Below are 144,179 nucleotides of genomic sequence, written 5' to 3' on the forward strand. Positions count from 1 at the left end.
GGATTCTCATTTGTTTATAACAATGGCCTCCCCATATCCATACCACCAATTTATCTGGTGTTCAATTGAAGGCCATTTAACAAAGCAAATCAAGTGAGTTGATATCATCATCTATTTAATAGAAGAATAATCCATGTAATTAGGTGTCAAGACTAAAATTGCTTTTACTTGTTAAATGATAAATGTGGGTCTCGTATGGAGAAAAACTTAGGAAACTGTAGTCATTTCCGTTTCAACAGCCGTAATTGTCCAATCATGTACACAGGAACTTCCTGTTTTAAATGTTTCATATTCAACTCACATGATTTTGAGTATTTCACCAATATTAAATAGTAAGAATTATCACAAACACAACACTAATCTAATCTAAGAGTAGTATTTTTCAGAAATTTGCTACTACCACCATTTTTTAACATAATTCCTATGTTACCTCAGGCCTGTACTGCAGTAACATCTTCAGAATGTGTTTAGATAGTTTATACACTATCAACTAAGATCCAAACCAGGGGAGATGAACTTAATTTTGACACCTAAATATTTTCAATTTGTCCTATTTAACATTCAACCCAGAAATACTTGATTAATATTGTAATCTGCGATTAAGAACTTTTTTCGCTTAGCCCTTATCATACTTTTCCAAGTTCTATTTATCAGTGATCTGCTTCCCCAATTTCAATCTATTTGACTATTTGACAATTTGACTATTATCTGCTTTCCATGAGAAAATGACAATTATCCATAGTTGTACTGTTATTTGATGTCTATTTGAGAAAGGTATTATTCATAATATATAGAGTATATCTCATGACAATACTTATTGAACAATGTACCATTTCTAACCTAATAGGTCAAATTTTGGCAAGACTAGGTCAACAAACACCACACAATTTTCTTACATCTAGCTGTAGAGAAAAATCATTCTCTTATTGACAGACAGTGCCATTAAAATTTTCATCTTAAAGGATTCACTTTGTAAAACTTAAGACTTTAGTAAAAAGCTGTCAATGCTAATTGAAGTTTGGCTGTTCAATGTTTTAAAATCCAGTCTGCAGACATACATTTGTAGGGATACATTGTTATTCCTTGGCATAATCTGCGTGTTGCTTATATTCTAGAGGGCCCAATGTTGTACTACTCTTATGTTATGGACTCTATATTCTTACGTGTGTTTCGGTTTAATGGATATATGTTGGTTTTCTCCTTTGACTTCAAGACGGGTTACCTATTTGAAAGTATTTAACCTTATTCCAAAATAGCCAGTGTTGAAAAATATAAGACAAATATCAAATTTTACCAATAAATTTTTCGCCTCACATTAAACTTTGACTTTGTAAGAAATAATCAAAGATTAGACTTAATAAGTGAATCATTCTTGCTGGCAGAAAAATACCTCTAGATGCTGGTCAGCTGTAAATTTTAAGTATAAAGAAGTGCATAATGAGAATAAAGAAATATACCCATCACAAATTCTAAGCTGAATTCTCAAGGTTAAAAACATTGCATAAAATGTTCTCTACTTAGGCCAATTTCTATATCATTATTGACTTGTAATAATATAAATGAGGTTAAAAGAGAAGAAAACAACAATATAAATACATTAAATAGTTGCTGGAACTGTTGTATTCTGAATAGATAAGAAACCATATTGATACAGAACGGAATATAATTCTCTCAGACTTTCTATTATTCCTGGTATTATAAAGCAGACATTGACGGTCATCATGTCCAATGTCTCCTAGAATTAAGCCAGTAAAGACTTGTGATTATGATGCCAATATTGATAAAATTCAAGTCTGCTGCATCCTTGATTCGTAGTTAACTGGTATGTCAATATCAACACAGCCTGTATTCCACTGACTTGGAATTGATTTCCTGAAAACTGATCAAATTACCAATATTCCAGAGCATCCTGCAATCTTTCACTAGTCAGCCTAATCACAGAAAAAATATGTTAAGAATGTGTTGTGTATAAGAATGATTAATCCATATGACACCCTATATATAAGAGGCCAACAAATAACCATGCATGGCTGCTTAAACATGATTTCTTAACTATTTGTTGTCTACCAAGAAGATGTTGAAGCCATCTTAATATTTTCAGACACGTTTAAATGCATTTATCACACGACAGTTTGAAACTATTCACACACTTCAATTTCTCAATGAACATCTCCACCATTTTCTGATCAATGAATCAAAATTGTCTAGCTAAACGTTAGGTATTTATTTACAGCAGTAATTTTTCTAACCAGACCATGAATCCTGAAATTATCTCACAAGACTTGGAGCTTGTATACAGAATTTGTGGTAGGTGTGAAATGAGGCAGGCGACAAAAGACCACACAATATTCTGTTGATTACAATGAATATTCAAAATACCTTTCAGATCTGTATGTAGGTTTGATGAATATATTTGATAATAAGACTGGCTTGGTATTGAGTGAATAAAGGGTTCTGTTCTTCGTCCAGATCAGGCCCTATTTACATTAACACATAAAAGGAATTTCAGAGCTTTGAAAACTGTTTTTGAATTCTTGTGTGCTGGCATGCACAGTAAACCAATCTGAGAATGATTACACTTACCATTCCATCAATTTATCTAAACAGTTCTGAGAATTGCTTTGAGACTGTCTCTTCAAAGTAGACCTGAATTAAACATTTGACTGTTTACACAAAAGTCATCCTTTTCAGTCTGAGATCGTTCTGAGAAAAAATTATTTTTGTATTGTAAAAGGGGTTAATAAGATAAGATATAAGATTGGTATAAAAATAAATATAAACCTACCAAAATAAATATTAATACATGAAATATCCACTGAAATATTGATCACTTCCTATATAATAATACAAATTGAAATAGTTCCAAATACATTACAGACACAATAAATAACACACTAGTTATTAGTAATCCACTGGGGTTTGTCTTTTGATCAAAATATTTCTTAAAATGCAGTTAGACCATTATGATATGTTGATGGGTTATATCCTATACTCAATTAATCAATGATTGTTTTTGTTTTTAATACTTATATATATATATACATACATACACTCCTTGCCTGATTCATCACAGTTATCAACTAATAAACATCTATATATTAGACTAGTAGAGAAAAAATAGCTCTTGTTGGCATCAAAACCATTTCTAATTATAAGTTATTCCGTGTTCTAAGTCTCAGATGATGTCAGACATGTTCTGTTCTAGGTCTATGATATTCTATGATGGTACTAATATCATACTTGACTAATCCCAGGTAATAAGTACAGTATCGTAGAAATCATCAAATTACTCTGATACGAATTCCACTGTTTTTAATGGGGACAGAGTTACTATGGTATTATAATATTTTAATTGTGACAAGTGATCTCAATATAAGTCTATGTTCTTAAAATTTTTATGTCCTTGGCAAACTTTAAAGGGATTGTTAAGAGGTTTTCTATTCTTTGTAGAGTACACATCCAGTTGCACCATTCTGATATATATTTCATGACTGTGGGTATTTCATGAAAAACTTGACCACACATGATGTCACTATTTGAAAGACCCCATTTGGCAATGTAATAATAATTTTTTTTTTTTACTTGCTTAAACTACAGAAGACAGAGAAATCGGACGTGTTTGATGTGATATAGAGCAGAAGATCGGTTAAGAATTTCTAAATTGGCTAAGAATCTTTTAAATCAGTTAGAATTTTGATTTCCTTAAAATTTCTTGAGTTGTTATTATTTTCATTGGAACTTATTTATTTTTATCTTAAGGCATCTATCAATACAAATGAGTTGAATAACAGTGAACAGAAATGTTGTTAAATCTTTTTGTAAATATTAGTTTTAACAAACAAAATCTTTCTGTTTTCCCATGGCATCAACTATCAAGTTAAATAACAACAATTCATCAAGTTTTCATTTTAACATCATTCAGAAAGTCTATAACAGAACATTATACCTTTATACTAGTAATATATTCTAAGAGAAATAAGTAATTATAAGAAGCTGTGTAAGTAATATTTTCAATGAAGAGAAGATGAGTTAAGAGAATTAGTATATAGTATATATCAACATTTCAAGATACCTATGAGTACCTATTTTAGGTACAAATACTTGTCAACACTGACCGACAAAACTTTGAAATTGTGTCAACAAAGTTCAGTTTCTAAATGTTTTATTTGTAAAGATGTAGTAACATAAATCCTAGGTACTTCATACTTGTCATGCTGGGTTATGGCTACATACTTCAAAGATCGGGTTACATCTTGTGGCCAAATTTAGCTGGTGAAATACATTTAACTCTTGATGAGTGGGCTTTTTTCCTCTTATTGCAAATTTGCCTTCATAATTCAAACTAGGACGCCTTTCTTTTCACTTTATATATTTATTTATTTATTCTGCCAGTTTGTTTAAAATAAACCATAGCTGTGAATAAAGGAAGTGAGAATGCTGAAAATTCATTATATGCCAATATTCTGGTTATATCACAGACAACCTTTCACCCCTATATCTTTAAATAGATTCAACCCACCACATGTGTATTACTACTGTGAAGCTGATACCATTCATTGACTGTAGTTGATACAGGTAGAAGATCTGCCTGCTTTGAACCAAATAAAAATGTATTTGATGATAGTCTGCTATTTTCAATAATCATTTAAAGGGATATGTAGTAGTTTAAATATTTACATTACCAGCTGGTAGAATTCAAATTCAGCCATCTGAATCAATATTCAGAATTAAAATTAGTGTTAAATATGTTATCAATCATTTTTTCAATTTACTATGTTCCTCTATGAACTTTTAGTTTTCGAAAATCAGCAGGTTTTCAAATCAACCTGACCACTATGTCTATATCAGAAATCAAAAGGAATAGCTTCTTCTAATAAAATTAGTACACTCATTGCAACTATCAATCAATTCCATACTGTACCAAAAGAAAAATCATAACGATCAATAAAAAAATGGCCCTAACTTATAGCAGCATATTTGTTTAAACGGCAGCAAAGTCATTTGGAAGGATGGAATCTTTTCATGACGTCATTACGTCCAAGAAATGATGATCATGGGGTTCTAATCATATTTAACAGGGTCCTTTTGAATACGAAGTGTTATCCTTCAAAAAACGTTTTTTCTTTCTTTTTCTGAACGGAAATATAACTTATCTAAAAGTCAGCAAAAATTACTAAATGACTTTAATAATGTCAGAGAAAAATTGGATAATGGGCCAGTTGACCTTCTAAAATAAATTGGTGAATTATGGGGGTAAAATGTTAAATAAATGATAGTTATTAGAAAATAGTCAATTATCTAATTAAAGATAATTTGGGTAATAATTTAACCAGCCATTATCGGTATGGGTACAAATTATTTTTCTGACTGGATGCCTCCAGTTGAGAGCTGACATTTCTAGACTTGCATAAATTCATCTGTTTGAATGTCAAATTGTGGTACATCAAGTCAGAACATTTGTAGAGCTGTCTAAAATTACATCAGTGTGATCTACGACAATATTCTTTTCAAACTAAACAATTATGGGAAAACCATTTCAATCGCTTTCACATTCAGCTGCAACCCAATCATAGAATTCGTTTGAATTCTATCAAAACAACGCTTTTGTAAGTTTGTACACTTGTGTCATTTTGGCATCATCCATGAAATATTGCAAATGAAATGCTTATTCCTTATTTACAACCTTTTGCTATTTGCTTCCCAATCAGTGCAATGTAATCTTTTTAGGCAAAAATTGATAAGTCAATCTAAATTTTAAGTCAAATACTGGTACTACAATTTGATGCATTTCTAATTAATGCCTGAATGATTGCGTGACCTCTGAATCATGTTCCATAGGTCAGTTAAGGGTTTCGTGAATGCCTTACGGGTATCAAAGGTTAAATATCTATCCAACAGCTGTCATGGGCCTCACAGGAAGTTATTCTGAATCAACTAATTCATGACACTTTGATTAAAATAAAATAGGATTTTTTTAAATCATCTAGCAAAACAATTATTGTTATTTCAAACCATTTAAAATACGAATTGTGAGTGATGAAAAAATCACTAGTCATATACAAACAATATTTGATGCTATGAATGAAACAAGTTAGTAATATAATTAAAACCAGTCCTAGATATTTACTGACAGGACAGGAGGTAAAGGTTAAACTTGTCATCCACAAACTGGTGGTACAGTTATATTGTCACAACCTTTAAACAACATTGGTATTATGTGGGGGTAGGAAGGGGGAATAAACTGTTTCCTCACTCAATGATTGACTATCACTTTTTGGAAATAAAATTTGATGCCCAAGTAGAGCATGTTGTTGCAACTTTAATAGATTCAGCTCTATTACCTCATAAGGAAACTATAATTATGACCATATACCCTTAAAATTTCTTGCAGAATATCAGAATTAAAGTTATCAATAATCTCAATAATAATGTCTGTTACAGACACCCTCATCATGGTAGAACATTACAAAACATTTGCACCCTTCGTTTCATTTTTAGAAACTGCATTTGATAAGGTTATAATTTGCAAATAAAATGAGATAAAAATAACAATTTCTATATATTTCTCTTTTACATTCATGAAAGTTTTTAATGACACCACATCAAATCATATAATTCAACAATTAGCAAGATTTGTTTCAAGATCTATCTTGGACAACTATTGTAACAAAGGTGGAAAGGTTACAAACCGGTCATTTATTATCACACTGATCAAATTACTTCCTTTATATACAGATAAATCTTATAATTAACACTATAGTCCAACTTAGATTCAAATCCTAATTAAATCAACACAAGATATACAGACAGTGGCCATAACCTACTTATTATCTTAATACCCCATCATTTTATTAACTAGGCACACTTCTCAGATTATAGTCTAATTAGATGCTCTATTAGCCACTGGAGTTTACTGATGCATGACTATTATTATCTTCAGTTAAGATCTATCCACTTTCCTTGACATAATCTAAAGTTACAAGTCTCATGCATCATTTAAGTTAATGTTTCAAATGATACATACTTGAAATTTTATGGGTGTGGGTGTAAACCACACTAAACTATTTCAGCTAGATTCAGGAAATTCCTTTTATCAATTGGACAATTTATATTGAAAGCTTTTAATCATAAGTTAGAACACTAAATAGTCCAAGACACTTAGAAATTACTTAATGTGTCATACCAACAAAAAGAACAATACTAATGTTCTCTGCCTCTGGTTGAATGTAGGATTAATCATTAATACAAAATTCATATTATATATCATATTAATAGTCATAAAATTATTGATATTCTGAGATAAGGGAGGTTTGTTCTAGATGTATTATGAAATGTGTAACTTATGAGTCAAACAAGTTCAATGAGAAAACTTCCGTTCTATGATAGCATTACCACCAATGAGCAACAAGCCTCACTGACACAATTCCTGGAGATCAATGCCAGGCAAACAATGCAGCCAACACACCTTCACTTTAGCTTCATTATCAATGGCAGATTAAGATCAGAAATATAACGTATTCATGCAAGAGGTCATTGCTTCCTAACAGAGTCTTTTTTTACTGTGCTAATTAAATATACATGATGTATGTAATATGTTGACCATATCAGGAGATAGGCGAATCCATTGACTTGATGCTGACTGAGTGATACTTGGGATGTTTGGGAACTCCACCTGTCATTTAATATTGGTCTTGATTCGATTCACATGTCATTTGCAGTCTACATTTTCCACGGTCAGTCGGCCAAAAGCATGACTGAATAGCTGTCATAATGCACAATGAAATGTGTGATAAATAAATGGGTCACTTACCAGTTTATTTTCTGTTTTCGCGATGTTCGGCACACCCTCGTTCTGGCTAAAAATGGCTGTCCATGACGTCATTAGAAAACCCTTTCATTTACTTCGGATTAGTTGACGGGCTACAGAGAGACACTAGAGTTATTCAAATATTTTTGCCATTCTGTTAACATGATTCCAAAGACTTTTAGATTAAAAGCCTACTAGTCAAGTATTCAAAAAAAAATACATTATGGAAATAAATTGTGGAAGAAAATATGTAAGTGTCCCAGACACACATACATGAGACTATAAAATTATATTTGAATTTATCTGGGAGACTATATTAAGATGCCTGAAGAAAAAGAGACATAGACAGGGTCTTGTTTTTTTTCTAAAATACATATTTGACAACAAGTTTAGGGCCGACTGTTTTGTACAATTATAGTCATAGGCGTAATAAAGTTAACTAGCATCGGTGTTGGTTGTCACGAGCAGGAAACGAGACCCCGTATGCAATATTAAGCACGGTCCATTAACAGTTGGAATCGAAAAAGAGAAGATTGTCCTGGAAAGAAATTCCCTCATTGCACTAACATGGCCTCGCCAGCCCATATAACTCCAATGGGGTGCAAGAAAATACCTGGATAAAAAAAATCCATTTCATATTTGAAATTCAGTCTGGATGATTATATAGACTTGACTAATTAGAACCCAAGATCTACCCTTATTGCGCAATTAAATCGTGACTTGGAGGGGAAATATTGCAGATTTCATCTCACGCACAGCAGGGCAAACGGACAGAACATTTTGTCAAATATTTCACAAACTATAAATCTGTAAGAATCAATCTTTGGAGAAGCTGGAAACGATTACCATGGAAATAGTTCATAAAAATTTAGAGTTCAAAATCAACCAAATTTTCTTTAAAATTGTTGATTTTTGACCTAGTAGATACGAGTAATTCCGAAAAAACCTCGACTCGGAGGTGATTACACCAATTATTACCAATCAGTGTCAATCATTCTGAATTTTCACTCAGTTGCTGAAAACTAAACGTGGATTGGTTTATGAAATTTTCATCCAATAGAATATAATATCAAATATTCCAGAATCAGTTTACTGGATTAATAAGCAGACACCTATGATTCGGGTTATGTTAATCCAGTCTTCGGCCTGCGATATATCTAACTTTTATTATCTAGTTTGGCAGCGGCCGAAAAATTCGTGGGAAAATTTCGGACAAACCAGCCTGCCCCACCCCTGCCTCAACTTTCGTCTCTTCGAGTTTGAACATTAAAAGTTTCCGTATTCCAATGCCAATCCGTAATATATAGGATCTAGTGAATAGAAATCAGCCAATCAAATAACGGGCACTTGCTTGGCAACTCGATGCTTTACAAATGGCCGACTTTTTATGGGAAATGCAAGAATAATTCGTAAAACTGAGCACAATTGTACAATCTTATTATATGTGATTAAATGATTTAGGGAAAATATGCCTTATGATGTATAAAGGCTCGTATGATATAAATCATTATTTGAAGGCCTAGTTTATTGTGCTGAATTTGAGTTATGCTGACCTGAATTGGTTTGTTTACATTTTTGTGCTTCTGCTACAACATTGCAGTTTGTCACTTTCATTTGAAATTAGCTTTTACATTCACAAGGATTTACAACAATGACATCAATTTCTACTGCAACTAGTCCAACTAGATCTTACAAAGATGTGGAATCTGTCAGCAAAAGTCCAGAACGAAATGATAGGTTAGTATTATCCTTACTTTTTATCCATAGGCCTTCTGTACTCAACATAGATCTGCAGCATGCAGTATTTTTCTTTCATAAATTGATGTAGATTGAACTTCAATCCTATTAAAATAGCCCAAATGGCACCAAAAGATTTTCAATTTTCTTCAATATGTCATCAGCATCTAACAAATCTTAGACTAGGCCAGTGCTTCTATAAGAGAGTTTGTCTTAAATAAGATGCTTTTTGTTGAATTTTTCGAGTGAATATTTTATCTTTAATATTGTGATATATTTACATTATCTTTTATTAGGAAGTTGAACCCAATTGATTCAAAACTTGAAAATAGGTTGAACATTAAGGACTTGGAGAGACTTCAAGATGCCTTTATGGTAAGAAATTTATATTCGAAGGCATTCAAGTCATTACAATGTCTATATAATAAAGAACATAAACAAATTTATATGTGCAGATACTTAGGATGTTCTGATCAAAGAAAACTGCCATAGTGCCAAGGACAGTTCTAGCTAGTTTGTAACAATAATTTGTATGCTATGATCAATGAGATCTGAAGCATTGTTGGTTTTCTATGAATGCTCAAGGATTATTTAGAATATATGATTAGAAGTGTATTTTTGTCTCTAATGCACAGACATTTTCAAATATATAAAACTCTTTTTGATTTTACCCTAACAGACAGAAGGTGATGGATATGATAATAAACTAAGTTTAACCAAAGATCAATTTTGTGAAGCCTTATCACTCATATTGAAGAAGGGAACCAAAGAAGAAGTAAGTAAGAAATGCAAAGGAAAGAGCCGAGCAAGCCAACTCTCTAAGAACATCCTGACTTCAGGTTCTTCCTACTGATTTTTTGTACTTTGAAGGGTCTAAATGCATGATAAGAGGTTTATTTGCTATCCATCTATTTGTAGCGTAATAAAAGGACAAAGTAGTTATTATCACTCATGTAAACACTCAGAAAAGCTGAGTTGACAATTTTAGTCTAGTCTAGATTGGCATAATGTTTTTCTTGGTTATGTAATTTGTTACAGTAAGTTGCATCGATTTTTTTTGCTCTTTTACTTATGTAAAGATATAATAATATACTTCTATATATTTCAGTATGGAGAATTATATGACAATATTGATGTCACAAGAGAAGGTAGTGTGGACTGGGATAAATTTGCCTCTCATATGTTACTTGAATTTTATGAAAAAGATGACAGAGTCAAATCAACACAAGTTCCACAGTGGAAAGATCTTAAAAATTTACTCAGGTAAAAATAAATTACTCATAGTTTCATACATTGTTGAAATTCTGCTAGTTTAGTAATTGTTACTTAGCCTTTGATGTATTGAACACATTGATTTGGAAGTTTTGATTGGATTATTTGCAAGTTGCTGGTGCCTGGTCAATTCAAATCATATATACACTTAAAACAAAGTAACATTTTAATCATCTGTGTCCAAATGGCAAGGGACCTAACTCTAATTATGTATGATATACCAAGTTTCAACAAACCAGAAAACAGGGCTCTTATATGACATGTTTATTGATAAAGGCCTAATTGTACTTCTGTTATATATGGTTATTATTTCATTTTGTTATTTTCAGTCCACATAAAGATATTGTACAGCGTGTATCATATTTAAAAAATACTAATAGATATGTTGGTATTAGTAAGGTAAGATTGTAGCACTGATTAGTTCATTTTCTTGGATTTCGCAAAAGTTTTTTGCCTTTATGTACGTACCAGGAACAATTAAAGCTTCTGTCAAATAGAGTCAAAGTTATATGAAATTGTGTCTGAAATACTTTTTTCAGGAAGGATGTGTTTCTATGTGGAATCAAGATTTAAAACTACAGAAATCATTAAAGATATCTACTGGTGCTTATAGAGCTAGAGATTTATGGGTTATGGATTTTGTTTTATTACAAAATGTAAACAAGATAGCCTTAGCATTTACCTCCAAAGAAATAGGTAAGAAAACTGATTGCTTATATTACAAGATATGATAATGGTATAGTTGTGACCATATTACCATATTATGCTTGTAAAGGGGCTGACATAGAAAAAGTGTTTAGTTGTTGGGGCATTGTGTGCCACAGGCTGAGAATTTTGAAAATCCCTCAACAGATTGAAATTGAAAAAGTATAGGCAAATGCCACTGTCCTGGCCAAATTTCCTTTATTGCACACTTCATGGAGTTGCCTGTCTTCATTAGCTCAGAATGTTCAGAAAAGTAAAAAGTAAAACTCCAATTACTTTTTTTTTCTGCAGTTTGACATTTAATTGAGGGATGAACATGTTCCAGAAATAGAATACTAAAATATGAAAACATGTCTACATCATACATATCATTTGTATATTTCAGCAATATATGATTTAAGTAGTAAACTAGAGTTTTTATGTCAGTATACAGTACAAGATCTACCATTTACACCTTTATCATTAGATTACTGGTAATTTAGAACTTTTTAACTAAATTTTAAACTTGCTACTCAAGGAAGCTTTAATTGGGCTTTAATGTAAGTGCCAATATGAAGAAAATCTACAGCATCATGTTTTAAGGAATATAGAATTTAAAGATCTCTCAACAAGCTGTAAATGAAAAGAACTGACAAATTATTCCTCTTTTCTGGTCATAGGGGTTGAAAGTCCACATCAGCCTGACTTGTGGAAGCATTGGCTATGGCTTCAGAATATTTCAAACCCAAAAGATCTAATTGCCTAGCAGACACATTCTAACTAGTGACAAACTTAGCTATTCCACTGTCCTAAAATAACATTGTTCCATCTGAAAATTACCTTGTTGAACATTGCTTCATTATCTCAAAAAGCAGTTCAGTGGATGAACATTGCTTGCATTGACCATGGTAATGTTAGATGAAGATTTATTTCATTATTGTATTTATCTTGTATTTAGGTATAATCCAGATAATCCTAATGAAGCTAATTTAGTTTGGGGTGATGTTGGTGGTGTAGTTAATATATTATTTTTTAATTCTGCTAATATTGCCTTATTTGAACGTCCTACAGCGCCTGCAGGAGATAAACAAGGTAGACCTTTTATCTCATTTTACACTTTGGTTTTCATAATGCACAAATAAGATAAGAACACTGCTTACACAGCACAGCTAGCTGCCAAGTTTATTATTGACAATTTGGATCTATACTGAAATCTTTGAAGTGAACAAAGTTTCGTCTTCTGAAGAATGTTGCTTTATTTTGTTCGTAAGAATCAGCTTTGTCATGGTAAACTAATATAAAATGCATGCATGGCTTGAGTAAGAAAAATTGTAGGACAAACCACTCTAACAACAGTAATTGTTTGTACATTATTTGATATGCATACCACTATCATTGCTGATCTCCGGTATAGATGTTCCTTGAAGATTTTCAAATTCAGAAAGATAAATTTGATTTTTTCATTAATATAGCTTATGGTAAGAAATTTATATTCAAATATGTAGTAAAAAGTTTAGATGTTCACTAGGAATGTCATAGACATTTTAGATTTTATTGTAGAAGTATTAGATTCATGATTAAGAACATATCGATTAGTAGATTAGTTTTCTGCTTTAAGATTGTTGTACAACTGTTGTATTACTGGAATTTCAATCATGTATACATACATTGTTAAAGGTGCCTGCACACGAATAATGAAAGTGGTCATGAGCTCTCAAAGCAACTCACAACTTAGCTGCATCGCAGTTGCATTCGAAACTTATAACTGCTTTTCTTATTGGCTATGGTGTGAGGGCCTCTTTAATATTAGTTAAGTAGACGTGTATAGTATTTATTTGTTATATTTTTGTGTGGATGGGGTAGACAGTCAAAAGGCTGTAAATTTGATATTTTTTGATTTTCTATACAAAACTTCATTCTTTTATATGCCTTTGTAAATATTTTGATTATATAGTACCAGCAAAGAACAAAAATGACTTGTCAAATTTGATATGGTGTAAAAACAGAAATTTCAATATATTTTAGCTTTTTGTAGTTAATTTGGAAATAAATATTTATTTTGCCTTCATAATCATATGTATTGTTTCATTCTTTCCACAGATCCGTGTTTAAAAGTGACATTATCCAATGTAGCAGACGGGCAGTTTAAAAATGCATCCTACACATCGTATTTAGCACATAAAGATATTAAAGATAAAGTAGAATGGGTCAGACAAGGTAAGGCCTAGATACTTACTTTCACTTTCTATTTAAATTTACCTTAGTTTTTTTATAAATTGAATAATCAATCCATGTTACCAAGGTCAGGAATGGTCTGCAATTTGAGGAATCATGATGTAATTTGTAATTCTGAAAGAAAAAACAAGGGATTCATTTCCAAAATTTGTAGAACCATGACAGCAAGAAAATTTCAAAATGTAAATTGGAAACCAGATCAATCAGATCTAACAGACCACTGCCATTTGAAGACTACACAATTTTTCAAAATACTTGTTTCTTTTTTTTACATGTACTTTCAATTTCTGTTGCCTATTTGAGTAAATATGAAAATGCATGGTCCTTGTCATACAAGTATGTATGACACATATATTTATACATGTATTTTCTTTCTTTCAGTGATGTTTTCACATTATTTAGAATGTTTTATAAGTTGTGCTACTATGTCTAATAATGCTGTAGTAATAGGCTGGATGGAAAAACACAGTGCCGTTAATGAAAATATCAAATTATCACAGTAAGTTTCTCATACTACTTGCATATTGTGAATAAATTTAGAAAGGAGTTGTCCAATATCACCAACTTCCATTTAATTATTGAGTCAATGAAACCTTATATGATTATTAATCAGGTGTCTGAATCGCAGTATTTTTGCTTAAAGTGTAATTCACAGACATCTAGATATATGACAATAACAAATTTCAAAATTATAATTATCTATATGTATTTTGTAGTGGAGCCAAGCCACCGAAGAAACATATACAAAGAACGTAAGTATTATCAATGTGTTTAACATCTCCATGATAGTTTTTGCTTGTGGTGCACTAAGTGCCATTCTGCTTCGGGTTGGATGAATAAATTGAGTTTGAATAACACATTTCCTCATGGAAGCAATAACTTGATCCACTTGTTTAATCACTTACCATATACCATAGAAATATAAGCTCCATAATATTTAAACACTTTCTAATTATGTTTTGTCAGATGTGAATTCAACATATCACAAGGTGTAAATGCTTTTGATTATAATGAACAACTGAATCTAATTGGTAAGTACATCTTTAACATTTGTAGGAAGAAACTTATCGATTCAGATAAACTACATAAAATAACTGTTTCTAATTTTATGTTTTATTCGGTGATGAGTTTTGATTAATGCTGTTTCAATACAAGTCAGACATGAAAGTCGGTGACTTGAATAAGTCATCTTTCCTCATTATTCTAGTCAAACCAGCTGTAAATGATTAAGGATTATCCTGTGCCAAGAGATAAGGCCAGTGATCAGCAGGTACAAATGATTTTGGGAAACTAAGTTATCATCCTCGAAAAAAATTCTTTCTTTCTTTCCTTGATGGTCTATTTTTCTTTCTTTAAGTTTTTTCTTTTTTCATTCTAGCCACTGCAGGGGTAAATAATCATGTCTGTTTATGGAATCCTTATGTAGTTTCTAAACCAAATGGGGTAAGAATTGCTTCATTTTTTTAAAATACATGCACAGATTGATATACACATTTTATCTAACCATAGCTTCTCTTTGGTTACAATATCAAATGAGTTCAAATATGTTGTTAACTGAGCCTTTTGAATGAGTCTCATGACATTGAACATACTAGAATTGGTTGTACAGTGTTATGAACTATCTTATATTGTAATGTATGTAATGTATTTGTTTCTACATAGGTATTAAGAGGACATATGGCTGGGGTAGTTAAAGTACAATTTATTAAAAACAGAGGTCAACTTATTAGTTTTTCTAAAGATAAAGTTTTACGTATTTGGGATGTACAACTACAAGTGTGTATACAGAGATTAGCTGGCATGTTTCCTAAAGGTCCAGAAGGTAATTTGATATTTTATGTATGCTAATGCTAATGATTTGAAAATGGTTGTTGAATGTCAGTGTCCATAAAACATCTTGTCTCAAAAATAATTCAGAAAAGTAGGACGTAAAACTCCATTCATTTCATTTTTTTTTAAAAATAATTCTTGTAGGTTCTTTCAATAAGCAGGAATTGAAAGTCGTACAGATCCTTGATGAGAAAATGGCAGACCAGCTTGCCTCAGTTGAGTTGACATTTCAGAGTCAAAGTGGAATTTTTGAACTTGCAGCTGCATATAATTGGAATTCAGACAAATAAATGAACACCTCTGTGCATACGCACATGAGATATTTTTGCTCTCTTATTTTCTTTGTGTTTTTTTAGTCTGTGTTTTGTTTAATTATTTATTGTGGTTGTTTTATGTTATATGAATAATTTATATTTTTGTTCTCATTGCCATAAAAGTTATATCTATGCTACCTCAACATTGCCATTGCCATTTATAACCATGCCAATTTGGCAATATACTGTAATATTAAGATTGTTTATACAGATTATGTTAATAATAAATCAGGTAAAGAACCTGGTAAATGTAAACTCTGTCAGCAAGTTATAAAAGGTAACTTGAACACTAGGTTCCACTAAGAGTTTTGCTTATGTAGAGGATATCCAAGAATCAGCTTGGATTAGAAGTCAAAAATTTTAACTTAATTTAGATCTTGTGTCATTCAAAAATATTTGGATGTTTAACCCATCATCAGCTTGTAACAACACTACAAAATGTTCTTTGACATAGGCTTTTAGAAAATCAATATTTTTTTGTTAACGTTTGCAGTAGATGATCTTCATTCATGTTAGACGTAATAAGCTTTTGTGTCCAAATCAAAAACTTACTGACCATGAGCTCCACTATCTTGAGCATGCCAATTCTTCCCAACTCACCTTCCACTTTGGTCAATAAAACATTCTTCAAGAAGAGTCTATTATTTTTTTTTGTCTATGCACAAATTTTCTTTTTAGATGTCTGCTATGCACATTTTACTTATAAAAGAATAATTTAGACTTTGGTAGCAGTGTGTTTTTTTATAATTTTTTATTCAATTATTTTCTTATGTACATAATGCAGAAGCTGTGTTGGCTGTTTTTGTATAGTGAGTAAGGTAATTGCTGAAGGACATACAAGTATAAAACAATTCTGATGAAATTGTTGAATTTCATATAGAGCCATTTTGTTAGAAATACTGACATGGAAAACCTTTATTTGTTCACATTGGACAATGAATATTCAGTAGAACTGAACACCATTTAAAAATCTGTTTTCCTAACTCATATTGGTGGGGCTTGATTAATAGGTTCTAAATATTGAATGGTACTAAAGCGGATATATGTCAAAATTTTGCTTCTATTTCTTTCTCCGCCATTTTGAATTCTATCTACTCCTACTATTTTTCTGAACACATTCTGAAGTCTGTTCTAATGTTTTATTGAAAGTCGGGTTGATTCAATGAATACCAAACTTGCGGAACTCACCAATCGAGGGTAGGGATCCATAAATGTAATTCACCTATAATTTGCTTTGACCACAAATTTACAAAATTTGGTGTCCATGAAAATTAATGATTTTCCAGTGTGATATTTCCATATTTTCAGTGAATACAACATTATATTTCGATGATAGTAGAGATCGGCATGGTTTAGAAAGAAATAGGTTATTTATAACTTTTAATTATCAAATAACCATGATGGAGATGAAGGTTGAGATAAAGAATAGAGTAATTAGTCATGATAAACCAGTTATATCAGCTTTATATAATACAGTCTTTAATCAGGTCAGTATTAATTGCATTACATAAGGATTTCCTAGTTATCTTAACTGAGGATTGTGAAAAAAGAAATATCTAAAAGAAAATACCCAATATGAAATATTAAAAAAACAAGAAAAAATCATTTTTTAGCCAGACTTAACAGCAAGTCTGTAAATGATATTATGGCTTAGTGTTTACAGACTTTTTTGTCAAGGCCCAATTATTATTATTATTACCAGGTTGTAAGTCTGTGTCAAGGTGGTACATTAATAATGTGGATGATAGATACTGGTCAGAAAGTTAAACAATTTAATAAAGTACATGGTAATTCTGAAGTAACATGTTTAGCACAAGATCCCTCTGAAACGCGTATTTATACTGGTAGTACTGATGGCAGTGTAAAGGTTAGTCTTTTGTTTCTGACTTTTTTGGATGAAAAACTATTAGCTCTACAAACCTAATTATTGAGAGCTATTTATAAGCTCTACCAACCTATTTATCGAGAGCTAATTATAAGCTCTACCAACTTAAATATTAGCTCTACCAACCTGATTATTGAGAGCTAATTATAAGCTCTACCAACCTAATTATCGAGAGCTAATTATAAGCTCTATCAATTTAAATATTAGCTCTATCAACCTGATTATTGAGAGCTAATTATAAACTCTACCAACCTAATTATCGAGAGCTAATTATAAGCTCTATCAACCTAATTATCGAGAGCTAATTATAAGCTCTATCAATTTAAATATTAGCTCTATCAACCTGATTATTGAGAGCTAATTATAAACTCTACCAACCTAATTATCGGGAGCTAATTATAAGCTCTATCAACTTAAATATTAGCTCTATCAACCTGATTATTGAGAGCTAATTATAAACTCTACCAACCTAATTATCGAGAGCTAAGTTAGTTTTAAAAATATGCTGTGGACACCTGGAAATAAAAAAAAATACTATAGACACCTGATGGAATTAAGCTTATAAATACATGACTACAAGACCTTTAAGATAGAATGCTGGTAACAAGTTTTCTATTTGAAATATGATTTAGGTGTGGGATTTTAATGGACACTGTTATCATGTATTAGAATGTGCTGGAGGACAACCTGCTGATTTAGGTCAGATATTGATATTAAAAAGAAGTGTTATAGTTTTAGGTTGGACCAGGTAAGATTTTTAAGTGTTCTATTTTGATATTTGTATTTTATTAAATTTCTTCTGTATACTGATGTAAATACTCAGATTGTCATATTCTTACCTTGAGGCAGATTTGAACATCATTGCTTGATAAAGACGAAAGAATCATCGTTGAAACGTTTCAAGTTATTTATTAAAGTAATTGTTATCCATATAATTGTGTTCGTGTTAAGATTTGAACTAACAGCAGACGACAATCTGAATTGCTGTAATTGAGTTATTCTATTGCCACCTGGTTTAGTCAAACACAATAATACCTGAAGGTTACTCATTTGATCAATTGAAGGTGTTTGGAAATTTATTGTCTTGAAGTCTTAGTTTTAAAATGAAATGCTAATAAACAAAGATTATGTTTGTTACAATTTTCTTCATCTTAAGGTATTTCTGATTTTAGATATTTAACAGTGTTTCGTAATACCAGTTTTAAAGATTATCATGTACAGCCTGCTGATTGGAAAGGTGGACAGGTAGAGTTCATTACTCTTATTATTGTCATATTCAGAAATATGCTAGCATTTTGCTAACTTTATGTGGATTGTGATTATCACAGTATTTTAGGCCTTATTATCTGTTAAACTATAAAAATGTTCATTTTGATATATGCTTGTGATCTTGTGACTTGAAATAACATGCTGTTGGTATGAGTTTTTGAATTTTTAATTGATTGGAATTATCCCATTTGTTAAGACATCCTTTTTTTTCTAGGCACATACTGAAGATGTGTTGAATGCAGCATTTGTTGGTCCCCATACTCTAGCTAGTGGATCATATGATGGTGATATAGTTATATGGAATACTAATTCAGAACAAGCCACCAGACATTTAAGTCAGAGATCAAAAAGAGAAGTTATCAAATCAAGAAGTAAACCACTGCTTGGTAATCAAGAGGTATGATTATAGACACAGTTAGGGTAATACGGCTGACATGGATCAAAGCTTATAGTGGTTCTGATGATAAAATAAACAGAGGTCCATTGTACTATATGCATATGACTAATGTGCTGGTATTAGCAGAATATTCAAAAATGAGAATTTTCTTCCATCCCATAGATGTTTCTTTTTTGTCCGGCAGTTTGTCTCAATCATATGGGTTTCAAGTGCATTAAAAATAAACTTCTACACATAACACACACACTTACAACATCTCATGGGTGAGCTCGTTCATAATTTTGTTTTTGTCAGGTTTCAGTAGAAGAAAATATAGAGGAGAACAATGAGCAAAGAGCGACAACGGGTCCCTGTAAATCAAGAGGTTTATCTAGAGTTAGTGAAAGTAGTACTGATGAACAGGTACTTAGAATTTTACCTTTGATTGTGTATGGTAGGAACTTTGGTCTGATGTATACATTTGAAGCTGTTCTGTAATTTTTACTTTTATTGGCCATCTCCCAAATTCACCACTGAACCAGTGTGCTACAGACACAGACAGACACCTTGATATTTGCAAATTGAAAAAGTGTAGTACTGCACTTCTGACATAATTTCCCTCATTGCATAATTCATGGTCTTGCCCGTCTTCATCAGCCTAGTCAGGTTCACTTCGTTTGATAGATGTTGTATTATTGCTTACTTATTTGTTTCTTTCAGAATGAATTTGGTTGGGCAGTTTGTAAACTGCTATTTTTAGAATCAAGAAAAAGTAACTCTGCCAGTCGTGGTGCTAATTTAGTATCATGTGGTGGTAATGGATGGGTGAGATTTTGGAATGCCAACCATGGAACTTTAATTGCAGAATTTGTGGCTCATGAACATGGTATGTCTTGTCCGTTTTGCTTTTAAAAATGCTAGAAAATTTGCTGTGAAAAACATGCATTCGTTGAACACCTGCAGTTGTAAAGTTTGACTTGTTAAATCTGTGGCTCCTGATCTTTTAACGCAGTTTTCACCAAAAAGTTGTAGTTCAGGATTTGATTGTGTATGCTTAGTTTATTTGTCCATGTTTCCACATGAAACTAAGAAGCTTTGCCAAGTCAGATGACTACATGGTTTAGTTTCTCAAATAATCTTATGATCAAATTGTATCGTAAGTGTGGTTCTTCTCAATATTACTCTACACAATTATGACTAAGTTCTATCATAAAATTTTTTGAAAAAAGAAGGGTTTGAACAAGAAATACAAGAAAATAATTTGATTGATTTTTTCTATTGACTAATTCAGCTGGGAGTATCAAGATGGCTACTGATAAATATAACCAGTATCTAGCTACAGGAGATGTTGATGGCAATATTAAAGTATGGGATATATTAGAATATTGTATCCATGAATCAGAGCAAATAGTAAAAACATGTCCTCGTAAGTTATTTTGCTGCATTTTTCAAAATGGATGGCTGTCACATAAAATGTCCTTTAAGTGGCTTGTGGTTATGTTTATAACATAAAAATGATTTCCTTAGAAATATGCAATAAATGCAAAATGTCTAGCTTGGAGTCTAGTTTAGCTATTTAACATACAAACCTCTTCATAATCACCTGACCAAAACATCATGAACTCTCTCCATTAGACCAAAAATATGACAATAAAGATTGTTCATCTAATCCCTATCCGATTCATATAGGAAATTCCCAAAATGCCAGCTTCCTCAAGATAAGAAACAACGCCAGTGTTCTTGAAAGTTTGTCTGGTGTCTACTTTCAACCCCTATCACCAAGAAGTGATTCAGAAAATTCCTGATATTTATTTTCAGCTTTGATATCTCAGTTCCAACCTCATATAGATATGATAAATACAATAGAAATTTGTGAGAGAAATGAGCGAGTATTAATCATCTCAGCATCTTGTGATTCCAGTGTGGCTGTCTGGGATGTTTTTGGTAATAAAATAGGAATATTTGGTCAGGTAGGGCAAGATTAGATTCATATTTTACTAACAGTATCTGCTTTTCATTTATTTACTGCATTTAATCTTAATTTCTAATACAACAGGATCCCTCAAAGATTGAGGATTTAAAAAAGAGGAGCTATACTGCGCAAATTTCAGTGCATACTGCATGGCAATGCCCCTTTTCAAAGCAATTAAAGGAGTTAACTGAAAAGACTATAAAAACTAGGTATAATTTTAGGAAGATCATTGGAAGATAGAGCCCTATGTACCAGAAGATAATGTTGAAGTTGAAGAAGATGAGGTATATATATTTTTACAATTATGGTAAAACTTGTCACATGAGAAGTATACATACAAATCTGTATTCAAACTTTTTAAAGTTTTTATGTGTATCAGGCTCACTGATAGCATCTATTTGCAGCATTCCAATTTTCAGTCAGACGTCTGTGGTTCCACCAATGAATGATGAATCAATAATCAAATCTATCAGTGTCCCCGATAAACATAAAAAATTTAGAAAACCTCTTTACAGTCCCTTTAATGATTAACTCTTTCATTGCCAATGGCCAGTATACTTATTCACACTCTCAAATTGATATATATTCTCATTGATAATTTACTATTGTATCTATATGCAGGAAGGAAGTGAGATTAAGAGAGAGAAATCATTGGATGTCGAAAGATATAGTAATTGGTCACCTGATCAAAATGCTATTGACAATCCTCAAGAATACAGAGTCAATTCTTGGAGTAAAACAGTATTAGGTTAGTAATGTTTAAGTTGTTTATTTTAACTTTTGAAGGTTTCAGTAATGTTCCATTTAATTTCCAAACTTGCCTTTCATCTGGCAGGAAACTACATGTCTTTGAAAATTATGATATCTTCCTTTCAGTTTGTTGTTATATGATATATGTTGCAGCTTGAGATTTGATCTCTGTTTTAAGTCTTTTGTGTACAACCTTCTATTTGTATGTTGAAAGGGGTTATCTTCATGTCTATGAGTGCCATTTTTGGGAGTCAATCATACCTTGGTTCAGAACCAGGAATTGTTCAGCTAAGCTAATCAGTAATAGTTTTTGATTTCAACAGCATTGTAATTTAATGTTGGGAAAGTCATTACTCCAAATTTTGTTTTTAGTCTTTGTTATTGATAAGATTATGTTTTAGTTAAGAATGACAGAAATAGCAAATCTGAAGACTAAAGGGGAATAACTCTTCAATTGTTTGAGATATTGTTTATTTAGGTAAAGATTACCAGGAATTGAGAGTATGTAAACGTGAGCGACGCCAGCCCAGTACCATTCCTAATTTACCATATTTACATTGGGAGAAAACAGGTCAGCCTCCTGCAGGACCATATTCAGTAAGTTCTTTATTAGTTTTTATTATCACAAAGGCCATTCTAAGGTCATATTTGGGGATAGGACCAATCTATTTTATATTTGATTACAATATTGATTAGTTTTTTTCTGATAATTTCATCTCCATTGTAATCTAACCAATTTCTACTGCAGGCTATTTCTAATCGTGTCATGTAAAACCTTTTTCTTGATATATAGAATGAATTGTGCAGGCTTTCATTTTGCAATACTTTGCTATATCGGGATAAATTTTAACACTTTATATAAAGTTTCAATATTTATTAATATAACTTTATAACTGTTATATGTGGTAATGTAGTTGATAAGATTGGTTAATATCTTATAAATAGTATTAACAAGTCATGTCTGTGAAAAAATTTAGTGCATTCAATGACTTGTATAAAAAAAATCTCCCATTTTTTTTTAAGAATGAGAGGTATCATAAAGGATCTATACACGACTCTGCAATACAATACGTAAAACGTGACATATCATATCATGATATATCGATTCACCAATACATGTATATTAATCTCAGCTAATTGATATTTATATTATTTATCTATAATATGCTATATAGTAATCATTTGATATGGCTAATATCCTCATGTCTATTGGTTTAAGATAATTTGATCAAATATTGCACATACTATAAACTAATGAGAATATTTTTTGTTTAAAGTGAAACTACATGATATATATGATAAAGGTCAATTTTGTCATTTTGGTGCAACAATGGATATGTAATTTTCCATCACTCATGGTTCTGTAATGATATTCATTGAACTTACTAGTTACATAGACTCATATTTGAAACTATTAAATATTTTCTTTAAATGCAAAGTAAATAATACTTAATCTGGGTTTTTTTTTTCTGTAAGTATGCGTCATTAGCATATTTAGGGTGCGGACCACTTCTAAGTGTCATTATTTATTATTTATTTATTGATAGCTATATAACTGACATATTGGGTTATGTAGCTGATAAGAGTGGTTGATATCCATTTACTAAAAAAAAATTGATTTAATTTACTGACTTGAATGAGATGAGTATTGTGACACGACCTTGGTATACGATACGATATGATACGATTCATCACAAAAGGTGACAGCACAAGTGTTATCATTTGAAGATGGGCAATTTTGTCCTGATGAAAATTAACCTTCATTGCACACAGCATGGCAGATGTTTTTTTCATTATTTCAATATATTTCAGAAAAGTTCTCTTTTATTCAATCATGATTCAGCCTGTTTTTTTTTTTTTTTATGTGGATTGATAGAATACGGTTACATAAGTATTTTAAATCTCGCGGCCTCTAATTTTACTGTTCTGGAAAGTAGCGAATATGAGAACTCAATTTTGATTGGACCAATTGAACCAGCCAGTGTTAACTACACATATTTCCGACCGGAAGACATGATAGAAAATAAAAGTAGCGATCAACTTCATTATTTTCATTTCTCATTTTTGTGATTTTGTGAATTTTGATATAATGATAATAATCCATAATTTACATGTAACAACTGGAGAAGTACACAAACATCGTTCATTTGTAAACATAACCTTCTGTGCATGTCCCTATTCTCGGAATTCCTTTCCCAGTCACTAAAAAACAATTCACAAGAAAACACTGGCCTTGTATCAATAATTATAATAGGAAACTTCAAATTTTAAACGATTTCTCAAGTACTATATAAAGGGTTTGGATATGGCTTCATACATAATTAGTGTAATTCTTCACGTTGGTCTATCCCTTTAAACACATGAACATAATGTAGGAAATAAAATACAGTTCAGACGTGACATGTCAAACTTATCGTTTTAAAAATAGTTATAGTGAATACTTCTTTTTTCCTATTGAATAGCTTTCTGCTGTATGTTATTTTTTTTCTAAAGTTTGAATAGCCAATACAATAATACTGAGAAACCTGGTGGCTCCTGCAGGTTTCTGTATGTTATTTTTATTCTAAAGTTTGAATAGCCAATACAATAATACTGAGAACCCTGGTGGCTCCTGCAGGTTTCTGTGTGTTTCTGTATGTTATTGTTATTCTAAAGTTTGAATAGCCAATACAATAATACTGAGAACCCTGGTGGCTCCTGCAGGTTTCTGTATGTTATTTTTATTCTAAAGTTTGAATGGCCAATACAATAATACTGAGAAACCTGTTGGCTCCTGCAGGTTTCTGTATGTTACTGTATGTTATTGTTATTCTAAAGTTTGAATAGCCAATACAATAATACTGATAACTCTGGTGGCTCCTGCAGGTTTCTGTATATTATTGTTATTCTAAAGTTTGAATAGCCAATACAATAATACTGAGAACCCTGGTGGCTCCTGCAGGTTTCTGTATGTTTCCGTATGTTATTTTTATTCTAAAGTTTGAATAGCCAATACAATAATACTGAGAAACTTGGTGGCTCCTGCAGGTTTCTGTGTGTTTCTGTATGTTATTGTTATTCTAAAGTTTGAATAGCCAATACAATAATACTGAGAAACCTGGTGGCTCCTGCAGGTTTCTGTATGTTATTTTTATTCTAAAGTTTGAATGGCCAATACAATAATACTGAGAAACCTGGTGGCTCCTGCAGGTTTCTGTATGTTTCCGTATGTTATTTTTATTCTAAAGTTTGAATAGCCAATACAATAATACTGAGAAACCTGGTGGCTCCTGCAGGTTTCTGTATGTTTCTGTATGTTATTGTTATTCTAAAGCTTAAATAGCCAATACAAAAGTACTAAGAGCCATGGAGGCTCAGTGAGTTAAATGCTTGCTTGCTTACCTAAGAGATATTTCAACCTGGTTTATAATTGTCAGTAAAGCAGGTCACATGGACTGACATAGCTAAAGCGTCTAATCATGGAATGGGACAATAAACTGAGGCACTGTGTGGGACTTGACAGTTAGAAATGGAGTAGACTAAAGATGCCGTCCTGGCTCAAATTTCCCTCATTGCACACTTCATGGTATTGCCCATCTTCATTAGACCATTCTGGTGCAGAAAAGTAAACAACAAAAATACTGAATTACCCTTTTAAGATTGATTTCTACAAAATTACATTTTTTCAAGGCCTTACAGTTACAATACTGATTTATGTGCAGATATTTTGCATGATTTTCTTCAGATATAATTAAAGGTTATCTTATTGACAAACCTAAATAAAATAAGAGGGTTGTTTATAGAACTATGTTTGCACAAGATGGTAACGTTTACTTTTAGCCGTTTATTCTACTTTACATTATTTTCTTTTACACAATTATAAACTGTCTTTCAAATATCATGTTTGAAACAGTTCAGTTTTCTATTCATACATTTCAAATTCAAGGAAAATCTCAAATCTGTTTTGGAGAAACATATGAAAATGCCATGCAGTGTGCAATGAGAGAAATATAAATACAGATCAGCAGTACCATCTATCTAAACAAAGCCGTGATCATTTTTTGTTCAGTTTTAAGAAGGAAGAAACTTGTATAAAGAAATAAATTAACAACTTTTTATTTTACATGTTAATATTTATATTATATATACAATTCACTGCAGACTTAAAAAATTAATAACCATTAAAGTATATACAGTCCCATATCTATACTCATAAGTCTATAGAATGTGATGTGAAAGAAAAACCATTGAGATTGTCTAATGTTCCATCAGGATATTGTCTAATGTTCCATCAGGACAATGAAAACCGGAATAGGAATTTATTTTGATATTACCTTGATCAATACATAAAATCAATAATCCCCTTTAAAGGGGTATTAAAATTAACGGCTGGATTTTTTTACTACAGTTTAAACTTTATGATACATTAAAGGACACATGACTCTAGATTTTGGTGTATAGTTTTCACATATTGTGAGTAAAAAAAAAATTTCTACCTACAAAAAAAGCGTAATGTCCCTTTAATTTTTTTATAACCTCTATCCTTATAGTTTTTAAGTAACATGATATACTGGTATACCATATACATATAAACTTTGAATCAATATAACCAAACTGCAACTAAACATGCAAAAATAAAAAAAATAATAAGAAATCTAATATATATCATAGAGCTTCTTTTATAACAAAAAAATGTTTTGGCATATCATTTCTTCTCAGCTGTGACGCATTCCCATTTAAAACTTATTTCATTGTCAATTTTGAACTAGAAGCTGTGATCATTTAATATTCACAATTAGTTTTCTGTAATAATCATACTTTAGTCTCAGAAACAGGAATTTTTAGCTAAGACAATCAGTTATAGTGTTCAAAGCTCACCGTCGAAATTTGAGCCTTCAAATCCATGTGTGTCCAGAATTATCTGCGATTGAATGTTAAAATGATGACTCGTCAATTCAAGATTAAAATCATCCCCCCAAAATGGCGTACCTGTCTGCGTACCATACTATAACTGATCTTCCATTTTAAATATTAAATATAACATATATACAAAACTAAGAATTAAATTTCATCTCTTTTCACTCTATTTTATTTAAACAAGACTATTCAAACAATCTATGAAATGGTTTAGGCTTTATATCAACAATATGGTAGCTACCGAAATGAATAAAGTATATTTTGCTTGCCCACAAATAACCTTGACTGCACAATATATAATAAAATATACATGTAATATATTCCCTTTTAAAAAAATACTGGAACACTTATGATAAGGAACCATAAACATTCGGCCCACTTTGCTCTGCCATCTGTAAAAGAAATTTTAGGCACATGAGCAAACTCAAGTCCTTCAAAACTGAATTGTAAAATGAATCACAATTTGTAGTGGATAATTTATGTGTACTTGTTCCCTATTATAGAACTCATTTATCACTCATTAACTGGGTAAGGTAACACAATATACAAATCTCTTGGAGCCACATGTTTAGGTGGACAGTCTTGTATCACAGGCCAAAAATCTTCTAACATTTGAGAAGGAACTCGATGAGAAGTCATAACTGAATTTTTATATGAACAGGCATCAAACTCAGTGTACATATTGCTAAATCCAACAAGATTATTAGGCATTATTCCAAACTTTTGTAAACACAATGACACATATACATCTTCTAGATGAAAGAAAGGAACATTATGGGACACCATTAATATTCTACGTACCACATCCATACTTAAAATATACCCCGTACCCGAACACATGGGCGGAAAACGAGGTTTCTGAAACATCCTATAAGACACAAACCACTTGGAAGTTAAGTCACGATTTGGTTTACTTGTACCCCAGCAGAAACCTCCTACAAATTTCCCTCTTGGAGCAGCTTGTAACATTTGAGTTATAAGTTCAGTATTTACATACATATCATCATCTGTTTTCATCACATAACGTGCATTAGAACAATATTTGGCTGCCCATTTAAAACTGGACATAGTTTTATAAGTTAAATTACTATAGGAATCCATGAAATCAATTTGTAATATATCACCATACGTTTTATTTTCAGTTATTAGATTCATATTCACTGAACTATTTTTAGAACGACCTAAGACAAACACACACTTTAACTCTGAATTAGGTTCCCGACATTTAGCTGCCCATGTTTTCCGAATCACAACCCTAGATTCTCTATTATTTGGTGCAGAGATAATAAACATTAGTAGTCTGATTCTGTCATTAGATTTGCATAGTTGAGATTGTTGAATAATTGGCTGAAAGTCATAACTGAAACATCCTTTACAATATTCTGGTCTGTTTGTAGTTTCTAATTCTTCAGTATCATCATCATATGCTTGATTCATGTTGGACACAGATTGTGGTAAAATCATCCGACTTTTCAGAGTTTCATATTTTGTAGTTTGTTTCTTTATTTTATTCCAGGTGTTTTGTAGATCAATCATACTAATGTCTGTTAATTTTCGTACACCCTGATCATTTGACTTGTTGCTGCTGATGAGGATCTGATGATCAGTGTTAGTTGCATGATTACCATCAGCACCATTGTTTTTGAGCTGTCCATCATGAATTGGCATTGGATTTTGTACAACATGGTTGAATAAATCTGTATCTTGTTCTTGTGCAGGATTTCTGTCATTAATATCAGGATTTACTGGAGCATGATTGATATTATCATGATTGTTACTTCCCTCATGATATGCTGGGTTATTATTTTCAAGTTTGTTATTAAAATTGTTTGGTGATGGAGAATCATTGCTGCCTTTCTGTGTTATAGAATTGTCAAAACTATTGTTAAGATTTTTATGATTTTCGATTGAGGAATGATCCATTATTATATTTTCTGATAAAGATTTGATATGTGGAGATTTATCAATTGCTGAATTTTGAAATTTTATTCGTGACACTGAAGAGCTTAGATTGTGTAATATTTTTTGAGGAATATCTAATGAGAAATTTAATTTCTTTTTCACTTCATCAAGATTCCCCTCCATGTTAGTTTTATCAGTCATTTTATAATCATTTGGTAATTTATTCAATTGGTTTTTAAGAATATCAAGATATTTTCCTTCTTCTTTGCTGATTTCATGATTTGAATTTTCCAACATATTGGTCATTTTCATCAAAATATTTTTAAAATCATTTGGAATGATGGTACTTTGTATTCCATATTGTGAAGTGAAAGAGATATCACTTCTATTCATCTGAATTTGTGATATGATTAATCCAGGTTTTTCTATCACTGTTTTAAGTTGAGATGTTTTTATTATTGCTGTTTCATAGGATTGCCACAATAGATGCCAAGAAACTGTCATCAAAATCACAACAGTCACCAAACATACAAATAAAAATCTTCTTTTGGCTACGTGTAATATTGACATTTTGGATGTCTGCTGCTAAGCCTCCTACCTTGTATTTTAAGATCAATTCCCACTGTCACGTTACTATCACATGATATGGTTGTCTATATCAATATTCAACACCTTGTGGCATCAATGAAATTCCATTTTCTACAAGCATCTAATGTCAACCTGAAAGTAAATGACAACTTTTCTTAATAATGGATTCAAGACATAAGATAACCAACACATATGTTTGGGTAGCTTATATAAATATATAAACATAAATCACAGTCAAACAAACCTTATAAGGAAATATTTCATTCAATAGTGTAGTAAAACTGTATGTGAATAAAATTGAATTTGAAGTGAACTTAGACCAACATTAATTTTTTTCTAAAGTGTTTATATATTCAAAGCATGGAAATAAAATTATGATCACATGATCTTAAAGGGATACGACCTCTTTGAATGGAGATGAACTAAATAATTATTGAAACACGCTTCTTTGCATATTAAGTTACTTAATTACTTAGTTTAATGGATTAATACTTAATTTTATTGATTTATTGGATTATAGAAGGTTTGTTTTATATAGTTATGACACCAGGTAAGTCCACTGATGAACAAAGACTCATTTTAACCAAGTTTAAAAATTTCAATTTCTTTACCATCCTAAGAGGTAGAATACCTTTAAAGAGATAAGAGCACATGAATTCGCTACTCAAATTGAAATCAACTGCATTATTTATCATAAATTATATCAATCATTTTTATATGGACCATTGCTTGGTAAAATAGATATAATCAAATAATCAACTGTTGATAAAACATAATTTGAGCTAACCTTCGCACTTTTAATAATGGAAATTCAACTATTGAAAAGTAATCCCAGCTGGCTCTTGGCACTGTTCAGAATCACAATGAAGAAATGTGTCATACACTTGGTTTGTTTTTATTGAATAGTTGAACCACGTATTCATTGCATTGATCCAGGAATTGAGATCATTCATTTATGTGTGATCGATCTAAAAATACAATGATTTTAATCCTAACAGTGAATATGTTGCATTACACATTAAGATAAAAAATACTCCAAAGATAAATTTATATTCTAGTCAAATAATGTATTGACCTAATGATAAGATATCTATTTATCACATAAACTAGTCTGACCTTTGATATTCTTATAGTTATAACACTAGTCGATTATAGACTCATTATCAACTTTACATCCTGATAACTGTCAGACAGTTTGTTCTAACAAGTTGATAATCCCAACATTAAAGACTAAAAAGTAAGAAAGACTGGCATAGAAAAGAAACCTATTGTCTTCATTTGTTAGAATTTTACCAATTATTTTCATAATAAAATTTTCTTGGGGACATTTTCATTGGTGATTTTTGAGAAAGAAATGCATCTGTCATGTTAACTTGAATTATATATTTACAAGACAAAGTGCATCTACTGATACTGTTACTCAAATTCATTTTAATGAAATGGACAAAATTCAATACACCAATGAACTTGTTAAGACTTCAGGCAAGACAATAAACCATATGTCACAGTTGGGAATAAAAAAAACTTAGGCAGAAATGTAATTGCTCACTCCCCCCGCCCTTAAAAAATGTAGGACATATAATTTCAGTTTTCATTTCCATAATATGATGATGAATATTTCATCATGGCAATGGTTTGCTTCAAGGTTTCTGATCATTATGATGTAAATGACACCATGGTTACGTTATTTTCTATATTGTCGGTATTGATCATGAATACCAATATCTGTTAAATGTTTAAAATTCCTACCATAAACTTTCTCTGCTATCTCAATCTTTCTTAGCTGTCTGTCTCGATAACCAGGCATGAGTTCAAAACTCATTCCACTATATGAAAACCCTCTTAATTGTCCGTCTTGTTAATCAGATTTGCTTGCAAAACCTTTTCTACTTTATGAAATCCTTCTTAGCTGTCTGTCTTGATATGAGTGCCCTATTATTTGACATGATTGATCCAGTATGATGATAATATTAGATTTCCAGACAGAGTTCACCTTTTACCCTCTTGTACACAAATCAATACAATATTTTGTTCCTCTCTCGCACTATCTCTCTATTTTATAAAACCTCCAATTATCCATCTTCAAAATGTCAAGGTATTACCAAGATTGTCTTATACCTTGACACAATTACGTACTTTTTTTATATGTCCACATGGAAATGTGGATATATGTTGCTGTCAACCCCCGACCGTCAGTCAGTCTGTCCATCCGTTCACATTTTCCATCTGTTCACATTTCTTGTAGGCAAAATAGAGGCTGCAGTTTTTATCCTTTCTGAATGCAACTTGGTATGTAAGTATATATTGATTGATCGGTCAAATTCAAACTCCGGTAAACAGTTTCGGAGTTATTGCCCTTGACTTTGTAACAACGTGTCTGGTTTAGCTTGTAGGCAGGATAGAGACTGCAGTATGCATGTATATATTGATGTGATCAGGGTCAAATTCGCAATTGGTAACATTTGGAGTTATTGCCCTTGTGTGTACGTTGATGAGACATTGTTCATGTTTGAATATGATGATAATTTGATGAACTGTTTTTAACGTTTTTGTCTTGACTTATACATATTTTGAAGATTATTATGTTATTAGATTCAGTATGAAGACAATAAAGACTTTATCATTTCTGACAGCTGGAAGTGGGTCAATGTTAACTTGCATGGCAAGCTATCTTCTTGGATCAAGGTGTTTTTTTAATGTAAGCATTCGATTAGATTACTTGCTATCAAATACAGCCTAGAATAATATACAGTCCAATCAGCTACATTGACAAACTTCTTTCATATAAGAAAAAATGCCATATGATTTAAATATATAAGACATAGTTTGTAATACCTTGACATTTTGAAGATGCCAATTACCAAGAAAGTGCCAGATCCGATAATAAAAAGTGGATGGTACTATTTCATTTTATAATTCATTAATAGAACGGAAAATTTCTTCTTCCCATAAAATTCCCTCTACTCTATTGTCAATATCAGACTAATTCTCTTGTACACGTCAATTTATCATTATAGACTATTATTTCTGTGCTAGCTGAAGAGTTTATTGACTTTTTTGGGGGAAAATGTTGGTATGAAATCCTTTTTATTAGTCTGAAAATAATTAGATATATCAACTGATGCTTAATGGATTGTGAAGATTGATATCTTATAAAAGATTTCATTTGTTTTATTATTTACTGTATCAGCTGATAACTATATATTTGTTTTTATAAACTGATAGAACTAAATATCAGCTATATGTTTCACTAGTTGGGATTTGCTCCCCTGAACTTGTTTGGCCACGGGCCTGATGACAACCTTATTACTGGATTGTAGGAGAACCAGATGTCTGATTTTAATTCTCAAAGTGTTATAAAGAGCTGAAATTGAGCTATTATAACTGGTAAAGCACATATTAAGAAGACTATCTCTCTGGAAATGAGTCAAACTTTCAAAATGAATAATTTTGTCAGACACAAAAATTTAGTTACCGGTAACTCAAAAATAGAACGGAAAATTCAAAAATTCATTGTTGTCTAATTCTCATGTTTACTTTGTCAGAAACTTTCAACATTATTTCTTTTGATGATGATGTTGTTAGCCAAGAAGATTACTTGGTAATAAAAGAACACTAGTTTGTCTGATATTGCCAGCTGGAGGGACAGCTAAAAATAAACAACTCAAGTTGACCAAACTGTGAAAATAAACATCATTGTATGTTTACTAACTTTGTCACATCCTGTTTACTACATCCCTAGTTCTTCCTCAAAAAATCATTGAGGTGAAAATTGAAAATAGACACATTACACAACTTTGAAACTTATTCATAGCCTAATCCTTTGTTTTATCTTTTGGAACCTATCCGCCATTTTTTATCTGTTGTCACCTCTCCAAAATAAACTCAATGCAACTATTGTTCTCAACAAAATTACATGACCCTTGATACTCAGTTATACTTACAAGACAAGTGGAATCCTTTAATCAGTTTAGTGTGTCTTGCTTAAACTTTAACACAAAGCTACCTAAAATCACCAACAAAATTGAAGGCCTTTTGTGAGAGGAAAGTAAAATGTAATAAAAATATTATGAGGTATCAAATAAGGAAAAATTAAGACTCAAATTACTTGAAACATTTGTTGACAACATATTTGTATAACCAGCTGATAGAGCTCAATTCCAACTTTTCAGTGTTGAATTTTGATGTCCAAATCCAATACAATCAAACAAACTATGCCTGTTATTGCCTCATTTGAATTTATTCCCTATAAACAAAATATGATTTGCTTAAGTGAGCGAATCAGCTGACCTCAAGTATATCTACCCCTAAATGTCGCTAAAGGATTAAGTATATTTTCATATAGTTCAAATTGCCTTTCTTCCATAGGCCTAGGTTTTTTATATTGCAAAGTGTACATCATGCATCAATACAAAGTAGAACACTGACCCTTTAAAACAGATAACGGTAATCAAACACAGTAAAATTGATATATTACATGGGATATCAAATAACTGGCTTTATCAATTGTACGATAATAAAATATAACTTACCACTTCAATACACCCACACTCTCTTACTAAGACATGATATATTCCAATTTGGTGCCATGCTGACATTATTTCTGGTCTAAAAACATTCTGTAGACTGAACTAGTGGTCTTTCTCACTTACATCGTTATCTCTAAAGTTAACCACTGCAACATTATATTGATTGAAAACATTTTATGCACGGCTAGCGCTCAATTATAATCTGAAAATAACGGAATCATTTGCAGGAATTCCAGACTCCATTGTTATTTCGTAGAGTATTTTCGGTTCCGACTTCAAAGGTTATGCCAGTCTTATGAGAAGTTTGGACGAGCTCATTGTAAAGCGAAGGGGTAATTACACATTAGAGGAAACGCCGTTAAATTATCTTTGTTACATTGATATTTAGCGACTTGTCACAGTTCAATTAGCCTTTTATATAATCTAGTATAAATTTGATAATTTAATGTAGAATTCTACAATTCACATAATAGCGCCGATTACTTTTAATTACATTTCTACAGTAATTCTATATGCAACTTCTGTTCAGAATGCACCAAATAAATTATATTATTCAAAAATTTAATTGGAGAGAACCCCCTCCAATACCTCGTGAGAGGTTTGCGCCCGTATTTGGAATCTCATCCCGACATTTATTCCCGTATAAATTACTGAGTCCATCTGTCCCTATCTGTATACAGTTGCAAAGGGTCGGCGCCGCGATCTGTTGCCAGAATCGTAACATATTTGTCTTTACATATTTTCCAGGCATTAAAGACGTCGGATCTTACAAATGTTGAAACATTGGTCAAACCAGACGCCGAAAAATATTTTGTTGAACGATCCGAAAGTACTGAAAATCTTCCACGATTGCCAGCATTATCGGAATGTAAGTATATACGTATATCCGACATTGGCGCATTTTGACAATTTCTCATAGGGAATGTCCAAGAATAGTTCGTTATATGGCATGTCATGCATTTTTGGATTTCAGAACATCAGAAGATGTCTTAAAATATTAGGCTTGAAATGCGTCAAAATGTATCTATTTATTTCAGCTCTGAATACAGCTTTTGATGAAAAGTCATTATTCCCAAAATATATGTTAGATTTTGAAATGAAAATGAAGAATCACCACAATACTGTAATGAACCAGTTTTTACACGTAAGTAAAAAGGGGGATCTAAAAGGTCCAAAACTTTTTTTGACAAACCATCAGCACAGAATCATCCAATAAGAACTACTATCTATACATATAAGTTGCGATATCAGCATCGGCTGGAAGCGAACGTTAACTTGTCATCTACCAACCGACCTTAAATAAATTTTAAAAACTCATTCAAACGATCTATAAAAAGGCATTGTAGTGTATCTGAAGACAGTATCGATATTTTTTGCGGGGGCGCTTCACAAATTATCCTGATAGGAACGGGAACTGGGCCGTCTTTGGAGCTTTGGTCATACCACAATAAAATGGGTTTTATGTATAGGATAAGCTATTTGGATCGTTTTGTTTTATCTGTGACCTATACCGAACGATTTGATAATGCGAAAGTGAAAAAAGTTTTTCAAATGAGTCCTTGTAACACCATGCGACGAGCAAAGAGGAACGGATCAGCAGCATTAGTTAACCTATATACTCTCTTTTCTATTCCCAACAGGAGTATCTTCGAGGAGCACTGGGTGTATCAAACGGTACACAGTTTCTTGTCTCATTTGAACGACAAAATTTAAGCCCTTGAGATTAAAGCACGTATATACGTTTTGTCGTTGACGAGAAATCGTATCCTATTGGCAAGATGGTTAATTTAGCAGTAACCAGGTGTAATGTCTTGTAATGTAATGACTTTGAGACAAACTCGTAGGACAATAATTTTTCAAATAATTTTTCTTTCTTTTTTTTTACAGAAGAGTAAGAGTTTTAAAACAAATTTCTCGAATGTGATGCAGCTTTCACAAGGTTCTACAGTATCCCCGAGAAGAAAATTTATACAGAAACTAAAACCCTTACCAACAAAATGATGTCTCGAAATCAATTGCATTGATCGTATGTTATGGCATTTCGAGATTCCATAAACAAAATTGTTGTTTTTGTTTGAAGTGATTTCTTAGCAAATATTCAGAATTTATTTTAAAAGATTATATTGTGATGTCGACACTGGTGGAGTCTGCAAAAAACTACAAAATAGTTCTGTACAGTTTTATAGTCATGTATAGTTGTGTAGGCCTATATGGAATCGATTTGACAAACGGTTGCTGTGATGTGACTCTGAAAACATATCTAGCTAGATAATTGTTCGTCCAGAAGTGCTTGGTCGGGCAGATAGTTACGTCCAAAAAAATGCTTGTTCATACACCACAGAAAAACGATCTCACCCTTCAGCAGAATGCATTCTGATTGTCGTGGTAAATTGTAATCTTCGTCTGCATATTAATTAGAATTCCGAGTAACTTGCTGGAATTAGTCATTGTACATCTGTATTCCAGTCCATCCAACTGTAGGCTACAAGACCACCCGGAACACGCGATCTCCTTGATGTGGCTCAAAATTTGTTGAAATATATTTGATGAAACTGTGATATTTTATACTTGTATCTGTTATTGTTATAAACCAAATTATTTAGAGTGAACAAAATTGAACTAATTTATTAAATTGATATACATGTGTATTTCTTTAATTTTGGCTAATCGATTGATATTATTCAGTTTATACAGGCCTATTATTACCGTCCCGTAACTCTTTCTGGAATGAAATTAGACTTCTAGTTCGCCTTCAACGAATAAAATTGTTCATAATAAGATGGTTAAGTCTGTTTAATACAATTACATGTGTAATTATATCCAACAACAAGACTTGATTTGATAGGGACTGAATGGCAACAAATATCTACAAGTATCTGGTATGCTACCTATCCTGGAGAAGGGTAGGCCTACCTGAGAGGAAATGAAAGTTTTTATTGCTGAGTTGATATCTAAAAAAAATACTTAGCATTTTAGATTACGTTGCTAGGGTTTGAAGATTCCGAATGGTTGGCATCCAGAATCTGGAAAATTAGTCCATAAACAATCTTTAGATGGCCTACCGGTCCTATTCAATAAGTTGTTGATAAACCGGACGCCGTTACATATTTCTCTCTGGCCGACATACGAGGTCGTCAGGTTGACTGCTGACAACTAGGCCAATATTCGGTCTATAAGATTCTGACCGTTCATATCTGATAGTTGACCACAGCAAAAAAAAGGTGTAACTGCAATAAATTCGTCACCTTGACGTCTTCAAAGCCTCTTCCAATCCCATTAACTCAAAACTAGCCGTATAATATTTGACATTAAATTTGGAATTGGTTAAGCTACTTCGTGATACTTTCAGATGAATTTTACCATCACACATTTCTGAGAAAGGGCAGGTTGAAGCCTCTTTTCTCGCTGTTGATCAGCTGGTTTCCAGTGACGTCATATAGGATATTCATTCATATGACATCACCATCGTATCAATGGATGGCGTAGGCTAATATGCGTTATGAACCTCACTTTCAGTGTCTCAATAACGAGGCGTGAATAAGGTCTAAAGGATTGATTAAATTCAACAAATTGATTTAATTCTCTCAAATGTTGCTTGTTGTATGACTAACTTTGATCATGAGTCAATAATCAACGACAAACCGGGGACGAAATCTCAAGAGATTAGCCTAATGTGGTCAAGGGGAGATAATTAAGACAACAACTACTTCTTTTCTGATGGTTTGTCAAATATCTAAGCACTTCATATCTGTTAAAACAAAGAAAGATTTCACATATTTTGTATTAACCTATAGAGTAAAATTAAAATCTATAACTCTATGAATCAACCTCTTTATAATTCTATTTAAACAATTTCTTCGGAGTTCCCAAGCATTGTGGCCATGAAATAAAATGGTGTTATCTCCCTTGAATCAAAACGAAGCTCATGTTTCGTGGCTTGACGATCAAGGCAACATGTAAACAAACTAGGAGTTATTTCCCTTCAACTGTCAAGTTTTCATTTCTAAACTTGTCTGTTTGTAAAAAGGAAAGTCGTGTCGACATATTATCTGTAATCACAATGCATTTAACTCATAGATAAAACCAAAAGTAATTTATATTGAAGTAAATTGTGCATTTAACAAGTTTAATGTATATTTCAGTGTCAGTGGGCTACATTAAAGGTCAAGGTCGGATGTCATAGGTCATTGGCTAAATTTCTGAAGACGATGACAGCAAAAGAAAGAAAAAGATGAATTATGAAAAATTCTTTTCGGTTTCTCTCATTAAATCTATATAAGATGAAAATTGAATCACCCTACCATGATATTATCAAACTGTTTAATGTTTTTATTTCCCACGTGACCTACTAGGGAACAACATTATTCATAAACATTTGGGTCGGGCAGTTTGCAAGTTGTCATTGGTTTGGAAGGTTGGACGATGTCTGCTTACTTAAAATCCGAGATTTTACGTTCTCAAGTGACAAGTTTACTTGGAAAATGACCAGTGGTTATCTTTTGTTACAAAGGAAGGTTGAGATAGAGGCGACAATATAATAATAAGAGTATGAAACCCGAAAGAGGTAAGTGCCCATCATTCAATCACTCGTGAGAATGCAACGTCAAGATTAGATTGCCTTTCGTGGCTGTATCGAACGCCTTGCTCTATTACAGACCCATCTGGCATAAGAAAAACGCATAGAAAAGATTTTGCCAAGACCACTACAGCACTCCCTGACAATTATTTCTGATCAGATATGCAAAATGAGGTACAAACACAACATATCTCTCTTATAAAATTATTTGACAGATATCAGCTGATGGTATTATCCTCATGCAGTATACTTGAGGCTGGCAACTATATTTAGAACAGACCTATATTTATTCAACTTATGGAGAAAAAACCTGAATATATAAACACTTGTTTTATAATAAATATTCAGATGTAAGACAAAAAAGCTATATCTTAATTTGAAATGACTATGTTTTTCAAGAACTTAAATGACTTTTATGACTCATGATGTAATCACTGAAGGTTCTTTGTTGTCTATTTTGATCAATGACATAAATAGATTTTTAAATGGTTAAATGGTGTGAGGCAGCTACAATAATTTAAATAATTTTTCAATATGAAAAAGGATATGAGAGCTGTTTGAAGGGTGGTATTTTTTATGCTTAGATATATATATCGAAATGAATATAGGAGCACTTATGTCTGGACATGTTTCCCAGAATTTCTATCATGTACTTCAAGATGAAAATATTTGATATTGAGCTTGATATTGAGTTTAATCTTCTAATATGGCAAACATTCAATGTGGTTGAAACAATATATCTTTATTCCTGAAAAGCTGACGTTACACAAATTACCAGAGAGAAATATTTTTTTTACAAGTTTGATGATATGAGTTTTAAAACTTACATCAGACTGTCTTGCCTCCCAAAAGGAAAGACTGACTTTTCTTCGTCTTCATAAACATTTCATTGTTAACAGCTTATTATTCAACTTACTCTTACTGAGCTGATGGCTGGTTCTAGAAAGGGTAAGCTTATATTATAAGGAAGTCATGAAAGATGAAATAAGATGTCTGTGTAATTGGATTCGTTATATTGATGATGGATCTGAAATTTATATTATTTATTTAAATGTACTGGTATTACATAATATGACCATCTACATTATATTGATTTTTCTGTCTAGTGTACATTTGACTTGCTAGTCTAGCATCAGTTGAATAGAATTGATATGTCAACAAACTTTTCCTTATTTAACAGTGAAAGAAAAATATTTGTTTAGCCAATATCCTTCTCACCCTTTTCCACTACTGGTAGACCTATATGATTTGATTTTACCCACAATGTAGCAATTTCTCCAGATAATTTGGTTTGGAGTTGCACTTTTCGAGTGATTTTTCACAAATTCTATGTGATAAGTTCAATTATTTGAGGAGAAATCTGTCAGAGGCTGAACTGAACAAATTATATCTCTGTGCTATTTTCAAGTTTCATTGCTATATAGTTTTGTATTTTTTTTTAAATATCTCTGCTAGTTACACTAAAAATGAAAAGTTTATTTGTCTAAAAAGGGGCAGACATATTTTTAAAGTAAGTTGGGAAAGCGAGGTGTAACAAATGATATTAAGCTGTTATAATGCCCAACACCAAACCAATTATCTCCAATTATGATTAAAATCAACTTGATCAAGTAGATTATATATAGATGTAATAAGCATATTTTAGAAATATTTTCAAGTATAATTCACAATAATTGTAATAATGATACTGCCCCTTTAATAGCTATACTTAGCCCTTATTTTAATCTTCTCCAATATCCTCCCATTTCTTACTTTATTAGATTATAATTTATTATGTTACGATTCAGTGGACATGTCCGATTTGAAATTCATGTTTTTTATGAAGTTAAATGACACTAGAGGGCATATTGGCCCTTTCTTTTATTGTCATATTGATCAAACTTTAGGGGTAATTTGATGAGATATCTTGAAAAGGTGAAAAGTTCATGAATATATTGCAAAAAAAAATATCTACTTTGTAAGATGACATATTATATTTGTTACATATAGTATGATTAAAAAGAATTGGAAAATATTTTAAAAGATGTTATAATCTGGTCAAGTTCTTCTGAAATTACAGGAACTGCAGACATAGTATTGGTGATAAGGACTTCATCATTCGGTCAAGTTCTTCTGGAATTTCTCAAAACCATCTACAGTGTTAGAAGTGAAATATGAATGTAATTAATTTCTGGAATTGAATATTTTTTATGTTTGCTTCTGTCATGAAAAGTAGGACGTAAAACTCCATTCATTTCATTTCATTTGCTTCTGTCATGTATTGAGAACGCCCCAGCTTTGTTCAATTTCTTGAGTTAACCAATTGAAATAGAAATACTTAAAAACTGCCAATCGATCATTCTTAAATGTGGCTCTCTTAAAGATAAAGAGATGTTTAGTTGAAAAATCTAGTGTCAAATTTAAGTGTTCTGAAAGAGTGAAAAGTCCTGCCATCTTTTTTGGTATTGATTACCAAATTGGGATGGATTATCGATGACAGACTACCGATCAATAATCGATTAATAATTGAAATTATTCATTTAAAAAATACTACAAATTCTAAATATAAAACATGCCAAATTCTTAATTTCATGGGTTATTTTTGCTTCAATATAAGTATATTATTGCTTTGATGGGTTATTATATCTTATTGTGGGTATGTTATGTGCTGAAGGGAACCTCTGTGGAAGAGATTACTACTTGTTAATGGGTACAGTGGAGAAAATGTAACTTTGACTTATAATATTATGAAATATTAATCAATAATCATAATTATAAATTCATAGTGATGATTATCGATTATTTTGATCAGTTTACCCGGCCCTACCACCCTTGTAATGTTTAATTTCATGTTTTTAGAGATGAGTATATAGCTAAAAAGTTGAGATGTTGATTACTGATTGGGAAAATATGAACGAAACCTTTGTTTACTTGATCTTATTACAAGAATTTGAGTACTTTTTCTAGCTGAGTTTCATTCTGCACTAACTTGTTAATGTGAGTTGTTAATATAACAAGTAGTTTTGTTGGCACCACTTTCTATTTTTATATATATATATATACATGTATAGCAGAATCACAGTTAGCTAAAAACTCAAATATACTAAATAAATGATAGTTGTTACCAGTAGTGGGGTAAAAACTTGACTGTTTTTCTTCTCAATCTAGTTCAATGAGAGAAACAGTATATTTCATTTAACCTTGCTTTGATCTTCTGATGATGTAAAACTGTGCTTTATACCAGGTTTGTTTTTGTTTATTAAAAGTGACAGTTGGGTCATTCTTTACAGGTTTTTAAAAATCCCTCAACAGCATATAAGCTTACATTAAAATGGATTCAACAAAGATTTTCTAGCTTTCTTGTGTAGGGAACACAAACAACATACATTTGCACTTTTCTTATTTCCCTTCCAACAGCTCTATGGTTCAAGTTATTACATAAAACTTGACAACATTATGACATTAATATTCAAATACCAATTTACTTGAATGATGTGCGATAATGATGCATAAATATCTTATTTTGTGATACACCCTAATAGTTTATGACACTCTTTTCACTATTTTTGAGACTGCACAAAACTCCTTTGCGTTTAACTTTCAAACTTTTCTTGAATTTAAAAAATAAATCACAGTGTGTTACATATTGTTGATTGTTACAGTAACAAAACTTGTGTATAATAATGGCTTATTCTGGCAGGTGATACAGATTTATTCTGAATTTTACACTGTTAAATTTATCACCTGTCACTTAACAAAAGTCACAAAAGATGACTTAAAAGCACTTTACTACATACATTTTCCATCCTAGATTAGTCCCACTTGAAATAGGTTAGTTTATTTACATAACCAATTTGAAAATTTGTGGTAAAAAATGTCAAGGTCTAAATGATGATTTTAGTTGCTAAGTGTCATGGTTGCCATGAGGGTACCATTTGACAGCATCTCTTAGATTTATTTCATTGTAAACTGCTTGGTGTTGATATCTTTAATGACATGTTCCTGTGAGGATCTGGAGTTCAAGGTGGAAATAATCTTTTTTATACGCCCACATCTCTCTATGTGGACGTATATTGTCGGCACCCCTGTCGGTCCGTCCGTCCGTCAGACTTAGAAGCAGAGTTATTGCCCTTGCCCCAAAATCTTGATTATGCTGTTACTCTCTTAGTTTTCAACAGATTTTGATGAAACTTAAAATGGATGTTATTGGACCTAAATCGAAAGGTTTGTGAAAGTTAAGTTTACCTCTGATTAAATTCAAGTCTTTTTCAAGATTTAGGCCTCTTACGTCAGTTTTGAGGAGTTACCGCCCTTTAACCTCTATACAGTAAGTGCTTCTATCAACATCAATTGCTCGTAAACGCTCTAGATTTTTTGATGGAATCAAATGAAATTCGGTATGTGTATACATTCTCTTAAAATGAAGATCAAGTTCGAATTTGAGCTATTTTCGACCGTTAGAAGCAGAGTTATTGCCCTTGCCCCAAAATCTTGAATATGCTATTTGTAGTTTTCAACTGATTTTGATGAAACTTAAAATGGATGTTTTGTTTTTACCATCGGCATGCAGTGAAGGGCATATATGGCTGTGGTCCACTATCTGTATTATGTGCAGGCTGTACATGTTAAAGATAGTTGGAAATTGAAAAAAGAGTAGACCAATGTCACTGTCTTGCCAGTCTTTATTAGCCCAAACAATCTAGACTAAGTATGTACAAATCTGTTAAAATAAGATTATTGGAAAAAATTTATTGGTGTACCATTTAGATAAGTAAATAATTCATTTATTATTACCTCATTGAGAGATATAACAATATTTGCCTTTTATTTAAAAGGAAATTTGTCATAAAGGATGCCTTAAAAAATTATATACATCATAATTGATCTAAAAGTCGAAACCTCTTTGTTTCAATGTGTATCTACTTCTTTTTTCGTTTGGTTGTCAACAAACACATAAAAGGATGTTTTCCAATATATGTGATAGTTCATGAAGTACACTAACAGTAATTTGTTACCTATATATTGTCATGTAGTAAGTTTATGACCTATTTCCTTATGATTCACCCATATTTATGATATTTTATGTGAATTTATACACATAATCACATTAATGACAAAATGGTGTGAATCAATTATTTTCCCCTTTTTTCAAGAGAAAATACTAGTTTTTAGACATATCTACATGATATGTCATCTGTTATAACTGTCAAATTTTAAGATCATATGTAGGAAATTTAGCCATTTTATAAAAAATTGAAAATCCAGTCTACCAGAGTTAATCTTTGGTCAAACTTCTTAAAATTGACCTTTCAGGCATTATCTGTACTATATCTATTACAACTAACTGAATGGATTGAAATAATGATGAAATATGATTTGTTAAAGGCACAAGATCTTTTATTGAAGTAAGCATGTTAAAGATGTCGAAGATTCCAAAGCTCTTAACATTCGAGCTACAGCCTGCCTTCTGATGCACATCCTTGAAAAATTTCAAAGGATTTATTTACTATATATGAAGCATATATGGTTAACCAATTTAATTTAAATGATAAATCAAAATAAAATTATTTTTAATTTGAAAAAAAGAAGTTGATCTGTTAATGGAGTGCTTTTTAAGATTTAAACACACAAAGCTAAGTTAAATAAATGAAGTTTAATTAGGGATATTCTATATTTAACATATGTAGGCTCTATATTTAGATTTGAAATCTTCTGTTTGAAATGTAGGTGTGGTATTAAAAAAGTAATTGGTATGAAATAAGTCATCCTGTCTTTGTTCTCAAGATATCAGATTTATATATAGAAACTTGGCTTTAAGCAAAATACTCCTTCTTGTTTCTTTAATGACTTTAGAAATATATTTTTTGTTAAAAATTGTGTAAGATTAAATAAGCAACCTGATAAGATTTAAATCAAATTTGATTGAAACCAAGTCTGGTAAACAGACAATTTGATTGGTTGAATCATATATGACCTATAACATGAGATACATATACCTTAACATAGTTGGAAGATCATTGTTTGCATGAGAAGTCAACTGCAGTAAAACATACTGAAACATCCAGTCTCTATTCAAGCTAACTTAAGAAAATGAAATTTGTAAGAATCCATACGACTTGTCTTTATCCTTTATTATTAGTGAACATTGTCATTATTTTAGTTATTGTCACTGACTTGACCAAATTGGATTAGGAACAAGATAGAAGCCGAGATTTTAAATCAGTTCTTGATCAAATTTGACATGCTTCATGTTTATTGATTTTGATGTGGATGTGTTTTTTTAGACATTGCCGTTTACTTTGATTTGCTTATGCATATTGGTAGAACAAGAGAATCTGCCTTCAAATTGTTAAGACTGAAATATGCTGCAATGGACAAAAACAAATATCTTTTGACTAAACACTGGTTGTTGGGTTTATTTCTCTGAATGATTGTTACCAGTTCAAATCACTGGCGGTGCATTATGTTATAGTTTAAATTTAAAGAACTTGATATAGACTTGGCAAAATTTCATTTTTAGAATGGTACATATGTGCAGGAAAGTTAGAAGTAGAATCTTATATGAAAATCATGTGTTAACTCTTAAAACAAGATCTGAGGGTTAAATTTGTGCCGATAGACATTTTTTGTTGATGATCACTGTTTGTGCATTCAAGTCCAATATAAAGTAATTTGGACAAATCTGATGAAAATACTGATCTTGATTTCATTTCTACTCTTTGCTGCAGGTAACTCCACTTATCATCCATGATCTGACATTGTTGTTATGCATCTCTTGTTCTAGATTATGAAATATTCAACCATTGGTTTATTGTCTAATCAATTTATTATTTTGGTTATTTCTAACATACACTACAGTACACAAATATTGTTCTAATATCAATAAATACTGCCAACAGCTGGAACTCAACTCACTAATTTAATTATACTTTTTCCCCTAGTCTCTATTATCTCTTTTCATGCAGGTACATTTCATGTGAAGTAGAGGTCAGTACTATATATAGCTGGCCAGCCCTAGTAACTAGCTAATGGTCATTTACATAGTGTATCTATTTACTAGTTGATGACAGGCCAACTATAGTTTATTACATATGGTATGTTATTATGCATTTGATGAGCGAACAGTGAACACCATATGCTTTAAGCTTAGTAAGTTTTACTTGGTCATTATAGGCTATAGTTATGCAGAAATGTTGCAGCTCCATTTAGAATATTGTTTGATGCAAAACCATGAGTATGTCAACAACATATGTTGCTTTCTTTTTGCATAAGTACATTAATAAGTAGAATATTAACCTCCAGTCACCTGTATATAGCAGGATTAGTGTTTGACCAATGTTGGACAATGTCCAGTATTAAAGTGTATTATGTAATGTTATTTGTGTATAGTTATGAAGTGGTCAGCTGTATTATAAGATAAACTGATCAGGAACTGGGCAGGAGGTAAAGAAATTCTTATATTCATTTAGCAGGAATACAAAATCATATATAACACTCTGAACATGATGCTGAGGCACTTTGTTAATTGTACAGTCTTGAGTTAGTGCTTAAAGTATTTGTTTATCATTGTGCAGGATAATTTGCCTTATATCATTGCATGACCTTAAGTTAGTTTTATTCAATGATTCAGGTATTATGAGTGCATGGAAGTTGGATGCATTTTGTAGTGCTCACTAAGATTGTGTGAGGGAATTCACATTTATATACAATTCTGTTTTTAGTGTTCATGTAACTTTTTGCAATATAAGTAACATTTTTCATTGTCATTTCTACAATAAGAAAAAAGAGGATTGAGCGATTCAAATGTTAAGATTTATGGAATTCTTATGAATTGTCTGTTTTCACTAAATTCAGATCTTTGACACGAATTTGCTGGAAATGCAAACATGGAAAAACTTTTATAGTTAATGCATCAATGATCAAACGTGACTTTAATTTACATATTGGTGAATTACCGTTAAAATATCAGTGACAGATTGAATAAAACTGTCCAACAGTTGACAACAGCTTGTTGGTTATTAATGAATGAATATAACTGAAAATTGTCTCCAAGGTCAAAACAACTGGCATATAGAATATTGATGTTGGTCAAGTCACCTTTATCCAAATAGATTTATATTTCTTATTTATTGGAGACATGAAACCTTATACATACCCACCTTATACATGTGTCTTATTGTGGCTTGGCTTGGCTTGAAGATGGCAGTGTTATAATTTTAAAATATATGAAGTTTAAGATTTTGGGGCATTTGCATAATTGGATATTTAAAAAAAAGGGAGCGAATATCGTTAAAATATTTAAAACTGTATCTGCATGTCATTGCATTGTTTTTATTAGCCCATTCTCCAGCAGAAACATATGACATTAAAGGCTAGGTAGGCTTTTTTCTTGACCAATCATACTTTATTCTCAGAAACTGGAATTTTCTTAGCTGAGACAATCAGTAATAGTGTTCACAGCTCACCTTCGAAATTTGAGCCTTCAAATCCATATGTGAGTCTAGAATTATCTGCGTTTGAATGTTATAATGAAGACTCGTGATTTAAAGAAAAGATTGAGATTCCTAGTTTGAAGTATTTGAAAGGCTTTTCGTACATTTCTAGTACTTTTGAAGACTATTTACATATATTCAAGACTAAAATCAACCCCTAAAATGGCACATCTGTCCCTTTAAAGTCAACTTCTGTCAATAAACTTTTTTCCTTGTGTAATTTGATCGCAGAATGCTTTAGCTAACTATGCATGTTGCTTAGCACTTTGACATATTGTGCAAAATTCCAACATTGGAACATTCTCATTGTATGACATGGTGTATTTCTGTTAAATAATGAATGCCTTCATTCGACAAATACTTACAATACAATTATTGTTCTGTCTAATTAATAATTAATGTCAGCAATTAGTGCTTTGCTACTGTCAATCTTTTATAGTATGCCATATATACCACTTTCTTGAAAGATTTTCGGGTCTATTCATGCATGTATATGGTATGTATTATTGCAGACTGTTAGATGATGTCATGGATAAATGTCATTAAAATTCATGATAATTGTTCTGTATATATATGATATATGATCCCAATCTCAACAACTATAATTGCTTGCCATTGCTTCTGTTACCAACATCATCATTACATGACATAACTTCATATGCTTGGTTGAAGCAAATGGCACTGTGGGTTCCAATCTGATTGCAAGTCTAATGACCTTGAATAAGTCATCTTCATTCATAATTCTAGTCGACCCAGCTGTACAGATAATCTGGGAAATATCAGCCTCAGAAACAGGAATTTTTTAGCTAAGCCAATCAGTAATATTTTTCACAGCTCAGTTGAAATTTGAGCATTCAAATCCATGTGTGGCCAGAATTATCATTTTTTAAAAGTTAAAAAGACAAGACATCTTGTTTTGAGACACTGCCATATATAGAAAAGATATCTATGGAAATAGCAAAGAAATTCCTAGTTTGAGATATTTTTGTAGGAATTAAGCGATTTTCGTATATTTTTAGTAATGCTGAAGACTATTTATATATATTCAATACTAAAATCCCCCCCTCCCCCCCAAAAAAAAAAACAGCGTATGTCTCTTTACACAAGTTCTGAATTCAGCAAGTGAAATATTAGATAGGAATGTTGTATAGGATGTTGGGACTGAGTCGACTGAAATATTACAACCTACTGTGATAGAATAAATATATAACAATCTATTGAGGGTGTTATAATATAATCTATTCTATATACCCACTTGAATCAATACACGCGATAATAGGTAATGCTTAATCTCACATTGGTAATAGTTTCAATATAGTTCAACCACACTCAAATACAGATTACTTATCTGTCACTTATCATTATTAGTAAGTGCAGGACAACCATCACATACTATTTCAACACCCATAAATATACTAAACTAACAATCACCATTTATTAAAACAAAGCGATTTATCAAAACAAAGCATTAAAGTGATTGTAAAGAGGTTTTTAAAGGTTTATGTATGTATTGATGGGGATAACATCCATTTGTACCATTCCAATTTTCAGTGTTTTTCAACTTAGTTCTCCCTGTCAATGATGCAGGTCGAAGGGACTGACATAGAAAAGTGTCCATTCAATAAATGGGACAAGAAACAGGGCCTGTGTGCTACAGACTGCATGTTACAGATTGCTCGACACTTGGAAATCGAAAAAGTTCTTGCATTTCCGTTGAAACTAAGCGTTTTATGCTGTCTGACTGATTGGAATTGCACGATTTGATGCTTTCAGTTTGTCCAAACCCAGAAAAATGGCACAATGTGCTGATCACTAAGAACAAAAGTTCAAATCAATCTTAGAATTGTTATTTATGGAATTATCATCTGTTGTGGCTTTCTGAATTCAGATTTTGATTGCAAAAACAGTTTTATTTATAGTATAGAGGAATAATATATCAAAAACACTATGTTACCGGTAGTAATGACAAAACCTAATTAGTCATTACCGTATTTAGAAATTCTTTCAGCACGTTATTCACTTTTAATAAGAGTTGGTCAAAGGAGAAGATTAATTATAAAGACATTGCCCTAAGATATTGATTGTTAAAGAAAGTAAGCGTGTAGATGTTATTATCCTCTCATAATGGAGGTATTATTATTTTATACCATAGCCTACTACTCTCTGCCCTGACTATATGTTATTATTCTGTAGGTATAGAAATTAATGACCCCATAGACCAACTGTGGTGATATGGTAGTTGAACTTGTATTAAACTGAAACATTTATAACTCAACAATTTAATAACCTTTGTGGTCTTATAATTATTTATGTGATTTTCTTGCCAACTGTAAACAATAAAAGATTTATCTGCATGATTTTGTTAATGATTTCTGTTAAGCGGAATCTTGTTCAATGACGTCACCTTTGTTGATACTTTTCATGCAAAAATGGAAATCAGTGAATGTAAAAAGCAGATAGAATTGTTTGCTATAAACAAGGCTAGAAAACCACCTGTAAATACCTTTAAACTGATTAAGATTGTTATTTATTAGGCCTGTGCTTATAAGGTAACAGGGTTTGTTGAACTGTAAGTATTATGTGTTTCTTCTAATAGATTTTAATTGCTGATTACTGAATCGGTACAGCTTTAATTAATATGGTTAAATGATCATTAAGATAAGCTTAACTGACTTTTACAATCCACACCCTCCAGTCTTCTGCTTGGATAATGTTATATAGGTCATGCTACTAAATATAGAATATAGGACAAGATTGACAACTAGGTCATACTTCATCAAGCTATTACCTTGCTGGAAAAATAAACATTAACATCAGAGTGAAATCAATCTGCTGGATAAAATAATCAGAATCATAGAGAGCAGAGCATTGGAAATATCAGTAGATGTAAAGTACGGATTGAATTCTACTTAGAGGTTTGCCATTTTCTCCTAGACCTTATTGACTTTACATCATTGGATTACTGCCATTACTGCGAATGTATGTGGTTGTCTGCTATTACTGGGATGTATTATCATGGCCAACATATTTCTAGGTCAAGATTACATGTAATAATTACATCAGGACTATATAGTACCAGTACAAGACTTGTGGAGAAATTTATGGCATTTTTGTCATCACCTGTTCATACTCAAGCTATATTATCATCAGTGGTTTCTATCAAATACAAAATACATAGAACTTGTAGCAACTAGCTAGCCAGTTTGACTTTAGTATTGATCATTTTCTAGATCTATCCTTTGGATAATAAGGTATCCTCATTTATTTTCCTATTTATGTTAGCTTTTTCTCATCTGGCTCTTTGTGTTGAATTTGAAATGACTCATCTAAGTAATTAATTTGTGATAATGTTAAGCCAGTGAGTTGTGATGTGTTAACAAGGGTTTGTTTATCATGAGTGTAAGGTATGGATATATTATGTCATGCCTGTGTACGATTAAATTTTCTTGGGGTCGTTCTTTGACCTTTAAAGGGATTGTAAATAAGCATTTGAATCCAAGCTCAAAAACTTACTCAATTTTGAACTGTACTGTAATTAGTGGAGGATAGAGGGTGTCCATTGCATGCAAAGTCATGCTCATTCTTCTGGAACACCTGATGTATGCAGAGTATGAAAATCACACAATTTTTTCAAAAATATCTCAAGCGTTTCATATTTCTTTCCTATGTCTTTTCTATATATGGCAGTGTCTTAAGAAAAGATGACTTGTCTTTTTAACTGTCCAATACGGATAATTCTGCACACTTGGATTTGAAGGCTCAAAACACTATTGGCTAAGCTTAAAGATTCCCATTTCTGAGACTTAAGTCGATATGATTGACCAAAAAAATGGCTTACCTGTCCCATTTATATTTTGGACAAAAAATTTTCAAATTGGATAAGCTTAATTATGTAAACTAACCTATTTCATATGAAAACCTAGACTAAAGAAAAAATATAGATCAGAATAATTTGAGTTTATTACAGACAAACTTGATGTCAAATTATCATTCTGATAAGATATAAAGGTAGTTTGAGCTGATTAAGAAAGTACATCACTTTAAAACTATGGGTTCTAGATATGACCTTTCAGAAGATTGATATTGTATAGGTTGTCCTGACACAACATATTACTTCAATAATATATTATTAGTTAAATCTAGATAAATACACTATTTTTAGGCTCATTCGAAATTTGCAGTAGTAGCAATAATCAAGAATGGAAGGGGGGGGGGGGGGAGGGAACATTCTCTTGATAAATCGTGTTATAAGACTATGTTTAAAGGTACTATCCCAAATACTTTTGGTGTCAGTAATATTTATTTACTAAACTACAATACAGAAACAACCTTAACAAGTTTCCTCAAAGTGCAGACAAAATTGACTGCTTGAGAATTAGCAAATTGTGTATGTTTGATTTCAACTTTTTTGGACTCTAATATAACTTTTTGGGGACTATCTTTGAGAGAGATTTTCTGTTACGTTACCTTTAAAGTTGTGACCATGTTTATTAACTTGCTAGTTGAGTTCTAGTTGAAAGTCATACAACAAGTTTTCTGTATCTAATAGGTTAACTTTAAGGGAATATTTATGACTGTAATACTTTATTTGCTAATCATATCAAAATAATTACATGCCTGCAAGGGAGTGTAAACTTATTTTAACTGTTAATTTTTCCCTTGTTTGTTGAAGATGAGTTGTTAAACAGATTTTAAAGAGGTTTATTTATATCAAAGCCATTTATGACTTCATTCCAATTTTCCCTCAGACATCTCTGTAATTCCTGTAATTATAGAAAAGCTCAAATGTATATGATATAAATACCTTTTAAACTGTTAATAAATCATTAGCAGCTTTTGCGATAGTGACGTTATAAATTGCTTAGTTTCAATAGAATTGACCCATAGACATCTGTCTGAAAATTGAATTGTGCAAATCAATGCTATCAGTTTCTCTGGCAGTTTAAACTTTTTAGTTATAAGTTATAAACTTGATCTTAGCGATTCAAACTCATACTTTTCATCTCTCAGTCTTTTATATATTTCTGCTCTACTGAACTGGCTAGAAATGATTCAAAAAATGGATATATGTGCATGACTAGATGTTAAGGCCTAGTAGTGTAATCCAAATTAAAAGGGATCTGGTTTGTCTAGATATACATAATTGAATAAAGAGACTCCTTAATTTGCTTTACATTTACTGATCATTTACACAATTTAAACAATACACAATGGCTTTGGATGTCAATTTCATTTCATTTTCTCAATTCTGGTGTTTATGAAAAAGATTTACTGGCTGGAACAAGGTTTTTCAAATATGACACTAAATTTGCTGTATTCATTGACTGTCAGACAACTGTGAGATTGACAAGTGGTTCTAGCTTTGACTCAAGTAGTTTAAATTACCAATGTTTTAAAATTGTCTTGTAGATGATGAGTTTTGTGATATGGATGTTATTGTACGTGAACCAAGAGAGGTGTTGGAAGAGATTGGTTTATTGATCGTAGAAGCCAGGACACCTGATCCCTCTGTTAAAGGTCGTAGAGAAGGTTCGCATTGTACTTCCTTACATGGTAGTACAAGTCATTTATGTCAACGTGGAATAAAAGAGGTGAGATACCAGAGAGGCCATTAATTAACTTACATACTTTTTATTACTGTATAATTAAGAATATAATGTGAACCTTTGTACTCCTACACAGTCTTAATACAAGATCTTATTCTTCCCTTTGGCAATGGAGTTTTATGTCCTGCAATGTCTTCTCCTGTTTGGGCTTATGAAAAAATATATAACCATGCAGTTTTCAATGAGGGAAACAGTGGTATCAGTCCACCTTTATTAAGTTTTCAACTATGGTTTATGGAGGGATCTTCATGTTCACAGCCTGTGGGAGTGCGGGTCTAAGTATGTTTTCTTTTTTACAGACAAATACTGTCAAAGAGAAAACACTTTCAAAATCTGATTTTAGTTCATTGACTATTAGGTGACCATTGGTACATGCCTTTTGTTTTAGGAATTTTTATTCCCTTTCACATTACTTGGTTTGGCTTTTCAGTGTTCTATAGCAGGAAGGGTAAAGAATCATATGTATTGTTCCTGGCAGAATTTAGTACCAACATATATAGATGTATTGTTGTTACCAAACTGTAAACATGGACAACAAGCTACTACTTATGTTGAAGGATCAGCTGAAAGTACAAAAGAAGAATATATCTTATTAGAAAGATGGTACATTGGATTCAACAAGAAAAGGTAATTTATGCTATGAAGTTTAGTTTGAAGGTTCAAGTAGAAATATCCAGCCCCCAATAGGACTCACCATCAAAACTATTTTAAGCTGCTTACTTAACAATCAATACACTTTTTTCCCCATTCAAAACAAATAAAGTTAAAATAGAGTTTAGTAATATTTATGTATGATTTTCATTGTTTTTAATAATGAAATTTTGCATACTGTCCATTTTGTGCCATGAATACCTACATTTGAAAGGAAAGCAAAATTGCCAGTTTATAAAAAAAAGAAGATAAGAGTTTCTCATTAAGATGATAAAAGATTTTTCATTAGGATAATAAAAGATTTCTCATAGGGATAATAAAAGGCTTTCCAACTTTCAGACAATTGTAATCTTCTGTTGATTAAATGTCAACATCACAATAAATTTATCGTGAATTTGATTGCATGTTGTAGTAGAAATATTTTTATTTTAGACATGACAGAAATGAAGGCAGTGTATCTAACAGTTTCTTGATACAAGCTTTAAGATCATACCTACATTTCTCTCAACTGAGTTCCTGGTTATTATCATCATCTGGTTCCTTAAAACTTAGTGTTGTATATAGGTAACATATCTTTATGTAGATTTGAATAACGGTAATTTCAAAATCAAATTTTGTGTCTGCCTAAATTAAAATGGTGCAACAGAAGCCAAACTTTTCCTCCCTTGTTAAAAGCCTCTGATGAGGATTTATATCTGACACATTGCTTGGCAGCATAAGGTGAATTGTTATCAATTATGATTCTTCGAAATCAAATTTATCATACGTAATCGTGCCAGAGGGTTCCACCCTTGCCTCACACCTCAAAACACACGTTTTTACTGATAGAGAATGTTTAGAAATTACCACTTCTTGTGTCTTGGATCATCATGCATCATCAACTTTGCATCAGACTTGTCTGCTGCTCTCATAGGGTTCAATGTGGGAATAATTCCATCTTAATTAAATTTCAGGTTCTCAGCACCAGGTGAAGGAATACTTCATCAATTTGATAAAAATCCTGATGTGCATAATTTTCCAAAAGCAGAATTCACAGATATTGTGTTATGTATTTCTGTTGAATCGCTACCAAGACGCAATGACATACCAACACTCTTCTGTCAGCAGACAGTCCAGGATGATCTACCAGAAACATGTCCATTGGGCAAGAAGGGCAGAAGTAGTCCAAAATATTTATCTGATGCAAAGAATAAAGATGCAATCATCAACAAGGAGAGTCCTCCAAAGAAAAATTATTTAGATAAAGTTTACAACCAATATGAACCTTCCATTAAGCCAAAAAGACATTCCAAACTTGAACAGAGAAAAGATTCCAAGAATACTGAACTGGGATGTGGATGTGTCACCACTAAACCAGAGAGTCAGAGAAGATCACCATCGAGTTCCCCACCAGGAGCCAAATCAGTTTCAACACCTAGAGGTTTAGATGTGGCTTCAACATCTCGACTGAATAGTCCAGACTGTGATAGAAATAGACATAAATCTCCATCGAGACAAATATTTAAAGACAATCTGCTACCATTACAATCAGAATATAATGAGCATAATTTACAAGTTACTGATTCAACCTCAAAGCGTTTACATAGTCCAAAAATTCTGTTGGCACCAGCTAGCAATAATACTAAAGTGGAATACAAGAAGAAGAAACATCTAAATTTAGATTGTGATGATGACTGTTTAAATTGGGAGAAGGACTACCTCTCTGCTAAGATCAATCCTGTGGATATTAACGAATATTTGACCAACCTTCAGAACTACTCTTTCTCCTCTCAATCTGATAATTCCAGTGACGACAACACGCCGCGATGTAAATTCTATATCGGAGAATACTGTGATCATAAACCTTGCAATCATAATCCAGACGACCTTGAAACACCGCTAAAACGACAACGTGAGAGAAATTACTCATTTGAGGAAGTTCCTCGTAAGTTATTTGCACCAAGTCTTTCAGACAGTAGTGAAATACAACCAGCCGTAAGAACTGACCAATCAGAAACATTGTTACAGAAAAAGGAGGACAAACAATGTAAAAATGGCTTCCATGATTCAGTAATTTCGGAAAGTTCCGAAAATGGTCATCAAAATGGAAGAGAAGCATCAAACGGATTCTCAAACGAGGTTGAGAATGGTATTAAAAATGTGACTGATATGTTCGATAAGTTTTCTGTTGATGATACTAAGGATGTGGATGTTTTGAAGGATTCTGGACTCCATTTTGATGAAGAACCTTGTGATAAAGATTTGTGTAATACTAGTCATATAGATTTACATGATTCGTGTCTAGATAAATCTCAATCATTAAATGAAACTGAGTTATCATCACATAAATATGATAGCAATATTGTGTGTCATAATTCCCCTAAAAGGGCATTCTCTGTTCCTGATTATTCCTCTGATAATGAAGTTGCTGTAACCAATGGTTTCTCACTATGCAATACAGTTGATACCAAGGTTTGTATTGTTAATTTAACTTAAAGGGATTGTAAAGAGGTATTTTTGAGTGTGTACACGGTTTTCAGACACATCATTCCAATTTACTGATAGGGTAGTTAATGTCTTTCAAAAATTACATGATCAAATTAGGATTCCATGTCTCAAAAATGGCAGTTCCTGATAAACATGTGTTAGCTTTAAAAGACCTTTGTCCTATTTTTTGTTTCAGTATTGACAAATGGTCATGGATCCAGTTATTTTTTTTTCATTCCAAATATTGCCACTGGATCTGGCTTGTAATTTCATACAAATATAAATATCTCACTTAATATCTTTTTCATTAAAAACACATTTCAGCCATTTTCAAATGTGCAGTCTTAAATCAAAATTGTTTAGAAATTTTGACATATGTTTTGAGTTTTGAAACAATGATATGATAATCAGTAGATTAATTAATAAAACAATATATAGATTAGATATTGTTAATCTGTATTCATATGTTAATCTTTTAATCTATAATCAAACTGTACCCTCACTCTAAAATTCATTTAGACTTCTGCAGATGTCCTGTGTTGTCCAAACTTCTAGGATAGCATTTTAGTCATTTTGATCTTGAATCTTAACCATGTGTGAATGGTGTTTCTGTAAAACAAAATGAATATTTTCCAGAGCCCACTAAGTAAAGTATTGAACTCTCCTACCATGGAGGACATCATGAGCTTCCGACGTCACCTGACCAAAAGTGCCTCAATGATGTTTAATCAAAGAACTGGTCTACCTTCACAATCTAGTCCTGTAAGTTAAAAAAATTTTCATTTTAATTATGCATGCAATCATAGTTTGTCTCAGCAGCCGAAAGGACCCAGAACTAGCTATATGTATCCATTTTCATAATGAAATAACAACACCTGGTTCTTCTACTATTAAATGAAAATCATTGATATTATTAAGAGCTCATCTCATGACTTGCTGCCAACATGTTGCAGAAATGAAATCTTCATCTGAACAGCTGGTGTTGATATTGTGGAAACTTTTCTATATTTAGACACAAGGTATATGAGATAATCTCGCACAGAATCCATGTTAATATTGTTATTTTTTAGGCCCCAACAAAGCGAAAGTCAGGAAGATTTGATTATGATAGTACATTATCTAATACTAAAGCAATCAAATAGTAAGTACAGATTGTTTATTTTTCTAATAACAAACTTTTGGAGAAAAAATGGAGGATTGCTGATAAAAGTAAAGAAAGAACCTAGCTTTTCAGTTTCCATGTGCAATATCATATCCCAAATTAGAACTTCAAAAGCGTCTGTCATCATTTCTTGTAGACAGAAACAACAATATATTTGAATAGTGTGTCATTGTTTCGTCAAAACGTATTGAATTGTCCAAAATATGGAGTAGAATTTGTTGATTATCTAAATTGGATGAATGGAAATGCTGAAAAAAGACCCTCAAACAAGTTGACCAATATACTTAATACCAATATTGTTTCTTGCAGTGCTCTATCATGTTCTAAACTAGCCCTAGCATCAGAAGGTGAAGGGGAACAGATATTAGAGGAAAGTGGACGAATATTGAGCACAAGTGCACCAGCTTCTACCAATTGTCTTTTGGGAAATTTTGAGGTGAGGAACTTTTTCTTTTAACTTTATAAATTGGTCTTTATCAATGTCTATGTAATATTGGCCCTCTCTGATCCAGAATCAGGTCAATTAGAGTTATTGCCCTTTGTTGACAGGTATTAAAATTACATGATTTTATTTCGCTGAAAACCCATCAAAACTGAAGCAGACATTAAAGGGTGTAAAACTCCTCATTAACTGCAAAATGTTAACTTCGTCATTTCACAACCTTCAATCTTGTATATATATTTGTAGGAGTCTATATTGAATGGTAGAATAGAACCATGTGGAGCTGTTGATGGTTTTACAGCAGCAATTGGAGCTAGTGGTTCTTTTTGTCCTAAACATATATCTCTACCAGTATCAGCTTACTTCTTTAAACTATCAGATGATAATGCCCCTTCACCATATCTTGTATGTATACTTATCAAATCCATTACTGATCTGTAGACTCTACTTGTTTACATTAGATGTTAACTCCTTACAGCAGAATTAAACTTGTTTCTGTGTTGTCCATTTAAATGTGAATTCCTTAAAAGAATCAATATATACTGTAAGCTTCTACATTAAAAACATCATCTTTAGACAATATTATTTGTAGGCTCATTAAGCAGTCACAGAAGTCTGGTTTGCAATATATAAAGCTGCGATTGAATAAAACCAATTGGCTTGAAATCAGTATGTTTATTGATTATTATTTTTACAGGGCCACATTAATTTAGACACTCTTGGTAAAAGAGGATATCACATTCCAAAGAAAGGTACAGTTCAAGTGGTAAGTAAATGACCATTTATATTTAACAAGTAGTAATATGTAAGCTATGATTTAACTTAATATTACTTAAATTTGAAAGAATGGTATAGAAAAATATAACAAATAAAACATCTCGATTGGTTGTGGACTCTCTGAATAGGTTGAGTTCATAAACATAGCCATAAAGTGGCATCAAGTGTTACAATTATGATGAACATAATATTTCTCTATTTTAGACGTTGTTTAATCCCAATAAAACAGTAGTTAAGATGTTTGTAGTGATGTATGATATGACTGATATGCCACCTAGATGTCAAACATTTATACGACAGAGAACATTATATATGCCAGTGGATAGTGATAGTGATCAACCATCTTATCTCAGATATCTTATACATTTACGGTATGTTATATTATTATATTAACCAGACTTAGTGGCCCCCTATTGTAAGTAAGACATAGTTATTTTTAATAACAAAGAGTTATGCAACAATTTCTTTTGCTAATTTAAACCTATTACATTGAAAATGATAATTTTGAGGAAAGAGGCAAAGTTCGGGAAAGAACAAAAATAGAACTTGATCAATATTTTTTACACTTTCTTCAATGTTATGAATTTCTTTTTTTTTCAATTTCAGATTTGCTAGTACTAAATCCAGTAAGGTTTACCTACATACAGATCTACGACTGATATTTGCTCGAGATAAATTTGAATTTGATAATAAAGTAGCTCAGTATGAACTTCGTTCCTTTACAGAAGGTCCAACTAAACCAAAATATTCGCCTAAAAGGTGACCCACATTGTCATTAGGTTTATTCTAGTTGTTAATTTATAGATATCAATTTCATTTAGTTATAAGATCAGTTTTTGTTACTGTGGCACTGATCTTGATATGAATAAAATAGATAAAATTTAATGCCTACAGATAAGTTTCTAATCAGCTTGCTGCAAAAAAACATCCCAACTGAAAAATTTTGTGAATTGTATTTTAAGAATTGAGTTGTCATTGTTTCTGTCATCAAAACTAATCAAATGTCTTAAAATCATCTAGGTTAGAGAATCTTCATCTCCAAGCTATAATAAATTTCATCTTATACCTTGACTGCAATAGCCAACTTTCTTTTATTTGTAAAACGATGATTTCATTGGTTATTATGCTAGCCAATAAAGTCAATCAGGGCTTTCGACAAGAAGTCTGTAATCAATAATGTCTTTTGAGTTCCAATTGGCTGTATTCGCAGGCTTACAATCCAATCAAATAGCCATTGCATGATACAAGAAAGAGGGCTATTGTAGTCAAGGTATAAGACAAAGTGTGTAACAGCTTGACATTGTGAAGATGCAGAATCTTATGTTAGGATGTTTCTGACAACCAGTCTTAAGAATATCACATGTCATAGCTGACTTTAAATGTAATATCTTAGTTTGAATTAATAGACAGTAGAATATATTGTTAGTCGTAAGATAAAGTGGTGATTGGAATTTGTTACTTCAGTTTTAAACCTGTATACTTATAATCCCTCCTTTCCATTAATTGCATCTTAGCACAATAGTGCCAGAATTCCCAGAATATTATTTTAAAATGTGTTCTTTGAAATTCATGAGGACATCGTATCAATGATATAATTATGTGTGAAAAATGTCCCATTGGTCATAATTTGTGTCACATATTTTGAAATTCTAGTTGAACATGATTTGTAAATCAGATGAATCCATATCAAAGTCCCTGAATTAGTAGGGATTGTAGAATTACAAATGACAGTGACAATTTGAATGTTTATGACTTTGAGTTGTTGAAATTGCTTGAAATTATTTGTGGTGCGGATCCAAAAGTGAAGATTAGTTGTTATAAGTTGATATTATTATGTTTGGATTCTGTGAAATTATTATAATGAGATAAAACTGTGATTCAGTCTAGTAACCATTCAAATACTAAATAGCTTCATATACTATCTCACCATTGTAACATAATGTCGTCTGCTTGGACAGTTTTAGGTCTGAAATCAGAGATGCTATCTTGGAAGAAGGTAGATATCCTTCACGCTTTCCATTGACACCTGACTTTGTCATTCGTTTTCATGTTGAATGATCCAAAAAGGATGCCAAGCTTTTCCCAACTCGGATTTGTCATTGCCATCTTGAATGATCCAATATGGATGCCAAGCTACTTATAAAACCTATCTGTTAGTAATATTTGCTCAATCTAGAAGTTAACTATGAAGGCTTGAAGGTATAAGTATATGAAACTATTAGTATGTGAATGTATGTATATTAGATTGATGATTTGTGATATATTTTAGCAGTTATTTTTACTATATTTATGCCTTAAAGCATTGTTCTATGTTTCTTGTTATTTCTTAATACCTTGTTTATGGCTGTCTTTCTCTGAATATTTGCTATAAGAGCATCATTTAAGCAACTGTATCACTAATACAATAAGACCTCCAGTTCTGAAACATTTAAATAAAATAGATGATGGATGCTACTGATACTATCTGCATAATGATAGCTTCAGATTTGAATTCAGTCACCATTAAACAAGATAAAAGGTTAAAAACATGTTTTCTTTTCTTGTGACTTAAGCATGTGCTTCTACAGGAGAGTAACTTCTATAACACACAATATAAAACAAAATGTTTAATTTGTATAACTAGGGTTCCACTTGTTTGGCTATCTTAATATATTCCACCTGAAGCATTTGCCTAAGCTAGTAAAACCATTAGCAGTCTTTGATAGAATCTATCATTACTGCAATTGATAAGAAAAGCTATGTATTATTGTCTGATCCAACTCCACCTATTTATTTATTAAAGACATTAATTAACTGTGTATATACAAGATAATAGGGTTGTAATTTATTATCTTAAATATTTATTTCAATCTCTCCAATAAATATTATTCAGTTTCTAGTTGTTTTTTTGCTTTCTTATTGTTTGTGTCATAGAGTATGTCAGCAAATATGAAGCTTGCTTGCAACCCTAGCAACATCTTCGTGAAATTTATTACAAACTTATGTCTAATACCTTGATTTCATTTGGCTCTTTTCTTTTATTTTCACAAAGAATGCAGCAGCCAATCTGCTTAGACTGGAGACATTAAGGCTTTCTGTAAAGATTTCTGATTGGCTGTATTAGCTAGCAATCAAATCGCTGGTGATACAAGACCAATGAAGTCAAGGTATAAGACACAGTTCAAAACAACCAGACATTGTGATGATATCCTAACAATAGGGGTTTGGGTTTGATACCAGGATAAGTAGTTTTTAAACCGGCTCCCCCCTGTCAGTGATGTGGGATGAAGCGACTGATATTGACTATGTGTCTGGATGTCTGGATACAGTAAACCAATTCCCTTCAAGCCTCATTCCATGCGCATTATTATCAACAGTTGGAAATCGATAAATTTCCTGTGAAATTTTCTCATATTGCATTCAACATGTTATTCGTTTTCTTAATCTGAACTAGAAAAGTAGGATAGAAATCACTATCCAGTCTTTAATCCTGTTAGCCTTAAATGAAATCAATGACTTGTGTACCTGTGCTCTAACCAGGTTTGGTGTCTAGTTAATGAAGATGTGAGACAATAAGGACCTGGAATAGAAATGGAAAAGGTTTGTACATAGTACTCTTGTAAAAATGTATCTTTTTGAACACAGTTTGAATGGCACTTGAAATTTGAAAGCCAGAAACCTATAAATTGTTGAGAATCCTCTTAAAGCCTAGTATCACTCCATAAGCATGTAGGCCTATTGTTAATTAAAAAGAAAAATTCTTCTTAAATGCTAAACAAGAGCCTTTACATGTCCAATAGTCTTATACGTAGGTTATAAAACAGACAGCCGTCCATGGTGGGACTACATGTTCAATATCCAATTTATATTCACCCTATGTAGAAATTTAATAAAGTTGAAAAAATTTCGTTTTTTGCTATCAAAATTTTGCGAAAGTTCATGGTTTTTGATAGTCAATCCTTCAAACGTCTAAAAGGTTTTTCAACTTCAAAAGAATGATATCTTTAAGTACCCAATGGGAGATTTACATGTCATTTATCTATTTGACCCAAAAAATTGTTCGAGCAATGTTATTTTTTTAATGGTAACTTTTATATTAAGTCCAAAAAGTTCAATAAGCGCAATCTCTTTTGTGACTAAATGAACAAGATTTAGAACTCCCACGCAAATAGTCTTTTTCATCCAGACTGAAATTCATTTTAGCGTCCGTTGACTGGCAACAAGATCACGTGACAGCAGGTGCTCGTCAAGATGGCGGCCAAGATAACTTATAAACAACTGTTTGATAAATAATTGATAGGTAATTATTGGGTATTTGAAAGATTTACCGCTAGTTTGAAATAATACAATTGATCTTTACCCATTGAGGTTCGAATTCAATGATCAAGCATTACACAGAGATATTGGATGAAGAATAAATTCATTTCAATTCATTGTCATAATCAAAATACCATATATAAATATTCAACTTTTTAACTTTCATAGTTTTGCATCTAACAAATATTTTTTTTCTGAATTGGTATTCTAAGATATTCTGAATCAAATTTGGGGTGATTTTTAAAAGTTTTTAACCGTACTTGTCAAATAATAAATCTTGAATGAAAATCTCCTGTGCAAAATCAACTTTCAAGATGCTACTTTATACTATGTTCATGTTTTCATTGTTATCTATTTATCTTTGCAAAGATCTCCATCATTACCAATTTCAAGCTGATAATCACACATTGATAGCTCTGATAAAATTCTTTTAAATGACAAAAGTAAGACAACAATCAAGGAATATCAATTTCTCACTCTGTCTGATTCGAATCAGTCAGTCATTTGTAATCAAATGTTTTCACTTCCCTTGTTTGATTCTGTTTAAAATCTCTTACCTCTCCTTTATAATCAGTTACACATCTTTTAATACTCGTAAGGGTATTTTGACTACAATAAAATACAACTAAATGCCCAATTTTCTATGGTTGTTCATTTTTTATTTATCTTATTTAATATTTAACGAGTCCAAAATATGGTTTAAGTTACAAAAATAGAAAAGTAACAACACTATTGGTTATATATATATTTAATATTATTTCAATTAATATAATATCAGTTATTTGGCAAGGAATCCAACCTAATCCTTAATCCATAATCATTGATCTGGATTAGTATTCTTGGTTTAATCCACATGAAAATTGTTTGTTACAATGTTACTGTAGGATAGGTTTAGATAGGTCTTATATTCAGGAGAGATATATTGGGATATAAAAAATTGTGCCTTATTTCAGTGTCTAGTGTACTGAAATGTTAATTTCTCAGGGAATGAAACGCTTTTATATTCTGATATGATATTATTATGTAGACCACAAGTCAAAGGTATGTTTTGGTAAAAGCATAATTTCTAGTCATTTCCAATGATTTCAGTTTCAATAAAATTCAAGAAGAACTTTGGATATATTTGATGAGTTTCTATACTCAATGAAAAATCTAGTATCAACATTTAACAGAGCCCATGGACAATTATCACAAAAAAGACCTATATTCAGATTTTAAATTCATTCAAAATCAGTTGCATGTTTTTCCCTTTTTTAAGATATTCCAAATTCTCTACACTTTCCACAAACACCAGGCAATTTCATCCAGAATGACTTTTGGTCAATTTAATAGCTAGGTTAGCTTGTGTACTTTGACTTGTGGATTGTGGCCCTATACCTAGGTAACATCAGTTCCTCCTTATTAACTGAAATATTTATATTGATTTATTTTTTTCAGAATTTAGATTTTGATATTAAATTAAGATGTTATATTGTTAAGAATAAGTACTGGTATTTTTGAATAAAGAGTTGGATATACATACATCAAGATGAATTATTTAGGAACAATGTCGATACTAGACAGAGGGGATGCCCCTGCCCAGGCTGTAATAGATAGAAACTCCAGGGCACTAGCCCAGAGAGTTGCTAATGAAACCAAGGAAGAATTGGAGAAAGTGATGCATAGAGTTGAAAATGTAAGTTGAACCTGAAAATATTTGGGTGAAAATCAGGGATATATCTTTTATGATATATTAACATTCCCACAGACAGTTATAAACAATCCTCTAGAACTGTGCTTGGTTTACCTGATACACCTTGTGGAATTATTTTTTTTGTATAGTTTTATTATATCTTTTCTATTATAGATATGTGAGAATTTTGAAATGACCAATGAATATTATGCAGATTTCGGATCCAATATGGAATTTGTCAGTGACATTGTAAGTAGAATACAGATACTAGATTTGTTGTTTGCAAGAATTATTTAGCTAATAACATTTTCAAATAAATAAAGGTATTTTTCTGTACTTTAGGCTGAACTGGCAGAACTACTCCAAGATCAAGTAAAGAAGAAAAAGGTGGGTAAAAAAATTTTATGCTACTATTATCAAGTTATAGAAATCTTGCTTGTTATTTTGCATAAGTTAAATTTATGTATTTTTTCATTTTTTTTCTTCTTATATAATGGAAGAAACTTATGAATTGCAATAATACCTAAAAATCTAAATTTAGAAAAATAATCCTGCAAGATAAAGCATTGTTACCATCTACAATCTGGCAGCAAAATACATGTAGCAGTTTTTTTTAGTAAACAATAATAAAATATAAGGTTGACATTCATGTTTGATATAAATAAGTATGGTTATATCTGCCATGTTGGATCTCAAAATTGAACCATCTGATTCTATTTCAGTATCAAGCTCAAGTGACAGTATTTATTGTTGGTTTCCAAGAAGTTTCTACACAAAAACTCAAACTGTTACAGCAGGTCAATGAGGTAAGTTAGTTTTAAGATATAATATACACAACCTGGTATATGGATACATAGAGATTGTTTTGTACTTGTCATCATAGGACCACAAACTTTATGCAAAATTTAAAGAATAAACACATTTTCTGACTTTACTAAGGGTTCATGTACTAGTTATGTTAACTTTATTACAGTTTTTCTTGGATAGTATAAGAAATTTTGAAGATGATGTACCCAATACACCAGACGTAGACTTAGAAGATGTTACCCACAAAATAGATGAATCCTTAGATGTAGCTCGTGGACTAGCTACTCGTCTTGGTGATATTAATCAAGATATTATAGAGTATCTTCTTAATTATGCTGAAAATAAGGCTAAAAATAAGTAAGTTTAGACTTTCCTTTGAGTTTATATTGAATAATTTCTTCAAGGCTAAAATATTTATATTCTTGAAATAGCATTATTAGGTAGAATTGACATTTAACAATGGAACACGATTTTGTATACTCTTCTGGGTTTTAAATAATGGAACACAACTTTTTCTGGGGAATAGTGTAGCATAAAGTTGTGTTCTAGACTATTTTTTTAAGATTTCTCATAAAATTTTCTAAACAAATGGGATCAAACTTAGAGATTTTATGTTCTTTTTTGGATGTGAACCAAGATCCTATGTAAAGTCTTGAAATGATGTTGTTGCACATCATTTATCTTAGCTATTAAATGCTCTGTTTCATACCATATTCCCCCAGCAGACGACAATCCAACTTGGTAATGACTATTGCCTTATTTTATCAGTGTGATAATTTTGAAAAACCTTTCATTTTAATTTCTATAAAAGATCTGCACAAGGAGAAGGCAAGTAAGTCATGTGTATGTAGTGTGAAATTTTACTGTTTGAATTGATATAATTCTTTCTGTTGTTTGAATTGTTTTGTGTTTGCGATTTTTTTTTTTTTTTGCACAGCAAATTTTTACCACTTGGCACTTCTGCACTTAATATTTCTTTCTACAGATTTGTTTGTGCTAATACCAATGGCTTAATTTACAAAAATTTGATTAAGATAAAATCCAAGGCCAAGTTTCTAAAATATTCTAACATTGAAAGTTTTGTCGTATGAGTTGAATTACACACTGAGAAATAAACACTTGCGACCCAACTTGATCATAAGACTGGGTCCAAATGTAGAAAAAATGCACTTAAACTGACTTAAATACAAAAACTGTTAAAAAACAGACCGAATGATGTTTTAATTTTAAATGAAAAGTGATCATGTGGGCTGGGCTATGTTAAAATTTTCTTAGAGGAAGAATAGAATTTATAAGATGAGATAATATGAAGTAATATTTACAAATTAATTCTAGGGGAAGAAAGAAGCTTGAGAAGGCATTACAAGCTGCTAAAGATGATCTTAGTAGTCTGAGTGAAAAGTTATTAGGTGTACAATCAGGTAAATCTATCATGTCTAAAATATATCATGATTGTTGAAATTGCAAGCAGAATAATCATCGATACACTAAAGATTCTTTATATCCCAATCAGGTAGAGATTGAAATCTTGGTGATCAGATGTCAATTGATAATATGTTATATACAGTGAATTGCTCATCCTTTTTTTCTGTCCATAATTCAAGGAAAAAAGCTGTCACCAAAGATAAAATGCACCCAGTATTCTACAAAACTGTGAATTTTTTTCTTTTTTAAATACATTTTTATCACTCGTATATGTAGGTTTATTTTTTCCTGTTCTTTCTCCACAATTTTTAATGTTTTATGTTCAGATCTAGAAGAAAAAGATGAGAAAATGCAACAACTTTATAAACAATTAGAAATTAAAACACTAGAGAATCAAAAATACAGATCTGCTGCAGAAGTAGCTAAGGTATGACTTAAGTCTTTCATTTTCGAAATGACCACTATAGCAGACAGTTACAGGGTTGGAATGATGTCTTTTGCTTGGTAACGTCTAACAAATGGTGATCATGAGTTCTAATCTCTTGTCATCATCTGAAAGTCTAGTGACCTAAAATAAGTCATCTTTCCTCATTATTCCTGTTAACCCAGTTGTAAGTTGAACTTGATAAGCCAGGGAAAAACAATGCCTTGATAAAGTTTTAATCTTAATATAGCCCAGTTTTTTGGGGATTTTAATCCAACTGCATTAAATAATACATTTGATATGATTTCAGAAAAATCTGCTAGATGCTGAGAAATTAAAAGATGATATTGTAATGAGAGATGAGAAGTTAAGAGATATGAGACAAGTTATTAGTAGACTGGAGATTGATTTAACTCAAGCTAGACATAGTCATGAACAATCTCAAAACAGGTTGGATAATGCTAGTCTGGAAAGTCAAGTGAGCATCTAGCTAATTTTCTTGTGATTGTGACCACTATAAACTGCTATTGTGTCAAGCACAGCTCTCTGTAGCCATGAAAACCCATGTTTGATTTTTGGGAACTGTCAAGAGATCATAGCCTGTAGCACACAGGGCTTCGATTTATTGTCTCATCCAAACGACTCGAAGTTTTTTCCATGTCGTTTCCTTTGACCTGTATCATTGGCAGGGAGAAACCTCCAAAGAAGCTTGTTAACTTACTTTGCCACTGAGGCTCCCCCTCCTACACTTAAAGATCATTCTCAAATCTATTATTGAATTGTTTTATTTTAGCAAAAGTTGATGGAACTGCAGAAGGGTGTGGATGGAAGTAAAATGCAATCTAATGAGGCTAAAAGAGGTACTGTATTGTTATAAACATCAGCTAAAAAATAACAAGAAATTTATAACTAAAAAAACTTAAAAATAGACTGATATTTTCACTACTTCATTAGTAATTGGGGACCACCAATATCAACTGGGGAACCACTGCTGAAAAATTCAAAAATACCAAAGTGTGGAAAGCCCTTTTTAGAGTAAAAAAAATTTGCACTATACACAAATATACAGTAACTCTTGTTTTTAAAGATTATGTAAATATTTTAAAATATAACTTGAAGATTGACATATATTCTCACTTTCAGCGGGTTGAAACTGTGACATATTGTATTTGTATAATCTATATTAATTGACTCAATTTTTTAATCCTAGAAATGGAGAAGATTCATGAATCTCAAATTAAAAAAATGTTAAAAAGTCACAGTCAAGAGATTGAGGATTTAAAAAATCAACATGATGAAGAAATTGAAAAGTTAATGGTAAGTTTTATTATTTTTTATAGTTTCTAAAACAAACATTTTGGTTTCAATAGAAATTTTGTTATAAACAAAAAGTTATGAATTATGATTGAGATTGTGTAACTGAAATATGATTGAGATTGTGTAACTGAATTATGATTGAGATTTTTTATTATGATTGAGATTTTGTAACTGAAATATGATTGAGATTTTTTATTATGATTGAGATTTTGTAACTGAAATATGATTGAGATTGTGTAACTGAATTATGATTGAGATTTTTTATTATGATTGAGATTTTGTAACTGAAATATGATTGAGATTTTTTATTATGATTGAGATTTTGTAACTGAAATATGATTGAGATTGTGTAACTGAATTATGGATGAGATTTTTTATTATGATTGAGATTTTGTAACTGAAATATGATTGAGATTGTGTAACTGAATTATAGATGAGATTTTTTATTATGATTGAGATTTTGTAACTGAAATATGATTGAGATTTTTTATTATGATTGAGATTTTGTAACTGAAATATGATTGAGATTGTGTAACTGAATTATGATTGAGATTTTTTATTATGATTGAGATTTTGTAACTGAAATATGATTGAGATTTTTTATTATGATTGAGATTTTGTAACTGAAATATGATTGAGATTGTGTAACTGAATTATGGATGAGATTTTTTATTATGATTGAGATTTTGTAACTGAAATATGATTGAGATTGTGTAACTGAATTATGATTGAGATTGTGTAACTGAATTATGGATGAGATTTTTTATTATGATTGAGATTTTGTAACTGAAATATGATTGAGATTGTGTAACTGAATTATGATTGAGATTATGTAACTGAATTATGATTGAGATTGTGTAACTGAATTATGGATGAGATTGTGTAACTGAATTATGATTGAGATTGTGTAACTGAATTATGATTGAGATTGTGTAACTGAAATATGAGATTTTGTACATTTTAAGATTGACATTATGTACATGTAATTACTGAATAGTAATTATTGAAATTGTATTCTAACTCATAATCTTTTAATCCATCGACAGAAGACATTTATGAGTTAAAATACAAAAAAAAAACACACAATTATTACATAGTTGTTTAGTTTTATAAGGGACTTAAATGTATTGAAACTATGGTAAATCATGCAGACAACAATCATCCACTTGACCTGTTGTACTTACCTGTTGCCACTTTCTCATCAAAGACAATTATATCCTGGCAGCTTTCCATGCCAAATTTAAAAGCCCTTATTATAAGAGACCCACTGCTGTAACAGTGCAATTTTGTTTATCTTAAGATCAAATCAAAATTGTCCAGAATTGCCTGTGTGCCAGTTGCTTAACTCTATGTAGCTCTATTCTTAGTTGTTCTACCTTCAGTTGCTCTACCCTCAGTTACTTTACTCTACATAGCTTTACTCTGAGAAGCTCTACTCTCAGCAGCTTTTATCTCAGCAGTTCTATTCTCAACTGCTCTCTTCTCAGATGCTCTACTCTCAGCAGATCTGTTCTAAGTACTTCTTCTCAGTTGCTTTATCCTCAACTGCTCTTCTCAGCAGCTCTATGTTCAATAGCTGTACTCTCAGCAGGTCTGGTCTGGGTAGCTCTATTCACAGTGCTCTACTCATTGTAGCTGTACTCCAAGCAGTTCTATTCTCAGTTACTCTACCCTCAGTAGCTCCATTGCCAGTTGCTCTACAATTATATTAGTGGCTTTAGATTAGATAATACTGCTGTAACATGTGTATTGATGCTGATTTTTTTCTGGGAAGATCAAGGTAGTTCTATTCTTAGTAAATGTACTTGTAGAAACTTTTAACTCAGTTGTTCTACTCTCACAAGCTCAATTCTCAATTGCTCTATTTACAGATGCTCCATTTTTTATTAGCACTATTCTCAGTTGCTCTATTCTCACTAACTCTATTCTCAGTTGCTCTATTCTCACTAACTCTATTCTCATTGGCTCTATTCTCACCAGCTCTATTCTCAATTGCTCTACTCCCAGCAGCTAATCTCGGCGTTGCTCTAATCTGCCTAGCTCTAAACTAAGTTTTTCCACTCTCACTGTTCTACTCAGTTGCCGTACTCTCAGTCAAAGAATTCTGATTTTCATACTCTTATTGCCCCACTACTCTTCGTGTGGTTACATTATAATCTTTGCCCTTTAATTTCACAAGGTTTCATAATAGCGAACTCTATCAGTATAAAATGTATCACAAAAATAGTTACTGATTACTGAAATATTCTTGAATTCCATTATTGAGTCAATGCCATAAAGTGGACTTGTTTTTTAAGAAGAATCCAACAGTAAATATAAGTTACAAAATGTAGCCTAATGCAAATAACCACAATCTATAGGCTACATTTGTGTAATCAGGCTTTATGCTATATTCAATCTATATATAGAAACTGGCTTACTGTAGAGTAAAGAAAGATGTATTGCCATAGTTACTAGGCCTTTAGTCAATACAGCTCTCATATCTTGATTAAATCCACATTGACCTAGAAACTAGTAAACTGGCCTAGCTCTTCTATAGTGTAGTGTAATGTTACAGTGAAACAGGCTTTGTTAGTCAAGTCACATGTGATTCATATTAGACTAGTGTGTAAAGCAGCCATATTGAATTCACATTGTAAGCTGATTAAACTTAAGGATTAAATGTAAATGAGGCCTGTCTATTGGATCTCTCATCTCAGTTCACTTTGATGCCAGTGTCTTGTGTTTTTGGACATGATTTTGATTTGGAAATTAACTTTAAAACGGAATTGATTGAGAAATGAATATTCAGAAGGATACTGTATATGATGCTAAGGCAGCAAATTGGACTAATGCTGAAGTTGAAAAGCTGGTTGAAATATGGGCAGAACCACAGATGCAATTGGAAATAGATTCGACATACAGAAACTTTTTTGTGTTTGAGAAAATTTCAAACAGATTAGCTGAATTGGGAATGATAAGACCAGCAGCTCAATGTCGGGTGAAAATTAAGAATTTGAAATCAAGTTATACCAAATTAAGAGATACAGCACCAAATGAGTTGGAAAAATTGAAAATTCGAAGTCCAGCATTTATTATTGTAGAAGATGTGTTGACTAATAAAGTTTTAGATGTTCCTGGTGTTGACAACCAAGCAGACGACAGTTTTGATCAAAGTAATTTGATAAAAATTGAATCTCATCACAACCACCAACATGATGACGATGAAGATGACTATGAGACAGAAGTAAGCCATTGTTATTAAACACATTTTGCCACTTCAATGATAGAAATAAAAACAGATCAGTTAGCAAGTGAAAGTTATATACAATATACAATAAAGAAATTTAGAACAAAAGTTTTTAGGTCCTCTAACAAGAATACTGAACTTTGTAACAAATATTGTATAAATTATAAAAGTTAAGAGTAGGATTGTTAATTGGAATTTTCTTGTGTGAATGCTTAAATGCATTAGATTGAAATCCTATTTAGGTAGTATTAGGTATTTCTGATGCCACAACAAATAATTATAATATATCAGTCAGTTATGTTCTGTCAACCCAACTCTCAAATTAATAATGTACACAACAGCTACCAAAAACACTATTTTCCATATTTTCTAGGAATATATTCAAGAATCTTATCCATCTTCATCAACCAGTTCAAAAAATGTCAATAAAAACATCATGAAGACATCATTTAGTTTAGGAAAAAGAAAGAGAATGATACCAGCTTATGAACAAGAAGATGATGAACAGATGTTAGCTTATGAAAATGGCGCTTCTAAAAAAATGAATTTAGAAAATGTTATGAAAAAACTTGATAAATTAGAAACAACTTTTCAAGAAGGAATATTGACATTACAGCAACAACTTCGAGATGAAAGAAAATTCTACATGGAATGTGAAGAAAGGCGATTGAAATTTTTTGCAGAACTGGAAGAAAAACGCAGACGTGATGAAAGGGAACATGAGTTAAAACTGTTTAAATTGTTTTCAGATGTCAAACGAAATGCATCAGCAGACAATAGTTCCCAAAATCATAGTTCTAATGATTCCATATTAGGTGATATAACTATTTCAAGGTCACAAGAAGACTGATGCTTTTCTTAGTTATGTTTTTGTTTTCACTACGCAGAAATAAGTTGCAATTCTGTCTTGTGTTTCAAAAAATATGGTTTTAAATTGCTAGGATAATTTTATTTTTTGGGAAACCAGGACAACTACCTAGTCCCTGATAACCTCTATACAGCAAAATTTCGGTTGAAATCTTCCAAATAAATCTAATTATCAGGAATATTATTTTTGAAATTTATTTTTCTAATGCTTTCAGAATTTGTTCTGAATTTCTTTTGATTTGATGCTTGTATTTAAGTGATATTCTGCTATCAATGGCAAATTAAAGACTTCAAAGAATACATAGACTTTTATACTTATTTTCTCTTCATTCCAATTTTATATCAAAGGGTATATTAAAATTGTTTATATGGGAGATAACTGTTGTGTTCTCAGTCAATTCAAGACCTGGTCATCGTATGAAGTGGATCTGTCTTTTCCTTGAACTCATGTTGCTGATAAGAAATTTGGTGAAAGAAATTCTTAATATTTTATATCGCCATATAGTAAACCTAGCTGGCTTAACCCAATCAATTTGGGTCAAATTTGTGCTCACATGCTTGCTCTATCAGCATTTCTTGCAGATTCTGGCTCTGTAAAGGGCTCCTGAAAAATATTTGGCACCTACATATTTAAATCATGAAAACCTCTCAGGGGTCAAGAGCAAATTTCCAAACAGTGTTGGGTGTTATAGAAGATACTCTCTTAGAAGCACTGGCCAAGGTCACAGGAACACACTTCTTTTACATCAGTTATTAATTTGAGTCATAAACATAAATTGAAATAGTACTAGTAATGTACTGCGCTGTGTGCTATAAGTGAAATGCATCAATTACTCTACACAATTAAACTAGCAAATACTAGCAGTTGCATCACTTCCCATGATAACAAATAATTCAAGTCAATATTGCCCTATGTTTATTGATTGTCTTTATACGAAAGATATTTGATATACACTGTATAAGATAAGTCAACACCGTTAATGGTATTTTAATGTAAGATGAGATTTAAAATATAGAATCTACTTATATTATTCATGTCTTTAAGTAGAAGATTAAGTCTTTATGTTAATGTATCTATGCCTTTAAGTATCAATACAGCCCCATTATTGACTTCATTATGTCTGCTCTGACTTCAATCCAAGCTCTTTTCAGCCTAGGGTTATGTGCCTAACAATTTTGACTTTCTGCATTTTTAAACTTTGTTTGTACATAAGTTACAATTAACTTAGTTTTTTTAAATCAGAGATTATTTGTAAATATCTACATCTTAGTTGGAAAAAAAGAGTTAAAAATTAGGCTTTTGGTGAAAGAATTTGAAAATTGCACTGTTTGTATCAATCAGGAAACATTGCCATAGATTTGTGTATGTTTGAAGCAAGAATTACTTTGCGACACTTGTTTTGAAGTTATCCGTTTGACTAAATACAATCTTGGAAGAGTGTTTTTTATGCAGACCTAACTGATGGAAAGGTTTTATAAGTATTATCATTTGAGCACAGAATGAGGATAAACTGAAATACATCTAAATTCAATTTGAAAAATAATATGACCTTGAAGTTTGACTGTGATGTCAACTCTCTTGGCAACGTGTCAATGGTGGATTAAAACAGTACAAAAGTCTATGATTTGATAAAGTCAGTGAAGTGTTAAAAATCAGTCTATAATCTATGAAACAACATGATAGGAAAGATAAACAACGTAATGGATTGTTTTAAATATGTTATTTTGATAAAAGGATTATAAATACATTAAAAAAATTCAAAATGTCAACCAAAGTTGTTGCTTATACAGATTTACGAACTACTATTGACAATAATCCACCGCGATATCATTATGTCTCAAAAAAGGTATGTTATAAAATTGTTCCAGTTTTTATAATGTCAATACAATAAATATCAAAACTTCAGAATATTACAACAATTAAACTTTGTAATGTCCAAACAATGATAGCTTACACATCTAGTAGGTTAATTAGGTTTGAATATTTGCATAAATAGATTTGAATTCCTATGTTACACTTATTGGGATATTCAGATTTTTGGCATTTCTGCATCTGTAATCTTGCAAGCTTTATTTTATCTGCTTACTGGTATGTTTTATGGTAGGCAGCTATGAAAATTTCTGATGAAAATGCTTTTGAGTTCAATGCTTCTTTTTAAGCTTTTTGATAAAATGATCCACAATTCAAATGATGGCTGAAATCTGCAGGCATTCTTTTTGATTCTTGAGGAATTTCCAAAGACAGAAGTTCCTTGATAAAGCTATATATGCTTTCATTCTTTTAAAGTTTTGAAGATCCTAGTCACTGATAGTCAAAAAATCAAAAAACTTGCCTTACTTGTAAAATTTTACATTGATTAATGGTACACTTATGAAAAAATTTTATCATACAATCTCTCAATTTATGATTAAAAAGGGTTCCATGCATATTGATTTTAATCAACTTGTAATATGAACCATGTTATGGTTATAATACAATAGATCAAAGATTATAATGTTATAATAAATACTTATAAATTATATGTTATATTTTATACCCAATATTAAATTTATATTAAAACAAACTTAACTTATAATATGTAATCATTCAAGCAGTAATTATATTACTACTAGGTAGTAGGGACACCTCATGCATTTATTTTTTTTCATTTTCTTAAAATTATTTATGAAGAACAAGAAACATTGAATATTTGTTCAATCTACTCCCTATTTTTTTTTTACTCTTTGTACCCCTTCTCTATGTATTGACCTTGATACCACTTGGCCACCATATGCAAAAAAACATCAATACTTTGTCCAAAAACGTGATTTGTTTGCGTTGTAGAGAGAGATGTTGCAATTACCTGTTAAAATGGTCTGAGACATTTTTTTTAAAAGTACCACAGCAAACCTTGCAGGGGGTACTAGATAAGCTAGGTATTTATCTGATGACAGTTGGGGGCAACTCATCACAGTATCAATTTTCACACCAAGAGACAACAAGCATTCACAGGGACTATTACATTACCTTAATAAGGTGTAATAATATGTGCCAGTCTAAAAGAAGATTTATATATTTTGCTCTTCAATGTTCTAAATGTATTCTATTTACAGGAAGAAATTGATTCCCTTAAAGAACAAGTTCTCAGAATTAAATTTGAGGTTTATTACATTGATTTTGTTTTTATTTGCTCTAACAAAAATAAAGCTAACAATTTTATTTCCATTTTTATTTTAATCCTAAATTATCTTTTTAAGGTTTCACCAGATCAATGCAATCTATTTTATATCTCAAAACTATTTCCATATGAAGCATAAATTCAATCACATTTTCAGAAAATACTTCAATGGAAAGATCAGTTATATAACAATAGATAGTGAAATTTAGTTAGAAACAGCAGTTATTTAGTGCTAGAATTCTACAAAATATTTCCCCTTAGGAAACTTGTATTCAGTTATAAGCAGACGCTAGAATCGTCAAATTTCCAGAATGCTACAAAACAAGACAAATCAGATGCTACACCAAATTCCCTACAGCACAATTATATGCACGATGCTAGAATGTATGAGCAAAATCTCCCATAATACTGTTGTGTCTTGTAAAAAGCTTGATCTTGTATGACATAGACACAATATGTACTAGTGCTAGACTGCCCCAAAAATTCAGTAAAAATCGGACATCATAAATCATAGTGCTTTTTCTTGTTGTTCAGAAAAATTTTCTAAATCTTATTATACAGATCACTAATGTTTGTTTAACTATAATTTAATATTTGATTAATATTTTTCTTACATTATTAAAAAACCATGGTTTTTGTTTTTTTATTTGATTTGAGGTTTGATTCACCTTGTAAAAATCGATTTTATCATTTATTGCCTTTCAAAAAGTTTTGAATTCTGTATCATGAAATTAGAATTTAGGAACCATGATTCTTCTGAAAATATATGATCATAGAAACCAACATTTTGTAATGTAACTTTTAGAACACACCCCTTAATAATTTGCCAAAATAAAGAATTAATTGAAAAAAATAATATTCTTTGCCATCGTTTAAATTTTTCAGAGAAGTTTTTCTGATGGAGAAAAAGTTAGACATTTTGATCTGTCAACTTCTACAGAAAGTAGTGTGGAACCTTCAAGACAAAGTTCAAGACAGGTACTGTTAGATTTCCTGATATTTGACAGAAATATTTCTACTATTTCAGATATTAATTTTCACGAAAAAATATGTTTCTGGATTCATTTTCAATTCTATTTTGATTGATCTCAATTTTGTTTTACCAAGCTTTCTATTGTTCATAAAGTAAAGGTGAAAAAACATGGCCATTCCATGCATAAGGTATAATTTGTTTATCAGGTACCCTCCGAATTCAATTGTTTAGTCAAATTGTGAAATATTTATTGAGAATAATTTTGAAAACTTCAATTGGATTCTGAATAAGAGTGCTGAAAAAACCCCAATGAGCAATTTTAGACACAATTGCTAAGTAGTGCTTCCCAAATTTTAGATAGTTTCACACAACCTCTTTTTAAAACCTGAGGTATTTTTATACTTCATGTTAGAACCAGGGATTTGTTCACACAACCTCTTGTTAGAGCCAGGGATTTGTTCACACCTCCCCATGTTTGAACAAGAGGCTTGTCCAACAACCTCAAGTTTTAACTAGGGGCTTATTCAATGTTCACACAACCTAATGTCAGATTCAGGGACTTTGTTCACACCTCATGTTAGAACCAGGGATTTGTTCACACAACCTCATGTCAGAACCAGGGATTTTTTCACATCTCATGTTAGAACCAGGAGCTTGTTCAATTTCACACAACCTCATGTTGGAAATGGTGGCTCCCCTGTCATTTTTATTATAAAAGGGTTTTTGCAGAATTGACTTATTTTTTACAAAAACATTTAAATTTGACCAAATTAGTTCATGAAAGCTAATTTTTTTTAATGTTAAGTTAGCATTACATTTTCTGACCATATCTATGTTGCTATGGTAACCAGGTAGAAATATGATATTTAATATGTTGTTGTATAAGAGCTGTGTCAACAGAAGTAATCAAAAGATAAGGAATAAGCTATTTCCCTCCTTAACACTTTTATTACTTTCGTGGGATTGTCGCCTGAAAGCATGTTACGTAGATTTAAGGTAGGGCTGATTTGCAACATAAGACAAAAAAAATTGAAAACTAGTTATATTTTGAATTTTATGTTAATTGTATTTAAAAGTCAAATGTCTTAAATGTAAATTAAATGAGATGACTCATTCTGTAGCACTTTGGATTGATTTTTCCTGTTTTCGAGGAGCGGTCCATTGTCAGTTCTGCTATCCACTATCTTTTTGGGTTTTATCTTGACAAATTTTAAATGCATCGTCAGACATTTTCATTTCAAAAGATATTTAAAATAAACTTCAAAAATTCCTCTTAGTTTTTTCTTTCTGCACCCAAATTTACAAAGGAGTTTTTATGTTTTATGTCACATAAATTATTTTATTATATCTTACTATTTTGATAGTTCATTGTATTTTTGATAGTTCTTAAAAATCCCTACCTTTATTTAGATTCCCAAAAATTTTAAGTAGAAAATTTAATCCTTACCTGTTCATAACACCTTAAAGACAATTTTAAAACATTTAGTTCATGTCGTGCATAAACATCTTGCAATCAATGATAAAAATCTTATATGTTATATTTAATATTAATAATCTTATTCAAAGAGGAAAGATCAATGTTATTTTATATTTAATACAATGAAATACTGCTTCTCACTGATTAAATCTTTATTAGAATTAGTCGTTACTATTCTGATATGATCTGATATTTTGTCTGAGTTTACGACAATGAAATAATACTACATTATTCCCAATAGAGCTAGCTAGATTAGTACTAATCAGTAATATGAATGAGAGGTCAGTTAAATATATTCTAGTCAGGATTAGATTTCAATAAAAAAATCACAATGGTGGTTTGGTTTTAATATTTATTCAATGTTTTTACAGGACAGTAGAGCTGCCAGTAGAAACAGTGGTGCTAGCAAATCTAAGGTATGGTAATTTTGTGTAATAAATTATTAATCTGCGTTTAAATGGTTTAAAAATGTGACTGAAGTATTTTCTCTCTATTCGAAGCCACTGGAAGCACAGAATTCATGAAAGTGATAAATGATTTTGTGGATTTCTCTTAATGAAATTTCTTTTATATTTTATTTCAGGGGAAGAGTAAGAACAAGCAAGGTAATTGTTAAATATTTCTCATTCTATTATTTACAGGAAAATCTGAACAAATTTGATTTAGGGTTTATGGTTTAAGAATATTTTTTGGCAGATGCTACTTTAATCTTGAATATTTTTCATTACTAACTTATTTAAAGATCAGGATTATGGAGCATGGATTCTTGATCTTTGTGACATATTTTACAGATGGACGTGAAAACTCTGATGTAGCTGAAACAGAGAGTAAATATAAAAGATCAAAATCCACTCTAGAAACTGTTGATGAAACAGACGTCTTTGATAATGTTTATGATTTGAAAGATGAAGAATCATGGGTAATATGCTATTTTTTTTAACTCAACTCTCTCTGATATTTAAACATACACCCATTTTCCAACTTCGCAGTAAAACTAAGCTTTGGGTTGAATCTCTGAAATTGAGGCAGGAGCAGTCTGACTCTCAAGAAAACGTTCCTTCATTGCTCACTGCAAGACATTATAAGTTTAACTCTATAACCTAATTTTGTTGTAAAACAGTAATTGTGATGCAGGCTCATCAATGAAATCCTGTGTGGATTTAAATTAACTTTTGTTTTTAACAGGCCGGGATCCCAGCACCAGATGTTCATGGAAGATTCAGGCAGTACCGTAAATTGGTGAGTAATAGATTTATTTATTAATATAACTGTAATATAGTTAGGAAATAAGAAATATATATGACTTAATATGACATTCAAACTCTTAATTCTGTTTATTAATTTGATTTACAGACACAGAGCCATGTTGCTGAGCTTGAAGATAAACTACAAGTGACCTTGGCTAGAATGAACAGAAAAGTTCAAACTTTGAAAGGTCAATTCCAGGAACATAAGACTAAATGGGACACGGTATGTTACGCTTTTTGTAATTCTGATACATGCATTATTGTTACCTTTTATTAGATTTGGTTGGAAATATACCAATCAAAATTCTTTTTTTCTCTGTTCTCCACTTTTCTCAACTCCATAGATTAAACTGTACTATATATCATGCCTTAAAGGTTATAATAATAACAATAATATCTTTATTACAAATACATGAGCATTAATTCTGTACAACATAGGTTTTTGTCTCTGTAGAATGGATATATCTTGCTTTTAAGTTTTAATTTGCCAACAATGTTGTGGAAAACAATATTGACAAATGATATTGGCACATGATTTTACAAACCTGCTTTAACACTACTTGTTAATGTTTTCTCAGTAAACTGCTTTATATTACAACCAGCACTTGACCAATTGCATCTTGGTGTTACTTAATTTAGTCTAAATTGGTTTTATTTGATAGGAAAGAAATATTTTATTGAGTCAAGTCAATCAAGCTCAAGATTTACAGAAAGATGCTGAGCAGGAAGCTGATACTACAATAACACAATTAGAGAATTTTATTACAGAACAGGAAAAACTGGTAAGTTTTAGCGTGATGTGTTTGGACAATCTCCAGATTAAGCATGATTGTTTATTTGTCAGAGTTTGTAAAGGAACAAAAATATTAAGATCTAATGACAGATTCAAATCGAAAAACTAACCAAACTACATATTTTGAAATATTTGTATCATAGTCTAAAAGCATACTATTGAGCAAAATATTGATATAGACACGCCTCTATCACAACAGCTGCTAATAATAACTAAGAGCCATTGAGATAGCTTTATCATAAAATGCTCAGTCTTAATGGAATTTCAAGAACATCAGATGTCTGACTATAAATTGGAATGGTTCAAATCAATGCTACCAATGTGCCCAATACCATATAAAAAAAAATTAGAAAATCCCTTCACAATTTCTGAATATTTGATTGTAGGAAATAGAGGAAGCTAGAAAGAGACAGGAGATGGCTATGTCTATTAATTCATTAAATAAAGTAGTACCAGGTACATCACATAGTAGTGATGATGATATACAAAAACTCATGCAACAAACAGATGATGCTAAGGTATGCTTTTATTATTAATTTAAGTTCATGTTACTGATATATTTGAACCAATGAATAGAATCATGTTTTAACCCTTTGAATACTGAGTGTTAAAAAATGAAAAATTCATGTAACCTGAACTCCGAGGAATATGCCTTGAATTATAGCTATACTTAAATATTATGTGATAGTAACCTCCTTTTCACTGGCTTCTTGAGGAAATAGATTAATTCTGTGGCTGGTAGGATTCCATTAATCAGGAACAGTAATAGTTCTTAGATTATCATCTTTGCCTTGATTATTTTTCATTTGCACTCTCAAAATGGTGCTTGACATGTATTTTACAATGACCCATGTCTTGAAGATAAACTTCCATTGAATTCATCTGGCATGGCCAATATTTTAAGATTATATTGGAATTATATTTCAGGCTCTAGCATCAACAGTGGGAGAAGATATATTAATAGATGATAAAACTATTAATAACAAAGAGGTAAGCAAAATAAATTTTTAACTTTTTATTGGTCATTTGCCAGACTATTCCCATTTCCAAACCAGCTATCCTGATGAGGATTTAATATCAGAAGCATCTGTCTACTGCATGAAATGAGCTGTAGAAATTAGTTTGTCATTTATATCAAGCTTAAGGTGTCCACTTTTAGTGTTTTACTAGCGAACAAAAATATTGTATTGTATTATTTGCTTAGTCCCTAAGTCCAGGATCAAACTTACCACCAATTCAACAGTATGTTATTAAAAATCTGAAAGCAATGATGGCCGACCCTGAAGACAAGCTACCAGCTTATCAACAAAAAATACTAGAAACTGTACGTCTGGCATTGAGAGTATTGAATGATACGAAGGTGGAGTTGGCAGAAGAAGAATTATTAAGATCTGTATCAGTTGTCAGTCTAGCTAGTCAGTTAACTCATGAAGCTATGCAACTTGGTGTACGACCAGACAGTCTGTTTAAGACACTAGCCAGTGTGTCTAGGCGTCTGCTAGAAGAAAAAGAACTAGAGTTAAGACATCTGTTAGACAGTACTGTTGATGATGGATTTAGTGAAATATCATTTGAAAGTGGAACAGAGGTTTGTGGCACCAGAGATTTGAAATGTAACAACACTACTAACAAGTTACTGTATTTTAATGATGTGTTTTAAATGTCTTCACCATTGTTTAATTTTCTCACTCGTTTTCAATTTGTGTTAACAGACATTTTCTAGATTCTATGTCATTTGTGTGTTGAATTTGTTAATAATTGATTTGTTTCAGCAGCTAATACTTCAAAAAGACTATAGAACTGCATGTGTTTTAAGTAGATATTTTAACATATTTTATATCATTAACTTTCTAATGCTCAAGTAAATTAGAAGAAGAAGAAGTAGAAGAAGAAACATTGTTTGAAGAAGTTCTTTATTTATACTTAATTTAAGATTGTTTTTGAACTAAGCTACAAATTTTCTATAGGTCAAAAAAATACATTTTCTTAGACCTTATAAGTTTTTAATTTAAAAACTTGATTGATAAAATAATAGCTGATGTCACCCATATTCAAATTACATGTATATTCAAATCAAAACTTCCATTTTAATATTATAGACTGAATCTAATTTTACAAAATTATTTCTTCTTTGTTTTGAAATTTAAAGCCTTTTTATTAATGGATTTCTTCGAAAAATGAAAAGTTATGCATCACTTTTACTCCAGGGGGAGCATTCCTTAGCATCATTACGAGATCTACCCATTCTGGAAGATGTTAGTGATAAAGATGTACAGACAGATAAAACTCCATTATCAGATGTAGAAATAATAGAAGAACAGATGACACCAGCAGTTGATGCTGAACAAAGAACTCTTCAACAGGAAGGTACATTTATTAAAGAGGAGGAAGCAGTGGTTGACAAAGGCTCATCTCCTATCAGTATCTCGTCGGCTAGATCTACAACAGAATCCAAAGAACATGATGATGACACTGCTGATGATACTGCTGATACTGAAGACTCTGTTGATGTTGAAGATATAGAAACTGCTGATCCACAAAGTTCAAATCAGGATGAAAACCTGGATGAAAGGAAATCATTATTGAAATCAAGTGCTGTATCAGACAGAAGTTATACGACCAATTCACCTGTTTCAGATATTTCTGAATATAGAAATCAACAGAGTAGAGGTTCCCAGACTGACTCCAGTTTCACACCATCATCAAAACAAAATGTCATAATTGTCAAGGTAAACAGTTGTTGAAGTCACCAACCCTAACTCTAACCATTGAATGTTACTTTGTTTTAAAATCTTACCAAATGATTAACCTTTTTATGTTGATGTTCTTCTTGCTTATGTTATAATAATAATAGAGTTTTGAATCTGTGGAGATCAGCTCACACAGCAGACTCTGTTTCTCATGATGTAGCTCATCTTGTTCATGTGTTTATGACTATTTAACTAGATACCAGTAAATATTAGCCAAAACAGCTTATGGAGCTGAATAGCGCATCTGGCTCCTTCATTTTCATAAATGCACTATATTATCAAAATTGAGCTCTAGCAGCTTTGAAAGCATCTAAATATGCAGACGTCTGTTAAATTTCCAAATCAGTTGTTATAAAGATTTTGTAGCAGAAACATATATCAACAACATATGATTGGGCCTTGTCTAGTGCTAGTGAAATTGGTTATGCTATATATAATATTATTCTAATAACCTTATGCAATTAATTGAAATTGAAGGCTTTAATTTCCATTGTTTAACAGATATGTTTTTCTGTAACATTTTTTTTTTCATAATTGCTTTAAAACCAACCTTTTTTTGCAGAGATTTGACACCTTAACAATGTTTTTACCAAAATTTACCAAGTATTGAATGCTGTGATAAAGTAATATTTTGTGTTTTGATATTTTGTTATCTTTCTGTTTGATTGTGTTATGTATTATTTTGATAGATGATATAGTTCCCTTGATTTATGTTGATTATTATTTGATTAGTTTGGAAAAAATATGGAAAAAACTGTATGTTCCTCTACCTTTAACACAATGAATTAATGAAAATAGCATTATGGAAACAGTCATTATAAAACATTACTAAGTTATTTGATTGATTGAAGTTAAGTATTTGAAATTTTGCAATATTATTTCCTGCAGATTCCAGATGATGGTACAGACTCTGACTTGAGATTGTCGTCTGCTAAAAGTCGCCAATCCTTGAGATCAACATATAAAACTAAAATAGAAGAGAGTAAAAAGATGGCCGAAGATAGAAAACATAAATCAGCAGCTTTAAAGGAGTCAATACAAGAAGTTAAAGATTCTGAAGAAAAGTTTGATGAAGACCAAGAAGGTATGGCAAATATTCAAGAGAAATATCCAATGAATTTGGATAATGCTTAGCAAATAGCTGGTCACATGACACCCTACAATTATGCTGCATACTTCATTTCTGCTTATAAAATCAAAGTTTAGTAGATTTTGAATTAAATTGAACACCAAAAGAAACTATGTAATATATCAGATACAATTTCAAGCTATCTGCAATATTTCGTTAGCTTGAAAAAGTTTCTTGAAAAAGTTTCTTATAAACATTTTTCTCTTTTAGATTACCTGAAGGGTTTTGGATTCTCAGCAACTGGGTAAGATTTATAAGCCTTTAAATTTTTTCAAGTCATTTTGATAAGTTTGTCTATCCACACTTTGTCTATAGGCTACATGTGGTCAAATCATATTTCAGAAAGTAATTCATTTAAGATAGAAGCTATTGTTTTGAATCTATTTTAAAAAAAAAACATTATATATCTAAGGACTGGTACATTTTTAACCTTATTTTTAGAGAGTTATTACCAGAACATCCAGTTGTACAGGAATATATCAAAACCTATAATATGGGTATGGGATTTAAAGATGCACTAGCGAAGACATTATTGGATAAAGGTACATTTTGTGTTTAATTGTTTAATTTAAAAGGGATGCATTCATCTAATTATTACAGGAAGAAAGAGTTTATTTTCAAAAATGACCACAAAGCATATTGTATTTTTCTAATTTCTGTATTTAATTACAGATATGATGTCTGCTAGTCAAGTAATATCAGATATTGAGGTTCACAGATTTCGACACAAGTCCAAAGTTTTACCACAGTTAGAGAAAATGACTAAAAGCTTAAGCACAGGTAATGCTGTTTTTGATGTTATCTATGAAAAATAGATGATCTACTGATTTAAATTATGAAGTATATTAAATGGTAGTGATGTTGTGGATAAGTATGCCATACATTATCCATATTGTGGATAAGTTAAGTAATTCTATTGCTAAAATGATTTTACATATTTTTCAGTACTTGGTGAAATAATAACATTATTGAATGGTATATTAGTCAATGACAGGGTAAGTTTTAGAATTTTCTACAGAATCGTTCTCAAATTAAATCTTTGATTTCTGTGGGCATCAAAATGGGTCTGAAAACTTAACTTTTAGGCTGTTTTAAATAGAAAGAAACAACTTCACAAGCAAAACAACTTAGGCTCATGAGAATCTTTTTTATACAATCTGGTCCTTGACCAAACTACTTGTCATTGATTTTTCTCAGATTATCGAGATCTGGGTCAACCGGAATATTGAGTAAAAATGACGTAGTTAAGGTTGCCAAACTTTCACATGCCGATCAAGAATCAAACCCCACTAATTCGTTGGACATAACAATTCAAATAATGTCATTCAAATGCTCCAACCCATTGTGCTACAGCCTTCCTCAATCATTTTCTTTATGTTTATATTTCAGGACCCTGCTGTATCATCTGTAATGTTTGTATCACGTGATGCTACCATGATAACACCAGATTCTAGTAGAACACCACTACCAACAGGAGAAAGTCAAGTTAATCTAGATAATGTTGATAATGACTATGTTAGAGATTTACAAGAAAAATGTAATTTATTGTATGTATATTTTATAGTTTTCTTATATTCAATCAGAAATTCTCCATGAGTTTCTAACAGTTGGCATTTTGTTTTACTTTTCGAGTCCTTGCGATTTGCCATTGCCATTATAAGCTCTTGTTTGGTAATAAGTAAAATTATTTACATAAGTATGATTTATCAAATACATAATTTCTTTGAAGACAGTTAATTTGTTTTTGGTTGCCAAAAATTGGAATGTATTTATCTTGTTTACTCTCCATTTTTAGACATAAGAATTTAGAAGAATCTACTAAGAAACATGAAGATCAGTTAAGGTATTGGAATATAAATTTTCTTTCACACTTTTAAAATATGTAAAAAGCTGCTAACCTAATTTCCATTTTTTTGTGCTGCCAACCTTTAATAGCCTAAAGGACTGATAAAGAAGATTAAAATTCCATCTGCCTGGTGATCTATTGCTATCTTGTGCTGTCTTTATGATTTTTATTGCAGACACAACACAGTTGTTATGATGGGAATGCAAGAGACAATCAATGGTTTACAAAGAGAATTATCTACCCTTGGTAAAGCTCCACGATCTCGCTCTATTACACCATCATTCCCGGTAGGCCTATAAACCTTTCTTATTTTGTTCAGTTCCATGTTAAAAGTGGTTAACTTGAGAATGTAGTGTCATGCTTATTGTTATCCATGAAACACAATAATTTCCAATAGATCAGCTGTTAGTGCTCACTTTTTACTATCTGTATCACCTTTCAGAATTTAAATCTGACTTCAAGTTCTTTTGCATTTTAACCAAAAGTTAACTAACTTATATCAGTTGAAAGAACTTTGATCTTTCCTAGAGAGTGCCTGCAGCTCATGTCACTTACTTTGATTTGTCACAAGATTCATGTAATTTTTTGTAGTTGAACCAAGCCCCATCACCAGATACATCTATTATGTTTACAAGATTAGATGCTGAACGAAATGCCAAAATAATGAAGAAAGCTGTTAATGATGAGAAACTTGATCAAAATATATATAAGGTTTGTTTTGGTGCTCTTTCTTCTTAAGTTATTGGATTCAAACCTATGCCAAAACCAGATGAGAAGATATCAGCAGTTTATATATCCCTTCAAAATGTTTGGTCAAGGGACTTACATTGAAAAACTGAGGCCCACACTGTACAAATTAAAGATCCCTTAACAGCTGGAAATCAAAACAGGGTAGGCTAATGTTAAAAATTTACCTTACTAGATCTTTTACTTTCAAACTTTATCAGAAGTCTATCAACCAATATTTGTCAATATGCCAATATTAGATACCTGATTTCCTGGCGATTGAGCCTGTCCACATGAGCAACATTCCAAATTTCCATATGGCTCATGATATACATTTTAGGAAGCTGTATCTCAGATGGATAAATATATCAGTTTACCTGCTCAAAGATTAGGACATCTTGTTCGAAAGTATATTCATCATAATCGTATGAAATATATAGAAGGTAAATACATGTACCCTGTTATTATGTTTATCTTTTTAAAAAAAATGGAGATTAGCCATAAATGTTTGATGCTAAAGTTAGGTACCTTGAAAATGTATCTGATTCTATATAATTTAATTAAACCAGTACACTAAAGTTGGTGTGAATGTGATCCACCATCTTTCAGGTGGTAAAGACAGATTTTTTATTTTTAAGAAAATATACAGAAGAATGTAAATTTAGATGATGGAGTTTTTGAAGTTCTAGATAAGATGGAAGGTCTTCAAAATGAGGTGAGATTTGTATCTGTAAAATTTTCAAGAGGCATTTTCAATTTGAAGATCTACAGTTCTGTACTTTTTTGTTATGTATCACTTTAAAGTAACCTTTTTATTTAGATCAGGATCATTTATGGCTTCTTTCTGTATCATTTCAATTTTCAGTCAGATGTCTATGGTTACATTAACTATAAAAATTCTAAACCATATGTATGTTGTAAAGATCATAAAGCTGAATAAATATCTTTGGGCCCTTGTGATGGCTACTTCCACTACTCTTAATTTTAGTGAAATTACTCATAACAAAATCAAGTCATTATAATAACAAGTCATGTTTTGGTCAATTACCTTGTTAAAAAATTCTAAATATTGGATTATGTTTACTGGGCGTTATTAATTATATTACATAATATTATATCATAATCATATTGAACTGTGATATAACATCATTATACCCCAATATAAGATTAACTTTCTTAATCCTAGAGACAAAACCTTTTATTCACTTCAGTTCTCACTCTGAGTTCATCTGACACATACCTGTTTATTGTATGTGTTCAGTTTTGTGTCTTTGAGAGAAAAGGACAAAATGGAGTGTCCTGCTAAAAGGAGGGTTCACTTTGGAGTAAGAAATTATTTTGTATGTGTAATTCAAGATTTTGATTCCAGTTTTGGACAGTTAAGCGACATGAATTCTTGGCTATCTTTGGTTGCAGGCTTAATGGATACATACATCCAGCTCACAACACCTTTCATGTTTTTCTTTTCTAGAGAGCTAAGAGATGGGCTGAGAAAATGGATTCTATGGGATCAGAGAGATTACGTATGGCTAATTTATTAATGGAAACATTAGATAGTATAGAAAATGAATCTGGAATATTTCTAATTAAACCAATGTATTCATATCGTAGCAGGTCAGTCTGTTAAATAGTTTTTTTGGAGATTTAAAAGGTTTTTCAGCTCTTTTGACATGGACAAATATTTTTGTTGTTCGGATGGGACAATAAACCTAAGTTCTGTTTGCTATAGGCTGTGATCCATTGACAGTTGTAAATTGCCATCTCTTTTTATTTTCATTTTCCTAATATTTTACTGTAGAGATCTACAACAGAAATATAATGGTAAATTAAGTCGACCTATCAAGTCTAGAAAAGCTAAATCAGCTGTTGGTTTAATAGACAATCAGAGTACACAGGGACCTGTTAATACACCAGCCTCTAATGTTAGAAATATACACAGAGAGATTACATTACAAGTATGTAATTTCAGTCTAGCAGGGTAGGGGTGCAAGTCATTGTGTCCAAACCACGTCCCCATTTGTCATGCTTCCTTGATACCCTGGTAATACAAGTGAGAGACATTACGTATTCATAGCTAAATATTATCCTATCAAAATTTGCCCTGCTGTTCTGCTAGTAAAATCTTGGCCAATCAAAACAAAGTACTCCTTATGACGCTTTGATAAAATGTTTTCATTACTATGAATGGTTCAGAATATAATACTGCACCAATTGAAATAGCACTAATCTCAATTCCATGCCCACAAACCGCAATGTAGTGTGTGTAGTTAATAAGACCATGTCAAAACCCTTATTCATGATAAGATTGCGTGCAAGATAGTGAACATATAGGGAATTTTTGATTGGTGAACAAAAGTATGCAAATTATGTTTATAGTTTGGAGGTATTGGACAAATTATAGTGATACTAGAGTTTTGTTTTAGAGTAGAGAATCGACTTATCAAGTTCCTGTAATTAATAAAAGAGCATTTGAAGGACCTGATGGCATAGGTTTGTCAGGAACAGGAGTAGCTGGTGCTGCTGGAAATTGGGTTGGTAATTCCTCTACTGCAACATGGAATGTAAGTTCTCCTTTTTTGTACAAGACACAGTGTGTCACTTTTGACAATTTTGAATATGGAACCAGGCTCTCTAAAGCAATAATAGATGCGTCAGAGGGTTCTCTGTGTTGCTGTAATGAGTTTGTTTTGTTGCAGGTGAACTTATCTCAGTCAAGACCATCAAAAGATGACAGTAGTAATTTCCACAATACACCAAGAATATTAGAACTAGATATTAATAGAATGTTGATAGGGCAGAATAACATCAGGTAGGTTTTAATTTTATCAAATATTTACTTCTGCTACCTACCAGTAGTACTGATATATTGAACTTATATCAGGGCACAATTATCAAAGGCTTACTAGTGTCTTTTGATTTTTTGTATCTATTTTTGTATTGCTTTGAGAACTAACTTTCAGTTATGGAAATAATGGAGTAATGGCTGGGAGTTTGACCTACTACTATGCACCTTATGGAATATTTGTCAGGACATTGCCAGTTATGTCTTTTCAATGTCAAGGAAATCGCAGTTGTGAGGCACAAAGTTGGAAGCACAGATATTAAGGATTTTTTCCGTAAAATTATATTGATGTAAAAAGATGTGAATTATATTTCAGCACTAGATTATCCTACCCACTAACAGATGATAGACTTACTAATGCTACACAGAATACATTGAGAACATATGTTACTGTTAATAGACCAGCAGTACAACCTAAAACTCCAGGTATTTAATATATATAAGATTTCCAGCAAAATTGAACATTTTTTATAATTTTTATGTGCTTGTCAGTGAACATACTCATTACTTGACTGCGTTAGTTATCTTTCTTGTATCATGGAAGTTTGTAAAAGAAGCAATTTGATTGGATTGTACACTAGAGAATAAAGCCATTCAGAGGCCTTGACATAAATTTTGTGAACAAAGTATTTCTGCAAAGGGCTCAGATTGGCTATTTTAGCTAGTGTACAACCCAATCAAGTCGCTGCATTCCGTGATAAAGGAATAGTGTTGGTAAGAGGTTGACATTGTGAACATGAGCCAGAATGTGCTTACAATTTCAATTTTTTTTTTTTCAATGTCAGGTTTGAAAGATTCTAGTGCTCCACCTTCTACGCCACAACCTGTAGCTATTAGTGCCGGTAATGGTGTTAGAAATATTGATAACAGTCCACCTAAATTACCTAGTACCCCTCCCTTACCACCAATAAATACAAACAGAAATTTATCAGGTATGTGTTCTAGTCTGTTGTAGAATTTGTATACATGGTGATTAAGATTGACTGTTGAGAAGTTTTTATACTTTAGAGCCATTGTGACAAAAAAAACTTTTGCCTTTCAGTATATTTCTTATTATTAATTATGATCATTTGTTAATTATCTTTTTTTCTTACAGCTTCATCTTCCAGACAGTCCCCTACATCAGAAATGAAACCAAAACGTATAACATCAGGTTTTACAGCTACTACTTCAGATGATGACTAGATTTGTAATAAACTAAATATCTTGCAAAACCACATTTAATGATTATGGAACTCTATACATTACCATTTCAGCATTCCGTCTGTCCAGCTCTTTATTTTTATAGCTGTTCAATGCGTTTATTGTGATATTTTGTTGTTAAATATATATTATATACCAGAATATTTATTACATGTAAAGAATTGTCTGTGTTTTATTTTCGATAATTCCCGAATCCGCACTGTACTTTGCCCTCTTTACCAGTGGCAACAAAAACCAGTAGAATTTCTCTTAAAAGATTTAATAGTACTCTATATAATTTATCTTATAAACAAATTCAATAACAAAACAAATAGTATTAAAAAATAATTTCATAGCACTTCCATTTGCAATAAAAAATTAACATAAGGTTTTAAAATTTCCTTCATGCTGAGCTAAAAATAACTAAGGTTAATGCCTTCTAAAGCAGAGTTGGCAGCATAAAAAGTAACAGCTGGTCAATGAAGCGTTTCTTGATCTGAGATATGGTTCCTTTGCCTGCAATACAGAAATATGCAAGTCTCATTTTCAGTTGATAGCAATCAATATCACATTTCAAAATAAAACATTAGGTTAACCTACCATGATCAACATACCAGGACAGTACAAACATTTAATATTGATCTGTCAATGCGTTCTTATTTAATTGCATGCAAACCAGACAGATTTTCATTCAGACAATAATAAGGCGTGTTCCTATCAGCAAAATCTTTCCACATGGCAGAAATTAATGTCCAAAAGTACATAGTTAATTCACAAACCATCAGTCATGACCATGACAAATGTCAATAGTTCAGAAAGTATGCGTTTGTTGAAATGGGAATTAGGAGCTGTCAGGTAGTTAAGAAAATATTTTAACCACCATATTCCTGTTAAACAGAACCTCATACTTACAATTCATTAAAAGCTTTTCTTCTACCATGATGATGTTGTTGTTGAAGTGATTTAGGTGAAGGTGAGTTTTCTACATCTTGGCTTGGATCAATCTGAATATAAATTTAATAATTTTTATTTCTTGAAAGGGCAATAAATACCAGCATATTTTGCACAAGGCTGGAATCTTTAAATCAAACAAAATCTGTAAATATTTGCATTGCTTTAGGTTAATGAGATAACCTCTATACTTTGCCACATAGGCCCCACTACAACTCCAAGAAGATTAAACCAAGTTGAAAAATCTGAAATCTTGATCAGAAATGCAGATATATTGTTTTGATTGTAAACTGTATATACCTGTGGCTGTACATGAGATCCTGAGTTTTCTTTCACACTCCTTTTCCTAACTGAAATACAAAAATAATGGCAAAGTCAGTATCACAGCAATAATTGTCTAATGCTTTATAATCTAGCCAAAGAGTAGACATGAGAGTATGTCCTACTCGACAAACTTCAGTTAGGGAAATAAGTCTGAGGATTGCACTCTGAAACTGTAACAAAATGTACTGATTGTTTTACCATTTCTAAGCCAAATTTGTGTTTACACATGGACAAATGGACGAATAATTTAATATAAACAAAGCTGTACCTTTATGCCAATCAGTTAAATCCCTTTGACAAATTTCATATTCACTTTCATATATTCTTAATCCTAGCATTATGTCTTTAAGTTTAAAATATTGTAAAACCCTAGGTGTTATTAACCTAGACTGTATTGATGTTAATAATTCTCCTGATTGATACAACCTCCATATATCATTTAAATCCTCCATAGATTGAAATTTTAATTTAAATTTCACACTTCCACGATTAATTCCTATCACTTCCCCATGACGACACAGTATTTTCAGAGTGTTCATTATTTCCATTGAGTCTTTGATAACAGTGTTCGTAGATTCTAGTTCTTTACGAAACTGTTCAAAAGCAGAAGCACTCTGATCCCGACGTCTGATATTCTTATAAGCGTTTTTAGACATCATTAATATTTGTTCTTCCACTTCTTGACAAGTACAGGTTGGAGGAGTTGTATTTGTTGGAATTATTTTATCCACATCTAAACTAATATTCATTTCTCCTAAAATATATCAATTCATCAAAATATTATTCAACATTAGAGTTAAAGATTGTTACAGCTTCAATCTAGCTATAGGATTATCAGTTGAAAAAGTGGTCTGTTCTACCTGTTGGCCATTGAGAATAATAGTCTAGACAAATACCAAAACAATATCTTGAAGGGATTATATATGACATACATCAGCAGCATAAAATGAAATGAATGGAGTGTTACACCCTATTCTTCTGCACCTAATTGAACCAATGAGCTGCAGCCTAATATAAGACTCCCATTTAAGCAAAATGAGAGATTCCTTCTTGGCTTAAGCATGACTAGATTTTAGCAATACATGTATTTCAATACTTACTCTGTTGTCTTTTTCTTTTCTTTTTCTTGGCTTTCGAAGGTGGTTCTAACAGATTGGCTAAATACTCTTGTAGTGTTTTCCGCAATGACTTGGTGAAAACAAAGAATGCTCTATCAGATTTCAGCACCAGATTATTTAATAGTTCTTCATTGACAGATTCTCTTGTGGACTTTTTCTTGATCCTACTGACGTCTGCTGTGGTTAAAATCTTTCCTGCTATCATATCATTAAATATGTCGTCTGGTATCATATTTTCTACTAAGGTATCTCGATGTTTCTGTATCTTCTGTTTGTGTTGAGCAGTCATAACTTCTTCAGCTAAAAAGAAAAAATTCTTTCAGTTATTCACAAATTTTACCTGCTTTCATAGTCTAGCACAGTTCAATTCAAAACAGTAATTTTGATTTAGATACATGTAAAGTTTAATACGGTTTCTATTACCAGACCAATATGTATAAAAATATCTTTGCTTAATCACAATGAGTTTCTAGTTCAGTTGGCTGAGCCAATTTGGCTACCAATTGTGACCCTTATTAGTTAGAACAACAGAGAAGCAATGTAAACCCCACATACTCTGTGAATTGCACAATTTCTTCATATAAATATACTTTATTCCATAGGTCAGTTAACATCATTGAACAATTTTAATATCAAAGTGACTCTTTAACATAAGAATTTTGTGTGAAACCTTAAAAAAATTGAATCAAAAACATCTTTTAATGCCCAAAAATATGCTACTGTGCTTTAGACTTTAAGAATATAAAATTTAAATCTTTTGCTTGAAATTAATATTCTATTTAAAATATACTATAACAAATTTAATATTTAAGGTAGTGGACCACAGCCATATACACCCTTCACGGCATGCGGATGGTAAAAACGAAACATCCATTTTAAGTTTCATCAAAATCGGTTGAAAACTAAGAGAGTAATAGCATATTCAAGATTTTGGGGAAGGGCAATAACTCTGCTTCTAACGGTTGAAAATTCGAACTTGTTCTTTGCTTTATGAATATGTATACACATACCGAATTTCATTTGATTCCATCAAAAAATCTAGTTTTTAGAGCGTTGACAAGCAAATGTTGACGGACGGGGGTGCCTACAATATACGTCCACAAAGAGTGATGTGGGCGTATAATAAAAACTAATACGCCATGGTAAACAACTGACTGATAAAGTTAAATATAGAGTACCAATATGTAAAAAAAAATATCTGGTTAAACAATAGTGTCAAATAACTCAAGAGGGGCTGACTGAATAGACCCCTTTAAAAGCTAAGCTTTAATAGTTCAGCCCACTGATAACTGCTAATATAGTCATTGACCCTTGGTATTAGTTACCATGACACTACAATAGAATGTGATATACTATATAAAGAAATATACCGTTAGCTATACACTATCTCTAGTATCTGTTATTATCTACCTGAATATTTCAACTCTTTATGTGAGTGAAATGAGGATATCTTATTAAATAACTTTAACCATTAAATTATTATTATAAATTTCTCTTAAAATTTTGGATAATCAGCTGATTTTTTACTTTTAACTTGATTGATATATAAAATAAGATAACACGAGGGTTTGATATACCACTAAAACTAAGAGTTTTGTGATAACACTATAGCAAATGTCCGTAAGCTATTTACAGCTAGATTTATGTGATAATAATGTCATAAAGCGCCAAGTAGACATGCAAGAACCACAGGCATTTGATTGAAGTTTGGAATGCTGCACATCATCATCATTGCCAACAGATACACATTAAAAGTTTGAAAACCTCAACATCCTACCCTTCAGTTTAGATAACATGGGAGTAAAAAGAAAAAAACTTTGTGTGTCAAGCACAATTTGAAATAATAAACTATCATACCTTCATCTTCTTCTGATGATGATTTATCAGACACATTATTACTGTCACTATCATCATTATCGGACTGGATAGAGGTGTCCAATTTATTCTTTATTCTATTAAATGACTCCTGAACATTAGGGCTACAGTCTTTCCTAGATCTTCTATTATTGTTTGAATTGGACGGTGATGATGCTACAGAGGAATTTCCCTTCAAAGCTCCTTTAAGTTCTTTCAATTTTTGTTCCAGGGTTTCTCTTTCTTTTTTTCTATCGTACTCAGATTTCTCCTTCTCTAACCGTTTGATTTCATTACGGAGCTCATCAGTATCAGAATTATCAGCCATAATACATTGTATTTGAAACTCGTCTGATAACTTTTGCTTTAAGATGTCAAATCCTGCAACAGAAATTATATATTATACAAACAACTTTCAAGTTAGAAAGACATTTAATTAAAGTACTGATTTACATTTTATGTCTTATTAATTTGGCCATAACTTGCATTTCAATTTAGTAGAAAAGGCACCATAAAACAGACATGTTTGTTGATGATAAAATTTGCTATGATGCAAACTAAAATTACTAATTGTAAAGTTTAATAAATTTGTAAAATGAAATGGAGTTTTACATCCTACTTGATGTTGCAAGATTAGATTCTAAAAACAAAAAACAGATATCAAACCTGAAGGCAAATCCATTGTTTTTTTTTCTTTATCTTTTGGCAAAATTTAAATTCTCAAGTTAACACATTCAGACACAAATAATCATCTACCACCTTACTTGAACTCACTCAAGTGAATGAATCAGTGAATGACTAGGACAGGTATTCACTAAGCTTCTACTGGATCACAATCATGTGATGTGGAGTATTTGGGTCGTTGTGTCTTGGGTATGTTATTGTTAGAACGATACGACTCGATCATTGAGTGTCAAGCTATGATTGACTCGAATCACCGTATCTTATATTCTGACAGAATTGTGATCATAACAGAATAACAAACATGAACAATTTATCAAAACTTACCACAAATATGTCCTTTTTCATCTCGATAGAATTATTATTACGTAAAAATGAAACAAACAATATCCGATTCGTAAGAACCGCCAACAACCAAGATGGCCGACAACCTCGATTTAAACTTAATTTGCATAGGATTCGATCAATGGGTCTTTCATTTGAAACATAAATCTGAGCGTGTGTCTGGGAGTAAAAGAATTCAACAGGTGCCCGTTACACCACTGCTACTTTGTCGTCTCGACCAAAAGTCATATCGGCCCACTGAGGTAGACACTTCTGCCTATCTTAGAATCTATTCCTCGATGTCCTTGAACGACTGTTTAAAATATAGGTCGATAAATGGAATAAGCTTCTAGTCGTTTTGTGCTATGTGCTTTGCAGTTGAACATTGTAAAAGAATAGTCTGATACTGATAAATATTTCTCTCAATCTGTAGCAGTAGGCCTACTTATACTCACTGGATCTTTTTATTTTAACCTTTGATTCATCATCACTAATTATATTTGGTGGATGATTTTGATCATGGACAATACATATTGCTTTGAAGTGATTCTATAGAGTAACATAATGGCTTAAAAATAGTACCTTTGATGGGTATGTGTCAGTAGAAGATAATAATCTTATGGGTTTGTTTAACATAAGTAAATTTATTGTAACTTTTTTAAGCAAATATAACATTTTTTGTAGATACAAAATTATATTTTGCAAAAAGGCAAATATATATGTATGTAGATTACATTAAATATTTTAAAGCATTTCATTTCACTTGTTTTCTGTTCAAGTATTTAGGACTTTCCAAAGTGCATTAATTTTCTGAAAACACCCGGTCCATTCCAATATCCCCTGAAATTACAAAAGAAATTAAATGAAATTAATGGAATGGAATTCAAATACATCATATAGGCAGACAAGAAAAAACTTCAATAAAAAAAGAGTTTTTAAACATATCTCCAGCTCACTAAAAATCTGTTTTTTTTAACAAATAGGCTTACAAGTAATTTGAGTAGTTAGTCTTCCATACTCAATTTTTGTTAGTCTTTTCAATAGCTGAAAAAATATCAACTAGGACAGTGATTAGGATTATTCTATACATGTATATCATTTACCTTAGCATAGCCTCCCAATATATGGTTGGCATTACATGTTTCTTCAACAATAACATGCTCCTCCTTTCTTTTCCTTGATCAACAGGAAAAGTTTCCATCACTTTCCCATCAAAACCAAATTCAGCAAGTATACATCTCTCATAAGATGTAACTAAAGGACAGGAAGTGTATCCATCATACTAAAATAATTGAAATGAAATGCAAATTAAGTTCAAATGAAACAAAATAAAGTTTTATTCCTACTTTTCTGATCTTGATTGTGCCACTGGAGATGGGAGAAGCAATGCTTTGTACAAATGAAAGAAATTTAAGCTAGTAAAATGTTTTCAAATATCAAGGGTATTTTAATGTGCCAATGATTTTTCTTGTTCATATTTGAAAATATCTCTGTATGTACCTACACAAATTTGAGTTGAAAATTGTGATATAAGAGGTTATTTGCTACTCAGATGCTTTGCTTCCCAGATCTGTGTCCCAATACTATTCATTATAGTAATGTATTATCTAAGGGCTTTTGGCTTAGACTTACCTTTGATGAGACATTGCCACCTTCCATAACCAATGAAAGATTTTTATATAATACACCATTTTGAGCAGCTGTAAGTAGAGGGATATGATAATAAAATACACTCTCTTATCAATTAGTATTTCAAGTAAATAACTTTCAAGTGGAATGGTCACTTTGGAGTAATCAACCTTATTCTGACCCATATAAAATGAGTTTATCATTATTATTATAATTAGTTTATGACCAACATTTTTCAGGTTCTGTTTTAATATTAATACATCCCTCTAAATTTGTTGTATTGAGCAGTGTATTTTAACAATGAAAATATTTTTTTATTAGAATTTACAAATATATATTTAAATATCTTACCAATTGCAGCAGCAGTCTTGGATGTAGGTATGTTAGTACAATCACCAATACCAAATATATTCTTGTATTTAACATGTTGTAATGTTTCTTTATTAACATCTAAAAACCCAGTACTATCAACTAGTCTATTTGAATTACGTAATACATCAGGAGCCGACATAGGTGGTGTAACATGAATAAAGTCATACTGAAAACAACAACAAAAATATTCAGTCGAAGATGATGATGGTCATGTCAAAATGGCAGCAACGACTCCCTAAAATGTCATCAGCTCAATTTTAACCAAAGGAAATTCTGTGAAGTTCACTTTTGTCATTCTCTGTTATAACTTTGTAATTTTAACCCCCCATTCTTTCTCCAAATACAAAATAAATGTTGTAAGAGTCAGTAATTATAGAAAGATATTGTTAGTACCTTAAAGCTTTTGGTTTCTTTTTTATCATTCCCTAAAATTTCAAACACAGCCTCTTTCTTATCAGCATCTATGGCTGTCAGATTATGAGTATAATTTACAGTTATATTCCTGTAAAAATATATATTTATCAATATTCAAAAAAATTTAACAGAGACACACTGTATAATGATAGCCACACAGCACAAGCATGTATTACAGTATCTACAGTTATTATGTACTTCTTACAAAGCCATTCCAACAAACATTAAAAAATGTAATCTAATGCAATCATCACAGTGACCAAATGTCTTATAGTTCAAGTCTTTACCAATAATTCAAATCATGTAGTCTTGATTAACAAGTTGCAAAAGAAAATATTATCAAAATAGATTTTCATTTGGTCTGAAGTCAAAATGACAACAATTTTTAATCATACTTTGAGAACTATGCCAGCGAACTGAATTGGAACTTTTTTCTCCCTGGAACATCATATACAGAATTTAACAATCAAATTTTTCCATTTTGCACATTTCAATCCATGAAAATCATCTACCTTTTAGAAACTAACTCTCTCAACCTTTCAGCATATTTTGGCACACCAAAGATAACACCCAGTGCTGTATTAAAATTGATATGTACATTATCTCTTCTACCATTCTGAAATTTAGTACAGAACCAATCAAGCAGCCTTTAACATTTTAAACTTTTTATTGCTTTAACAGTCTTAGACTGAAAATGATCACTAATATTACAACATGAAATTATACCATATACAGCTGTGATGTTAGGAAAAGTATAAATAGAGACCAATCATCAATGGGGCTTTCCAGAATCAAAATAGATATACAGTTCTCCTACAATTCAGCAAAAACATATTGCACTAATTAAGACTGTTGTTACTTTCTCATATAACAATACAAATTTTTCAATAATGCCCTGAAATGAAGACAAACTTTGTCCCTTGTCTTAATATACTTACCTTTCGAAGATAATCATCAGCTAAGTACATTATTTTTTGGGGAGCGCCAGCACATTTAATGGGTGTACTAGGAAAGGTAAAAATAGCTTCACCATTTTTTAAATTCTGTAAAGCTGGAAATGTTTTATTGACAGTGTTTGGTGAATAGTTAGAAACAACATTTGGATCAGTTTTTAAAGCATCAACTAAACCTTTGACCTGAATAATAATAAAGATTGCAAGGTAAGCTAACTTTAGTACCCAAATAATCTAATATGATGTTCCTTTTGATGTACCTTTGGGTAATAAATTAGACAAATTGCATGTATTTGCAGAAGGTCAATCTTGTTTTAGGCTTTCTAATAATAAATTTCTTTCATAATGTTGAGTTAGTAATTTAGATTCTTTTCAAATGAGGCATATCATTCAACAATCAATTTTACCAGTTGGAAACTTACATTTTCAAAATTTAGTTGGAGTCCCATGCCAATTATCAAATATTCATAGTTGACCTGAAATTGAACAGTTAACATCTGTCAAAACATTAAAGAAACAAAACTTTGAATTATGAATGAAAATAACTTTGAAGGACATTGATCTCAATGCTCACTAGCATCTTTATCAAAAGATAAAGTATCAAGGCTAAATACAAACACTTCAGTGTGCAAATATCTAAATAAGAACTTTTATTTTGTGAAAGAAGTAAAAACAAAAAAATAAACTTTGCCTTCACGATACATTCAGAAAAGGGCATTAAATGGACAATAAAAAGAGTGAATCCTTGAAAGTATAATGAAAAATAATTATCTTTCATACAACTCAATAATCTTACCGTTTCACCTCCTTCAGTTGTCACTGTATTATTTTCTGGATCAAATTTAACAGCTTTATCTTGAATCCAGTTGCAGCCACTAGGTATAACTGATTTCATTGGTTTAGATGTATCTGTAAATTTTTTAGCACCACCGCCGACTAATGTCCACATTGCTTGGTAATAATGTGTCTGTTAATGAAATTGATTTTACATCAATACAATATGAAAAATATTCATTTTAGGTACCACCAAAAACTTTATCAACTTTGACTGCAAGCAAAAAAGCAAATTGCATGTATGAACTAGCCATACTATTCTTTTGCAAAAGTTGCAATTTTGCATCAGCAGGGTTTATCAACTCTATTGATCACTTTTGTTCTGTCAGAATAACAAAGTAAATTAACCATGAAAATTTTGTATGTAATATGTAAGTTGCTGAATGCTAAATGCTGAGTTACCAAACTCATCAAGCTGATCTGTAGGGGTGATCATGCCCTGCCTTCGTAGCACCACCCTACCCCGCATGAATTTTCTTTCTATTTAAGCAAAATGTCATATTATCTTCCATTTAATTTATTTTCATTTCTCCTTAGTCCTGGATTGAAAACCCACCATACAGTTCCTTAAAAAGCCAGAGCTTAGGCCTAAGTCTAAAACAATAAAGGCTATTCCTATCATAAGTTGTAAACTTCATAAAAAAAAAATTAATTAGTGCACATTGAACTTACATCTGTAGGTTCTATAATGATGACATTTCCTTTTCCAACCTTCTTCACGAATCTAGCAGCTGTAGAAATCCCTCCTGTCCCCCCACCAACAACTAAAACTTTACAACTTTTGGCATTAGTTGGTCCAGTCGTACTGAACATTGCGATTTCATTTTCTTGAGCTATGATTCTTCTTACGAACTTTAAACCAAGTAATCTTCTACCAGACTGAAGTGCCATGTCATCAAATAATTTATCAGGTATTCTGTAGTCTTAACAATTTGAAATACACGATCGAAAGTTTGAAAGACACTATCACTATCGGAAGTAGTGATAGATTGACCGGTTTCAACCAAGAAAAAATATTGACGTCCTTGGCACGTGTGTCGAATAACATATATTGTGATTGGTTAAATCAATATTGACATTATAATGTCAAGGTCGTAAGTGTCAGAAAACGTAAGGCTAAATAATCGAGACAAATCTGCCAAAACGGACATTAGTCAAATAGTCCATAGACACCAAAAGACTACCGACCATCTAGTTATATAACACATCTATGAAAACAACTAAGATAATATACATTACTGTTGGAGGTTTCAGTAAAGCTTAAAGGGATAGTACGTCTTAGAATACGTCCTGTGGCTAATATTTGTGTTTAATAGACCATTGGTTAAATAAGTATGCATCCCACAATTTATCAAGTTTGAAAAAGCGACAATAAAACTATAATCAGAATTTTTTTTAAAAGTGAGCAAGCGATGAATCCGTTTAGTTTGAGAAAAATAGAGTCTTGGTAATCAACGCTAAAACAGGATACAATCATCTTCCGGTGTATACAAACAAACTTTGCCAATGATTAATATCTGTTGAAAATTGTGTCAGTGGTGGAGCATTCATTCTAAATTATATGAGTCGCGTAATCGCCCACGAGGCATTAAAATATGACAATGTCGACGAGGTCAATTCAAGAGTAGAGGTCAAGGACGTTGGAAACCCCACTTGAGAGTTACTTCCCCTAGGCTCGCGATTTGGAAATCGCTTAATGGATGTATTAAGCGTTTTATAATTAATTACTTGATTTTGTGGATATATCGGACTTCACCAAAGCCTGAGTTTTGCATTCCGTGGACAGGTCATTGCTTTGAGTTTTGAGATGATATGAAAACTTGTCAGTAAGTTTTAGCAGATAATATATACATGTATATAGAAGGAATTAAGCCTAGGTAAAACAGTACATTTAGACCTAGGCCTAATTTTGGCGCCAAAACAACATGATGAAAAATAATAATGGACTCTGGCCATTCCCTGCTAGCCTACTTGTATATGCCGCCATATTGTATTTAGCCTACATCATGTACGCCTAGACCCTAGAATTATATATAGAATAACTATTTATAAGTCTATGGCCTAGATCTACTACATCTCAGACCGTGTTGTAGAAAAACGGCTGACAAATCCAAATACCTTTACAACCACATTTTGGCTAAGACTTTTGGGTTGTGAGTAGCCTAGTGACTGATCAATCTGTGCTAGCGGTCGATTAGCCCTATTATTAGTATTATACAAGCTGTTAATCCAATCAACAATTATAAGCTTATTGTTATAATCAATATTGATATACGTTATTTAACTATTTTTGGTTATATTTTGTACAATAGGGACTAATTGTGGCAATTAATGAAGCTAAACCGGTTCTTGGTGACTTTTTCATGGCCTAGACCCATCGATAGGGCCTATATAGGTTTGATGGACTTAAGTTGACGAATAAAAAGTAATCTACATGGTCAAGGATGACTGCTTAATTTACATTGTTAATCAGGTAAACTAGCTAACATGGACATATTGTCTTGCCTATTTATAAACCTGAAACGGGTCAACCTTGCAATAATTCGTAACTGAGAGACTATATTAGTGCGCTTGCCTTGCTGGCGAAAGCTTCAGCTTTTCTGAGAGTTGATATTGCATTACAGGCTACCAGTATACGAATTCAGAATTATTATGTATTTTATTTAAGTTCAAGGAATTACTAACGGTCCTTACAGGGCTTTCCTTAATTGCTACAAGTTCGTGTCACGATGGATGTTTTGTTAGATGTCGGAGCTACGATACAACATGCTGGCCTTGCCAGTCAGAACTTTCCACCTTTTCCAGCTCACTCACTGGCAATGTATACTCCTCTACCCTGTCCCATCGCCATCAAGATGATCAATCCCCGAGTCGAACGATCGCCCGGAATGATAATAAATGTTGCTAACCTGGAAGATGTACAGAAATGTGTGAAGTTTGCTAATGATCACAACTTGTGATAAGTATGTATTTAAGGTTGACGGAGTTAATAAGGTTGTTCTTGGAGGAAGCGACCCAGGTTTTGGAATAGGCGGCTATACTCAAGGTGGTGGTCACGGTCCACTCTCCAGATCTCTAGGATTGGCTGTTGATAGTTTACTGGAGATAGACCCTGTGACTGCTGCATGTGAACACTGAACTGTCAACGAAGATGGAATCGTTATTCACTTTGATAACGGCAGCTCTACTACCAGCGATGACACTGATCTGTTTTGGGCCATTAAAGGTGGCGGAGGAGGCAGCTTTGGAGTCATTGTTTCCTTTACGTTTAGGTTGCACTCCACTACCCGGTATCACATATGCTTATATTTTATATCCGCTTTGGAGACAATACTCTAGATCCAGGACAAAAAATCATCAAATCCTTCTTCAAGCAATCTAAAACTATGGACAATAAATGGGGTGGATATATGTTATTTAACAATGCACCTGCATATTTAGGATGAACTATTGATTTCGGATGGTTAACATTTGTTTTGATTCATTATAGTGTCAGAACAACCCAGGTAGACGATCAAATAGAAACATTAATATCTACAATCAAAGTAGATTCAGGCGTTGACCCTACCGCGACTTCAGTGCGCGAAAATGCAACCTTTTGGGGTTATGAAAGTGGTGTCAAAACAGACAACAACGCCATTAGAATGAATCTTTATTTAATGAATGTATTAATAGATGATGATACGGATTATGATGCATTTACAGATCTTCTAACAAAACATTCGGGATCTCATCCCATCTCATCTCATCTTAGGCGCCATGAGAACCTCTACCACTCAGACATCTATCTCTCCATATTTAAAACGGCACTACATTCTGAGAGTTGTTATTTGGGATGGGACAAAGCCAAGGTTCAACTCACGGAATCTGTGCCTAAAACTGGCGGGCATTTCGGAAACGATATGTTAAAATATGGCAAAGCAGTCTATTTCGAACCCACTGAATGCCTGCCTGGATGGAAGAATGGTTTCTGGGGTGAAGAAAACTATGCTCGGCTCCTAGCCGTTAAAAAGAAGTATGATCCTAGAAATTTGTTCGTGTGTTTTCATTGTGTTGGTTGTGGCCGTAATGAAGAAAAACAACACCTAAAATATCGTGTCCAGAATTCCTATCTGAGCCTTGTACATTGAGTGTTGGCAATGACCTCCAGCCGATCGTATTAGTTGCTCTGATTTCATTGTGCATTGCACAACTTTTTCATAGTTAAATGAATACAAAAAAGTTTCAACTACTTATAAGCATAAGATTTTCCAAAACAAAATTTTGCTTCAGTTTAGCGTTGAAACAAAGACCTTTATGAAAGAATTCCTAACATTTTGTAGTTCTTAATTAAACCGTTTGTTATTGCACCTGGATGCTTTTCTAATCCTGGTGCAATTTGATTTGACTTCCAAGCTCAAATTCAATTACACACAGCTATTTTATTTATAACTATATAACATTACGTTGGAATGTGATATGCCTCGAAACTATAATGGTTATTTGAAATGAATATAATATACAATGAATTTGAGCTGACTTTAAATTTGTCGATGTGTTGACGACTATTATACCCAAAATTATTTTTGAATTCGCGACGTCTGTCAATAGTATATGTATCGTGGCTTGTATTTTTGATTAAAGGGACACTCCATCCAATTCATCAGCTGGAGTCAGTTTATGGGACATAATTTCTCCAGCTATGTTTAACTGAAGACAAAATACCCAGAATCTCCTTGTCATAATGTAGTGGCGGCATCAGCCTCCCAAGACTGGGGGTACAAATAAGGGGCAGACTAAATGGGGGAACAACCGCCGATGATGCAAAATGCGACAGCTCTGTGGGAGCACGTAACCAAGAGCTTCTAACTGAGCATCTGAAAGATTAACTGAGTAACGAAAGGTTTCCAAGAAAAAAGTCACCGGAGACCTCGCCAGTATGCACCAGAGTCATCAAAACTACTGCCTCCGCTGGAAGGATATAACAATGAACCTGTTGATATGCTTATTCATTTATTTTAAAATAATCTAAATAGAATACTTTTAACATAATTTTTCTCGGGGTTACTTTTCCCCAGAAACAAGATTATACGTGGTCATGGTTTGCAGTTCAATAATTCAAATCCTTGCAATCGGTCAACCTACCGAAATTGGTCAAATGTAGTTCAGAAAATATATGTTAACAAAATGTACCTGGAAAGTAGTGACCGATCATATATCATTAGTCATGTTGCTTTATCAACGGTGTACGCCGTTTATCACATCTAACGTCACAGACCCTTGATAAAATAACATGGATTATAGCATCAAATTCAAAATTCACAAACATAAAATAATAATATAATGTCAAGTTCGGGTGTTCAATTCTTCGAGAGAATTGATGGCAATTTCCACATTTATTTTTTCTCCTTATTGAAAGACAATTATCTTGAAAGTTTTCACGTTAAGGTGTCAACGCACCAGTCGGCGAAATCAAATCAAAAGTACTGATATTTACGTGTACACGTCTATGATATTTACACAGATAACTCAGTTCTCAAACTGAATTGGATTTAGTCAAAGAAATTCTTAAGGTATAAAAAGTAGAAAATAAACATATAGCAGACCTATAGATTTCCTATTGTATAGATGTAATAATGAAAAACTCGAAAATGAAAGACGAGGGGGTGATCAAATGTAAATCGTGCTATCCGTAGTTTAATGGCTTGGTTTGCTGTCAACAACAACTATATTTCGTCTTCGTCGAGATCGGGATCTTGATCTTGAAGATGTTCTACTTCTGCTTTTACGAGTTTTAAGAGGAACATCCAAAGAACTTTTTTCATGGGTCGTTTTCCTAGATGACTCTCTATTTCCCGACTTTTCCCTTTTTGGTTTTACATCAGGTATGAATAGAGTATCACTTTCAGGACTCGTTACTGTCAATTCAGGCGCACCGAGACTATAAAAGGACTTTGCATCTGATCGAGAAGAAGAAGCATGTCGATCAGAATCAGATTCAGTTGCTGACTCGTTTGCTTTTACATCTGTAGTTTTGGTTTTGGTTACCGATTTGCTTGTCATCGAAGCTGTTTCTACAACAGAAACTGAACCTGGTGATGACGCCATTGTCTGTTCAGTAACGATTTCTGATTGGGTAGCTTCCACTGACTTGCTCTTCTTCTTTCTCTTTTTACGTTTTTTGGTTTCAAGAGATTGTAGTGTTTCACTCAGTTCCTTTTCTAATTCTACTCCGAGCTTAAATGTACCAACTTTCTTCTCGAGTGAGGGAGATCGTGACTTCTTATGTGATGTACAAACCGGTAAATTAAGGGGAGGAGCCAGGGGAGCATTTTCTGGTGAACCCATTACTCCTGTAACGTCTTCTGAAGCATTCTTATTTTTCTTCTTTTTCTTTTTCTTTGAGATCTGTTTTTCACTGGGATCATAGGAAATGACAGACGATTTGATCTGTAAATCTCTTCGCCTTTCTTCAGAAAATGTTTTCTCAAATTTAAGCTTTTCCGAATCACATTCTGAGGCTGTGTCTGTTGAATCACTGTAAAGGGCACCAAAGGGATTTCTTAGGGAGATGATGCTGGTTTCACTCTTTGTTCCCTCATCATCTGTTTTAACAGATCCTTCTAGATTCTCATCAAATACCTCTTCGTCAGGAACATAATCGCCTTCCAGTACAACAGATGCCATATCGACTTGCCATTCCGGATTATCAGCTACACCAGAAAGGGCAGCAGACATTGTTCTCTGATAAAGTGACGGAAGTCTTACTTTAGGTACAGGTGGTGAAGACTGTGCACTTTCCTGAACTGCTGATGATACAGCCTTTTCTTCTCTTTCAACACCACTATCAACGTTTTTCTGGAGTTGCCTTTCTTCCTCTTGTAATTCTGTTTGATTTTCTGTATCTGCTACTTTATCCAACACAGAATCAGTCACAACCCAGTCCTCATCAATGTGGGAATCATCTTTAAAGTCATCATCTGTATCATTTACATTTACCATTTCATATTCAGCATCTAAATCTGAATCAGACTCTGAATCAGATTCAGTTTGGTCAGAATGATCAGACTCTTTAGAAGTTAACAAGCCAAATTGTTGAGCTAATTTGGAAAGACGTTCTTCTTCTGTGGGGCCATCAGCAGTACCACTCTCTTGGTGTAAATTCAACTCGCCTACAAGATGATCCAAATCCATTTTTTCTTGGTTTGTTACTTCAGATACAAAATCTTGCTGCGATTCATAGGAAACGCCCACATTTATTTGTTTGTCCTCTTGAACACATTCTGGACTAGAATCCTCACCAGAATCATCTAAGAAGGAAGAAAATTGTTTCTGCAACTCTTCTTCCTCAGGCATAGCATCATCTTCTAACGTTTGGTAATAGCCAGTTTCCGCTTCTGATAAGAAACCCCAGCCGTGTATTGCTTCATCCCTTGGTGTACTTGCTGTAATGACTATGTCAGGAACATTGCTGCTGACGTTGGAAGATTTCAATATTGTTCTGGTAGATGTTATTTCCATACGCCCTGAGCTTGCATGTTCATCAGAATATTCTGCCCAAGCTTCTGCAGCCTCAAAGTCAGCATCATCTTCATCACTAAAATACGACCTGGCTGCTGATTCATCGTCTATTGATGTACAAAATACTTGTGGTGCCATTATGTCGTCCGATGTGAATTGCAAATCAGACGACCCTGTAAGCTGTCCAAAATCTCTGGCGGTTTCATACATTTCTTGATCAAACACTGAAACGCTTGACTGATGACTTGAATTTGATCCATACTGTACCGTTGAATAATAAATACTTTCATCTACTTTGATGCCTTCGCCTTTTTCACTTCGGATTTCAAATTTTGTATTTCTGCCATGGGTTCTCCGATCTGTTGAATATTCCGTGGCAGTAGCAGTCTCTAAAAAATGCTCTTGTTCACTTTCAGAACGAGTATTTATATTCTGAAGGGCTCCAGCGATGTCGGATAATTCATAGCTGTGACCAGATTCTTCTTCGTCAGCTGGTTGAGAAGAAACAAGAGTTGATTCATTCAAAATATCTTCTGTTTCCAAAAGAATTCTGCTTACTATATCTTGGGGTGTTTCTCCTCTAACTTCTCTGGGTTTGGCAGCTTCACTACTTGTGATATTCTCAACTTCATCATCCACAACACCGTACATGACATTTAACAGCCCTTCGTTTGATGCAGATTTAAAATCGACTGCACGCATTTCTGGCCGAGATGAACATTCTGTATCAACAGGCATATCTGTCTTCTGTTCAATCTTTTCTGTCTCGTGTAATCTTTCATTGTTCATCTCTTCCTGCTTAAAACATATATCTTGAAAATTCTGTTCTTGCTCCCCAGAGACTAAGCTAATTTGTTCTAGCTGTTGAGTTGATTCCAATTTCTCATCTGATATTTCATCCTTTGCCTGTAAATTTACGTCATCAGTAACGTAATCTGATTTCACTGACTGGTTTGATGTGACAAGTTCTTGTTCACTATCGTGTTTAACTGGTTCATTTGATGTGACAAGCTGTAGATCTGTATCTTGTTGAACTGGTTCATCTGATGTGACAAGCTGAAGTTCTGTATCCGTTTGAACTGGTTCATCTGATGTGACAAGCTGAAGTTCTTTATCTTGTTGAATTGTTTCAACTGATGTGACAAGCTGTAGATCTGTATCCTTTTGAACTGGTTCATCTGATGTGACAAGCTGAAGTTCTTTATCTTGTTGGACTGGTTCATCTGATGTGACAAGCTGAAGTTCTTTATCTTGTTGGACTGCTTCATCTGATGTGACAAGCCGTAGATCTGTATCCTTTTGAACTGGTTCATCTGATGTGACAAGCTGTAGATCTGTATCTTGTTGAACTGCTTCATCTGATGTCACAAGCTGTAGATCTGTATCCTTTTGAACTGGTTTATCTAATGTGAAAAGTTGTAGATGTTTATCTTGTTGAACTGGTTCATCTGATGTGACAAGCTGTAGATCTGTATCCTTTTGAACAGGTTCATCTGATGTGATAAGCTGTAGATCTATATCCTTTTGAACTGGTTCATCTGATGTGACAAGCTGAAGTTCTGTATCTTGTTGAACTGGTTCATCTGATGTGACAAGCTGAAGTTCTTTATCTTGTTGAACTGGTTCATTTGATGTGATCAGCTGTAGATCTGTATCCTTTTGAACTGGTACATTTGATGTGACAAGCTGAAGTTCTTTATCTTGTTGAACTGCTTCATCTGATATGGCAAGCTGTAGATCTGTATCCTTTTGAACTGCCTCATCTGATGTGACAAGATGTAGATCTGTATTTTGTTGGACTGCTTCATCTGATGTGACAAGCTGTAGATCTGTATCCTTTTGAACTGCCTCATCTGATGTGACAAGATGTAGATCTGTATTTTGTTGGACTGCTTCATCTGATATGACAAGCTGTAGATCTGTATCCTTTTGAACTGGTTCATCTGATGTGACAAGTTGTAGATCTGTATCTTGTTGGACTGCTTCATCTGATGTGACAAGCTGTAGATCTGTATCTTGTTGGACTGCTTCATCTGATGTGACAAGCTGTAGATCTGTATCCTTTTGAACTGGTTCATCTGATGTGACAAGCTGAAGTTCTTTATTTTTTTTAAGTGCTTCATCTGATGTGACGAGCTGAAGTTCTTTATCTTGTTGAAGTGCTTCATCTGATGTGACAAGCTGTAGATATGTATCCTTTTGAACTGCTTCATCTGATGTGACAAGCTGAAGTTCTGGTTCATCTGATGTGAAAAGTTGTAGTTCTTTATCTTGTTGAACTGGTTCATCTGATGTGACAAGCTGAAGTTCTTTATCTTGTTGAAGTGGTTCATCTGATGTGACAAGCTGAAATTCTTTCTCTTGTTGAAGTGGTTCATCTGATGTGACAAGCCGTAGATCTGTATCCTTTTGAACTGGTTTATCTGATGTGAAAAGTTGTACATCTGTATCTTGTTGGGCTGCTTCATCTGATGTGACAAGCTGTAGATCTGTATCTGGTTGAACTGGTTCATTTGATGTGACAAGCTGTAGATCTTTATCTTGTTGAACTTCTTCGTCTGATGTAACAAACTGTAGGTCTGTATCTTGTTGAAGTGGTTCATCTGATGCGACAAACTGAAGTTCTGTATCCTTTTGAACTGGTTCATCTGATGTGACAAGCTGAAGTTCTGTATCTTGTTGAACTGCTTCATCTGATGTGACAAGCTGTAGATCTGTATCCTTTTGAACTGCTTCATCTGATGTGATAAGCTGTAGACCTGTATCCTTTTGAGCTGGTTCATCTGATGTGACAATCTGAAGGTCTATATCTTGTTGAACTGGTTCATCTGATGTGACAAGCTGAAATTCTTTATCTTGTTGAACTGCTTCATCTGATGTGACAAGCCGATGCTCTGTATCATGTTCAACAGGTTTATCAGACTGGACAGATTGCAATTCTCTATCTCGTTGAACTCTTTCATCTGACGTAGCAAAATGTAGTTCTTTATCTTGCTGACCTGGTTTATCTGATGTAAAAAGTTGCTGTTTTGTATCTTGTTTAACTGAATGAACTGATGTGTCAAGGTGTCGTTCTGTATCTTGTTGATCTGGTGCATCTGATGCGACAAGTTGCGACTCTCTGTCTTGTTCATCTGGTGCATTTGATGCAATAAGTTGTAACTCTGTATTTGGATGATCAATTAAAGAATCTTGATGTTCGATGTCTTGAGATGTGGTACATGTATCTTGTAGATTTACTTCCCTGGATTCTTTTTTTTCATTCAGAATGTCAGTGTGGTTCACAAACATTTCAAATCTGTCTATAGCCTTTTCAACTTCACTTGAATTTTCTTCCTCCTTTAATTCTAGATTTGATTCCCTCGAGATTTGATGATTTTCATTAAATAGAAGAGAAGTTGGGCTAGTAATTTCCTTAGAAAATTCAGATTTATAAATTCTTTTTGGATCTTTGTATCCATATAAATCTCGTCTATTACTCCAAGGAACTCTGTCAAATGATGGTTGCTCACCATCATATTCTGTATCACCTGTGGTACTATCTATCTTTCTATCACCACATTCTGATTCAGTGTCTATACCAAATACACTATCATCCATATCAGAAGGAGCAATACTAATACTACATTCATCAGTTGATGGGACCTCCACAATTGGCATGTTCACAAAAAATGAATGCTCAGCTGTTTCCATTGCTGGAGATTCCTTAAGATCTGTAATCTCAAATATCTCAACATTGTGCGTGGATAAACTTCTGAAGAATTCCTTTGGTTTAGATTGATCATCTGGAAATGTAAGTACCCCAATAACGATAGGTTCGCAATTTGTCTTGTGTGTAGCTGCACTCATTTCCAATGAAACTTCAGAAATCTGTCTGCTAAATGTTGGTTTGGGATTGCAACTATCCTCCTCTGATAATACAACAGGCTTATCAAAAGATAAAATGCTCAAATGTTTATCTTCATCAAGTTCATATTCAACCTCTGGTTCTTCATCAGCAATTGCCATTGAGAACTCTGATTTCTCAATAGGTTTTGAATCGAAAAATTCAATATGTGATGCTGGGGATGGTGATTCTATAATGTAAGGTATATTTCCATCCATGTCAATAGATTCTTGATGAGGTTCTGTATTTTGCTTGAAAACCTGTTGTTCTGTATGTTGTTGAATTGGTTCATCTGGAGTGAAAAGTTGTAGTTCTTTATCTTGTTGAACTGGTTCATCTGATGTGACAAGCTGAAGTTCTGTATCCTGTTGAAATGGTTCATCTGATGTGACAAGCTGTAGATCTGTATCTGTTTGAACTGGTTCATCTGCTGTGATCAGCTGAAGTTCTGTATCTTGTTGAACTGATTCATCTGATGTGACAAGCTGAAGTTCTGTATCCTGTTGAACTGGTTCATCTGCTGTGATCAGCTGAAGTTCTATATCTTGTTGAACTGGTTCATCTGATGTGACAAGCTGAAGTTCTTGTTGAAGTGGTTCATTTGATATGACAAGCTGGAGATCTGTATCTTGTTGGACTGCTTCATCCGATGTGACAAACTGTTGATCTGTATCCTTTTGAACTGCTTCACCTGATGTGACAAGTTGAAGTTCTGTATCCGTTTGAACTGGTTCATCTGATGTGACAAGCTGAAGTTCTTTATCTTGTTGAACTGGTTCATCTGATGTGACAAGCTGTAGATCTGTATCCTTTTGAACTTGTTCATCTGATGTGACAAGCTGAAGTTCTGTATCCTTTAGAACTGGTTCATCTGATGTGACAAGATCTAGATCTGTATCCTTTTGAACTGGTTCATCTGATGTGACAAGCTGTAGATCTGTATCTTGTTGGACTGCTTCATCTGATGTGACAAGCTGTAGATCTGTATCCGTTTGAACTGGTTCATCTGATGTGACAAGCTGAAGTTCTATATCTTGATGAACTGGTTCATCTGATGTGACAAGCTGTAGATCTGTATCCTTTTGAACTGGTTCATCTGATGTGACCAGCTGAAGTTCTGTATCCTTTTGAATGGGTTCATCTGATGTGACAAGCTGAAGTTCTTTATCTTGTTGAAGTGGTTCATCTGATGTGACAAGCTGTAGATTTGTATCTTGTTGAACTGGTTCATCTGATGCGACAAACTGAAGTTCTGTATCCTTTTGAACTGGTTCATCTGATGTGACAAGCTGAAGTTCTGTATCCTGCTGAACTGGTTCATGTGATGTGTGAAGCTGATGTTTAGTATCCTGTTGAACTGGTTCATCTGATGTGACATGCTGATGTTCTGTATCTTGTTGAATTGGTTCATCTGATTTGACAAGCTGAAGGTCTGTATCTTTAATAAATGGTTCATCTGATGTGACAATTTGTAGTTCTGTATCTTGTTGAACTGGTTCATCTGATGTGACAAGTTGTAGTAGTGTATTTTGTTGAAGAGATTGATCTGATGTGCTTAGCTCAATCCTGGCATCCTTCTTTCCTTGTCGTTTACTCAGTTCTAAAGACAACTCAGAAATTTCTGTTTCTTGAGCTTCACCAATCTCTCCTCTCTGTTTATTTTGATCAATAAAATAAAGAGTTTCCAGTTGGTAAAGAAGAGACTGGTCTTGTTCAATTAATCCCTCATAGTGAGAAATAACATTTTCTCTGTCTGGTATGGACTCAGCTATTTCTTCACTTGTCACAGCATGTTCTTCTGTAATAATGAGGCTCTCTTGATTCCCACAAGACACAATGTCATAAGTTTCAGTATGAGTTGAAACACCACTAAGATAATGGCTTTCAAAGTCTGTATCATATGATTCTGATTCTTCTCCTACAATTTCAGAATAATCTTTCTTTTGTTGGGTTCCATTCTTGATTTCTGTATCTTCTAGATCCTCGGTATTGGCAAAATCATCAGTGCAGTAAGACTGCTCATCGACCTCTGAGGCTTCTTTGACAAAAAACGGAGAAAAATGCTTTACTTCCTTCACTTCAACTTTTCCCAGTTTTTCAAAATTATAATCTTTAGGTGCTTGAGTTACTTCAGTCAGTCTTTCAAGGGATTCTCTAATGTCACAAATTTCATCTTTCACTTGCTCTTTCTCTTCTTTGATTGATTCCATTTTCTCAGAGAACTGGCCATACTCTTCATGTATCTTCTCCACCATGTGTCTTCTGTACTGCATTTGATGAGTGATAACTTCAATTTCTTCTGCTAATTTCTGAGCTTCAACCTTTTCTTCTTCTGCAGTGGCTTTGGATGATACCACTGACAAGATTTCTGTCATCAGCTCTACAATCTCTGCCTCCAATAATGACCGCTCCTTCAGATGTCGTTCTAAATTAGCTTCCATCTCTTGATCTCCTTCACACTTGGCTTTACGTAGTTGTGGCAAAATCTGACTGTCTGGATCTTCATCTTCTTCTAAGATTGTTGACAATCCCAAGCCTGGTTGTAGAATTTCTACATTGTCTGAAAGAGAAAAGTTCACCAAGTTCATATCATGAGGAGAAGATATAACATTTCATTGGCAAGATGACAAATGCATACAAACAAGTTTGATAAACAATGCAGCTCTTTGGCTTATTTTTTCTCTGTGAATATTGATTGGTTGAATAAATGTTACAACCATGATCACAATTTTCAACAAAAATCAAATTAAGAAGAAAACCTCTATTAAAAATTAAGTGGAAGGACGTGTAGGTGTAGGTAGGCTTACCTGATTCAGGAATCATTTCCTGTTTATTTTCATCATCCTTCTCTTCCCTGTTATCCATATCATCATCGAGATTATGTGATGGTTCAGAATCTTGTTGTAAAATATATTGAGTCAGAAGATCCATTGTATTCCCTTCATGTGAATATTGGTCATAGGTTGTGGCAAGATTTTCATCACCAGTGTCCACTCTATCTTCAGTTTGGAGATTCATTTGCTGAGATGATTCTAGGACTTTGATATTTTGTAAATCAGATGATACTTCTGGATTTTCCGCTGATAATACAGGATTGACTTCCTCATGAGCTTTTAATATATCTTCAATAGGCTTGAGGTGTTCCAGAGAATCATCCAAGTTCATATCCTCTCCTTCGTCAACCTGTGTTTTCCCAGCTACATCAGTTCTATCATCAGTATCATCAGCTTTCTCAGAGTCTAATTTATCCATTAAAGTTTCCTCAGAATTTGATATTTGTCTCTCTTCTGTTTCTAACATCTCATCTATTTCTTCATCTGTATCAGTGTTATCATATTCACCATCTTCAACATCAGTGGAATTGTCCTCTTCTAGTTCAATTACAGAACCACCTACCACTACTGGAGTGTCATCAATTCCTAAGGTTAACTGTTCAGATTCAGAATCATCCTCATCATGACTGTCCTTTTCAGTATCCTTTCCAGACGAAAAATGGTCATCTTCTGAAGGTGTCATTTCTTCAGCTGTAACATATAGAGATTCTAAAGAACCTTGATAGGAGTCAATGGAAGATGATTCATGACTTGTCTTAGTGGCTTCAACGACATCTTCCTCAGATTCAACAATGCTATCATCAGATTCTAATTGATATAACTTCTCAAACTTATCAAATAATTCTTGTTGAACAGGATCCAATTTAGAAATGACAACTTCTTCTTCAGTAGAGTCTCTTGTTTTGTCTTCATCCTCTCTCAGAGAATCACCTCCAGTAAATTCATCATGGACAATACTTTCAGCAACATCAGATAAGCTCTGTTGAATATCATTAATACTTTCTATAGCTCTACCTTCTTGATCATTAGTATCAGTATGGTTCTCTTTCACTTTTCCAATTGCAAAAAATTCATTTTGAACTACAGTTTCAGCTAGATCTGATAAAGATTTGGGCTTTGTTTCCAGAACCTTGCCAGCAGGTGTATTTTCAATGTCAGTTAATTCATCTATCAATGTCTGAAATTCTTCTTCTGCTTTCTCTTGCTCAATAGGTTCATCATCATATTCACTGACTTCTAATTTATGATCATTCTCACTCTCAGGGTTGTAAATAAGTTTAATTATGTAGTCATCATCATCTTCATCGTGTACAAAAGGTTCGGTTACATTTTCATTATCTGCATCATCTGGTACAGCCTCCACAGGATCATTGGAATACTCTAGGGGTTCGGCATTCTTGCATCCATCCAACCATTCACCTACATACATCCTACTTTCATCTATAACTTCATCTCCTGGATAAACACTTAAATCTGATTCAGATTCATAGGCTTCCTTCTTTTCATATTGCCTTTCGTCATCATCCAAAACCTTTTCAGTTTTTGACATTTGATCTACAGTGTTAACATTTTGAAAAACAGAAAATGGAGTTTCATTTAATCTAGTGGAATAAAAATCATCATAGGCCAATCCGAACACTTGTTCTGAAACATTCTGTACAGGAAGGTTAGTATCTCCATCCAATCGTGGCATTGGACTCTCAGTAGTTTCAACATCATTATCTAGAGTTTCTTCCACCACTTCTCTGAATGCTATTCCAGGTGATCTCATAAGACTGTATGCATTTTTCTTGTCTTCACATGATTTATTATCTGCTCTCTTTTGGTAAGAAATAAACTCAACATTATTTGATAAACAGTCAATTTCAGCGTCATCTTGGATCTTTTTGTAGGATAATAAATCAACGTCATCATCAAGAACCATTTCATCTAATTCTGTGGAAGTTTTTAGAGAATCTTCATATTCCAAAACAGCCTTTAAGTCATCGATGTCACTGGATATGTTGTCAATGTCTTGAACAATTCTTCTATCATCTGTTACTTCAACTGGATTCACAGATTCCATTTTCTTTTGCAAATTGTTAACACATTGTTCCAATTCTCCAGCTATGCTCTGAAGATCAGAAGTTGTCTGAAGTCTAAGCAAAGATGCCTTTTCAGATAGTAGTTGATCAGACAAGCTTTCAGCAGATAGTCCACCATAATTATCTTCTCTGTCTAGTCCAATAGATTCTTCAAATGACGTCATGATGTTTTCTTCAACTATGTTTTTGAGATTAGCTCCAATGGATATGGATTGAGTGATGTCTTCCGTTTCCAATTCTTGATTTTTATTTTCTGAAGAAATATTTGATTCATTTGTATTAGAATCCATCTTACTTGAAGCTTGGTCTTTGGGGATAAATTTCAGAACTCCATCAATTTCAACAATAACCATGTCATCTTCAATATGGTCTGTAGGAAGTTCATTTGACTCACCAAAGTCAAAGTACAGAAGTCCATCCTGTTCAGTAGATCTTGGACCATCCTCATTTTGCAAAGGTTGTTTTTCAATTACATCTCCTACCTCATTATCACAAGGCTTAACAGGTAGTTGTTTTTCAATTTGGTCTTCTGATTTGTTTACTGTGTCTTCCCCTTCACCTGAATAACTTGCACTCTTATTAGTTTCAATGACATCATCATCTATGACAGACTGTTCCAGCTTCTCAAAGAGTTCTTCTTTGATATTGGTTATAGGTAACTCATTGCTAGATACATAAACTGACAGGGCTTCTGATGGAGTATTTTGTGGTGTAGACACTTCACACACATCATCAAGTTCAAAAGGTGTAGCTTCTTGTACTTCTTTTTCTACATCAAGTGTCTTGCTCTCTAGCTCATCCATACTGCCAAATAGGTGCACTTCATGACCTGATGAAATAGGTTCACCAATAGATTGATATGACAATGATGCATCAGTAGACTGAGCTGACAATTGACCAAGTAGTTCATATGTCATTTTTTCGGGTTCTGGTTTTTGTTTTGGTTCAACATGAGCAGGTAAAGATGTTATTTGTTCAGAAACATCAGTTTCAGATGTCAGTGGCATATCATCAACATCAGTTTCAGATGTCATTTGTCTGTTATCAATAACATTATCACTAGTGTTTGACATTGCTGTTTGACAATCATCAGGTTCAGGTATATCTTGTTCTGCAGATTTACCTGCTGTCTGAGCATGATATTTTGGCACATATTTCAAGACTCCATCAATTTCCACAATGACCATTTCTTCATCAATACCATTCAACACTGTTTCTGGATCACCAAAATCAAAATATAACAGCCCGTCTTGACCAGATGACAAAGGTCCATCTGCAGATGTGTTTATTTCATTGACAGATTCCTGTTTTACTGATTCACCTTCAAATGCATCTGCAGTCTCTTTAATCAATGGATCAGTATCAACCGTACATTGAGTCAATAGGTTAGTATTAACAGTTTCTTGTGTCACTTGTTCAGCATCAACAGTTTTGGGTGTGTCTTCTTCAGCAACAACAGTTTCTTGAGTAACTTGTTCAGCATCAACAGTTTTTTGTGTTACTTGTTCAACAACAACAGTTTCTTGTGTCACTTGTTCAGCATTAACAGTTTTTTGTGTTTCTTCTTCAGCATCAGCAGTTTTTTGTGTATCTTCTTCAGCATCACCAGTTTCTTGTGTCTCTTGATCAGCATTAACAGTTTTTTGTGTTTCTTCTTCAGCATCACCAGTTTCTTTTGTCTCTTGATCAGCATAAACAGTTTTTTGTGTTTCTTCTTCAACATCAACAGTTTCCTGTGTCACTTGTTCAGCATTAACAGTATTTTGTGTTTCTTCTTCAGCATCAACAGTTTTTTGTTTATCTTCTTCAGCATCAACAGTTTTTTGTGTTTCTTCTTCAGCATCACCAGTTTCTTGTGTCATTTGATCAGCATAAACAGTTTTTTGTGTTTCTTCTCCACCATTAACAGTTTCCTGTGTTACTTGTTCAGCATCAACAGTTTTTGGTGTTACTTGTTCAGCATCAACAGTTTCTTGTTCTTCTTCTTCAGCATCAATAGTTTTTTGTGTTTCCTCTTCAGCATCAGCAATTTCTTGTGTAACTTGTTCAGCATCAACAGTTCGCTGTGTTACTTGTTCAGCATCAACAGTTTGTTGTGTTTCTTCCTCAGCATCAACAGTTTGTTGTGTTTCTTCTTCAGCATCAACAGTTTCCTGTGTAACTTGTTCAGCATCAACAGTTTCCTGTGTAACTTGTTCAGCATCAACAGTTTGTTGTGTTTCTTCTTCAGCATCAACAGTTTTTTGTGTTACTTGTTCAGCATCAATGATTGCTTGTGTTACTTGTTCAGCATCAACAGATTTTTGTGTTAATCTTTCAGCATCAACAGTTTCCTGTGTTACTTGTTCAGCATCAACAGTTTCCTGTGTTACTTGTTCAGCATCAACACTTTTTTGTGTTTCTTCTTCAGCATCAACAGTTTTTTGTGTTTTTTCTTCAGCATCAACAGTTTCTTGTGTAACTTGTTCAGCATCAACAGTTTCCTGTGTTACTTTTTCAGCATCAACAGTTTGTTGTGTTTCTTCTTCAGCATCAACACTTTTTTGTGTTACTTGTTCAGCATCAACAGTTTGTTGTGTAACTTGTTCAGCATCAACAGTTTCCTGTGTTACTTTTTCAGCATCAACAGTTTGTTGTGTTTCTTCTTCAGCATCAACAGTTTTTTGTGTTACTTGTTCAACATCAACAGTTTCTTGTGTAACTTGTTCAGCATCAACAGTTTCCTGTGTTACTTTTTCAGCATCAGCAGTTTGTTGTGTTTCTTCTTCAGCATCAACAGTTTTTTGTGTTACTTGTTCAGCATCAATGATTGCTTGTGTAACTTGTTCAGCATCAACAGTTTCCTGTGTTACTTTTTCAGCATCAACAGTTTTTTGTGTTACTTGTTCAGCATCAACAGTTTCTTGTGTAACTTGTTCAGCATCAACAGTTTCCTGTGTTACTTTTTCAGCATCAACAGTTTGTTGTGTTTCTTCTTCAGCATCAACAGTTTGTTGTGTTTCTTCTTCAGCATCAACAGTTTTTTGTGTAACTTGTTCAGCATCAACAGTTTCCTGTGTTACTTTTTCAGCATCTACAGTTTGTTGTGTTTCTTCTTCAGCATCAACAGTTTTTTGTGGTACTTGTTCAGCATCAATGGTTTCTTGTGTTACTTTTTCTGCATCAACAGCTTCTTGTGTCTGTTGTTCAATACATTCATTTGTTACCGGTTCAACAGCTATCTCTTGTTCTTTAACATCTTCCTTCGGTACAAACTTCAATACTCCATCAATTTCTACAATTACCATGTTTTCTTTATCTTGATTCAATGCATCGGTTTCTGGCTCACCAAAATCAAAATATAGCAACCCATCTTGACCAGATGATGATGGTCCATCCACAGATGTTCCAATATCACTTAGAACATAATTATCGGCTTTATGTGTCACTTTTTCAGAGTCCTCAGTTTCTTGTGTCATTGATGCATCATCAAATGTTCCTTGAATCACTGGTATTTTATCAACATTGTTTTGTGTCAATTCTTCAGGGTTCACACTTTCTTGTGTAACTGCTTCATCATCAAATACTTCTTGAGTCAGGGGTTTGGTATCCACAGTTTCTTTGAGAACTGGTTTATTGCAAATTGTTTCCTGAGTTACCAGTTCAGCGCCAATAGATTCTTTGAGTTCCACTTCATCATTAATTGATCCGAAATCAACCACTTTCTGATCCACAGGTTCTGTATCAACTGTTTCTGTATTAACTGCCTCTTGAGTAGCTGATTCACAACCATCAGTTGTTTGGAGTATTGGTTCAACATCAATAGGTTCTTGTGAACTTTGTTCAGTGTAAGTGGCTTCTGGTGAAAATTCTTCAATATAATTGGTTGCTTGTGACATTTTTTCTGTATCAGCAGTTTCTTGTGTCACTGGTTCAGCAAGAGCTGTTTCTTGTGTCACATCAACAATGTCTTGAGTAACTGGTTTAGCATCAACAGTTTCTTCTTTCACTGGTTCAGCATCAATAACTTCCCCTGCACAACGCTCTGCTTCAGTATCAAAAGTTTCAGACACAATGTGTTCAGCAACAACAGTTTCTGATGTCAATGATTCATTGGTTTCAGATATCATTGGTTCATTATCAACAGTATCAACATTTATTGCTGATTCTGGAGAAAAAGTATCTTGTTCTTGAACATCTTCCTTCGGTACAAACTTCAAGACTCCATCTACTTCTACAATAACCATGTCTTCTTTGTCTTGATTCATTGCATCAGTTTCTGGCTCACCAAAATCAAAATATAGCAACCCATCTTGACCTGATGACATTGGTCCATCCACAGATGTTCCAATTTCACTAACAACAGTCTCATTAGAAAATGATACATCATCAATATCATCATCATCAACAGATTCTTGAATCACAGATTTATCATCAATTATTTCATTTTGGACTTGATAAGCATCAGCTGTTTCTTGTGCCAAAGGTTCAACATTATCACATGCCACTGTTTCTTCAACAGTTCCAACATCAAATTTTTCTTGAATCGCTAGCTCAGAATCAATGTCTTGGAGACTGGATTTATCATGAACAGATTCTTGTATCAATGGTTTAGAAACATCATACTCTTTTAGAATAAGTTCAGTTTCATCAGATTCCTGTTTCAAAAGTAAATCATCATTAATAACAAGGGATATCTCTCCTACATTTGCTATCTTATCGATAACCTTGTCCTCTTCAGAGTTTTGTTCAAAATTGCCATTTTCATCAGTACTCATCAGTCCAAACCTGAAATCTTCAATGGGCTGATGATTCTGACCATCTTTACTTACTTCAAAACTCTTACTGGTTGCAGCTGTCATAGAATACAATTCATCATGGCGGTCCTCAACAGAAGAATATCCTTTTTCATCTTCACTGTCTCCTTTTTTATTTTTCATTTCTGCAAATGCATTATCAGCAGGAGAAACATTATCTGATATTGCACATTCACCAGTAAGAGATTTCTTATCATTGGATTCCTTTTTGTCTCTTCTATCCCTTGAATCACGGTATAAGCAGCTCTCTCCATCTTCATCTTGTGAAGGTGGTTTCTGTGTTGATCCCACAACTGTAGATGAATAATCTTCAATACTTGAACTTTCATGCAGTAAAAATTCATCTTTGGTATCTTTCTTATCATGTCTATCATTTGAGTCTGGAAGTGGAGATACTGTTTGATCTTCATCTTTAGCTTCCATAATATCATGACCTTCCACACATATATTTGCTTCAGAACTAGGAATTGAAAAGTCAGGATATGGTGTTGCGTATTCTGAACTTGACTGATTTAACTCTTTTTGGTCTTTTCTGTCATTTGAATCCTGATGATCACAATTCTCATTGTCAGTAAGGTCTGCTATATCTGGAGACTTAGAGCCCACAGGTTCAGGACCAAAACTTTTGGCATCAAGAAGTTGACTTACATCAGTTTCTGGTACATTTTCTGTGGGTTCAGAATGTCTCCCAATGTCATCTCCAAGTCCTCTAGGAATATATTTCAGAACACCATCCACTTCAACAATAATCATGTCATCATCAAGATTTTGATTCGCTTCTTCACTATCCCCAAAATCAAAATATAACAGACCATCTTGACTGCTATTTTCAGGACCATTTTCTTTGTATTGCTCAATAGGGGAATCAATAACTTCCTGGTTAGCTTTTAAAATGTCAGTTGTAGCATTTTCAACATCAACAACTTCAAATTCAGGTTCAACAGTCAATGGTTCAGGTCTAACCTGTTCATCATCAACAGATTCAATAGGTACTGATGTTACAGATTTCGCATCGAACAGTCCTAATATAACAGGTTCAGTATCAACAGGTATTGATGTTACAGGTTCAGCATCAACAGTTACTGATTCAACAGGTTTTGATGTTAAAAGTTCAGCATCAACAGGTATTGATGTTACAGGATCAGCATCAACTGGCATTGATGTTACAGGATCAACATCAACAGGTTTTGATGTTACAGGTTCAGCATCAGCAGGTATTGGTGTTACAGGTTCAGCATCAACAGATATTGATGTTACAAGATCAACATCAATAGGTATTGATGTTACAGGTTCAGCATCAACTGGCATTGATGTTACAGGATCAACATCAACAGGTTTTGATGTTACAGGTTCAGCATCAGCAGGTATTGGTGTTACAGGTTCAGCATCAACAGGTATTGATGTTACAAGATCAACATCAATAGGTATTGATGTTACAGGTTCAGCATCAACTGGTATTGGTGTTACAGGTTCAGCATCAACAGGTATTGATGTTACAAGATCAACATCAATAGGTATTGATGTTACAGGTTCAACATCAACTGGCATTGATGTTACAGGATCAACATCAATAGGTTTTGATGTTACAGGTTCAGCATCAACAGGTATTGATGTTACAGGTTCAGCATCAACAGGTATAGATGTTACAGGTTCAGCATCAGCAGGAATGAATGTAAAAGGTTCAGCATCAATAGGTAGTGATGTAACAGGATCAGCATCAACAGGAATTGATGTTACATGTTCAGAATCCATAGCTACTGATGTAACAGGTTCAGCATCAACAGCTACTGATGTAACAGGTTCAACATCAACAGGTATTGATGTTACAGGATCAGCATAAACTAGTATTGATGTTACAGGATTAGCATCTACAGGTATAGCTGTAACAGGTTCAGCATCAACAGCCAGTGATTTAACGGGATCAACATCAACAGGTATTGATGTTACAAGTTCAGAATCCATAGATATTGATGTTACAGGGTCTGCATCAACAGTTGTTGATGTTACAGGTTCAGCATCAGCAGGTATAGATGTAACAGGTTCCGCATCAATAGATATTGATGTTACATTTTCAACGTCAACAGGTATTGAAGTTACAGGATTAGCATCGACAGGTATTGATGTGTCAGGTTCAGAATCAGCAGGTATTGATGTTACAGGTTCAGCATCAATAGGTATAGATGTTACAGGTTCAACATCAACAGGTATTGAAGTAACAGGATTAGCATCGACAGGTATTGATGTGTCAGGTTCAGAATCAACAGGTATTGATGTGTCAGGTTCAAAATCAGCAGGTATTGATGTTACAGGTTCAGAATCAATAGGTATTGATTTTACAGGCTCATCAACAGGCAATAATGTAACAGGGTCAGCATCATCAGGTCCTGGTTTAACAGCAGTATCTAGTTCATCCGATTCTGCCAGTGATAGATTATCTCTGAAGAGTTCTGCACTCTTATCTTTATCCGTGTCTACGGGTACTAATTCCTTGGCAACACAGGTTAAAACACCATCAACTTCAACAATTTCAACATTGTCACCTACTGTTGACTGAGGTTCATCAGCATCACCAAAATCATAGTACAGCAATCCCTCCTGTGCTAAAGCTTTAGGACCATCAACAGAGCTTCCTTCTTCTTCAGCTGGTGGACTGTGTGTGGGAGTTATTTGATCTTCCTCAGAATAATCATGAAAAAGAGAACCATCTACTGAACTAGAAAGCATGTCTTCAAAGTCACGCAAATCACCAATTTGAGGGTGTTGAGATGGTAACTGGTTGTTGGGAATAACTGTCACAACACTCTCGCTTTGATCTGTGCTGTCTTCACTGTATAAGCTTGATCTTTCAGAGCCACTTTCATAACTATGCTGCCTTAAAACTACATGTTGATCAACAGCTGTGGAACACTGCTCATCAGTAATTGGTTCATTTCCATCAGATACCAAATCTACCCTTTTAACCATAAAAGGTTCATTTGTAATTTCTGAAATTTCATCAGGTTTCAGTACAGTACGTTGTTCACTCAAAGTACTATCTACAGCACTTGACTGAGATGTCAATACACTTTGTCGCTCACTGTAAGTTTTGTTGTATGATTCAGATATGGAAACACTGGATTGGAAGTGTTGTGACGAGGCAGAAAATTCAACAGACTGTCCTAATGACATTGGTGAATTTTCATATGATATGATATTTGTAAGGACAGCAGGTGTAGAATCAACATATAAAAAACTCTGGAACATTTCTGTAGAAGCAGGATATACAATATTTCTGCTAACTTCAATTGGATTTGAAAACAATTCAGTAGGAGTATTCAAGGAGTTCATAAAACCTTCAAAAGTTTTTTCATCTATAACTAAGGTCACTGGTTCAACTATCACAAAACGTATCACACTATCACATTGGACAGCAACATTCTTCTCATACATTTCACATACATATTCTAACAATGGAATGTTTAATTCTGAAAATTCTGATTTCACATCCAAGCTGTCAATATCAGTACCATCAGCACCAGATATTTCGAAAGTTGTTCGTGTTTCAATCTGGTTTGAAATGGAACAACTTTGATATTTCTCGGATTCTCCCTGTACAATCAGATGAACAGCTGTATTCTCATCCACCTGTCCTCCAAATTGACTTATGTCTTGAACAACCATTTCTAATCTTGACTCTGTAGTTTGTTGTGCTGATCTGTACTGAATTGGTATCACTTGTCCTGGGTCATCAATGGAACTGCTCTGATGATCCAATGCCAGGGCATCACAAGGATCAATACTTGAACCTTTTAGATGATGATCGATCTTCATCAAGTTTGAAGAACCTTCATTTGAAACAAGTAAGGACTGTTCTCCACTGGTGTCTTTCGATAATTCATTGGGATCTGTGGTAGATGGCACCCGGGAAGCATCTGTTACAGTTTGAATTTGAAACTTATGACTGCCTCTAATGGAAGTGGCTGACATGATATTAGAAATCTGAGTGTCAACTGATGATTCTACAGTTGAACTGTATAAGTCACGAGTTTGTGTCACCATTGATGAATCTGTGAAATCATTTGAAATGATCTGCGTGCTTAAAGACTGAATGCCAGCTAAATCACTAACCATATCAACTGGAGAATCAGCTATAACAACAGTTGGACTCAGATCAGAAGGAATTAAGTTTGAATGGGCCACTTCAGTGGCTGATGATTGGAAGTTAGAGTTTTGAGTATGCACTGAAGAGTGCACTCCTTCACTGATTGTTTCCTGAAATTGTTTATCTTTTATTTGGTCTTTATGTAACAGATGCACAGTAGAATCAACACAAGAATCAAAGTCTCTATGTAATTGTCCTTCAACACTACTGCTTTCACTTATTAATAAACTAGCTTGATCATCCAATAACGAATCGTCACTTTGAATAATACTAGTCGAGGGTGCTACACTTGGTGCATCTACCTCTGTAAGGTCACACTGCTGTTGATTCTTTCTGTTATCTGTTAATGATGTGTAGTCTGTAACATCTAAATTTTCTTTGTCATTTGTTTGTTCATGTTGGCTTGGTGATGAAACACTGGTTGGGAACATCTTAAAGGGCTCTTGATCAGACAATCTAATACCACTGTTGTCCTCAGTAATCACAGTTTGTTGGACAGTTTTCATATTCACATTAAATTGATCTGAAATGTCCATTTCATGCTTTCTAGGATCAGTGTATGTAAGGTCTATAGAGGAAGACATGTCTTCCTCAGTAAGAGTTGTGTCCAAAACCGTTTGCTCAGAAATCACAGAATAAGATTGCTTGGTCTTCAGTTTTCCATCTTCACTGTATCCAGTTGATACATGTTGTTGGGAGGCCTTGCTATAAATGATGTTCAGAAGACTTTGTTTTGTTACGTTCATACCAGATGCCTCTACTTCAGATATCAACCTCATTAGTTCTTGTTGAGATAATCCAGTTAGTTCATGTTCACTCACAAATTTAGAATACTCATCAGGTGTCATTTTAGATATATTCTGGTGGGTAAAGCCAAACAGAGAATCTCTAGAAGTGGTTCCAGCTTGAACATCTGCAATGGGTTGATCCTCAGCTATCTTATCTCGTTCAGGCTGGAGGTCTTTAAAGGTCAGTTTATCCACATCAGTTTCAGTCCCGAATTTACCATAGTAATCACTATCTGATATTACACAGTATCCAACTCCAACTGTAGCAGACTCATCAGACAAATCCGATACTGCCTCAGAAACATTGGAATCTGATTTACCAACTTGTCTGTGACCTAAACTATCCACTTCACTCATGCCTTCATAATCGCTTGCATCTACAGATGATTCACTTCTATTTTGGTAAATAAAGCCTTGATCAACAAAATCTTGAGAATTAGCATCTTCACCTCCTCCATACAATGATATGTCATCTAAGGGAAGATTACCAATAGTGTCTTCTTCCATGTCATTGGTCCCGCTCTCAGAATACTTCTGAGTATCTTGGTTTGATGAGTCCATTAATTGGTCATCTTGCTTAAGTTCAGTAGCCGCTTGTTGTAGATTCATATTAGAGAAGGTAGGAGTAGAAGATAAAGAACCATCATCTGTATTGAATATATCTTGACTTAAATTCAATGTCCTTTCGAAACCACTATCACCTTCTGACATGAAACTTAAATCAAATTCTTTTGGTGGGGAATTAAAATCTGTGTAGCCTAAAACAGGGAAGTCATAATTCATCTCATCTAAATTTTCACTGGCTTCATCAGACATGATGTCACCCGCAGACATGGTGTCTGACTGCGAAATATTGATGTCTGAAGATTGTGACATTGTCATTTCAGATAAACTTCTGGGATCTTGGCTAAGATTGAGTCCAGTGTCATCACTAGTAGAAACATCGGTATCAGTTGTAAGAGCAGAGTCAACACCTTTATCACTTTCTAAAGAGTCATTTCTGATAATATCACTAGAGATCACCTCCTTTTCATTGTCCATAACTTTATCCGATTTCATGGGAGTTATCTGACGGTTATCGAGAATTTCATAATTATCATTACTGTCACTTGTAAATTTCAATGTATTTACACTTGTTTCTTCATTTAAATCAGTACGAAATATCAGTTGATTATTGTCATCAATATTACTTCCACTAGAAGTAACTGTTGTAGAAATTGCCATTGTTTCATAATCAAGTAGATTGTCAGCTCCAGCTAGAGTTCTCTCCCCTTCAGGAGAATCTTGAGGGCTGAAGCTGTCTCTCTCTGTTAACCTTTGGTCATGTTTTCTTTTTTCTTTAGAAGCAGGATCCTGCCAGGGAGTTTCTTCGTTGTAGGCCCATGCCCAAGGAAAATCCTTGGCCCATTCTTCTTCAACAGGCGGAACAAAAACTTTATCTTCTCTGTCTGGAGATGGACTTCGGAAAAATATATCTGCTTCACTATCTCTGTGTTTCTGAAAATATAGAAAATTGCAGCTTATGAGTATAATCTTCTTCAGACTCGTGGGGGTTCATCTAAAATAAATAACTGTAGTGTATGGAAGAAACTTTTGAATTTGAATCATAAGTTCACCACTTGAAATAGAAAGGAATACGGTCAAATTCTGCTGAAAATATTGGATTTATTTTTATCAACATAGTGATAAACTCAAAATAACAAATTTATTTCAGAAAGAAAACATGTTCCAAAAGATAGCTTGCCAGGCAAGGTAACATACGCCCACTGGCATCTGTCAGAAATGATAAAACAGTATTTACTGACTAAAGTATGATTTGTCTCATGTCAAAGAAATTTTAATAGTTTGAATTCAATGATATATATATTTACTACCAGTTATCTATGCTGAGAAATTCCACCAAGTTTTTAAATATAGCTAATAGAGTGAAACGTCAAGTCAGACACAATATTTCGGTGAAAAATTATCCAATCATCACGAAAATCGATAAGAATCATCTTCATAATGACATTGGCACACAAAATCAAAATCAAAAGAATCTGTAAAGAATAGTAGCCTGCAGAGTGAGCACGAACCAAATGTGAATGGACGGACGGACCGACAGGGTGATTACAATATATGCCCATTTTATGTGTGGGCGTATAAAAAGGCATTTAGCATCAACAACACTGAACTTAGTTTCTTTAACTGGCAAGGCTTATAGTATCCATTTTAAAATCAGTGTATAGGTTTATATTATATTTTAAATTTTGGTTGAAAATTGCCCTTATTATTTTCAAGTGCACATGTTTGTATTTTTATAATTTAAAGACTTTCATTGCTATTCTGAAGCTGAAAATCCAATTCGCCAAATGAAAGCACAATATATACAACATGTACTTATATAATATAATATAATATAATGTAAATACAAGTAATACAGTAATACACTTTAAACTAACAGATTGATGATGGAATTCTATTGTCAAAAGTAATTGTATACAATACCATTGTTTACTTAGTTTGATTATAAAGCTCCTGTTTCCTATTCACTATGTTACACTATCTAACATTACAGTCATATTCTCTTTAAATCAATGGTTTGTAACCTTTTCCTAAATTAGTGATAAAATATATCACACAATAGTGTCAACTCAAAAAACAATAGTTTCTTTTAAAGGATTAGAAATATTGAATAAACAACAAATTCATTTGGGACCATTTTCATTTTGGGAATGTCATTATAGTTATAAAACTTCATTCTGTCAACATTGAAACAATCATTAAATTTAAAGGATTTGAAACATACGAAAGCTTTTATATCAATTAAACGTGCAATTCATTTGGAATAATATGTCCACATTTACTCAAAGCCGAAGTATTTTTAATAAAGTTTAATAAAATGAATACTTTTCTGCATATGACTGGGCTGGGTTAATGAAGACAGAAACTTCATGGAGTGTTCAAAAATGCCTGGACAGAAACACAAGCCTATGTTTGTTCGATTTTAAACTATTAACAGCTCTTGACTCTTTACTACAAATGTAGCACAATATTGGGCCTCAGTTTATTATATTATCTGCATAACTGTCTCTCATTCAAACTTCATTACTGACAAGGGCAACCAGATTTAAAAATCCAAAAGCAAATCTCAAACTATGCCAGGATCCAGCCCTGGTCCCGTACTGTCCTGTATTCTCAAATAGCAAATAGCAGGAATAGGAGCATAATTATTTGGCTTAATAACAATAAATTAAGAACGATAGTTAAAATAGTGAAATTATTTGATCAATATCAACTGGATCAGAACTTCAGAACTTTCTAGGTAATGAAAAGTCTTCAGATAAACACTTCAAATTGAAATATACTGAGCATATTGACAATTCTAAATAAAATAGATCAAGGTTATGTGATTGTAAACAAATGTATTTTCCCAGAAGATGTATTTTCTACAGTCAATTTCATGCTCTAGTATGTATTTTAGTTCCAACATGACAGATAGGGCCTGATAATAATGATGAATGAAATTTTTTTTTTTACTTTCAATCTACCATTATATGAAATTAGCCATTCTGACTTGGCTTTAAAATAATAGAAACATTTCTGAACAAATGCATTTGCAGTATATTTTGAAGTACCATTCATGAAATTTTCTTTTATGGAAGAATTTTCATTGATTTTTTATAACTGAAAAAAAAAACCCCTACTTACATGCATCAAATTCCCCATAATCACTTTTTCAGACACCATTTAGAAAGGTAAAAGAATAATTGAGAAGTGAAACAATTTGTAGCAGGCCAGACTATTATATTAAAACATGAGATGAGGGTGGGTCAAAATGTTCTTTTGTCAATAGAAAAAGTTACTGTGACATCACTGTGTCCACAAGACTATAAAGAGAGAATGTTCAATGATATTCGTGTTCACACATAAATATTCACTCTTCATTTTACAGATTAGTTTACAATCGTAAAAACAATAAATAAATCTATTTATAATCAATTTGTTAGATTTCAAGAATGTCATTGTCATTGTGTCATAGTTACCTTTTGTTTTATTTTACTGGACAAAACTTTAAATCTACATTAAAGGAAAAGTATGGTTACACTTGATGTTTATTCCTGTGATAAGTCCACTTACGCTTAAAGAAATTTTAATTAATAAGTTTCATTAAAATCCAATCAAACCTGTTAATTATATACAAGCCAATTTTGATGAACTTTGATAAAGTCTAGGGCAATAACTCAAAAGCTCATTAAAATACGTCTGAAGTATCAGTCAACTAATTTGAGTTGGCAATATTGTAAATACCTTTTAATTTGCATGAAGAATGAAATGATAAACACAGCGAGGTTTATGATAAATCGATTGGTTTATAAAGGTTTATTATTTATATAAGCGGTGTATTTATGATAAACAAAAAATATCCCAATAATAAAAACTGCAAACAATTGAAAAGATATCTATCTGGTAACATATTAACATGCTATGATCATGATATATATATATATTATATGGGAGAGTATTCTTTTCTAAATCACTCAATGGATAATGAAAAACAAAATGCTACAGAATGATGTGGTTAAACTTGATGCTTACCAATTCAGAATAGTTTATTTAGTAAAACTTTATAGGGATTGTAAAGAGGTTTTCTTAAAAAAAATGTATGTTTATCAGGTACACATCAATTTATACCATTCTAATCTAATCAGTGTCCCCAATACACATACATTTTATTAGAAAACCTTTTCATAATCCCTTTAAGGACAGCCATTTTTACAAGTAGTTGCCAAGTGATGTCATAAGTATCAAGCAGTAAATATCAAACAAACCATTTGCAAAAGATTCACTTACATCAAAATAATTAAACCCTTCATTTAATCAAGTACATAATTAGAATAATTTAGAAACAAGTGACATTGGACATGAAAATTTGCTTTCTCAATTTAATGCTTAACTTTCAAAAATTTTGAAATGTACAACTCTGTCATGATTCCATATTATGAAGAGATAAGGTGCCTAGGAGGGCTGTTTACTTATTTTCTTGTCAGTCGGACATGTGAAATTTGATCTCAATTTCCCTTGAGAGAAGTTCTATTATATCTTAGCCTACTGCACTGGTATTGACATGATAGTTGGCAAAAGAAAGGCACTGCCTCCTGATAGTAAGAAAAATTCTGATGCCACTGCCGCTTCTTTTGAGAGTTTTATCGGCTTTTAACCCTACTTGTTAAGAATTTTGTTTTTTGATAAATATATCTCCTTGTCATGGTTCATCAAATTTCAGACATGAACCACTCTAGTTCACACCCAACACTTATATATAAATATGTATAGTGCAAAGGACACAAAACATGATGAATACAAGCAAATACTAATTGGTACTAATATGGTATGGTATGGTACATAATAAATATGATAAAATAAAAATTATGATAACTAAACAAAAATAAACTAAAAATGGCCATGCCAAGCCATGCACTCACTTCAAACTCGTGCTTGTGTGCTGTGTACCTCAAGAGAAGAAGCCATTGCTCCCTCGCCTGTTGTCATCCATTCATCATCTATCACACCATGTTTCCTCGATACCATTTGTTCATTTATATCTACATCCTAAAATAAGATGTAAATTCTTATCAAGAGAGAAATCGAGATAAATATAAACAAACAAATTTGATTTTTACAGTAGCATGTTTTAGATAAGTAGTCCAGGTTGAGAAAAACTTTTTTAAATTGAACCTTTACTTCAATATTAGTAATGTAGTAAATAACTATGCTAACAGGGCAGAGTATGATCACACCTTGAACACCTGACGCCACCCTGACTAGGTTTTTCAGCTCAGCATCCTATTAATTTATGTCAACAATGTGTATTTTTGTAAATTGCAACCTCCAAACATACTTCTTAATATTGAGTTTATAATATTTCAAACACAAACAAGAACCAAAATCATGTAGTTCTTCAGATTAACATTTCCAAAACTACATCTTTATTAGTTTAGAGATGGTTTTCCATTTTAAACGGTTTCAGATTTGAGATTTTCTAAGCAAGTCTAGTGAACCTAGTAAAGGATACAGCAGCATTCATTTTAAAGAAGACAGACTCACCTCTTCTCCATTGGTATCAAATAACTGTAAACATGGCATCATACCACTAGGAGTAGATTCATATCTTAATGTTTTAGCTATTAAAACTTTCCATTGGGCACAATATGTAATCTCCTCGAAAAAATCTATAGCTGCCTCACTCCAACACTCCCCTAGTTATAAAATAATATTTAATCAAGTCTATCATTTAAATTAGATCTAAAGGATTCTTTCAGAAACCTTAATTATATTGAACAGGGTTCAATTTCCATTGAAAATATCTTTAATATCTTTTAGTTTTGGCTAAACAAGTTGATTTCATTTCATAAAATTTCTGTAAATGTTCCAGTGGTAGACTGATGTTTGTTCCATAAAGTTATAGAGAAATAAAATACCACAGAAAGTTGGTATGTCATTCTAGGTTTTGCCGAAAATTCTCACTATAAATATACAATTTGATTTGATTTGCAGATCTTGTCAATAAAATTTTATTTTTGACTTATCACAAAAGGGGTCATTTTGAATCGCAAGCAACTTAAATTGAACATGGTTGTATAATTTCATAATGTAAAGTAGTCATAAAATAGGGTTCACATTGTTTGTGATGAATGTTTATAACATAATACAATACCTGCAGGTTTAACGTTTGCTAATTTACACTCCACTGCCTGGAATTTTAAACTCAGAAAATCAGGTCTGAAATATACAACATAGATATAATCAGTCTTTGGAGAAATAACTGTGCTATGTTACCTTGCACAATTGTGCCTTAACAAAAATTCAATCATATGGGAGAAAAAGGAGATACTTATTTCTATGCAACTTCACAATCAAGTCAAGCTATTACAAACTTTGTACTTAAACCTTAACTGCAATAGCCACCTTTCTTGTATCATGCAAGTTTAGATTGAATTGTATGCTTGTGAATACAGCCAACACATACTAACATTATAAGAGAACAAGCAATGTAGAGTCAGGTAAACTCACCGTAATTTGCGTATTTGGTTTCTCCACACATATTCGCTATCTCCAAAATCTACAAAGTATAAATCCACTTTATCGTCATGGATTCCAATAACTTTGGCACGGTACCAAGCATTATCATGTTCAAATGGAGCAGCAACCATATCACCTATAGATACTTCTCCCATAGTATAAGACTGAAAAAACAAAGACAACATTTCAATATCATCAAACACATTAATACTAAGTAATTGGTGTAATAGCTTTTTCTTCTTATAAAAGTGTTACAGTTTTGTTTACCAAATAACCAAGTCTCCAAAACATTATCATAAACATTATAGGAATTGTTGTTAACATTACAGCCTTTACATAACAGATTTCAGAATAAAGGGGGAATAATCATGACGTGGAATATACACTTGAACGGAGATTCGAAACAGGTTCCCAATGTTGAAATTCTGGCCTAAATTTCTCTGCCCTTCTATATTTTTCTCTCTACATGTACTATTTTTTGAGAATAAGGGGAATGCGTTCTGAACTCTGCAGGATAAATAAAAATGTGCTCTTACTGATTTTGCTTCATCTGTGGCATAAAATCTGTTCATTTCCTCAGTCATTCGATCTAACTGCATAGCCTCAGAACTGAGAATCTGTATCCAGAAATGACCAGGATGTTCTATAGCTGACATGTATACTTCCATATAATCTTTATGCTCTGGTACCACAGTCACTTTCTTGCTGTCCCATTGTTCATCTTTTACTACAACTGTAATTGAGACAAACCCATACATTTTCAAATACATTTCTTATTCTTTCACTTAATAAAAACATCTGGTAACACTCTTTCTTGTTTATTAAATTCATCAAATCATATCCTTTGATTAATAAAAGATTTACTGACTACCTATGAAATATTGTGGGATTTGAACAGTGTTTTTTATTGGTTGCAATAAATTAAGACGCATTGGGAGAACTTGACTGAACATGATTCAAAGAAGAATTTATTTAGATCATAGATTCTTCAGCTATGTAATGACCTGCAGAAAAAACACCAAACAAAACATTTTGATCTGCATTTGAATCAGAAATGTGATGTGGTTTCTGTCTTTTCAATCAAACTATTATTCCCACCAGAAAATATATTTGAGTTCAATGACGTACCAGATGTGTGATGTGTGTCATGATCTGGTGTTCTGTCTTTACGATGTGATACTCGCTGTTCACGATTAGCTTCCATTACAGATTTCTTTGCTCGGAATGCTTCTTCTTCTTGAACTTTCTCATCAATTAAAGCCTTCAGGAAAAAAGTTTTTGTCAGAAAGCTTTCAAAGAAGATTTGGACTTGGTAAGTGTGATAACTAACACTGGACAGACTTTCAAAAGCACAGGTCATGGCATAAACTATTTCGTTGGACAAGCTGTATCTTATTATTCTTATAACTGATTCAATAACTTATGCCAATTGAATTAATGACAGAATTAATGACAGAGTCAAAAAAAGAAAACTAAACTATTTACCTTGGCTAAATCAATCTGTTCTTTGGAAGCTGTAATTGTCACTTTACGTGTACCTAATTTATTAAAATCATCTGCTGTTCTTTCTATGTAGATTTTGGCTTTAGAGATACGAGATATTTCTCGAACATTTTCTCCACCACGACCTGTAAAAAAACAGATATTTTTCATTTGATTTTTTCTTTATTCAGGGGTGGTTAATTAAAAGCATCGTAACATTAAGATAATCATTAATTAATTAATTACAAATTGCTCTGATTGGTGGATCTTAATGGAATTAAAATTATTAACACGTCAAAATTCTAGTTTTGAATTACATTCTAAGTTACGTGTTTTCTGACGACAGGCTTAGGATCATGGATATCTCCCTCTACTGTGACGTGAAATCCTTTAGCAGCCATTTCATTATTAAATAAGCCAATATATTGAAAATATTACATAGAATTAGTATAAACGACATTATAAACTAAATGATAAACATTGAAACTTAAACAGTGTTCAAATAAATATGAAATAACAAACAATGAAGATTTAAGCTGTATCAATACAAATTATTGTTATTTCATAAGAGCCAACACACTTACCTATAATTCTGCCCAAGGCAACTGCTGGAACCTGAATTTCTTCAGTCAGAATTGCGGGCATGTCAGCTATTATTTTACGAATCATTATTTCTGCTTGTTGAGCAGATGCTGAGGTACCGTGAATAATAACAGTTCTACTGTCGTCACTACGACGACTTAAACTGCTTTCGTCTTTAAAATTAACTCTAGCACCACTTTCTTCTTGTAACTAGAATAAACAAACCAGAATTGAGTAAGAGCTAAGTCTTCAATCAACCAAGAGTAAAGACGAGAATATGCAGTGGTTGGATCAAGGGTCACATTAGAATGATCTCATACAACCCGTGCTTGATATCTTCTTATGGTGACAAACAAACTATTCGATATATATTACTAAAACTTCATAAATATTTTTGACCAAATACCACCAGTGGCAGATCTTCTGGCCATATAATAATATCATGAAATACCCCATGGCCATTGAAGTGACTGTTAACATGTAAAGTCACAAAAAATGAACATCATAAGTAATATTACTTGGAGTTCAGGGTATACGTTTTCTTTTATTTACATCAAGTTTTCAAAGGCTTACGAAGATCATTTCAAAACTTTCAGGCAATTTATATCAATGCACCGAATAGAAAATGGTCTTCAGAAAAATAAAATCAAAGAATTTATATTTGTATTGTATAAAGTAAACATATAAATCTCAGATTTCCACATCAATCTTACAGTGTGCCATAATATTTTTTCAGTTTCTATTCTCTTAACTTAAAGAGACTGTAAAGAGGTTTCTAGATTTTGGTATCTGTATCGAGGACATTGATAGCATCAGTATGAACCATTCAAATTTTTTAATTAGAGGTCTGTGGTTCCTGCAATTCCACTAGAACTATGTGTTTGATGACATCACTAATCGCAAAGGGCCTTTGACATAACCAAACACTTAATTTTTGTGGAATTGCAGGAACTACAGACATCTTATTGAAAATTGGAATGGTGCAAAGTGTTCCCGGTCAATCCCTTTAAATATTTATATCCATTGGCAATATTTCATGAAAGAGTAACATATGTGCACCTTGCAACTCTAAACAGACTAACTTTGAACCTTCGACATTGGTAAAATATTTGATGATAAGGGTGGGGATGTACTAAGCTAGTCCTATTGACGTAATTCTCCTGATAGAATATGGTGTATATTAGTCAGAGGTAAACTATCTGTCTGACATTAAGGAAATATTGGCTCCACCTATATATCACACTTCTTATAATAACAAAATCTCACATAACCCTAGTCCAAAATCAATCTCTACATATGTTTAAAGTCACTATGATATTAGCCATCAAACATAAAACTTGTGTTTGGAAATATACACTACTGCATCAATTTGGTTGTCTCGGCAATGCATACCATGTATTAATAAAAATCTGTTCTTTTGAAATCTAACATAACCACAATTTAAATCTTATCTCTACATAGTCAATACATCATATTAATGTTCACATATAAAATTTATGTGCATGCACCATGATATAAGTTGCAACATTCACTTTAAAGATGTAAGGAAAGTTCGAAAAAAAAAGCTAACAGTAAATTGACTCCACAATATCAACTAAAACAAAGGATTTCTAACAATTTCTGTTTTTATGAATCTTGCAGGCACCCCTCTTTAAGAAATGTCTGGAAAAGTGTGCACCATTTTGACTTTTTTTTCTTAAACACAAAAGTTCTTTAAAACAATATCCTTATCACTGATATACACACTGAATGAAAGATGTTCCCAATATAAAGTGTATCTGGCAAGAAATTGAACATGTGCAATAGAACATGATAAGATATTTTCTAACAATGAAGTCTTTATAATCCTTTATTCAAATGCAATGTCTTAGAAAATATCAAATAGGATCAACTTAGCGCACATAGGCCTACATACTTGACCAAAAATCAAGACATTCTTTTCTTCATTGAACAGGTATAGAATGATGCGTCTCTCACCAAAATATTTAGGAGCAATACAACTATTCACTATTAAAGGACCAATTGTCCAAAATGTATATTTTTTAATCTTAGAAATATCAAAACGTTCTATATCTACCATTGATGTATTGAGCACTAATTTTCAATTTGAAAACTTGACTTTCAGATGATATTTAAAAAACTAAGAAACTCTTAACCTTGAAACCTAACATTGAAAACCTAACATTGAAAACCTTACATTGAAACCTTACATTGGATTTTTTAAGTACAAGAATATAACAAATATTTTCATATTGCAAACATTTTAAGAATAAATAGATTACAGGTTTCAAAAAAATTAAAGATAAGGAGTGCAGTCTAGCAATTTCTTAATATCTAACTGCACTTTAATCTTAAAGGTCAAAAGTTTTTCAAAGATATTTAACTTTAATGTCACTTAAAAAATACTTTACTTTCACCTACTTACTTGAAAATAAAGTATAAACCTATAAAAATTTTCTAATATGTCCATTTATATAATTAACATAATCATTGGGATTTTTAATCTACCTTTCATTAGAATTAACTAATATAGTTATTATCAGGGAATCCCACATCGTGATGGATTAATTAATATAAATAAAATGTAAAATGATATGAGTACACCTACCCCGCCCGTAATTCTGTCCTTGTCCATATACTAGCCAGTAAGGGAGTGTAGAGCACGAAAAACAATATGAAATGTGCGTGAATAAAGTTGTGATGATTATATAGTGTTAGAAACAGTGTGGCGGCGGTATACGTAATCAGGATTGTGATACCTTTAGATTTATCATTGCCAGATGTTTTACATACTCTCTTACTTCCCTTTCTATACCATTATTCTAGTCTCCACCTAACATTATTACATTCAATAGGAAATATATTACATTAATAATACATTATAACATCTTTTATACTTTAATACACATTAATGATATTCTATGCCATTGAAAGAAATTGTTTAGAGTTTTTAAAGTATTATGTGTATTTGGAACACTGATAGCATCAATTTGCATCATTCTAATTTTCAATCAGACATCTATGGTTCCTGCAATTCCACTAAACTGAGTGTTTCATGACGTCACTAATTGCAGAGGGTCTTATGTGAAAAAAACATATTTTGCAATTAGTAACGTCATTAAACACTTATTTTTTGTTAAATTTCAGGAACCACAGAGGTTTGAAAATTTTTATCTTGTCAAATTTAACTATTTGTATACAGAATTTTATCAAAACCAAATTCTCTTAAATGAATTAATGTCATACATGATCAACACTATAGTTAGTTTACTTATAGTAATATAGAAATCCCGAAAATAATTTCACAAAACATAGCTGATCTGGTTCTATTTCAATTATTGAATTTTGACTATCTTTAGACACAGGAAACTTTTACCACACGACTTTCTAACTTTTCTTTTTACTTTCAAAATATCATGGTTCATGGTCATTTTCTATCTGAATTACACTTGTTGATATTTATTAACATTGACTTCAAATAGTTACAAAATTAAATGATCAAAGTGAAGTTAAACTATTTGTTTATGTTCGATTGCCAAGATAAAGAAATTTCAATGAAACTGTAATTGGATGGAACAGGTGCTCTCTGTTTTTCTGTAGACTGGAGTAAGTAGACTACTTAAAGTGCGTTCAGACGACTAAAGTTAAGGCAGCTTAACTATGAACCGTTCTTCGAGCCCAGTATTTTTAGTCGACCACTTATACTGAAAGATGGGTTCCCTCATTTTCATTTATGAAAATCAAAATGCTAATACTTATATGAATAGAAAGTAGAGGTGTTCTAATAACTGACCGATCAAAAAAGGTCAAAAAGTCTTTTTTTGTTTATCCAGACTGTACATACATGGACATTTATGATTGGTTAAAATTTGTACTTGTTATTTTGAGTGGGTGGGTGGGTGAGTGATATCAAATTATGTTCAGTAAAATTATGTTGTTTATAGCTGGGATAATAAACAGTTTTATGTTTTATATATAGAGAAAGGTGGTAGTCAAATATCTAAATATATTACCAATCTTTCACTATCAGCTATCAAACCTTGCCAGATTCACCATATAAAATACAAACTAATTTTACCATAGGTTTTGTCTATATTGTGAGTATGAATTATTGCCAACAGATACCACTATGTACATTATTGATTAAGGCTGTGAACTGGATCTTTAAATTGCATCTCAATACCTTACGTTATATCTCTGAAATGGTTATATCTCTGAAATGCCTATCGCTATACATCTGTTTGGATTAAAGTCTGGAGATTGAGATCTATTGAATCTAATGCTGCAGTCATTGGTTGGCTATATTTGTCAGTTGTTTTCCACTATGTTAATAATCACATGCAAATCATGCCATTGAAAGGAAAATGAATCTAATTGGATGATGATGCTCTGTCTTGCAGACGATAAAACAGTGACAATTATTAAAGTGGTTTGATATTATAAATCCTATAATCGATAATCTTGTCCTGGAAGTGCGGGCACATGTGAGATTTTACTCAAGAATCGTGTCAATGATACATTAAGCAAGTTACCGCTTTTCTCATTGTCAGGCATTCTCTATTCTTTAATAAAACCAGCCAAGAACAGTTACAAAACCAAGATGTTTAACAAACTGACACATTGCTGAATGTCAAACTGTATTCAAGTCTGTTCTAGAACACAATATTTATTACATTAATATAACCTGCTATTAAATGCTCAATTTGATATAAACATAGGGTGGATATTCAACCAACTGAATAAATATTCAAACTTCTGCCAAAATCATGAAATCCCAGCAGTATCTTCTATCAGTATAGTGTCTGATAAAGTTAATCTATAAATAATTTTTGATTCTCTGGACTTCAACATTTTTAAATCATTAAATGAGAAAATATTTTTCTAATTGAATTAATTAACCTTCTATGTAATAACGATGAACTTTGTTAAGATTCTGGGTGTTTCAATCGATGTTTCTATTTCATACTCCAATAATTGAAAACACAATTGATGCGAATTTCAGTAGTTTTATGGGATTTTCTTCTTAAATTTCTTCTAACCAATTGGGCTAATGTAGATATGCAGTGTACCATGAAAGAATGCAACATTCATATTCACAGTTTTAGTTTATTGTTTATAGAGAGCAACTAAATACTTTTCCATCTAACCTCATCAGTAACAGAGGGAAATTGATTGCATAATCTAAAAGTATTATCTAAATAGGCTGAAAATTCAAGGATTGAGGTGGAGTTGAACTATGACACCTGAAAGCTTTATAACCCAAAGATGGTGCTTGAAAATTCACAAGAGAAGTCATATGTCACACAATAGATATATTTAGATAAAAATCGTGTATAAAAACTCAACAATATAACGGGATAAGAAACAGAATGAAGTCAATTTTGACATTTCTTTTCAACCTAAACCCATGAGTGCATCTTATAAATAAATACTGAACTAAACCTACACCTGTCATCCATATTGGTTTAGCTTACATTACGCCATGGTTACCTGATTACTGAATGTCAAAGATAGATCGTGAATAAACTCATACTTTTTTTTTTCACCTTCCAAAAATGTGTGCCTAATATCATGTGGGTGAGATAATGTTACCGGTTGATTGTTTATACCAAGGTACCAGCGGAAATCTATTGTATTTGGACAGAGATCAAATCAGACATTATCTAGGAAGGGAATCACTTTCACCTTTGAACAAATTCTTGATCAAATGTTTCTAATAGCAACAGATACACAGGTGATTTTCACTACAGAGAACAGACGCCAAATTATATTTTCATAAATAGAACACCCATCTAAAATATCTGGTATAATTCATGAACTTATTGCTCTATACCACAATAATCTGACATAATTTTTTACAGATTGTTCAAAGACCTATAGATATAAATGTAACAAATAACTTATTTTCATTATGAAGATATTCCACAATACTATCATTAAAGGAGTGTTCCTTGTTAGTATTTGTATCTAGGAGAATAACTGTGTTTCTTCTTCAGTTTTAACTACTAAGAATGTAATTTTGACAGTTTATATTATTTCAATGGCTACATACTTTCATTTGTCAATACATCAAATTTGACATTTTCATTTTATCTTTTGTTCTTTAACATTAGTTATCATGTACCGATACTGTTATATAATAGTTTAACACATATCAAAATTTCTTCTTAAAATAAAATCAACTTACCTTTTTAATATTTGCACCTTGACGTCCAATGATGGAGCCTACAGTAGATCTAGGTACTTGTACTTCAATAACAGTTTGTCTGGATGTAGATATTGTATCTGCTGTAGTTTCTTCATCATCTATAATATTAATATTCATTATATTTTATATTATACTATTATCAGGCCCCATTAATACTTGGACAAAAAAACACCTCCTGTTTGATTCATCACATGTCAATAACAATATTTTATACACCTAATCATTTTCTGTTCTTTGTATAAGATCCAAAAACATTTTTAATTTCATAACCCATCATGAAAGAATCAAAGATCTAAAAGGGATATCAAAGAGGCTTTCTGAAAATTTTATTTGTATTAGGGACACTGAGAGCAAAATGTGCAGGAACCACAGAGGTCATTAGTTCTGCACAACCGGGTGAATAAGCTTACAAAGTCCATAAAAGCAAAAGAGATAAGATCTTACCTTCTTCATTACGATGTAATAACCAATAAAATAATATAACAGTGGAGGGGACAGCAATAAATAGAGCAACTTTTCCGGCTATACTAATTTCTAACATAATCAATAATCAATTGATATGTTTTAACTTCAGTCACTTTTCTTACAATCAATGAAGGGGATACAGATTCTTTCTCTCGAAAACCTGAAAATACAAAAATGTCAAAATTAATTAGGTTTTTTTTTATTGAAATTCATACTATATTCTGAAGGAGAAAACTCACATGTATTTATCCAAAATGTTTATAAGCTGACAAAATGATGAAAAAAATACAATACTTTTTTTCATACTTTCTAAAGCTTTTTTGAAAATATAACCAAAATAGTTCAGCATTACTGATAGGAACAAATTTATCAACATAGAAAAAGATCATCAAAATGATAGAAATTAAAAATTAAAACACCTATAACATTTCCTATATACCTATGTGTCAGAAAAGTGCTGGAGAAATGTGTAATTGAACAAACTAACAATCAGATATATGAAACCTTCTGGAATTTCCAATGATATAATAAAAGAACCACCTTCATAAATCGGTATTCTTATCAACAGATTTCACATTATTCTAAGTATAGACATAATTTGAAGACCATCAGATGTTTAAACAATAGTGTTTATATAGGTGAAAGAAATTTAGAAACAGGTTGCCAATTACTATATAGTACATAATGGAGCCAATAACTACAAGCCAATTAAAAATTTTAAGACATACATGTCTCATATGAAACTATGTATGGTTCTTAGGTGGAAATAACACCCATGAAAGTAGTTCACAGCCATTTTGAAGCACTTCTTCGACTTAATATGTCAAATTTTAAAAAAGGCTACAATATTTCAACAAAGCCTTCAAATTATATTTAAAGGTTTAGAAATGGCTAGAGATGTGATTTGAAGGCTTGGTTGAAACATTGTAGCCTTTTTCAAAATTTGACTTTAAGTTGAAGAAGTGATTCAAAATGAATATAGTTTTGTATGATATCCGTCGGATGTATTTGAATGTCATGCACATGAGGAAGTTGGGAATGAATAAATTGATACAATTGTATTGAGTATAATGTTGCAAGTTATTTATTGTAATTTTTAAGTAATTCTTATACATGTAATTGTGTTCAGATAAAATTATATTTCATTAAAAGTTGAAATATCAGCTTGTAAATACATGTTGTAAACTTTCAATCAATCAAATCAATCTTACGCACTATGGACAATTATACACCCACAAAAAAAATGTGATACTCCTTTAAAATAATAAAAAATAATATAATCTAAATAAAAGTGTGGTCAAGATCAAGAAATGATGGAACAACTAACAGATGATATACATACACTATGATACGAGTTGGCATTATATAACTAGATATGAGTCAGAGCATGTGATTCTATTTTTTCAAAAAAACAGGTACAAGACTGATTATGACATATTGTTACTATTAATGTACAGGTATCTATGGTATCTATATCTGACATGTTGGGTATTTAAAATTTATCATCTCACGACATCTCATTAATACATCACACCTTCACTACCACATTTTATTTTGCATTAATTCATGTTTATATTTTTTCAACAATTATTAAGATTCCTTTTGTTCACTATTATCTAATCAAAACACAAATTGAGTTGGTGCACAAAAATCAAAATCCTATGAAATGATTGCTTCAAATCAGACAGCTATGGCTAGAAATCAAACAACTATATGTTGGCTTAAACAAATCAGACAGCTATGACATGTTGGCTTACAGTAATCAGACAGCTCAGATATGTTGGCTTATAGCAATCAGACAGCTCAGATATGTTGGCTTATAGAAATCAGACATCAATGACATGTTCAAACTATGACATATTGGATTATAGAAATCAGACATCAATGACATGTTCAAACTATGACATATTGGATTATAGAAATCAGAAAGCTATGACATGTTGGCTTCTACAAAGTAGACAGCTATGATAAGTTGAAACTATGCCATGTTGGCGTAAAGAAGTCAGACATCAATGACATGTTGAAACTATGACATGTTGGATTATAGAAATCAGAAAGCTATGACATGTTGGCTTATAAAAATCAGATAGCTATGACATGTTGGCTTATAGAAATCAGATAGCTATGACATGTTGGCTTATAGAAATCAGACAGCTCAGATATGTTGGCTTATAGAAATCAGACATCAATGACATGTTCAAACTATGACATATTGGATTATAGAAATCAGACAGCTATGACATATTGGCTTATAGCAATCAGACAGCCATGACATGTTGGCTTATAGCAATCAGACAGCTCAGATATGTTGGCTTATAGAAATCAGACATCAATGACATGTTCAAACTATGACATATTGGATTATAGAAATCAGACAGCTATGACATATTGGCTTATAGCAATCAGACAGCCATGACATGTTGAAACTATGCCATGTTGGGTTACAGATGTCACACATCAATGACATGTTGAAACTATGCCATGTTGGGTTACAGATGTCACACATCAATGACATGTTGAAACTATGACATGTTGGATTA

The 144,179-nt window shown here is 32.4% G+C and overlaps 12 protein-coding genes across 12 annotated transcripts; 7 read left to right on the plus strand and 5 right to left on the minus strand.

Moving 5' to 3' along the window:
• Nucleotides 1–10,649: 10,649 nt before the first annotated feature.
• On the plus strand, nucleotides 10,650–21,394 carry LOTGIDRAFT_124680 (hypothetical protein; the record flags this gene model as incomplete). The annotated part of the gene is made up of 19 exons (XM_009061246.1): nucleotides 10,650–10,807; nucleotides 11,146–11,215; nucleotides 11,356–11,512; nucleotides 11,907–11,994; nucleotides 12,459–12,621; nucleotides 13,645–13,717; nucleotides 14,117–14,234; nucleotides 14,702–14,766; nucleotides 15,114–15,178; nucleotides 15,398–15,557; nucleotides 17,188–17,366; nucleotides 17,582–17,746; nucleotides 18,397–18,512; nucleotides 18,937–19,009; nucleotides 19,248–19,404; nucleotides 19,768–19,875; nucleotides 20,149–20,295; nucleotides 20,701–20,835; nucleotides 21,228–21,394. Coding segments are annotated over 19 exons (2,364 nt in total), but the record flags the coding sequence as incomplete, so codon positions are not given.
• Nucleotides 21,395–25,758: 4,364 nt separating this feature from the next.
• Nucleotides 25,759–29,455, minus strand: LOTGIDRAFT_192596 (hypothetical protein). The gene is made up of 2 exons (XM_009061247.1): nucleotides 29,225–29,455; nucleotides 25,759–28,387 (listed from the first exon to the last, which is right to left on the minus strand). Exons 1-2 carry the CDS (start codon nucleotides 29,431–29,433, stop codon nucleotides 27,541–27,543), a joined length of 1,056 nt encoding a protein of 351 aa, XP_009059495.1. The 5' UTR covers nucleotides 29,434–29,455; the 3' UTR covers nucleotides 25,759–27,540.
• Nucleotides 29,456–31,141: 1,686 nt separating this feature from the next.
• LOTGIDRAFT_164722 (hypothetical protein) lies at nucleotides 31,142–35,767 on the plus strand (the record flags this gene model as incomplete). The annotated part of the gene is made up of 4 exons (XM_009061248.1): nucleotides 31,142–31,180; nucleotides 34,794–34,914; nucleotides 35,084–35,190; nucleotides 35,687–35,767. 4 exons carry the CDS (start codon nucleotides 31,142–31,144, stop codon nucleotides 35,765–35,767), a joined length of 348 nt encoding a protein of 115 aa, XP_009059496.1.
• A 21,446-nt stretch (nucleotides 35,768–57,213) lies between these two features.
• LOTGIDRAFT_124654 (hypothetical protein) lies at nucleotides 57,214–58,960 on the plus strand (the record flags this gene model as incomplete). The annotated part of the gene is made up of 5 exons (XM_009061249.1): nucleotides 57,214–57,414; nucleotides 57,667–57,825; nucleotides 58,118–58,186; nucleotides 58,402–58,568; nucleotides 58,804–58,960. 5 exons carry the CDS (start codon nucleotides 57,214–57,216, stop codon nucleotides 58,958–58,960), a joined length of 753 nt encoding a protein of 250 aa, XP_009059497.1.
• A 5,061-nt stretch (nucleotides 58,961–64,021) lies between these two features.
• Nucleotides 64,022–68,191, plus strand: LOTGIDRAFT_164724 (hypothetical protein; the record flags this gene model as incomplete). The annotated part of the gene is made up of 9 exons (XM_009061250.1): nucleotides 64,022–64,168; nucleotides 64,340–64,414; nucleotides 64,508–64,552; nucleotides 64,888–64,971; nucleotides 65,139–65,329; nucleotides 66,308–66,393; nucleotides 66,724–66,824; nucleotides 67,132–67,299; nucleotides 68,162–68,191. The coding sequence occupies 9 exons, from the start codon at nucleotides 64,022–64,024 to the stop codon at nucleotides 68,189–68,191; spliced, it is 927 nt and encodes a 308-aa protein (XP_009059498.1).
• Nucleotides 68,192–70,750: 2,559 nt separating this feature from the next.
• Nucleotides 70,751–72,533, plus strand: LOTGIDRAFT_234109 (hypothetical protein). Its single transcript, XM_009061251.1, has 2 exons — nucleotides 70,751–71,364; nucleotides 71,741–72,533. The coding sequence occupies exons 1-2, from the start codon at nucleotides 70,918–70,920 to the stop codon at nucleotides 72,215–72,217; spliced, it is 924 nt and encodes a 307-aa protein (XP_009059499.1). The 5' UTR covers nucleotides 70,751–70,917; the 3' UTR covers nucleotides 72,218–72,533.
• Nucleotides 72,534–73,997: 1,464 nt separating this feature from the next.
• On the plus strand, nucleotides 73,998–90,537 carry LOTGIDRAFT_234110 (hypothetical protein; the record flags this gene model as incomplete). The annotated part of the gene is made up of 30 exons (XM_009061252.1): nucleotides 73,998–74,081; nucleotides 76,278–76,370; nucleotides 78,214–78,258; nucleotides 78,426–78,447; nucleotides 78,634–78,761; nucleotides 79,028–79,081; nucleotides 79,196–79,312; nucleotides 79,752–79,871; nucleotides 80,269–80,400; nucleotides 80,810–80,872; nucleotides 81,087–81,470; nucleotides 82,090–82,611; nucleotides 83,521–83,716; nucleotides 83,972–84,005; nucleotides 84,203–84,303; nucleotides 84,434–84,541; nucleotides 84,707–84,756; nucleotides 85,151–85,308; nucleotides 85,557–85,604; nucleotides 85,783–85,894; nucleotides 86,199–86,318; nucleotides 86,674–86,776; nucleotides 86,972–87,048; nucleotides 87,805–87,947; nucleotides 88,132–88,288; nucleotides 88,757–88,894; nucleotides 89,030–89,142; nucleotides 89,492–89,601; nucleotides 89,961–90,107; nucleotides 90,272–90,537. The coding sequence occupies 30 exons, from the start codon at nucleotides 73,998–74,000 to the stop codon at nucleotides 90,358–90,360; spliced, it is 3,768 nt and encodes a 1,255-aa protein (XP_009059500.1). The 3' UTR covers nucleotides 90,361–90,537.
• Nucleotides 90,538–90,624: 87 nt separating this feature from the next.
• Nucleotides 90,625–95,355, minus strand: LOTGIDRAFT_234111 (hypothetical protein). Its single transcript, XM_009061253.1, has 7 exons — nucleotides 95,271–95,355; nucleotides 94,608–94,985; nucleotides 92,733–93,050; nucleotides 91,901–92,386; nucleotides 91,609–91,658; nucleotides 91,270–91,361; nucleotides 90,625–90,873 (listed from the first exon to the last, which is right to left on the minus strand). The coding sequence occupies exons 1-7, from the start codon at nucleotides 95,284–95,286 to the stop codon at nucleotides 90,834–90,836; spliced, it is 1,380 nt and encodes a 459-aa protein (XP_009059501.1). The 5' UTR covers nucleotides 95,287–95,355; the 3' UTR covers nucleotides 90,625–90,833.
• Nucleotides 95,356–96,230: 875 nt separating this feature from the next.
• On the minus strand, nucleotides 96,231–100,858 carry LOTGIDRAFT_234113 (hypothetical protein). Its single transcript, XM_009061254.1, has 10 exons — nucleotides 100,484–100,858; nucleotides 99,774–99,944; nucleotides 99,400–99,453; nucleotides 98,963–99,160; nucleotides 98,537–98,640; nucleotides 98,004–98,112; nucleotides 97,590–97,776; nucleotides 97,242–97,309; nucleotides 96,713–96,891; nucleotides 96,231–96,449 (listed from the first exon to the last, which is right to left on the minus strand). The coding sequence occupies exons 1-10, from the start codon at nucleotides 100,700–100,702 to the stop codon at nucleotides 96,392–96,394; spliced, it is 1,347 nt and encodes a 448-aa protein (XP_009059502.1). The 5' UTR covers nucleotides 100,703–100,858; the 3' UTR covers nucleotides 96,231–96,391.
• Nucleotides 100,859–102,540: 1,682 nt separating this feature from the next.
• Nucleotides 102,541–103,941, plus strand: LOTGIDRAFT_164730 (hypothetical protein; the record flags this gene model as incomplete). Its single annotated transcript, XM_009061255.1, has 2 exons — nucleotides 102,541–102,632; nucleotides 103,302–103,941. The coding sequence occupies 2 exons, from the start codon at nucleotides 102,541–102,543 to the stop codon at nucleotides 103,939–103,941; spliced, it is 732 nt and encodes a 243-aa protein (XP_009059503.1).
• Nucleotides 103,942–108,328: 4,387 nt separating this feature from the next.
• On the minus strand, nucleotides 108,329–108,907 carry LOTGIDRAFT_124620 (hypothetical protein; the record flags this gene model as incomplete). The annotated part of the gene is made up of 1 exon (XM_009061256.1): nucleotides 108,329–108,907. A coding segment is annotated over one exon (579 nt), but the record flags the coding sequence as incomplete, so codon positions are not given.
• Nucleotides 108,908–131,903: 22,996 nt separating this feature from the next.
• On the minus strand, nucleotides 131,904–141,715 carry LOTGIDRAFT_124728 (hypothetical protein; the record flags this gene model as incomplete). Its single annotated transcript, XM_009061257.1, has 9 exons — nucleotides 131,904–132,074; nucleotides 132,533–132,631; nucleotides 132,923–133,066; nucleotides 133,439–133,635; nucleotides 134,031–134,163; nucleotides 134,388–134,530; nucleotides 134,969–135,176; nucleotides 141,154–141,272; nucleotides 141,619–141,715. The coding sequence occupies 9 exons, from the start codon at nucleotides 141,713–141,715 to the stop codon at nucleotides 131,904–131,906; spliced, it is 1,311 nt and encodes a 436-aa protein (XP_009059505.1).
• Between the last annotated feature and the right edge of the window lie 2,464 nt (nucleotides 141,716–144,179).

The sequence above is a fragment of the Lottia gigantea genome (genome assembly GCF_000327385.1).
Source record: "Lottia gigantea unplaced genomic scaffold LOTGIsca_47, whole genome shotgun sequence".
In the NCBI taxonomy this organism is placed as follows: Eukaryota; Metazoa; Mollusca; class Gastropoda; family Lottiidae; genus Lottia; species Lottia gigantea.

Excerpts from the sequence above, each read along its gene's own strand:
- LOTGIDRAFT_192596 (XM_009061247.1), bottom strand. The coding sequence starts at position 29,433 with ATGACAGTTTCTTGGCATCTATTGTGGCAATCCTATGAAACAGCAATA. Across the intron at positions 28,388-29,224 it reads TTGATGAAAATGACCAATAT|TTATGACTTTCAGCCAATTA; the intron begins GTTGGAAAATTC and ends AGGATGTTTCAG.
- LOTGIDRAFT_234109 (XM_009061251.1), top strand. The coding sequence starts at position 70,918 with ATGAATATTCAGAAGGATACTGTATATGATGCTAAGGCAGCAAATTGG. Across the intron at positions 71,365-71,740 it reads AAGATGACTATGAGACAGAA|GAATATATTCAAGAATCTTA; the intron begins GTAAGCCATTGT and ends CATATTTTCTAG.
- LOTGIDRAFT_234111 (XM_009061253.1), bottom strand. Across the intron at positions 93,051-94,607 it reads ATCATCAGAAGAAGATGAAG|CTGAAGAAGTTATGACTGCT; the intron begins GTATGATAGTTT and ends TTTTCTTTTTAG. Across the intron at positions 92,387-92,732 it reads GAAAAGAAAAAGACAACAGA|GAGAAATGAATATTAGTTTA; the intron begins GTAAGTATTGAA and ends GATATATTTTAG.
- LOTGIDRAFT_234113 (XM_009061254.1), bottom strand. The coding sequence starts at position 100,702 with ATGGCACTTCAGTCTGGTAGAAGATTACTTGGTTTAAAGTTCGTAAGA. Across the intron at positions 98,113-98,536 it reads AGAGAGTTAGTTTCTAAAAG|GAATATAACTGTAAATTATA; the intron begins GTAGATGATTTT and ends ATATTTTTACAG. Across the intron at positions 96,450-96,712 it reads TATTGGGAGGCTATGCTAAG|GGGATATTGGAATGGACCGG; the intron begins GTAAATGATATA and ends TTGTAATTTCAG.